This window comes from Hydra viridissima, unplaced genomic scaffold (assembly GCF_058129835.1).
Source record: "Hydra viridissima isolate aposymbiotic clone 2 unplaced genomic scaffold, HvirCarnegie_v1 scaffold_9, whole genome shotgun sequence".
In the NCBI taxonomy this organism is placed as follows: Eukaryota; Metazoa; Cnidaria; class Hydrozoa; order Anthoathecata; family Hydridae; genus Hydra; species Hydra viridissima.
The window spans coordinates 15,619,024-15,740,919 of NW_028324308.1; the positions used below are offsets into that span (position 1 = coordinate 15,619,024).

The window sequence follows — 121,896 nt, forward strand, 5'->3', positions numbered from 1 at the left end:
AGTTTCTCCCGGGGATAGTTCTTTACTACAAATAACTCGAGATGCATTTGTTTCGCTGCTTTGGCATCTTCTGCAGCTAGAGATTGAAGGTTTTCCCTGTACTTTCAGAGCATTGGTGAGACTACTAGGAGCTGAGAGTTCTGGGACAAAATCATTTTTTCCTTCCTCGCGGTAAAATTTTTCTCGGACAAAACATTTTTTTGCATGACGTGAAAATGCGTAATGAAAAATTTTAATTTTTGTAAAGGTGTTTAAATTTTCTTGCACAAAAAATTTCGTGTACTTTTTTTCTTTCGTCTTGTTCTTTTTTTGTTTCGATGATTGATTTGTATATTTCTATCTCCCGCCATTTGATTCCTTTATTTTTTAAAACTTGAATGGGATCTTCAGACAGTATTTTAAAGCTTCTAATTTTTCCGTTTTCATCTCGTAAGATTTTAATTTTTTGAGTTTCAATGGAATTCATTTTTAATGTGCCAAGAATTTCTTTAAGTCAAAAATTTTCACAAAATTAAACTTAGAAAGGTAAAAGCCTCTGGATTGACCGACTTGCGCGTCTCCAGAGTTGAGCGTGACGACGAGGCTTCTGCCAGCTGCGACGCTGGGCATGGAGTCTGATTCTGCAAAGTTTCTGTAAAAGGAAATGGTGGTGGTGGAGCCGATGGAGGCGGTGGTACAACAACCCTGACGATTTGGTACAACAACCCTGACGATTTGTTGTTAAACGAGGTTAAGTTTAATCCGTTCCACGAACACAAGTAAAAATCTTCCTGTCCAGATGAGGAAAAGATGCATTTGCTGTCGCCGTCGTACCCAAGGGAAGTGTTGTAATTGTTTGTACTGTAAGAGGTCCAGGGGCTGAGGACAGTGCCGTTGCCTGGAGGTAAATTTCCGTCGTATATTCTGACTCTAGACTCCCACGAGTTTCCAGCGGAGGCGATGATGTGCATCCGGATGTATTTCAGAAAAACACCATTTCCTTTTCCATTGGTGTTTAGCAAAACATATTCGTTTCCGTAAGTGGTGTTTAAATATCTCAACGTCCTCGAGTACAATTTAACGGAGGAGAGAAGAGGAGGGATGGAGATGAATGTGGAAATGAACGGTTGAATCCAGTAAGTGATGGCTGTATTATTATTATTAACCTATTGTATGGTTAAGTTTGCTGTAAACGGTAAGTCGAGCGTGAAGTATCCTCCCATGGAAGTGGCGCTGGCAAGGTTACATCCTTGCAAAGAGTTGGCGTAATACGGTCCGCCGAGAGGTGAAAAGAGCAAGTCGTAAGCAAGGGCAGTGGCGTCCACTCCTATTCCTTCAGTACTTGTTGAATAATTCCCAACTCTAATTTCTCCGTCTGCAAATATCCGAAGAAAGACTAGTCCAATTGTTCCATTAATGGCCACTCATAATCTTCTTAGAACGCCAGGACCGTCTACGTAGCTAAAGACTGGTGCAGTGGTCGATCCTGCCACAATTTGAGACTTTAACCCTAAGGATGAAAAGCTTGAATTTGGAACAAGTCCTAAAAAGTTTGATTTTTGTGACAAAACGTCCGCGTAACTTTTTGTCACTCCGTCTTGCGCATTTGACGGATCAAGCACATTAGCCAATTTACGGGAATTTAAATCCAAGTCTGCGGTGCCTACTGTAGTTCCGCCTGAAGCATGTGTGTCAACATAATTTTTTGTAGGTGAATCTGAGGCTGAAGTGGGCTCGGCCAAATTGGTCAATTTCTGCGACGTCATTTAATGTCTGAGTAATTGATGCTTGAATAAGCCACTCGAGTGTCCACGTACCCTTTTTGTGGCAGCGTCGTGAGAAGTGGTTGGATCTGTCACATTGATCAATTTATGAGAATTTAAATCCAAGTCCCCAGTGATCGTGCTCGTTCCATCCACTTTAATGCGTATGCTTGAGCTGACGTCCACGAAATTTTTTGTGGCGGCGTCATGAAGATTTGTAGGTTCATTCAAATTGATCGCTTTGTGAAAATTTAAATCCAACTTCGCAGCTCCAATCACCGTTTCAGTTCCTCCTGACGAATGCGTGTCCACGTAATTTTTTGTGGCGGCGTCGTGTGAGTTGGTTGGATCTGCCAGATTAATGATTTTGTTTGAATTGAAATCAATGTCTGCAGTAATGGTGCTGGAACCGTCCGTTTTATTAAAAACGTTGCTTGCTGAGTCTGTTGAAAGATTGTTGAAATAAACGCTGAATTCGCTTCTGTTGAATTTATGAATCATTTTTAAATGGACAAAATTTTTTAAAACTCGATTTGCGATCACCAAAGGGTGTTGACGACGTCTTGAAAGCTGTTTCCCTCTTCACATTTTTTCAAGACGTAAAGACACAAGTGACCACAGAAAGACGTGTTTCCAAATTGAACCCTTTCGCTGTTGTAAAAGACGGGACTTTTTAAATAGTCGACGAGCTCGACGAGAGGGGGTTGGGCGTAAGAGTCAAAGCTGAACATTTTATCCCCGTCTTTGTACCAACACACCCAATGAAACCCGTCAATGTTTGAATCCCCGTATTGACATTTCCTCATTCTTTTTTCATTGCCTTTTTTGGCAATTCGTCTCTGACAAAAACTCCTCTTAAGTTTTTTAATTTAAGTTTCTTTGCTGCCTTTATAAATTGAAAATTGGTCAAAGCCTCGTTTGGCAAAATAATTCCTTCCACATTGATCCTTTTATTACTCTTTTTTTACTTTGTTAAATTTATTTTTAAGTTCTTCAATTTGCTTTCCTCCGGTTTCTTCTTTGAACATCCCAATGACATTTTTGTTTACGCCAACCTTAAACCCAACACTTTGAATGGCGGGATTTTTTTTGTCAAATTCGCTTGTTTCAATTTTGCTTTCCACATCCTTAGCAATGTCTTTGTAAAAATCGTCCGTTTTTATTTCATAAATCAACGAGTCCGTGTTTGTCATCAACAATTTTGCCTTATCTGAATACATTTTTCTGATGTAATTGTAATGAAATTAAAACATCAAAGTTTTACTCAAATCCAAGATGGACATTCCCAAATAAATCGGTTTGTTGTTAAACAACTTTGTTCTTTTCATGTGAACGGCTATTAAGTTTTCATCGAAAATCGTGTGTCGGACGTAATTTGGTTTGGATGACAATTTCGAGGCTTCCTCCATTTTTGTCACCAGTCTCACGTGTATGTATTTTTCTTCATTGTTTGGAATGCAGCTTAATTTTCCGCCAGACAATTTCTTGATAAACAAATGGCTGTCGTAACCTGACAAATTATGAAACACAACAGAGATGAATTTTGGAATTTTGTATTTTGTGTTGCAAGTGTTGTGTGCAGCTCCTCGGTACTATCCAGTCAAATGGCAGTGATCGCGCACTTTGTCATCTTCGAGAATTTCATTGCAAATGTGACACGGTTGCAGAATTGAAATTATTTTTATCTTTAAAGGTCATTATCATCTTTTTTGGAAATTTTATCATTTCGCAAATTTCAGTAATGTCTTTTTCGAGCATCTATACAAATATTTTTGCAACATCGTCCGTTTCTCTCGTTGCGGTAAAAGTCACCGGATTTCCTTTGTAAACTGTTTCGTCAAAGCATTTGATGAAATAACAGAATGAACTCGGAGTGTGTTTTTGGTACTGTTTTGTGTAAGACTGATTGGGGTCGGGGACGCAAGTGATGATCGGAGTGATGAAACTTTCAAAGTCTGCGTAAACGACTAAAGGAATTCTCATCGACCTTTCTTTTTGTTCAAATATCATGGAAGATTTTTTTTGGGGGGAGTTCGATTCGTACTAAGCTGTGCTCTTTGCAATAAGTTGAACGTTTGGAAAGATCTTCCTTGCTATTCATCCCTTGCAAACAGTTTCTGCAAAAATGTTTTTTGCCGTGATGTGTGGATGACTGCGATGAGATCAATCGACTTAGATTTTTGATCAAGCAATAATGATTTGTTTTTTCGTTTGATATGAGCAGCAAATCTATTACATGTTTTCTGTTCAAGCATTTCGTAAAGGGTAAATGGATTTATTTTCGTACCCAAAAACGTTGACGCTGATTTCTGGATTATTTTTTTTCAAATTTTTTGATTTGATCGAGTTTGACTGGAAATTCAATCCCTTCCCTATTTAACTCTTTCGATTTTTTAATCAAGTCTTTATCAATTCTTTCACCGTGTTTTTCCTTCATGTTTAAAAACCTTGAGACACCATTTGAAACATTCGTTGTCTTCGTTGACCATATTGGTGATTGCTTTTTTGCTCGCTAGAAAATCGTCGAGAGGAATGTATGACCTCGCGCTGTTTGGATTGTAATCAATCAAGTTAATCCCCATTTTCAAGATGGAAGACACTCTACAATTTGAGTCCATTTTGTTGTATTTGACCATGTTTTCAAGGATTTCATCTTTTGCTGTGTCTTAAAATTCTCCCGAATCCGTCGACTCCAAAATAATTCCAGATTTTGACGAAAAAGGGACACTTCGAGACACTTCATCTCCAGTCATAATGCGACACACGACATCTCGCAAATCATAACAATGTATGCTTTTTTATTTTTATTTTCTTAAAGAATTTTCATCGCACCGTTTTTTGCCGAATCTAAAATGGAAGAAGCGTGATGATGATTTCCTTCGACTTGATGGGAAAATTGTTTGGCAACATTTCTTAACGCGTGATCGGTCAATTGAAAATGAATGCGTGGTCTGACGGGACGATGAGCTGGAACCTGTTTTTTGATAATCGGTCTTGTAGTGGCCGGTTTGTTGAATACGATCGACTTTACTTTTTTTTCGACCGCATCTTTCACTTTTTTCTTCGCAGCCTCTTTAACGTACGGATCAATTCAAGAATACTGTTAAAACTGTTAACAATGGCATTTTTTTCAGCTGTTGACAATCTTGAAACTAAATTAGAAATTGGACGCGGAGCAATTACAGGTTTTTGTGCAGCAAGATTTTGCAAATGAGATGGTTTTGGAGCATGAGGAGGTTTTAATATGTTAGACCTAGCAACAACAGGTCTCGGTGGAATTGTGGATGGTTTTGGAGCAATGTCAGACTTAGTATCAGGTCCAACAGCAAACCTTACAAAAGACCTTTGTGTAGGTTTAACCAGTCTCGCAACTGTAGGTCTTTCATTAGGAACCGGTGTCGAAACGCGTCTTTGAACAATTGGTTTCGGATCAATAACAACTCTTGAAAGGTGTTTTTGAACAATTGGTTTCGGATCAATAACAACTCTTGAAACGTGTTTTTGAACGACGGGGTGATGATCAATAACAAGTCTTAAAACGTGTCTTTGAACGACGGGACTCGGAGCAATAACCGGTCTTTGAACAGCAGGATTTTGCAAATGAGATGGTTTTGGAGCAGTAGTAGGTTTTAATATGTTAGACCTCACAACAACAGGTCTCGTTGGAATTGTGGATGGTTTTGGAGCGATGATAGGCTTTTGAACAATTTGACGCGATGCGATTACAGGACGAGGAGCAAGATCCGGTTTTTTAACAACCCATGAAAGTATGCTCCTTTGAGATGATGCTGCGTTTAATTTTTTCACGAGATCATCCTTTTGCATCTTTGAATAATTTTTCAATTTTTGGACTTTGGCGATTTCTCACAATTTCTTTAACGTTTCGTTTTCCATTTTTATTATGCCAAGAAAATTATTTAGCTCAAAATCAATTTTTTTCATTTTATTATATCAATAAAATTTTAAAAATTTTTCATGTTAAAAAATTTTTTTTCGACTTTGCCATTTTTTCAATTCTCAGAAAACAATTGAAAAAAATTTTTTGAGCAGAAGTAGCGCAAATTCTCTTTTTTTCCGATTTCAAAATTTTAACCCTTAATATTTGTATTTGTTCCTCATCGTATTACGAATCATCTTCATCTGATGAATATTCTCCTGTTACCAATTCGCTATAAATTTCTACATCATTAATTTCTACAGGATTAATTTCTTCACCATATCTATTAAATACATGTATTTGGCCTGATTTATCAAATCTAATCACATCAGTAATCCTCATTTCGTTTTCCATTTTTACTATGCCAAGAAATTTATTTAACTAAAAATCAATTTTTTTCGATTTTGTCGTTTTTACGGTTTTCGAGTTTTTCAGAATTCAAAATATCAATCTTGATTCCATTGTCCACTTTTCCATCTCGACGCTCCAAATATCTCCATCCGTGCCCCGTATTTTTCATCGCTTTGTAAAGTGATTTGTATTCAACAATCTCCCCAGTTTCGATGTTGGTCGTTTTCACAGTCACAGGGTTTTTACGAATTAAACCAAGTCTCTCGTATTTTGGGTCGATCGGTTTTTTTACATTTTCTTGTTTCACCTTTTCCGTTTTTACCTTTTCCGTTTTCACTTCTTTTTTTGGTCGATCTACAGGCCTATCTTCTTTTGCACCTTCCAAAAGCAAATCTTTGCTGATCAGACTGTTCTCAACCGCAATCATCATCAAAGTGTTTGAAATTTTTGTGACTCCATTTTCCCTCAGCAATTTTTTCAGATAATTTTTTGTGAATCTCATGTTTTTATTTTTAAAAAGAAAAAAATTTTGTTTAATTTATTATTGTGAAGATTTATTCTTAAAGAATCTAATAAACAGCATTCATTTTTGTTCCGTCTGAAGCAAATTTAATCAATTTGTCGGAAATGATCACTGCAAATATAACGGTGCTATCTGGCGTTGCTGTTCGAAATTTAAGGTTTACAACCAATTCGGCCGTTTCAGAAACAACTCTTTCTTTTTGTTTGCTGATATCGACAAAGAACAATGGATACAAGTTTTTATATTCAAGCAGAGACAACCCAGATTGACAAACAAGTTTGTTTGTGCCGTAATATTTTTCGTCAAAAGAGAATGCGTCAGAATGAGCCATGAGAATTTTCTTTTCTCCAAAATTCAAGTCGTATTTGTAAGTTGGATACTTTATACCATTGACGGTCACATAAAAATTGTTGACATCGCAATGATCGAATACGGCTGGATTTGCAGTTTGACTGGAAGGTCTGTTTGTCTGAAGTCCTAATATGATATATCTAGGAACGCTTTTGTCCGTGATTCTTCCGAGAGTCCAGGTAAATTCTGTAAGACCAGCTGGAATGGCTTGCCTTTCGACTTTGTTTGCCTTATATGCCACTGGAGCAGAAATTTTTTTTGCCATTAAATCCTTGAATTCGGCTTTCTTCAAAATATCTAAGCCCATTCTCGGAATAAAAAGTCTGAATTTTTTAATGTCGATCATTCCCGCAGCAACAGTCCCAGTTATATAAATGGCGTCGTCATATTCTTTCTTTGTAAAGGTGATGGTGTGTCTGAATCCATAAATAACTTTGTCATAAGTTTTACAAAAACCAAAAATGTGTTCTAAAGGTATCCTGAACGAAAAAGATCCAATGGATGTGGTGTCTGTGAACAAGTGGTCTCGTCTGACGTTGAATCCTGTGGTTCCAGTGGCGTTTAAAGTGTCTTTGTACCACATTTGCTTCAAACCATCTGCAAGCTGAAAACCATAAGGGTGTTTCAACAATCCAAGCATGGTTGTTCCTTGACATGGATGCATGACTCTTTCCACTTGTTGTCCTGATAAGTCATAAGTGGCGTCGTTGAACAAATACATTATGGCGTTGTTCACCAATGCAATGTTGTCTGCTGCAGTGTAAGCAGTTCCGTCAGCTATTTTCAGAACTCCTTCGACGAGGATGTAAGCCTCTGACGGAAGTGTCTGCACAGACTGGCAATCAATCTCAAAAATGATCGATCCTGAAGAATTTAAATCGAGATTTGTGGGAAGGTACTCGAAAAAATCAACTTTTTCAATGACAGTGTCATACTCTGGTATTTCGTCAACTCTTAATCTGTCGGTGTTTATCTTTTTTTTTTAAATAAGGAAAAAAAAGTTTATATCATTTTGATCCGTGAAAAAATTTACGCAATCAAAAGTCCACTCCCCATTTTAACGAGAACTTGAATTCTGGATGCATTCTTTTTCGTCATTTTCCTTTTTACTTGAATGGACGAACCAAATAACTTTTTATGCAGCTCTTCCATAGGATTAATAGGAGCATACTGATCTACCTTTGCCGCTTCGTTCACAATCGTGTTGACCAATTGGTTTGGATTCACCGTCCCTGTCTTGGCTTAAACTTTTTCAATCGCTTTCTTACCTTTGTCGATGGCGACGTCTTTGGCTGTTAATATAGCGGAAGAGGCCAATTCCTTTCCGGCAGACTTGGCTGCTGTGATCGCTTCTCTACCAATTTCGCTTGCTGCTGCCTTTCTCAATAAATGAAGAGACGATCTCAATGCGTTTGAAGCTGCCATTCTCCTCAAAAAATTCTTAACCATGTCCATAATTCCGAAGACGACGACGACGACGTTCTTTTTTATATATCTTCTTTTGTTAACAATGAGCATTTTTTTTAAAATAAGAAAATTTTTTTAAATCCATTGTGTTTTTACGACTCGATGTATTTTTGAATCGACTTGTATTCTTCATTACTAATTTCTCCTTGTCTATGCAGCTCATCACAAATAGCCACAGCCTCGTTTCTCGATGCGACATTTCCAGCATGACCTGCGGCGATTCTCAAGTTGAGTCTTTGCACCAACGCATTCGGATCGCATGGAAGTATGATCACTCCGTGACCTTTTTTCCCCTCGTCTTAATTTTATTTCTATCCCAAATGGGGGCAATGATTGTAACATACATTTCACTTCTCAAAGCTTTTTGTCTGTTCGGATTTGTATCAGATTCAATCGCCTGAGTGCTAATAAGAATTTTTTCATAATTTTCTAAGTCCTCTTTTGTGTAAATATTTTTATCAGGTTTGGATCTTGAAATCAACTCCCAAAGACCTTTTGTTCCCGTATACTTTTCTCCACCAATAATGACATCGCTTTTATCGATGGCAATTTGTTCTTTTCCAATGTACATTTTACCACCTTCTCCTGCATGAATTCCAAACACTTTGTCTGAAGCAAATCGTTTGGATGCGTATTTGGACAAATATTCCAAAGCAGTATTTCCAACAATCCTTCTTTCAGGAGGCTTTTCAACATTCATTAATTCAAGAGTCTCTAAACTTTTAAAAGACGTCTCGCTTTTTGGATAAGTTAAAGCCAGTGGATTGTTGTCAACCGCTCTGTAAGCAATGCTCTTCAGCTCGTTTTTCACCTTTTGATTGCTCTCAATCAGAGGCTTAAAAAACTTTCTCAAATCAGTCTGATAATTTGCATCTGAAATGTTGTTTTTGATGCTTTCATTAAAAAGCTTTTCTCTGTTAGCCATATAATTTATAACAATCTCGTCTCTCTTTTTCGGGTCTTGTATTTTAAAAAAATACATTTTTAAAATACATAGAAAAAAACATAAACAAAAACACGAATGAGTCTACGTTTTTGTTTATTTTCCCTGTTTAAACATGTTATTAAACGCTTAAATGGCGTCTTCTCTTCCTTTTTGGATTAGCGACTCTTTGGTCAATTCGTCAATGCTGCTTTTTGTCTCCTCTGCCATGTTTTTAAATTTTTGAAGCTCGCTAAGAATTAATTCGTACTCAGAATCGCTCACCAAGATATCCATGAGCGCTTTTGAAATGTGGTTGCTGATGGTGTTCAATTTGGATTCTGCAAGAACTTTTAATTTTTCTTGCTTTTTAGTCTTCAACATCAGTTTTTTGTTCTGTTGATTTCCGAAAATAGATAAAACCACCATTTCAATAGCAATACCCTCAGACGCAATCAATACTGGAGCGGCTACGATGGTTGACAAAAGTACATTCCTGTAATTCTCAAACCAATCCATACCGTTTGCAAACCATCATCTGTAAAACGAATAAATTTTGCAGCGCGATGGTACGTTTTCCTGAGATCCATTCTCTTTGTCTTTTTATCCTGCATTTCTTTTTGGATTTCGCTTATTTTTTGAAGTCGATAAATGTGTCCTTCATCTGATGGTGCTGTTGGAAGAGTCGGATAAATTTTATCTTTGTTTTTTATTATTTCCATCTTTTTAACAAATTCATTATTTTTTTTAATTCGAATCGGTATGATTAATTTTACAAAGTTTTTCACCTTTTTTTATTATGACGTCACGTGAACTGTAATTGTGTATAGTCATGGCGATTTGATCCACAGACTCTGAAAAAATAACATCGTTTTTGTAATAATCCAATTGATCACTTATTTTGTTCATCAAAGTAACAACAGCAATACCACTTTCTAATTTTAGACCGATAGACAACGATATTTGCGTGTGTGATAAATAATCAATTTTAATGTCTTATTGAGCAAAAATCTCATGCTGTCCTTTGACGTTGAAATAGGTTGGATGACTCAATTTTTTATTGACTACAATTATGTTTTTCGGATTTTTTTGTTCCAACTCTTTAATTCTTTCCTCCAAATAACCCAAATCCAATTTCAAACTTTGGTCTTCTACTGAGGTAATGTTTTTATACAACTAATGAGGGGTGTGCATTTTTATATGAAAAGAAAATGATTTAAATCATTTAATTTTCATGAATTTTACGTTATTTCACAATTCATCATCAGATTCCACTTCTCCCAAATCCAAATCATTACCTATGATGCTTTGAAAAGAAGGTGCATTTTTTGTGATGACCACTTCGGAAATTTTAACCTGAATGGACTCGATCTGTGCACCGATAAAAACACCTTCAATTTTCAAAGAGGCGATAGCGTAGCACTTTTGTTGAATGTATTCCAAAGGATTTGCTTTCACGAGCATTTTATCTTTTAATTGACGCACTTTTCTTCTTTTGTTTTTTTTTTTGAAAAACAAAGAGGTCACTTCAATGTTTTTTTCGTTTTTCTTTGTAAACAACTTTCCGAAAAAAATGGGAGCCGCGTGTGGATTTTCAGATATATTTTTCAAAATGGACAAATCTTCCGTCATGATTTTTTTGCTCTTCCTCCTTTTTTCAAAGTTGACATCATTTCCTTGACTTGTTTTTGAAGAAATTTTGATATTTTTCCAGTCACCTCAATAAACTTTCTTTCTTCTTCGTTCATTCTGTTTTTTTCGTTAAATCCTAGAAATGACATGGAATAACCATTCAGTTCTTTCGTTTCAAAACTGCAACTTTCAAACATACCCAGACCTCTCGGCGTGTACTCTTTTTCAAAATTGGACTTCTTTTTTGTGATCCTCACTTTGTCACCTATTGAAAATTTCGGTTCTGGTCTTTCTGTTTAAACCTTTCCATTTAGGTTCATCCAGACCTTATTTTTATTCTTTTCATCGCTGGCTTCAACTGGAGTCATTTTGATGGAAGAGTGTTTAGTATTGTTTAATTTTTCACCATTTCATCTAAAACGTCAATGTATTTATTAGTGCTGCTGGCTGAAAAATATTTTTTCTTTCATCGTTCTGTTCCATCGCTTGACAACACAACTTTTTTCTTCGTTTTCAGTGGAATACAATCGCATGCCCAACGCTCTCACGTGTTTGTTATAAAATTCTTTTCCTTTATCCACCCACATTTTGGTGCACTTTTTTTTTTAAAATATTTTTTTCAACGCTTCAGCCACATCAAGACCCGTTTTGCTTTTTAAAGGAACGATCCATCCATCTATCGGGAATTTTTTTTTTTATCAACACCCAGTCCAAATTTGGCTTTGGCTTTGATGATGGGAGTGATGAGTTTTCTTTCGTTAATTTCTTTTTGAGTGGGATTTTGAATGGAGTTCATTTCTTTAAGCATCATTTGATCAGCCAAATTTCTGTTTTGTATGTCGTTGAAATATTTATAAACCAAATCGTGATGGTATGCTGCATTACCCACTCTGTCCACTGGTTTGCTCCATTCCTGATACATGTAGGTGGAAGTGAGCCTTTTGTCCAAGTTTGTGCCAGGCCCTGCAAAATTCATTCCTGGAATGTGCATTTCTCCTGGAAATTTGCCCACGGTAGTTTGATTTTTTTTGAAAGTTTGTTGATTGATTCAACCAAGTCTCCCCCTTTTTGAAATGATTCATGCGAAGGAACAAACTTGCTTTTTGTCGATCCGCAAACGCCACAAGTTCCTTTGATCATATTTCTGTTGCTTTTTGAGAATTCTTTTCTCAAATGGATCGTTTCTGTTTTTCTTTTACATTTCACGCAGTACATTTTTATTTTAAAAAAAAAATTTTTAATAAAAATGGAAGTTATTGATTTGTCATGGAATATTGGAAAAAGCAAAAGAAACAACAACAAGCTTCTACCGAGAAGTATTCGAAGAATCATCGTCGGAAAGTCAGGTTGTGGAAAAACAACTTTGCTTCTGAATTAGCTGTTAAGACCTGGATGGTTTGATTACAACCTTTTACAAGTTTTTGGAAAATCTCTTTTCCAACCCGACTATAAATTACTGAAAAGTTCGTTCGAGAAGAATTTGCCAAAAAGGGTTATTCTCGATTTGTTCAAGGTACAAAACGAAATGGAAAAATTGAATTTAAACCCTGAATGCGTCATCAACGACCATTCAAAAACTTATTTCGACAACGAGAATATGGAGTGTCAGTTTTTCGAAACGGCTGACGACGTGCCTGAACCTGAAGATCTCGATGCAACCAAAAACAATTTAATGATCTTTGACGATTTGCAATTGACCAAACAAAACAAGTGCGAAAAATATTACGTCTGAGGAAGGCACTCCAACGTAGACTGCTTTTACCTGGCTCAAAATTATTTCATGCTCCCCAGACAAACCATCAGAGAAAACACCAATTTTATTTCTCTGTTTCGAGCGACATGGGAAAAGAAGAGTTTAAAAAGTTTTGCAGACATTGCTGGTCTGAGCCTCTAGGATTTGCGGTATTTGATTTTTCATCAAAAAAGTACGATGGAAAATATCAAAGCGGATTTGATGATTTTTATTTTCCAAATTCGTGAAAAAAATTTTTTTAAAATGGTTTAAAAAAATTTCTTGCGTGAATAAAAAGATGTCGGTTATTTAACATGTGGAATCAAAAAACAGCGTCATCGAGACATGCTTCGAGAAGCCAATCGAGTTGGATTCAAATAAAAAATATGAGATGGCTATGTTTCGGTTTAACTCTTACAAAGTTGATTCAAAAACAATCCTAGTTACAAACGACCTAATCGGCTCGTCTTATTTAAACGGAGAAAAATCAAACATCGTTTATTCTTTCAATGCGGATGAAGGTTTTATCGATGAACAACCTCGTAACTTATTATATTTGCCATTAATGGTGAGCAAAATTTCAAAAATGGAGACACGAATTGTGGATGAAAATGGAGATTTGATTGACTTTAAAGGAGAAGAGATTGTTGTGAAATTTCATATCAGAAAATCTGTTTCAATAAAATTTCACATATTAAAAAATGTCAGGCATAATCATCGACGTGGATGGAAATTCCTACGTAATCACAAGAAATTTTTTAGACAAAATTGTTTTTGAAAAAGGGAAAAGTTACGAAATGGCTTTTCTCGGTCTAGAAACGTACAACAGCTTTCCAAACATCATCAGCAAAATTAATTCTTTCAGGTACAGCATGAACAATGGAGCCAATTGGGAAACATTGCCATTCCAGAAGGGAGTTTCGACATTATTGACATTAACAATTACTTGCAAAAGTCCGTCTCAAACACAATAAAAAAATTACGCGTCTCAAAGTGCAAGTTACGTTACTACAAATAAAATCAGCTACTCCCCTAAAAACATCTATATAGGATCCAATTCAAACACTTTAAAATCAACCATTAAACTTGGTTTGAATTATTTGATGGACTTGAACGTGGAAAACAGCATCGCGTCAGTTTTGGGATTCACAAAAGACAGTTGGATTCCAATTCTGAATACGAGTCCGACGACATTGTTAGAATTTCAAGCGTCAACACGATCAGAATCGTCAACAATGTCATCGGGTCGGCATACATTAATGGCTCCCAATTAAATTGCATTTACTCCTTTTACCCAGATGTGGGTCCAGGTTTTAAAATCATCGAAAGACCCACCCATTTGGTTTATCTCCCTGTCAAAGTGCCCGAAATTTCTACGATGATCACTTTCATCATCGATCAAAATGGAAATTTAATCGACTTTCGAGGGGAAGACATCGCGATACGATATCACATTCGAGAAGTGAAATAAATATTTTTCCAACATTAAAAAAATAAGCAGATATATCAGTGTCAAAGTAAATGTGTCTCAGGGACAGGTCGACAAAATAAAAAAATCAATGATGGATAGCCAGCCAGTGAGCATCAGGATTTCAAAAGAAGATTTTAACGGAAATGACGTTTTGCTTGTAACGGAAAGTTAACATTGAAAAATTGTGGACGCTCTCCATCGAGGAGTAGGAGTAACCATTAAAATCACTGAAACTCAGGTGGAATACAACTCAAAAGTGAAAGGAGGATTTATTGGAGCTCTTTTGCCTTTATTTGGAATGCTTACAGTACTAGCCGCTCCAATGGTTGCCACTGGTCTGTTGACTGGAGCTGCCTCTTCGCTTGGGTCCACTGTAGTAGACAAAATTTCAGGAAGAGGTGTTATATACGTCAAAAGAAATGGAAACGGATTTAAAATGGAAACACACAGAGGTAACGGACTGTTTTTAACGCCGTGGGTGAAAGGAAGCTAAGTCAGAGATGGATTTTATGTAAAAAGATACGAAAAAGATACGAATTTAACGGCGGAAAAGGATACGAATCTATCGGCTCCGGATTACTTCTCGGACCAAACTCCCCATTCTCAAGCGTTCCCTTTTTAAATTCAATTTTGTGAAAATTTTATGACTTAAAGAAATTCTTGGCACATTAAAAATGAATTCCATTGAAACTCACAAAATTAAAATCTTACGAGATGAAAACGGAAAAATTAGAAGTTTTAAAATACTGTCTCAAGATCCCATTCAAATTTTAAAAAATAAAGGAATCAAATGGCGGGAGATAGAAATATACAAATCAATCATCGAAACAAAAAAAGAACAAGACGAAAGAAAAAAAGTACACGAAATTTTTTGTGCAAGAAAATTTAAACACCTTTACAAAAATTAAAATTTTTCATTACGCTTTTTCACGTCATGCAAAAAAAAGTTTTGTCCTAGAAAAATTTTACCGCGAGGAAGGAAAAAATGATTTTGTCCCAGAACTCTCAGCTCCTAGTAGTGGTGGGGCACACCTTTTCCTATAGGCCTCAGGCATGTGCTGCAACGCAATGGTGGTTTGCTCTTCAAGAAAATGATTATCTTGAAACTTTGAAGGACCAATTTGACAGATTAAGCAATAACACATCGTGCCTCTTGTTTCAAATCTAACTTGTTTTGATTTGAAATCAAACAAAGGGGGGAGTGCAACTTTTTCCCCTCTTGTTTCCTGCGCAAAGTAGTCCTGCACGATTTCCAGATTCCTTATGGTATTGAGAATCATTGATATGGATCTTGGTATTGAACGATTGGCTTACTTGATCTCGTTGGAAAGCAGTATGCTATTTTAAATATTTTTTCAGACACAGCAAGCAAAGAAACTTTCCATTTTTATCATGAACCTAAGCTTGATTTGGCATTGTGGTAACTCACTAAATCTAACTTCACTAAATCAAACTCTACTTTTTACAAAGTTTAACCTTATTTTTGATGTTTTGTTTGGCTCACAATGAAGCAAATGTTTCACTTGATTTAAACATTCAAATTAAATTATTTTCCGCGGACAAAGTTAAAAGATTTTCAAAATTTCCCTAACAGGAAACCTTGATATGTGCGCTACCACCCAATGTAAGTGGAGTTCTTGGGTCAGCTAGGTTGGCATTATCATGATCCATATTAACCGTGTTAGTTAACATAGATTTTTAAAAAAATGTTTGAAAGTGAAATAGCATGTTTTCTTTCCATATTAAACTTAAAAGACTCTGATATCAACATCAGCACATTGCAGAGTGACTTTCAGCAGACTTTACTAACAATTTCATGAATTAGTATATGAGAAAATAGTCCACGGACAAACATTCTCATTTGCTATCTTCAAACCTCCACAATTTATTTCTGCAGTATGATCGCCAAATAGTAAAATTTAGCTTCTTCCTGCTCTTCAACTTCATTTCTCGCTATATATCCAGAAATGTATAATAATCCTGCTTTCGGATCTATTTGCACGCTCTTTTCTAACTCAGGCAATTTGTCAAATATGTCAATAGCATTACCGCTAAGAAAGTATGCACCTTTTTTGCAGTTATGTCCACTCTCTGCAGATAAAGAACCAATGTCTACACAAATAGACTTAATTTAGCTCTTTGAATTTCAACTTTTTCTATGACATGTCGCACATTGATAAAACATGCGCCTCCAGATCTTTGTCAAAGTTTTCCTAATATTTTTTCTAGTGGGTCAGTTGTAATATTTCCCAGTATTACATATTTAAAAGAATGTTGTAACTAAAATTTCGTAATTGCTACTATACCACGACACGAATGAGCTAAAACTGCACCTGTATCTCTGGTCAACTGATATTGTCTGTTTCCCTGTTTGCTAGTCATTTGTTCTGCAATTGTTGCAAAAATAAGTAAAAATGCCAGTCTGGTATCTTCTGAAGTTGATAAGACTGCTCTGTTTGGATCTCTATATCGAATATCAGCATGTGGTCTTTTTGTATTGGCAATTTTTGAGAGCCTCACAAATATTTCAATAATAATAATGGTGTCGTCTACTTCTTTAATGCTACTATTGAATTTTTGTTCAATCACAGTTAAATCACAAAAGACTTTTAGGCAAGTAGACACTTTTTGTGTCTCAATCGGTTTTTGTGCAACAGATACACTTCTAAGTTAGAAAATTTTAAAATGCTATTTTCTTCGAGTCTGAATAAACTAAGATACTAGACCAGCACGCGTATATAGTTTTCCCATCATATTCATAACGTAACATTTGGCTTTTTTTTGTGATCCATTACGAACAGATTTAAGTTGATGCACAAAGTCATGTAACAAGAACATATTGCCTTTAGCCAAACATGGATCAACACAATCAAACATTTTAAACATTGTTTGATTTACTCGATTATTGTCGCATATCAGTGTTACAGGTATCCCTCCAGCACTTTTTATTCCTACTAAGACAAATTGTGTTTGTTCAAAAAGAAGTTTAGAAACATAAAACTTAAAGCAGTAGTTGCTAGAGAGTCTGGTTTATTAACTGTTTTACCAAAGACTGAGCCAGCATGATAAGTAAGATTTAATATAGACTTCATCAATTAAAGGCATACATTTATTTTGCATTTCATTCTTAAGCTTTGAAAAACTGATTTTAAAAACTCTACACTACCGATTGCAGAATCCAGTTTCAGAATTAGCTTTGGTAAGAGGGAAATATTTGGAAGTTCAAAATCTTTCGTTAATCTTTCTTAAAATGGTCTTATGATAGTTTCTGCATAAATGCTCAAATAAAAGGTGCTGTATTTTTTCATCCCAATTGTAATAGAGTTCATGTCACGGATGAGCTGCAAAGGATTTGTTATTTTTCTGCAATTTAAACTATTCAAAAAATTAATAACTTCTGGTAATTTCGAGCCAGATGATTTTTGAGTGATGCAATTTTATACTTAACTCCACAAAAGTATCCCTCAAAAGTAAGATCATTCTTAATCTTAAGCATAAATGTAATAATTGAAGAGTTTTTTCAAAATCTCCTGACTGAATGATTAGCAAATGCTCACCAACAAAATACAAAATTACATTAACTACACCGAAATCAACTTCTTTTTTTTGTATTTTCTGATGTAATGATCTAAAGCATGCAATCTTATTAGCGGCTAATAACATATCAAGTTCATCGGCCATAATGTTCCGGACAGATGAAAATGCTTTAAAGGTTGTTCTTACTGGTGGTGAAATAGGGTATTACACTAAGTTTGACACGTGAAAGCTGTTAAAGGATCACGAGTCCTTTTATGGCTAAATTTGGTAACTGTTGGGTATCCAGATAAAAAGTATCTTTCGCAAACAACTCTATCTGGGCTGTCATGTACATTATCTCGTGAAATGCCATTCATCCAACGATTCTTTTTCAGAAGGAAGCCGAGAAATCTTTTCTTTATTTTGCTTATTGCAATTTTGATTACAGCTTGTCACGCAACATTTATTAGTTATTCTAGATAAATTTTAGATTCAAACTATATAATATTTAACTAAGTTTGAAAACTAACCAAGATGTCGCTAGAAATTAATCATACAAGAAAGCTTTTGAGTACTAAATCAGCCCACAGCCCCAGGCCCCGATTTTTACGTTTACAAGGTCTATTAGTACAGACGGCCATGTTTATAATAGTCTAAATTTGCACAAGATTACCAATTTTGTTTCCGGCAAACTTTACTGGCTACCATGCTTGACAGTTGGAATAACAGATAAACTAATCATGCGTTTTCCGACCAAACTTCGAATATATTGTCGAAATCGTCCAACAAAAGTTTCAAACTTTGAAATTTTTTGAGGACAGCAGTTTCAGTATGTCCAATCTTTTTTTTTTTCTTGCCCGATTAAATCTTTAAAATTGTTTTGTTTGCATAGCAATGATTATTTGCGGAAACGCATCTTTTTAAACCGTAATTTCGCAGATGTCGCTGTACCATTGAAATAGTTATTGGTATTTCCCGGATGGGCAGTGTGATTTTTCTTTCCTAAAACACAGATTAACTGGGATTTTTTTTCTTAGAACACAGATGGACTTTTGTGCTTTCTTTGCAACGCTTCAATGACTGCCCTTTGAGAAACATTAGTTTTTGAACAAATTTTTCGCGTTGAAAAACCTTTTTCGTGTAATGGCACAATGATTGCTCTGTTTTTAAGCACAGTTTTACTTTTCGACCCAATTTTTTATTATCAAGACATAAAAAATTTATTTTTTTGACATTCTAAAAATTTAGATGACAATTGTCAATTTTGATGGCGTTGTCAATAAATAATAAACAGTTATATTGTTTATATCGAAAAATGTTTAACTTACCACCCCTGGGGTTTTTTGAGATCTTGTTCTTACGAACAGTGCGTTCAATCTTCACATTTAGTTCATTGAAAGTCTGCGAGAGAATTAGCATGGCTCAATATATGTAAATCCAACTTCGTCATAGAGTAATAAAGTTACATAGTTTACCTTGTTTACGATAAAGTTACATTGTTAAAAGCACTATTATTAATCAGTAAATCAACCGTGAACAATATTGTTGTAAAATCCGTAGTGGATAGAGTTTAAATGATTGTCCATATAGTGGAAAACAAAGAGAAATATTTAGAAAAGTAAATTGTAATATTAAACGCTAATCAATCGCCAATACGAAGAAAACTTCTCCTAAAATAGCATGCGAGCCAATGGATGAAAGCTTAGCTTGAGTTATTCGTTGTAGGGGAGAGCGGGGTTGGTTGTCACGCGGGGTTGGTTGTCACACGGGCTTGGTTGTCACGCGGGGTTGGTTTTCACAAAGTTTATTACACGAAATGCAGATAAGATTTAGAACTTTAAAATCATACAATCAAATTGTTATATAAAAAAATTATTTTCATTGTACTTTTCAGGGTTTTTTTAATTGTTTTTATAGGTTTTTTAAATGAAAAAGTTAAATTTCACTAAATTAGAAATTTTCTTTCACCAAACGAAAATTATTTTATTGCGCTTTGAATGTACATTTTTAAAGTTTTTTGTTCATTTGAGTAACTAAATCCACAAAAAATTTTCATGAAATTCACACGCTTTAAGGTAAACTTACAGGTGTTTCCAACTTACATAGGAGGGGTTGCTTGTCACAAAATATATGGGGATGGTTGTCACAATTACCTCGACTCCGTGTGCTGCAAGCTAAACGCCGCTTTTAGATATTCCTTATTTATTTGTATTATTGAGGAACTTTTTAATGTTACAGATATTATTTAAAAATCTTAAGTCAATGTGTTATATTTGTTTAACTAAATATCTATGATCTAAATTATTTTTTATTTCAACGTTTATAACTTTAAATTGTGCTCCAATGTTTAATATAACTATAGAAAAAGGAATACAGAAGTTTAACTGTTTGTTGTTTTGTTTCAACACCTGTTTGTTGTTTTGTTTGTACATTTTTTAGATTTAGTGGGTGTATATATATATATATATGTTGATTGGTTATGTATTATATCAAAATAATACAAAGCTCTTGTGCGTAAAAGAGTGCTCAATATTATAATAACAGAGATATATATATGAAGACCACACTGGAAAAACGATCCAGCTACATTTTTATTATTTTGTGTAAATTAGATTTTAAACTTCAAAACACTATAGCTCACTTATTTGTTAAGCTTTTTTAATTTTCTCCTTTTTATTATTTACTTGAGTAGGGTCTTTAATAAAAAGAAAAGTTTTACTGTCAACATTACTTAGCAATGATGTTGTTGTTATTGTTTTACCGATGGCATACCTTTTTGGTGCTTGACCGTTTTTCCGTTTTATGCTTTTCTTTTTTCAAAAAATGTTTGTAAATAGTAAATTACAATTTTAACTGGTGCAGTGTAGAGTGTATGTAGCGTTTTGTCTAGAAGAATAGCCTGTACAATAAATTAAGGAAAACTTAAACTTTATTAATCAGAAATGAGAGGCGTTTCAGTAATGGTGATCAGGATTACGTAAAGAATAAAAGATGATTATTTTTAATCATCAGTATCCGAGCTACTTCCTTCAGAACCGTCAGTGATGTCTGTAGCTGAGGTTACAAGGTTGTCAAAAAATGCATTGTTTTCAGGTCGACAAAAGCTCTTGAGAACCTGGAGATCTTTATACTTTGCTTTGCTGATTGCCAGATCAGTAGGGTAGAGCGGCATCAGCGTTGGAAGATTTCTAAGAATTAAACCCTTCTTCTGGGGTTTTGCTAATGCAGCGGTTTCCATTGAGCCATTCCAATTATTTCTATATGACACCAATGAAGCTCAAAAACTGGTTGCGAGAAAAACGAATAACATTGAATAGTGTTGGTTTAGCTCTAGCTTCCTCAAGGACTCTGCACCAGTCTTCTGGCAACTCCACATCAGCCTTTTGGTTTACCAGGCCCATATCTCTGTCACACTCCATGTAAGAGTGCCCTCTGATGGGGAAAGTTAACTTGACAGTCTTGAAGCGCTTGTAGGTGTGGATCATTATGTGAAAGAAATGAATGATGGTGAAATTTTTGTTCTGTCCAGCACATTCATCACAAAAAACCTCCAGGTCAGTGACATTACTCGAAAAATGATTTATAAAAAAATGATACAACATTGACCCAACGTCATTTGCACCCTTCTTTGCTTTGGTTTCGTCGTAGGTATATATGTATACATCATTGTGGACAGCACATGAATGTCGAAAGATACAAAAGCAAGTTGGCGACGGTAGTAGATGTCATTAAACGGCTTGTTTGGTATAGGTAGATTTTTTTGATAATCAAATGATATTGCCTCAACCGCTCCAGTTTCTTGAGCACGTCAGTTTGCTTCCGACTTTCTTATGTAAAATGTATCTGCTTTGCGTTTGTAGAGTTTGTTTGGTCAACTTTTCTTTTTCCACGCGTAGGACATCTACGTCTCCTTCATTCTTTAGCGTGCATTTTTCCACATGCTCTATTTTTAAAACTAACTCGTCACAAGTCGCACAAGTGCCTTTCCTTGGGTATCCAAACCCTATATTGAAGTCCTTAACGAACATTCTACGATAAGTTTCGTATGTTATCTCTGTCAGGATGTGTTTCTCGGAACAAGCCGTACATTTTGCTGACATTAAGCTCTGCTGAACGATATAGCTTTCTAATTTGGCAAAGCGCATAGTGAGAATGTCTTCCACGAAAGCGTGAAATGTGTGCACGAATAGCTGCTGTCACATGGTCAGGATGCCAGTGTGGTCTATTGCTATGTCGTCCTCTGATATCTTTAGGAGGACACCCTATTGTAAAAAAAATCATTTGTAAGTGTGACTAATAGAGGCGGATTAGTTGATTGGGGGGACGGGGTGGGGTGTGGGTGATATTTATGATATTTCTGTATTACAAAATTATACGTGACTACATCTAGTAACATGTACTGACTGTGATTGCTCAATGATATTTTGTTCTAGCAGTACTAGATCTAGTCATGATTAACTTTGTAATACAGAAATTGCTATATGTAAAAATGCCTTTTCAATCATTTATAATTATGATAATATAAATTATCATAATTATAAATGATTGAAAATGCCTATTAAAAAATGTATAATTCTGATTATAATAATAATCACAATTATGCATACTTTAATAGGCACACTTTGTGTAATTATTATACTTTGCTACTTACCTGTTGAGGTAAAAGCTTTTTTTATGGTTTGTACTCTTCTGTTTGTAATGCCAAACAAGACAATAAAGGCTTTGAAGCAGCCTTTCTGTTCTACATAGGTTCCACCACGCAGGGCTCGTACATGATGAGAAGGGCTTCCCCTTCACGACGAGTAGGTCTTATCTTCAACACTTTTTTTGTCGTAATAAGAGAAGATAGAAATGAGTCTTAAACGTCTTTTGAAGGGTAAGGATTAAATGCTTTAATAGGAGCTCCTCTATCTTCTAGATTTGTTTTTTATAAGCTCTGCAAAAATGTGCACAGGCAGCTACTACCCATTATGAGGTTTGAAAGTCGAGCTTTTTTTGCCTTATCTTTTTTTAAACTGCAGCCGAATACAACAGGGGGAAAAACTCAAAAAAAGCAAAAATGTAGCTTGCTCCTTTTTTTCAGTGAGGTCTTCAAATATGTTCTCTGAACTCCGTTAAGTAGAAACCTCAGAGTAAAAGTGGGTTCTTGTAATAAACCCTTAGATTAAAGTAAACAGAGAAAAGGCTCTTGCTCAAGCCACAGCAAGACTCTTTTATTTTTTCTCATGAATTATTTTATATACAATGAATACACATTAGTTTCATTTTTTTGATTACTCGATTGTTATTTCAAAAACTTATATTCACAGCAAGCTGCACTATTTTACGTGAAGTTCCTATGAGTTTAAATAGGTTGTTTTTTTGCTTAACATAAAATTATATTACTTATTTTTACGTAAAGGGATTTACATATCAAAACATCAAAAAGAAACTTATACTGTAATTATATGTAAATAGCAATTAATTGTTAAATCGGTTGCTATTTGCAAATCGGTTAGCAACCGAAAAAATTTGCTATTCATAAGTCGGTTAGCAACCAACAAAATGCTTTGTGTTTTATCGATTGCTATGATAAGTGTATATTTGTTAAGGACTGGACACTGGATACTGTAAAAACTAGTTCAATAGGACACGGAATAAAAATTGAATTTCGAGTTTTGAGAAAATTCTGTTTGAGAAAAAGTTTTTGTTCTTACTTTTTTAAAAATTATCTCGAATTTTTCAAGAGAAAACGGTTGCCTTCGAGTAAAAATTAGGAAGTTCCAAAAAAAAAAGCGATATTTTTGAAAATCCTTAAAATCACTTATTTATAAATGTTTGTGTGTATATATATATGAATATATATATTGTTATGATTGTTGACAGATCCAAAGAAAAGTTCGATTTCAGTAAAGCTTTTAGTTTTGATTCAAGAATACCAATACAATACAAATAATATCACAAACTTAATATTTATAGAAGAATAGAAAGTTCCTAGAAAGATACAGAACATTCTGGAACGTTATTATATATCTAGAGGGTTCTATGGAAGACTCTCGAATGATCTGTTTTATCTAGAAAGTTCTAGAATGGACCATAATATCTCCTCGCCAGCTTGGTTTTACGGAGAGCGAGCGTTTTGATTATTCTTTGATTTGCATCTACTAGATCGTCTTGCTTTGACTTTTTTTTTATCTTGACCAGTAGGCTCACACGACAATAAAGCGGGCTGCACTATTATCGACTCTTCCATCTCCCCGGAGTTGTAGCAATGCCTGAGTTGTTCAATATGACGATGCCAGACTTGACCATCAGGCTCTGTCTTTACTTAGACTGATCAATGCCGCATACTTCAGTGACAATAGCTGCAATCCATTTTAAGTTGTAATCATTATTTGAGCTAAAGTATCTGGCATAAACCAAGTCTCCCACTGAATATTTTACAACTTTGGAAGAGTCCATAGATTGCTTTGATTGTTGTAAATGAACAGGGGATGGCAAAAGCAGATCGATTTACGCCCGAATTTGTCTGCCATTGAGTAATTCGCTATGGGACAATCCATTTGCTAAAGGAGTTCGAAGGTAGACCATGAGAAACTCTTGAAGAGCATTCTTAGGAGGTAGTTTTGATTTCTTCATGGCTTTTTTGAATTGAACTAGTCGTTCGGCAGCACCATTTGTGGCCGGGTGATATGGAGCACGTTTGAGCAGGACAATACCTCGACTATTATACCATTCTAGAAATTCCTGAGAAGTGAATGAGGAATAATTATCGGTAATCAGAGCATGTGGATAACCGAAGTGTGCAAAATCTTCTTCGAGTAAATCAATGGTAGATTTGGCACTGATAGAAGACGTAGGATGAATACATGGATTTTTAGATAGAGCATCAATCATGATAAGCCAATTGGTACTCATGAAATTGATTGCATGATCAAGATGTAGACGACTCCAAGGGCGTTCTGGTAGCATCCATGGATGGACTGCCGGTTTCGATGGAAGGTTCTGATTTTCTGCACAGATAGTACACTGGTGTGCTAGATTAGTGATAGCTGAATCAATGCCTGGCCAATATACGGCAGATCGTGCGAGTTGTTTCATTCGTTAAATGCCGAAATGACATAGATGCAGCATCTTCAAGACTTGATCTTGAAGAGTTTTGGGGACGACAACACGTGGACCATAGAACAAGCATTTGCCTGAAACTGAGAGAGCTTCGGAAAGTTTTTGGAATTCCCGTATCTCGTCATTATTGTCGGATTCGACCCAGCCATCTCGAACATTGCGAATAACTGCAGCAATGACTCGCGGACCAGGATATTCGCATCATGCATATTGATTAAGCGACTAACGGTTTTCACCGCACAAATCATTAAATTTTCTTCACTACTTTCCTCCCCATCGAAAATGCGATCATGGTCAACCGGTAACGACTGAGCGCGTCAGCGTTGCCGTGTTCAGCTGTCTTACGAAACTCGATTTCGTAATTGTGTTGGCAAAGAATTGAAGCCCATCGAGCCAGTCTATTTGCTGCCATAGCTGGAGTAGCCTTTGTTGGACCAAACAGAGCCAGTAGTGGTTTATGATTAGTGACGATGGTAAAACGACGACCGAAAAGAAGTTGATGAAAGTTTTTTAAGCCAAAAATTATTGCCAATGCTTCTTTGTGAGTGGCTGTAGCGACGTTGACAATCAGTCAAAATCTTCGATACATTTGCAATTGGACGTTCAGAGCCATCTGCCAATCGACGAAACAATATGGCACCAGTACCAACTTCTGAAGCCTCTGTTGCCATTCCTAACGGTTTCGAAGGATCGAAGTGAGTCAGAACTAAATCAGATGTTAGCAACTGTTTCACAGTTTCAAAAGCTGACTGTTGTTCGGATGTCCACTGCCATGGCACATCTCTCCTAATTAGGCGATAGAGCGGATCTAATGTCATAGACAAATTCGGAGGAAGAAATTGGCCGCAAAACTGTACTTGACAAAGAAAAGATCGCAGCGTATTAACGTCTTTAGGAACTGGCATTGCCAAAACAGCATCAACTTTGTTATTTTTAGCAATACCTTCCGAAGATAACTTATGATCAAGATATTCGATCGAAGAACTAGCGAAAATATATTTTTCTAGACGACAACATAGTCCGCATTTGCTTAGTCGTTGTAGAAGACCACGCAAGTTGGAAATGTGATCGGCTGCGTTGTTGGCACTGACGAGAATATCATCGAGATAGACAGCCACACCAGGTAGATCACTTGTTAATTTATCAATTGTCTCTTGAAAGTACCCCGGTGCTGAAGTGATACCAAATGGAAGACATAGCTGAAGAAGTACACCAGTATGTGTACTGAAAGCCAGTCGTCTCTGAGAAATTGGACCCAAACAAATTTGATTATAAGTGTCACCCAGGTCAATTTTTGTGTATCCATAACCGCCACGCAGTTTACGCAACAGGTCTTCTGGTAACGGAATTGGGTAGCGATGAGGTTCTAGCTGAATATTAATGGAGACTGAATAGTCGCCACAAATTCGAACCTTTCCTTTTGTTTATCCCGGAAGCGTGGTCTTTTGAATAGGAACCACAGGTGTACCTTCGTCGTTGAATTGAGTACGTTTCCAAACACCATGCTTGATACCAGCTTCGTAAGCGTCAACCAGATCTTCTTGAATAGCGAAAGGTTCAGGTCTTGGACGGCTGCCAGGCTTGATTTTTATTTCAATTTCAAAGTCTTTCAAACAACCCAATTCTGGTTTAAATAGGTCTGGAAACTCAGAACATAGAACTCTGCACCTTTGTTGGAGATCTGTGTCAGGTTTAAGATGCTCAAAGACCTTAGCAACAGTACTCTTAGATGATTTCTTAATCTTATCATCAACTAGAAGATCAAGTAGCCGAATACCCGATCGGCCAATAAGATTTAGTCCAGGAGCAGAAGTTACGTGGAACCAGATCTTGCAATAGGTTGTTGGAGCTTTAACTGATAATTCAACTTTCCCTAGTATCGGAAGTTGATGCTTGCTTGCTGAATCGAATTCTAAATCCGACGATTGAAGATGTGGTTTACCCAAACTTTGCCATAAAGTATGGGTGATGAAATTGGCCGGAGTTCCAGTATCGAGTTTGAATCTTATCGATTGCCCATTGATTTGGAGATTTTGTGCATTTCATCATCAACATTGATTTGGTTGAGTTGGCGAAGTGCTTTAGTCTGTCCATAAATGAATATAGGCTTGACCGTCTTTCGGGATTTGGCCTTTTTCTTGAAACAAACTGCTTCAATGTGACCATTTTTACCACAAAAATCACATTCGGCGTCCTTGAAACGGCAATTTTTGCGTTAATGGGTCAATTTGCCACAACTTCTACAAGCGGTTGACTTAGTCTGAGATTTGTTTTGTCGAGAAGCTTAGGATTTGGATTCCGATTTATGTTGCCCCAACTTATTAATTGGGAAAGACATCGGAGACTTTGAGGGACCAACGGTAGTTTCCTTGACTACCTTGGCGGCCTCCTTGGTTTCGGTTGCTATATCTACGGCCTTGGCGAAAGTTATATCTTCGTTTTTGCACTTGAAAAGAGCTTTGACCACTGCTTCATTTTTTAATAGAGCAGATAAAATGTGTTCGAAGAGCTTCATCCAGTGGATTTGTGATGTTAGCAAAGTCGCATGTTGCAGCCAATTGTCGAATTTGAGCAACCAGTTGTGGAATAGATTTACCAATGCTTGACCAAAATTTGAATCTTTCACGAACAAGGAATTTGGTTGGGTTGTATTGTTCTTTCATGAATTTAGCAATTTGATCATACGAAAGATGGTTGACTGTCAAAGGAGTCTCTTGTTGGCTTGCAAGATTGCACAACTGTTAGTAGATGACTGGAGTTTTACAACTGAGAAAATAAGTAGCTTTGTTATTTTTTGTTATACCCCGAGCTATAGAGAATGTTTCGAATCTTTCCTGATAGTCGACCCATAATTCAGCTGTTGAATCAAAAGCAGCAAAATCTTGAGTGACCTTTGATTCATTAGCTTCAAGCAGTTTGACAATGGCGTCTTGTTGCTATTTGATTTGTCTCTGTTGTTCGGCTAGTTGTCGTTGACTAGCTTCTTGCAGCTTCTGCATTTCTGCCAATATCGCTACCAAAATAGCACCGTGTTTTTCTTCCATGAGTAGTTTTTAGAAAATAGAGAGATCTTCGTCGCCAAAAACCTGTTATGTTTCATGACAGATCCAAAGAAAAGTTCGATTTCAGTAAAGCTTTTAGTTTTGATTCAAGAATACCAATACAATACAAATAATATCACAAGTTTAATATTTATAGTAAAATAGAAAGTTCCTAGAAAGATACAGAGCATTCTGGAACGTTATTTTAAATCTAGAGGGTTCTATGGAAGACTCTCGAATGTTCTGTTGCATCTAGAAAGTTCTAGAATGGACCATAACATATATATAATGCTGATGCTGCTATATGTTGTTTTGGGGTTCCTTCTTTTTTTTATTCTTCCTGTTCTGCAATATCTCTATCCATTTTTTCCAGTTTACAAAGCATTACTTACCAGAAAGCGGGTGTCAAAATGTCTTACAAAAAGTAAATTACCTACTTATAACTAAAAAACAAAAATTTCTTTAAGTATTACAATAAATTTTAAAAAAATATTTCTTTAATAAAGTTAGTATAAAAAGCTACGGAATCTTGACAAATAGTTTTAGCGAATTGCTTAAACTGTCCTAATTTTAAAGGCAAAAGAAGTATGAATAAATGTTTAGGTTCCACACTTGATTTCTAGTTGAAAATGAGTTTTTCTATCTCAAACTCAGTCCTCTAAGGCTGCAATTGCTGCTAGTAATGTGTTGTGTCTGCGCTATCGTCTCATAATCAAAAGCAGCAAGAATATTAAGTATAATTGCCTTACATTTATCAGAAAACCAACCATTTTATAATACGTTTTACCTCGAAGAGACATAATATGGTGGTAGCTGCTGAAGCTGCACCTCAAAACTTTCCATGTTTTTTTTTTACTCTATCTTTTTTTTTACAAAACAAGGAACCGAACCCTCTTTTCTCTATAAATTTTTAAAAATAAATAATAAAAATTAAAAAAAAATCACATGAAATGTAAAAACAAAACTATAAAAAAAACTAAAAGAAATATTAATCTTTATTTTTCATCAAGAAGTAAAGTAAAAAAAATCATATTGTAAATTTTTATCTCATTTCACAGTAAATCGCCTACAACAAGTTAAGTAGACAAAAATATTTTATTCCACGATTTGATTCTTATGGATGTGATCAAAAAAATTTTGGTGTTTTATTGATTAGTTTTGCATTTTTAATTATTTTAAAACTTTGAGGAAGTTTTATAATAAAAACTAAAATACAGAATAAAAAATTCATAAAATTATAAACTCAACTTAATACTTGTATATACTTGAGTATATAATTTTATAAAAGGAATATTAAAAGATATGTGTATTAGGTATATGACATTTTTGTGATCTCATATTCCTGGATCATAGGTTGATGAACATTTGTTCAAAGCTCATGAAAAAGACGTCATGCTGATTTCTTTGTTGGAAAAAGATATATATATGTATAATACTATATATATATATATATATATATATATATATATATATATATATATATATATATATATGTTGACTTTAATTGAGATGATAATGTAAAATTAGTAAATATTGTATACTCAACGAGTATCATCGGAAGAATCGTTATAATAATAATTTGATGAATCGAATCCTAAGTAATCTTCATCGTAAAAAACTATTTTACTTTCTTTCTGATTTGGAGGTAAATAAGAAGGAAAATTAATTTCAAAATTTCAGATGATTTTCTCGTTTCCTCTTACTTTCCGATGATAATTTTCTCGTTTCCTCTTACTTTCCGATGATAATTTTCTCGCTTCTCTTACTCGGCACTTCTTTGTGCGAGTTGATGAGAGGATCGCATGTTACCAAAAGCATATTAAGCAAATCTATATTTGTGAAAATACGTGAGAATTTTCTAGTATGTAGCTCGCGGAATTGACAAAAAGAAAAATCTACTGCGGGCTTCTCGAGAAACTTCCGAGTGTTGCTCTATTGGAAGAACTCATGTTTTAATAAGTTCCAAACTATGTAAAAGAATTTTGTCCCCAGACCTAAAGAACCATGGATATAGATTTAGATAAAAAAAATTTTGGTTTCAGAACAAAGTTTTTCAAATTCGATAAAATTAATATGATTCCCGGATTGCGCACATGGATTTTTAAATTTTTTGCCTGATTTTTTTCTGAATGCTGTTGCACACTTGATTTATGTTCAACACTCCTAACTTGCCTCTTAGATCTAAGCAAAAGCTATTAAGTAACAAGTACTCAAAAAAATGATTTCACATATGGAAAGTTGACATGCCAAAACAGTAGTGTTTTTCTTTTTTAACAAATAAGTCTTTTAATTCTGCGTTTATCATATGAAAGTCGCACCACACGTGTAACATTTTTGTTGAAAACGTGTGTCAGTAAAACTATTGCATGCTTTTTGATTGTCATTAAGAGTATTAGGTCGTGTTTGACAATAATTTGAGATTCGTTGACTCTTATAGGTGTTGGAATAAGTTGAGATTTTTTTAAAACTTTGTTAGTTTCTTATAGTAAATTTGTTTGTTTCTTTTAAAAAAACTTTTGGTATGTTATAGAGTACGGATATTATAGAGTACGGATGTTATAGAGTACGGATGATTAGCGCTGATTTCGCCAATTAATGCTTTGGTCGTCACTCAATCTCAATGTAACAAATGAAAATACAAACAGAAGCTCATCAGTAACATTGGAATTTGTAAATATTTGTCTGTAAGTGCTGTGATCAGAGCTTTCATCACATTCCTATTTGCTAATTAATGGCGATGACGTACGAAAGGGGATATTTTAAAAAACTTTGATTGTGTTTCAACTAAACGTTCAGTAATTTTATTTAGTATACTATTTAAGTATAATTTCAGTTCGTGCTTCTGTAATAGAGATTATTTCACAAACTCTTGCTATATGGGTTTAAAAGCAATTAAAAATTGAAATTAAAATTAGATAAAATTTCATTTTTCAAAATTTCAAAACGTCACTTTTACTGCTTATGACTCATCATTCTGGAATGTTCCTTATAATGCCTCAAGTTGTTATAAATGAGAGCTTTCTGTTGTAAATATATCATCAGTTAGTCGATTCTTTGAATTAACTTTTTTTCCACCAGGTTTTTATATAGCGATTTTTGAGCATAGTTCAGATTTACATGACTCAACTTTATCTGTAAATAAAGCTTTATATAAAGCAGTTACTCTTGGATTTTAAATGCCTTCAGGTTCCAAAATAAAGTTTCAATTATTTGGATAGCTATCCCCATTGTAATTGTGTTCTTTGTTTGGAATATAACAAGACAAAATTTTCCTAACGGTCAATCAGACTCTCTGATATCTGGAAAACCTGTCAGCCCCCGGACCTATTTGTAAACTACCTATTAAAAGTCGCCAGTTAAAAGTAATGCAAGATGGTTTAATTTCAAATAAGTCTTTTACGTCGTCGTAATAAAAGACTTTTGCGAAAAAGCAAAGAAAAAATGCTTCATGACGTTTTTTTTGAATTGTTTTATAGGGAAGCTAGAATTTCTGTTTTGCTTTTAGCCAGGTTTTAGATCTCTAAATAAGTTTAAGTCTATTGAGTTAATTATCTGTGGTTCACATATTACTTCATTCATTGTTCACATATGCTTCATCCGTTGCCACCGAGAGGGGGGGGGGGGGCGGTGTACGGAGAAGATTCCCGGGCCCTGTGTTTGTAAAAAATTTTTTTTTCATGAAGTCTTACTTATTTATCGCTTCCAAAAAAAATCTTGAAGACAAAAAAATGCATGACTTTTTAACATAATATGCTTCTTTCAATCTTTCTATTTTTCTTTGTAAAACTAAAATTCGAATTTTTTCCATCGATGTCGATAACTTTTCTTCTTTTGATTTTCTTTTTAAAACGTTAAAACGTTGTAAAGATTGCATGACTTGATTTCTCATTAATGCTGCAATTTTAAAGTTTTCGTCTTAGACACAATTTGTAAGTAACAAAAACGTGTTAAATTAAAGCTTTTAACAAATATTACAATTACGTTAAGTACAAAATATTATTATTCAAATATTGATATTTTAATATCATGTAGGGCATATTATTATATGTTTAACATCGATATTAGAGTGGTAAAATTAAATGTAACACCAAAAGACGTAGATGATGCCATTCTAAGAGATCCAAATCCTCACATAACAACATTTCCTGTAGATAAACACGGTATTTAATTTCCTACGTATTTATTAAGCTTTCGTTTAAAAATAAAGAAACAGTTGCTCGTAATTGGTTAGTTTGGAGCAAGTCTAAAAATGCTCTGTTTTTTTTTTCCTTGACTTTTTTTTATAAATTTCGTGATTAGTTTTTGCTAGAGAATATAGTTGGCAGGCTAATAGAGGGTACAAAAATTTATGATAGAACAGCTGACCACGAAAAATCTAGCAATCATAAATCTTGTTACATCTAGTGGCAAAATTTAGAAAAAAATTTTAACAAACATACCAAAATTGATTGCCTTATAGTAAAACAAATGCAAAATGAGACGCAAAGTTAGAAAGATTTATTAAAACGATTATTAGATGTAATTTCGTTTCTTGCTGAGGGTGGATTGGCCTTCAGGAGTGTTACTATTTGATTAGAGATTCGAACAATAGAAATTTTCTAGGATTATTAGAACTTTTAAGTCATTATGATCCGCTTTTAGAAGAACATTTAAAAAACTTAAAGGAGACACAAAATGAAAAGCAGAGATTGCAAGTACATTACTTATCGGCAGACATTCAAAATGAATTCGTATCATGATTCTTGAGAATTGATTTTAAAAGAAAGAGAAATTGAAGTATTATTCCCTTATTGTAGACGCAACACCCGATTCTGCGTATATAAAATAAACTACATTCATTTTGCTATGAAATACTGCGTTTAAAATCAGTTTATGATGCCAATATACAAAATATTTCTTTTCAGCCCGTTGAGTTATCAAATGAATTTTAAAAAAAACAAACTGGATATGCTTTTTCCGAACATTATGATTGCAATAAGAATATTTTGCACAATTCCAGTGACAGTTGGCCAAGCAGAAAGATCTTTTAGAGTGCTGAAAAGAATAAAGAACGTATTTAGATCAACAATGATATTAAACTGTTTAAATGACTAAGGAGTTTTTTATATCGAAGCCAAAATGGCTATGAAAGTTAATTTTGAAGAACTTATTAAAGCTCTATTATGAAACAGTGTTTAACATTATTTTATGTACACTTTTTCCTAACTTTAACTTTCAAAAGATTTAAATAGTTTTGACTTTTACAGGATTTAATTAACTTCATTTTTAATTTTCAATGGCCAGAGCACGCTTTTAGCAGTCCTGGGTATACGATTGATCATAATGAGGGCCCGTTAAAAAAACTTCCCCAGGGCCCGAAGATTCTCTCGGCGGCTATGGCTTCATTATAAAGTTCTTGTTTTCATGGCTGGTACTAAAAGTTTTTAGATTTTTTGGACAAGAATAAGCAGTCACAAGGCAGCCTCTTGGCACAGGAATAACTATAAAGTAGAATCGCGAAACAAAAACCCCAAATCTTTTAAAAGATCAATAAATATGATGCTGTCATGAAACATGAATTTGCCTAGCATATCATTGATAGCAAGCTGTAAAGTATTTAGGTTTGATTTTCTTGAGTTTGCTATTTTTGATTTATTTTTATTTAAGGCAAAGGTATTAGTCAGGTAGATTGAGGTATATATTTTAAGACGAAATTATCAGCAATCTCATTCATCAAATAATTTGAAACAAAGCTTCTAAGAATCACTTAAGCGCTAAACAGAAGATCGGTGAGACTTCTAAGCAGTTTTCAAATAAAATGTAAGCAATCGCTGCGGAAACGTTCGATCTCAAATGGATCAATTACCTTGCCAAAATTTTCAATCCGAAATGTTTTTAATGCTTATAACCTTTTTCTGATTGCAAAAATTTTTAATTTGATTGCAAAAGACCCAATTGGATTTCATTTAAACGATCGGAACAATAGTAACAATTGAGGACTAGATAGAGAGAGCTTTGCGACTGATGAAAGTTATTACAGTCAAAGTTTAAGAGATTTATAAGGCTGAATTTTTCTAAGGATACATACACACTATCTTAAAAAATAGTGTGTATGTATCCTTAGAAAATTGACCAAAGTTGCTTCTTTTGTTACTCTAAAGAAGCAACTTTGGTCAACTGTGTAGACATTGTAGTGCAAAACTGGACCTACTCATTTTTTGCAGTTCATGAAAACTACATTTGAATTTTAAAAAAAAATTAGAGAACCTGATAATGTTTGGATGCAATCTTGAAAAAGTGTAAAGAATAGGGGTGTGTGTTTATTTTCCAACATGTATTGTAGGCAATATTTAATGAAAATAGAGTTCCCTGGCATTACATTATTTCTTATTTTAAACTTAGATGTGTAATCTATTTGTAAAGGATGAACGATAAAAGATAGCAAACAGGAAAGAAACTGCATTTAATGTAAATTTTTTTGATTTAGGGTTAAGGTTTTTCCCATTAAACTAAATTTTTGAGTTGAAAGAATTTTGCAAATAATCAAAAAAAAAAAACGTTTTATTTTGAAAATCAACTCTGAAATCAAGGAAGAGGGTTCGTTTTAGTTTTAAATGTTTACTAAAAATTCTTTAAAAATCTGCTAAATTTAGTGCTCACCATACCTTTATAGGAAGTTAATTTAAAAAAATAAAAAATCCTCGCTAAGCTCAAAAAGCTGACTGACGAAAAAAAAAACTTTCCATAAAAATGATAACAAAATTCCTTAAACCACATTTCCGCTTTTGTAAATTTAAATCTTTTTAAATTTACGATAAATTACACGTAAATTTAATTATGATATAATTATGATGATTTAATTAAACTATGATAAAACACGTAAATGAGGAATCTAATCAATCGATCCAATAACGAGATTTTCTCGAACTTAAATTTGATATGATTCGTGTATTTAACAAGTGCACAACTTAGCTGACATTTTCCAGTTTGTTCCATAATTAAACTTGAGTCTACAATCGCTTGACTACTAAGATTACGGCACACAATCAACTTTTCCTAACTTCATAAATTACAGAACAAGAATTAACTAGTTCATAGGATTGCCATCTAACTAGTTCATAGGATTGCCAACATTAGAATTTGTTCAATTAAGGGGGTAAGAGCTTTCTCTTAACATCTCATCATTTGGAATGTCTTTACTTTTAAACTCGTTTAACTTCCGCATGTAAAATCACAAAAATCCTCTTGATAACTTTAGTTAGGCATACAAAAAAACTGCAGTCCAGGGGTCATATTATATTGCATATTATATACTATTAGTGCAGTATTTTCTAAATTTATCCCCTTGTTTTTCCCTTTCATTGGATTAATTTAGAGATCAAATATCCTATCTGCAGCAGAAATGCCATAATGCTCATCACTTTCGTATTAGCCGCTGATAATGCGAAAGAATTTGATTCAATTGATGATTAAAAAAAAAAAATGAAGAAAACCGTCTACGACTACTTAGTCATTTAACAAAAATAGCTTGGTATTTGTGCATTATATTTACATCTGCTTTTTGTGTGTACTGATTTCAGTACATTTTAATTTTGACACATTAAGATAGAAATTAAACTTAGGTAAAACATTTATTACTATTATATTATTAAACAGTAATAAATATGTTTTATATAACATATTTTGGCACATTAAGATGTAAATGAACCATAGATAAAACATATTCATTACTGTTTGATTTTTTTTTTTATAAAAAAAATGTTGTATAAATATGTTCATATGTTTTATAATATGTTTATATCAGCAATGTGTTTTATCAGGTTGTCATATATTTCGTTTTGATTTATATCTTAAATATTATACTTTATATTTGAAATATTTTTATCGAAAACTTATAGAAACTAAAAAAATTCTGTAACTTCTAAATTTACTTTCTAATCCATTCATCTAATCCATTCATCTAATAAAAGCCTCAGTGAATTTTTTCTAGATTAAAAGTTGCTAAATTTCTCTAAACTTTTGTTTTTGCATATAACTATTGCGGAAAGATTATAATATACATTTTAACAAATTCACGATCCATTTAAAAAATGTGCATTTTAATCGAACTTTTATATCACATAAAGTAGCATTTAGGTTTTCATAAAAAAACTTCTTCCTGTATTTTGGTTGGATAATTTTTCATCTCAAGCTAAAGGATTGCACAACGCGAATACTCAACGGAAATATAATTTACTGGTTTCAAAACTACGTCAATGCCTATTGATGCAACAATATCACTCCGAAATATTCGCTTTTCAACGAAGATCCGCTATATTATATTTGACTAATATATATATATATATATATATATATATATATATATATATATATATATATATATATATATATATATATATATATATATATATATATATATTAGTCTCATTCTGGTTTGAACCTTTTGAGAAACTTGTTCAGAGTTCAGAGCTGAGAGTTTTTTTATGATCAAATTTTTTTTATTTAATTGTGTTCATTGTGCTTAGGGGAAATCTTAACGGAAGTAATTACTTAAAGACAATTTTAAAAAATGTAAATATTAGCTTTTTGTGACTTCATTAGCCTTTAATTTGAAGCATTTCGAAACACCTCGATATCTAATCACGGTAATTTTTCAATTTTACAGTATTAGGAGAAATAGGTTAGAACCAGAACATGATGAAATGGACTCAAATGCGAAAATCTGTGAAATTAGAATTCTGCAGTTTTTCCTGTGTAGTCTTTAATTACATCTTAACAACATCAAGAATGTAACCATGGAAATATGTAGAAAGCCTTTTCGTAAATGATTCTCTCGAATGAACGAATGAACCAGAAATCTGACATTAACTAAGCTTTTGTTAACATACTGCTATACATGTAGCAAAAGTTATTGTTTATAAAATATCTTATATATGAAAAACAATCTCCTGCAGAATAGGAGTATTTGTCCTCAAATATAAAAACATAAGAAGTACGCTTTTTTTTTTTATCGTTATTATTATTTAGGCGAGTGTTTCATGAAGATATTTTTGTTATTCAAGCATATTTCTGGTAGAATTTCGTGAAGGAAGGAATTTAGAGATATTAAAACTTTAACATCGATCAAGCAGTTTTTCAGTTCAAAAAAAAAGCAACTCATTCTAATATATGCTACCGATGATTTTGAAATAGTTGACAGGAAATCTCTAACTCGTGTATTAATAGAAAGGTTTGTATGAGTTTTTGGAGCTTTTTAGTCTAGACTATATTGTTACAGGATTATAAAGGTTTATTACCAGTCTCCAACTTGGATATAGAATTTTTAATTCTGCAAGGATAGATTACTTATTTAGAAACAAAAATGTTTCTTTTTCATTCTTAAATCAAGAAGTTTTATTTTTATCTCCACTTTTTATAAAAAAAAAAAAAAAAAGCAAAGCAAAAGTAAATTAAGTTTCATGCGCATTTTTGGATTATTGAAAACAAATAAAGGTATGAGGAATATGAGTTTGTAAATGACGTTGTCGAGGCATGAAAAACGCGAGGAACATTTTGGTCAAACATTGCTGAGCCCTTGAAAAACAAGGGGAGAAATTTGTGGAATACTGGTTAGGCACGAGGAACACGACGAAATTTTGCGCTTTAAAAAAGTAACAGTTTAACAATTAGATAAGAACGCTTAAACTTACTCAAACAGTTAATATCAATTATTTTGAAATACAATGTGAAACAAGCTGTAAGCATATATTGTCATCGTCCACCCTGTTTTTAAAAATTCAAAACAATGTAGATATTTAATGATGGTCACATTTCTGACATTCCGCAGTATAACAAGATTACAAAGTCCCCCCCCCCCCCCCCCCACACACACACACACACAAACACACGTTACAAAGAGTGCTTATGATTTTTTCGGCTTATGGATTTTGTTATAAATAGTGAGGTAAAACGTCTTCATTATCTAAATTAAAAACTCGGCTAAAAGGACACTAAAAGGAAGCGTTAATAGTCATTATATTAGACGTCTAATAATCCTTTATGTCTTTGGATGAGCTCTGAAACTTTGAAATTAGGACAACTTCGAGCCTTTACGCTCTTTGATTTGACAAAAAGTCATTAGAACAACTTCAAGCCTATACATCTGACGTTCTTTGATTTCGAATTATTTCCAAGCCAATCGTTTTGTGAGGTTTTGTGATGAAAAACTGTGTTTAACAAAGCTTGGACTGTTTTAGAAACATTCAAAACATATTGTGAACTTAACAAATTTTTTAATTGACAAATCTTCGTGTTAGTAATAACTCATGTTTACGTCAAAAAATGTTTGTTTACACAGGCCATGCTCCCTTATTGTGGCGGTTATTTCAGATGTGCTTTTTTGACGTAGCTTTTAAAAAAAATAAGTCAACAGAATAGGTAGACTTGCAAAGAGTACTTTTATAAATATTTTTAATTCAAAAAATTTAATTCAATTTATTATTGCAATAATAACGTAAAAAGTATATAGATTTTAGGTATTTTTTATTATTTTTTTGGAATTTCAAGCTAATTACTGTAGATAAGATTTTTTTAATTTTGTTTTAAACCTCCCAACAATATTGTGCGATCCTTTGCTGGGGATATAAAGTGAAAAACAATACAATCGTAATTCACGAATGGCGTGTTGTTGAACATATTTCTGTTATAAAGACGCCAGGTCAAGAAGGAAAAAAATAAATTCTCTACCTTTAACAAAAAAGGTAGGAAATGTATTGAAAGAAGGAACTGCAGAATTTTTCTTAGAAGAAATTTCTTCTTTTTTTTACTTTCATGTTTTTTTGTGTATTATAGAAGTAAAAGTGTCAAAAGTTATGGGAAAAAACAATATTTGATGTATGATTTTAGTTAGTTTTTTTTTTAACCTGACGAAAAATACTACGAATATATTTTTTGTTTTAATATTTAGTTCTATCTTTGAAAAAAATTTAAGTGTGTACCCTCCATGTATAACATACCTGAGTAAAAGTGTGATAAATTTTAAAAAGTCAAGTTCAACTTTATAGAAAAAAACATACTGCAGTTACAGCTCCAAATACTAGTTGTAACTGCACGAAGTAAAATCATGCAGCAAGTTTCTCTCAATATTAAAATCTATCCTAATTCTTCAACAAAATTTTTATTGGCGTCTAATTTGTTATTATTACGCCAACCTTTTACTATTTAATGTATATGAATACTATTTTATTAAATCTTCAATAAACTTTAAATATTTTATACAGAATATTGACTTAACTGTATAAGCATTATTAAAATGTTTCTCTGATCTGAAAGTGAAAAAATATTTTAAAAATAAATATTTTTTTGTTATAGGATTTGAAATGGGTTTTCAATTTCTTAACTTGTAACTACTTGAAATTATTTTTCTGATGTGGTTTCATCCACTTAACACGTTACTATCATGCAACTCTATATTTAACATTTATGTTAGAATTAAATCAAAGAGAATTGTTAAAATTTAATATTATGCCAGTGATTTTGATTTAGAAATTGTTAATAATTTTAATAAAAATCAAAATTTTCTTTTTGTTTTAGATTGCAGTATAATATATATACATACATATAAAACATAAAAAATGATGGAGGACCCTGCTGGTATATTTATATTTTTTGTTAATTAGTGTTAATATCTAGCTAACTGTGTTTTATCTAAACATATGGTTGTGTTTATGTATGCAAAGAATATATGTAACTGTGTGTATGTGTGTTGTATAAATTTCTATATTGTATTTTTGAAAATTTCTGTCATTTGACCAGACTTTAAAAATGCTTATTCTACATGGGGTAATGCCTTATATATACTACTTAATTGCATCTTAAAATAAATGTGTATCATAATTTAGCTCAAATGAGGTATCAATACCAACAACAGCAATCCTTTGAGCAGGGCAGAGTAAGTATAAAATTCTCATATATGTACTTTATTTTAATTATTTTAAGTAGGATTATTAAAGTCATTTTTAATAATAATAATAAAAATAAAAATAAAAAAAAAAAAGCTTTTACAATTTGCAATCAGATAAAAAATAAATTTTTCAAACTGCTTAAATATATATAGAAAATTAAAACAAAGAATCTCACAATTCTAACTGAGATTTAATTCACTTTTAACTCCTTAATACACACTTTTCTTAAGGAGAAAAAATCGTCCAAAAATAATCCTCTTTTTTATGAATGTATTATTTACTAAACCAAGTTTTTATAAAGTATTTGTTATGTCCTTTCTTTGTTGTTAATGTTTATTCAAATTGTGATTATTATATTAATACAGTACCAATATTCAAATTAACTTGAGTATGTGCATTTCTAAAAGTTAACCCCACTCAAGTTAATTTTAGTTTGAGCAGTAAAGTTAAAATATGTAGCTTAAAAAAGTGGTAAATACAGTAAATTTTTTTTAAAAAAAAAAAAAGAACTCAACAGTAGTTTGTTAAGAATTTTTTTTTTTGTTTTGCCTTCAGTTAGATTTTCTATTCTATGATTGCTCTATGCTTTTTAAAGTTTTCTGCTATTGATTTTACTATTGTATAAAATTCTACAGATTATTTTCTCTTACTTTATTTAGTCTGAGATTGAATTTCTCTATGATAAATTTAACTTTTCTTTTAAACCCTTTTTCAGTATTTGTTTTGCATCTACATACCAATATTATTGTAATACTCTGTAAAAATGGCTATAATTCTCTTAAAAAATCAACTTTTTAACTGCAATTGTCAAATTTCTTACAAATGTTTACTAACTATATTAAGTTACATCAGAAAAAGTTGATAAGTATGTATATATAAATCAACTCAAAGAATATGTCATATTAGGATTTTCAGTTTTTTTTAAAAGCCTGTATTTGGAAATACTGTTCTATAAAGATATCTGTGAAATGATTTTTCCCATTCTATAAAAACCTCAATACTCTCAGAAGTTAATTTTTTCCTCTTTAGTTTTCAAATTCAAACTTTTTCAAAGTTTGCAAAATAAAATTCTTATGCTTTAAGAGTGTATTTTGAGCTGTAATTTGCATTTTATTAGAAAATAAAAAATTGGTATGTACTACTAATAGCTGCCTTTTTCATTAATCCGTTATTTTTTTTTTGTCATTAATTATTGTGATTGTTGTTATTACCCATATAAAATTGTTAGTTATGATTTAAAGGATGTAAGAATGTTAGAAGACCGTCGTCAGAAGTTGATGATGATGCTAGAGAGTAACCAACCCAACAGGTATTTCATGACATTTTTCAGCTTCAACTTTTTTTTTATTTTAAAAGTTGTGACGTTCATAAAGTTTTAAAGCATTTTTTTACATATGTATAGACAACAAATTCAAATGGAAATTCGTGCAGTTGATACACAGCTCCAGCAAATGAGAATGCAGAAACAAGGAATGGTTGATTTCAATATGCACCATCAGCAAACACATGCAGGTATTCTCCAGATTTCATCCCTTCTCATAAAAAATAGTATTTTTAATCTTTTAATAAAAAATAGTATTTTTAATCTTTTAATAAACCATTTATGCAAACAAAAAAGAAATGAAGCAATCTTACATCTGAGCTTTGTAAACTTCTCAGATGAAAAAATTGTGTGCATTTGTGTGTGTGTATGCATGTATAGTAAATATCTTAAACATTTGATTTAGCGATGAACAAGATGAACCAAACTGCAATCTGGAATCAAGGTTACAATATTGACTCTGGCATACAAACTGCTGCTCCATCTATCAAAGGTTATGATGATGATGAAGTTGCCTCTCATCATTCATATCAACAGTTTGAATGGGATCAAGGTTTCTCAGGTGAACCAATGGATACTGCAATAAATGATCAGTTTAACAGCACTCGAAGGTTTGCACTTTTTTTTTTTTAGTTTATTTTAAACATCAAGATTATTACTCATAAAGTTAAAAGTTGATCATTCATCATGACTAAGCATATAATTTAACACTGATGATTAAGATTCTGAAGTTAATCAGAAGCTTGTCACACTCTTAACAATCAAATAACAGTTATTTAAAAATAAATTACTTTCTTGATTCAACTATTATCAAGTGACAAATATGTTTCACTATCAGCAAGAATAGATGGAAAATTTGTATTAACTAACTATGTTAGTTAACTTAAAAATGTTTTTAAAAAATTTTCACTGAACATCTTATATAATTAGTTTAACAAGTCTTGTTACAATAATGTTATTGTTGGGCTACATGGAAGTACATTTTCCTAACTTATTATAATTTGTGTAGTAATTTCAATATGCACCATGGGGATCTCATTTGTTAAGTCCTCTCAGTGTATATTGCTGAACCGAGTTAACAAAACCCTTTTATCAAAAAAATAGTATCGTTTGGTTAAATAAAGAAGCTTCTAACTTAAATTTGTTTTAACATTTATAGTCAGCGTGTTAGAGCAGCTATGTTTCCTGAGGCTATGCAAGAAAATATGGAGCTTTCTCATACCCAGATTGATCCTAGCAACCCCACAGCAGTTCAGCGTCTTGCTGAACCTGCTCAAATGCTTAAGAACAATGTAATTGACCTAATTAACTATCAAGATGAAGCTGATGTTGCTCTGAGAGCTGTTCCAGAACTTGCTCGCTTATTATGTAGCAGTGATGTTCAGACTATTCATCAAGCTTCTATTATGGTTAGTCAGTTAACAAAGAAAGAAGCTAGCTGTTATGCAGTAATGAATAATGGAAATATTGTGGCTGCATTGGTTAGGGTGGCAACAAATTCAAATGATGGAGAGACAATACGTCATGTAGTGGGTGCTTTGCATAATATGAGCCATCACAGGTTATTTTTACAGTATTTGTAATTATTTTATCAAGAAATTGATTTTTAAATATCAACTATTCTAATAACATTACTTTTGAAGGATACATTTTTAATGAAGATTTTGTCTTTTTAGACAAGGTTTGCTTGCAATATTTAAATGCAGTGGAATCCCAGCCTTAGTAAGATTGTTAGGACATAGAATTGAAGCAGTTGTTTTCTATGCAATTACAACATTACACAATCTGTTGCTACATCAAGAAGGTGCAAAAATGGCAGTTCGTTTAGCACTTGGTCTACAAAAAATGGTCTCCCTTTTACAGAGAACAAATGTAAAATTTTTGGCTATTGTGACAGGTATTTTTGTAATTTAAATTTCCATTCATAAATGATACAATTTTTTGTTAATATTGATTTTTTTTGTGAATAATTTATGAGTGCTAATGGATTGGTCTAACTTTCTTTAATTAGACTAAGTTACATGCAAAGAACTTTTCAAAAATCTATTTTGATGAAATTTAAAATAATTTTTCTTGTTTTGTTTTTTTTTAGATTGTTTGCAAATTTTGGCTTATGGTAATCAGGAATCTAAACTGATTATTTTGTCTTCGGGTGGTCCTGCTGAACTTGTTCGCATTATGAGAAGTTACACTTATGAAAAGTTGTTATACACTACTTGTCGTGTTTTAAAAGTACTCTCTGTGTGTTCAAGCAATAAACCTGCTATTGTTGAGGTATTACAATTGAGATTTAAGTAAAATAGATAAAAGTTAGAGCACGATTTTTTGTTTATATTCTATTTCATAATATCCAGTTGTTAATAACTATATATTAAATAAGCTTTTTCCAAATTTTTATACTTAAGTTCAGAATTCTTCTAGAAATACTTTTGTGATTAGAATTTGTTAAGGGGTCTACTGTCTTTAAAAACCATTTTTTCTCTGGGCCCATTATTTATACATATCTTATTTTCAAAGGCTGGGGGTATGCAAGCACTGGCACATTATCTGTCACATCAGAGTACTCGTCTTGTACAAAATTGTTTATGGACATTAAGGAATCTTTCTGATGTTGCTACAAAGCAAGATGGTTTAGAAGGACTCTTGCAAATGCTTGTGCAGCTTCTATCCTCAAATGATATAAATGTTGTTACATGTGTTGCTGGTATCATCTCAAATCTAACTTGCAACAACCCCCGGAACAAGGTAATAACATAGCTATTACATATTTTTTCTTTATCATGCATTTCACAATATAATTTCATTGAAATGTGTATCTTAAATAAAAATACACATTTCAAAGTAAGTTAATTATATATTTAGCAAGTTGTTTTTCAAGTTGGTGGGATTGAGGCATTAGTTCGAACCATTATTAATGCTGGTGATCGTGAGGAAATAACAGAACCAGCTGTATGTGCATTACGTCATCTTACAAGTAGGCATCCTGATGCAGAGCATGCAGAAAATGGCGTTCGGTTGCACTATGGAATACCAATTCTGGTAAAGTTACTGAATCCTCCTTCACGGTGGCCTTTGATTAAAGCTGTAATTGGCCTAATTAGAAACCTTGGTTTGTGTCCTGGTAATCACACTCCTATTCGTGATCAAGGTGGTCTTCCACGGCTTGTGCAACTCTTAATGAAATCATTTCAAGGTAATTTGATCATTCATACCAAAAACTTAATCTAAAAATGATTTAAGCAGGTGTAAGTTACCTTTTTCGTATGCCTTTCTGTAATTTGTAGCTATGTATTTTTTATCAGATATACAGCGACGTGGTCCAGGAGCACAGAATATGCAAGATGGTGTCCGAATGGAGGAAATTGTTGAGGGAACTGTTGGCGCTTTACACATTTTAGCTCGGGAAGCCTTAAATCGTTCTATTATTCGTGAATTGAATTGTATTCCAACATTTGTTCAGGTAATATTGGTTTTATATACTTCTTATGAAATTTTATTCATTGTTTAATGGTTAATTGGTTTTAAAAGTTTAAAAAGAGAGCTTAAATTTTTTGATTTTTTTTAGCTTTTATACTCAGAAGTTGAGAATATTGTTCGAGTGGCTGCTGGAGTGTTATGTGAACTGGCTCAAGATAAAGAGGGTGCTGACGCTATTGAGAGAGAAGGAGCAACAACGATACTAACTGAGCTTCTACATTCTCGTAACGAAGGAATCGCAGCATATGCTGCTGCTGTTCTTTTCCGTATGTCAGAAGATAAAAGTCAAGATTATAAAAAAAGACTCTCTGTTGAACTAACCAGCTCATTATTCCGTGATGACGTTCCTTGGGAGGTATAAATTTTCTTCTAATTCTAGGAGTTTCGTCACTTCTTATATTTTCTGATTTGTTATTTATTGACACTTTATGTTTTAGCCCGGTAATACAGAAATGGCCGACATTCTTACGTCTCAGTCTTATGCTGACGAGATATACTCGCCACACATGTCGCAAAACAACTTATCTTATAATCCAAACAACTATCAGCATCAACAAAGTGGGATGTTTCCTGCTATGCAGAATAATGTGACGCAAGGTTGGTTTGACACAGACTTGTAGACAACTAAAAGTCAGTGATTATTTTGGATCTGGGTGTTTTTTATCATGTTTTTAACGTTTGAACTTGCATAAAAAATTTTAGTCGCTCGCTATTTTTATTCGTTACTTCTTTTCATCGGTAAATGTGTATATACTTTAGCATAAAACATCGTATAAAAAATGTATATTATCTTTGCTCATCTAAACGTTTTCCTTTTCAAGGCGTTTAATTGCTTGATATTGCTCTGTATATGCTTTAAAGAAGTAATTAAAAAACTAAACTAATAAATATCTGTATCTGTTTAACTCTATACAAAACATATTTTAATAAGTTTTCACAAAAATATTTTCATTTTAAATTTGAAATTAGTTTGAAATTTAAAGCATTTAGAAAACTGCTTCGATTATGGAGATAAAAATATATTTCGTGTTAACGGAACACCACGTACATAGGATTTTAATTTAAATGTTATTTTTTATTTTAACTGCACGCTGATGTCATATACTTTTGTGAATAAATTGTTTTTACTCGCTATTTCCTTCAATTTGCCCCTCTCCATTTATCGGCTTAAGAATTTCTAGGAGTGCTAGATTTCTGCTCGCTTCAAAATTTTTCTAGCGACTTTTTTTTCTTATATAGTAATAATTTATTGGCTCTTAAATTTCAGCTGTTTCAATTCTTCATTAAGCTGTTATTTCTGATAAGAATTAATCAAGTTCACTCTAATTTGAGTAAAGAATGTGCGACAATCGTTTATCAAGAAGTAAATAAGCCGAGTAGTCAGTTATTTTGTGCACTTTCATTGCAACAGAAAAACTAAATTATCTGGAAAAAGTATTATAATGTTCAGCAGACCTCTCAATGACGTCAGTAAAGCCTTCATAATACTTCCTCCTTGATCTCCGACGCCACAAACAAATGGCAAGTTATTTTAGCCTCTTTTTTTCTTTTTTTCTTTCTGTCTTTTCATTCGAACTAGTTTTAAAATGTTAATTTTCTTAAAGAATATACACCGTAAAATTCCGAACGATTTTCAAGTCTTTTAATTAGCACAATTAGAAAACAGAAAAAAGATAAATATATATGTAAAAAGAATAAATGAACCTGCTGTTGTTAGTAAACCAAGAGCGATGACCTAAGTATCTTAGGCAATAATCTTTGAACATAGGAATTTTATGAATGACGTTCTCATTGGCTTTGAAAGAAACGATATTTAAAAAATAGAAATATTCAAGTTAAACTCTGAAGACCTGTGAAGCAAAAGCTAATAATATGTAAGCTGTAAGAGAGGTGCCGGGTCTGGGATATATTGTCGAGAATTTAAAGCAGTTCGATGTTTCTTGGGAGTATAAATTGAAAGAAAAGAGAAGTTGAGAATTTGAACTAAAAATGGATTAACTAAGGTAGACCATTTTTTGTGTAAAACTTTAAAAATTCTTAACTGAAAAACGGCAATAACAATAAGTTTGATTCGTTGTTTCAGACTTTTTGCCTCTTCAGGTCATTTACACTTGATAAAAGTCTGGACGAAAGCATGACATTCGTCTGGAATAATTCCATTTGATATTTTTCCATATTGTTCTTCTGCTCATTCATCAAATATTTTACAGTAATTAGATAGATTTAATTCGGATAATAAAACCACATTTTGGTCCGAATGCAAACATCGAACTTGAGACTTTAAATTTGGAGAATGATCGCTGTTATAATTCGCTAATAACAAAGCAATCAACAAACTATTAATATACAAATTAACATAAAACTTTGTATACAAATCAATATTAGCATACAAAAAATTACTTATGCATAAATTAATCTACTTTTGAACGTACATTCGAAGCATTACTACATTACATAACAATTAATGAAACAAATAGATTATATAACAAATAAATATAACATACAAACGAATAATCATGTATTCGAAAATTTTGCTTATAATAATAAAATTATTTGAGAAAGTACTCGTATTTGAGTTCGTTTATCCGCCCTATTTTTACAAAAATCCTCACAAAATCATTATGCATTAACATCTAACACAACAAAAGTCCTAAAATTTAGTCAAAACAAATTAGTTTTCTCTTCTATATCTTAAAAAATTTCTGATTATATTATGCTAATTTTAATTAGCACCCCAAGTTTCGTTAAATCTTGTTATTTTGATTCATAAAGTTAATTCGCGAACTGTTCCACGATAAATAAAATTGAAGTTATAAAAAATTACTTATACATATACATATATTGTGTATATACACGTATGTATATGTATGTATATATATATATATATATATATATATATATATATATATATATATATATATATATATATATATATATATTGTTTTATTTGAATTTTTATCAGACTTGTTTATTTTTTTGCAACTTTAAAACGCGTGTTTTTTCTTTAATTGTAAATAATTACTAAACATTTACTAAACTTGCTATGTTAAAAAATGTACAAAATAATATTACTTAAAACTAATGTAAAACACATGTTTGAAAAGCAACGATGATTAAAAGTTTCAAAAAATAGGAATGTTACTATGGTGCATTTATTATTTCCATCACTGTAAGAAATGAAATCTGTACGTCGATGTACGCAAGCTAATGTTCGATTACGCGAAAATTTTTATAATCGCAATTGTTTAGCACTGGGATGGTCTCATTTACAAAATTAAAATAAAAAATTAAGAAAAAACTTGAAAAATGAGAGCATGTAATTTGTTTTAATAGAAGTATGGGGTCTTCTTTTAAAAAGTTTATGCGTGTTAGGAAAATAGCCGACGAGGAGAATGAAGAAGGCTACAACCAATCGATTTATTCCGATCCGTTAAAAGATGCAGAAGAATGTAATCTGAAATATGGAAATAATAAATTTCATATTGAAAATTTGCCAATGTATGAAATCACGTCACTAAAAACCATCGGCTCTGGAGCATTTTCAATTGTTAAAAAGGGATTTTCAAAAAAGTGTAAGAAAGATATAGCTATAAAAATCATACTTCTAAATGAAAAGGGAATTGAATCATATATAGGGAAATATTTGCCTAACGAACTATCTCTTTGGAAGGAACTTTCTAGTGGTGCACATGTAAACATAATAAACTTAGTTGAAGCTATAGAAGTTGATAAAATAATGTACATTATAATGGATTTAGCAGATAGAGGAGACCTGGATCATTATTTGCTTAGTGGCCCGATGACTACTTACAAAGCAAAAGTTGTTTTCAAAGATATTGTAGAAGCCGTGAATTATTGTCATGGTAAGAACATAGCTCATCGTGATATAAAGCCTCAAAATTTGCTTTTTGATGCTCATGACAGAATCAGGTTGACAGGTACGACTATAGTAACACCATTATTAGAGGCACTGTAATTACTTTGTTTTTTATTACTCGTTTGTAGGGCAAAGCCTGATACTTTAAAAGTAATATATACTTTAATTATAAATCAATAGGACAAAATTACTAATTTCTTTTTGAAAATTGTGCATATAAATATTTCAACGTTTAGCTAAAAATTATTACTTTAATGACACATTTTTTCAATTCCAAAAACCGAAAAAGTAGCTTTTTTATGCCGGTTATATTTTTTGATAAAATACATCAGCTTTTATATTGCTCCTTATACAATTTTTTAGCATATTATATTAATTTTACAGTGAGGTAGCTCTTTCATACCATTTTGTCGTACTGTTTTCAATAAATTAATGTTCTACATAAAGGTATTTTGCATGTATAAATATGATTTTTATACCTTAACCTTATGATTTAGATTTTAGCTTCGTGACGAAGAAAAATCCTGTTTCTAGTGAGAGATGCGGAACTCCAAATATGCTTGCCCCTGAGCAAGTCACAAGTTGCTACTACAACCCGTTTAAGTCCGATATTTGGCAACTAGGTTTAACTTTGTATATAATGTTAACACTGAGATTGCCTTACAAAAGCTTACGAAAGGAAAATTTAGAACAGGAAGTACAAGGTTTAAAAAATGTATACAAACGCATTCCGTATCCGAAGAATATCACCATAACGCTTCCCTGCAAAGATCTGCTCAGTGGGATGTTGGAGTTTGATCACTCCGAAAGGTACAACATAGAACAAGTGAAATGCTCGATGTGGTTAAGTGCTTAAAAGCAATTTAAATGAGGTCACTAACTCGATAAACATTTTTGTTGAAACTTTGTGTTAGTAAACAAGCCGACAAGTGTATTTATTCAGCATTTCTTTCGATTTAAATGTCTGTATTGTTAATTATTAACACTCAGGAATGAGAGATCTTTAAGCAAGAAAAAAAATCTCTTATTTTTACAAAAACAAATTTTGAGCCAAAAGTAGGAGAACCAGTTTGTCTCAGATTCAAGCTTTGTGCCAAATACAATACTGCTCAAAAATTTAGCACACATTAGATTTAAGTTGCGTTTTTTTCTTTAAAAATGAAATAAAAGTAAAAAATAAGAAATTCAGGGTTTTTTAAAAAACAAAAAATATTTATTTGACTTTTTTAATTACATTAAGAGAAAAAAAAACTAAAAAAAAAACAAATCTCTATCACTAAATATCTTTAATCAAAGTTAACATATAAAAAAAAGTTAAAAAAAAGCTGCTCATAAGTTTAGCACACCTGGATTTAAGTTTGCTTTAATAGCAAGATCAATAAGGGATATGTCCACCTTTATTCTTTATGCATAGTTCACATCTTCTTTTAATTGAATCAAAAAGTTTTCGGCAATAATCAGTTGATAAGCTGTCGAACGACTCTTTCAAACTTTCCCTAAGATGTTCAGCTGATGTTACGGGAGCTTTAGTGAGTTTGCGGTCCAGTACAGTCCATACATTTTCGATTGGATTAAGGTCAGGTGATCTAGCTGGCCACTGAAGTACCTTAATGCTGTTTTCTTGAAACCAAATAGTCACCGTTTTTGCCTTGTGACAAGGAGCGTTATCTTGTTGAAATTGCCACTCTGACTCATTGCTAAAAAAGATGTCTCTAGTCGGGATTAAATGATTTTCAAGCGTTTCGATATATTTATGTTGATCCATACGACCATTGTATAAGTAGCAGAGACCTGGGCCGTCATAAGTGATGCAACCCCATATGCCTACCGAACCTCCACCACCTTGTAGTCGCGGCACAATGAAGCGACTACGAAACATCTCATTATAGTGTCTTCGGATAATCACTCTGTTCTTTCGGTTAATAACTGTAAAGTTGGATTCGTCACTGAATATTATTCTTCTTAGTTCATAATTAGTCATTTTCAAAATAGCTCTACAAAATTTGATACGTTTTAACCGATCAATTGGTTTAAGCAGTGGTTTTTTAGCAGCAACGTAGCAACAAAGTTTTCGATCAATCAATCTTCTATTTACAGTTTGTCTTGAGATATGATTTTTTAGAGCCAAGTTCACTTCTTGTGCAATCTCTTTGGCTGAGTATTTAGGGTTTTTTCTTGCAATTCTATAGATACTGTTATCATCGGCGATGCTTGTGATTCTTGGTCGTCCAGATCGGTTTTTGTCTGCAGTAGTACCAGTTTTTTCAAATTTCTGAATTGTTCTGAGTACACATGAACGAGATACAGACTTAAGAGTTCGAGCAATTTCAGAGCTGTTGAAACCACCAAGGTGTAGTCCTACAATACGCTGTTTTATTTCAGAGCTAATTGATTTTTTTCCCATCTTATTGGTCACATTATGGACAAAATTTAAGCGAAAAATACCAAGTTTATTTCAAATGAGGTAATACATACTATGTATATCTTTGAAACTTTTGTTCAGTTTTGTTTATGTAAAAATGAATAGTTAAATTTACTTTTTAATAAAATTTTGACGTCAAAAAGTAAAGAGCGGCAGTTAAAAGACAATAGAAGTGCAAGTGTGCTAAACTTATGAGCAGCTTTTTTACACCGCTTTAATTAGCGGTCTCTGTTTAAGTTAAAAATAGATGGTAAAATTAACGTAATTTTTTTTCAATTTTTTTTTCTATATAAGGTATGTTTTAATTAACTGTAAATAAAAAAAATTGAAAAGGCATAAGAAGTTTACCGCCTAAAAGTTCAATTAAAAGAAGAAAAATGAAACTTAAATCTTATGTGTGCTAAATTTTTGAGCAGTATTGTATATAAAGGTATTGGCTAGAAACTCGAAAATAAAAGTATACTATTTTTTTCGTGAAACTGTCACATGCACTTTATAACTCATCCGTTTTTTTACAACAAGATTTGAAACACTTTTTAATGACAATTTGCAGTAATTGCTTTTTATTAAAAATAGGCTTTTACATAAAGCGTGTAATATAATAAATAAATAAAAGGAAATATTTTTCTTAGAAAGAGATTTCCTCCAAAATATATAATATATATGCCGGTTACTTTACAAAGCAGAAGAAAAAGATTTCGCGATCATTTTTTATATTAGATTTTTATAAAAAGAAAATTCAAGAAATTAAGATTAAAAAAAACAAACATACTTTTCACCTGAAAGAAATGGAGAATTATCAGGCTTACTATTTATCTGTCACCTTCCAAAAATTATATACCAATCTAAAGATTGTACGGATTATTGATTATCTTTTAAGTAAGTTCTGCATCTGAACTGGCGCAATCTAATGCTCCCGGATGTCAGATGCAAACTATATGCAATGCATTCAATTAGCGTAAAAAAAAGGAAAAATTTACAGATAATTTAACAGGCTTGTTTTTCTTTAGCAGTTCCATCCACTTCGTCAGGGTTTGCTAGCGGATCAAGGTCCGCAAACAAGTTAAACCACGCAGACATATCTTTTCCTTTTCTATCGTTCTCCTTTTTAGCCTTAACGTGTTTAGCTGGCTGTGTCCGTTCAACTTTGGCACTATCTTTAACAGAGTTTGCATCTCGCGGAGCTCCACCTTGAGCCATTAGAACAGGGTCCACTTCCTTCATTTGAGATAACAAGAAAGATGGCATAAACATTTTGCTTTTCATGTCAATATCTGTATATCCTCCCATTGTAGAAGTGATCTCGTTTACAGATTTTTTAGATTCTTTAGCACCAAACAACGACTGCCATTGAGAAGAGAAAGAGCTATTAAGTTCACTATCACTAATACCTAAGGATTGGTTCGAAAGTACTTCAGAGAGGATATCAATATCACTTTGAGGCGGATCATTTTTTAATTGGCGAACTGGGGATCCAAATAAAAGATCATCCACAGAAAGTCCAGCTAAATTACTTGCTAAAAAAAAAAGGGAAAATGAATTGCAAAGTAAGAAAAAATTCTTTATACAAAATTAGAAAAATATGAAATAAATTTGACAATGACATAAATATTAGTAACATAAACTTTTATACCTTTTGGCTCATTTAAATCTTTGATTAGTAAATCAGACTTTGATGATGTTCCATTCGATGTGTATGGTGGAATATTGTTTTCTTCAAACTGCCCAAGCAGATCTTCAAACCCTTTAAATTAAAACAAAATACTTTAAAAAATGAATGAACAAAATATTGTTACATTATCTGTACGTTTGCTGTTGATTTGATATAAAAGCATCTTATTACTTAAAAAAGCATTACAAAAGTATTAGAAAATATTAATTTAATTTTATTTAAGAAATGAATAAAGCAGTGGAATCAGAAATAAACAGGAATTAAAAACCAAAAATACCATTATCAATGTTGGGAGCAGCATCTTGCATACTTGTAAATTCCCCAAAACCAGGACTGGAATCTTGCAGTCTACCAAATAAATCATCTGCAGACTGTTTAGAAGGCAAACTCAATTGAGATTTCTGAGATTCAACATCCTCTGCAACAGGGGAGCAATCAAAGCTGATTAATTTGTCATCACTATCATTGTCCAAATCAAGTTGTTGTTCTCTTTGTAAATCTAAGGGTATTGATTCTTCTTTGACCTCTTCATCATTCTTTTTAGTCTTTCGACTTTTTGCTTTCTTACTTTGAGTAGACTTACCATCTTCATTGGTTTCTTCCTCATCCTCTTCATCATCTGCAATACCATTATTTGGAATAATATGCTTTAAAATTTGAAATTGATAGGAAGGATGGCCTTGGTATTGTGTATAGACAGCAGTATAACTTTTAGCAGTAGTACTTAAGAATTTTACCATAGCTGCCTGATAAGGCTCAAGAGTTGCAGATAGAAGGTTGCAACGACTAGCAGAGAGCAGATCAATTTTTTGCACAACATCTACTTTTAATTTATCAAATAAGGCTTTTGCTGATTTCACTTGAGTTTGGACCTGCAATAAAATAAAACAATTCCATAAAATTATCAAAGAAACCATAGAGGTTCAGGGAACGACCATTATTACTAGATAAGGACCACATAAGAAAAAACAAAATAAAAACTTGCCTGCATAATCCATTACACTCATAACTTTTCATAACTTACTCACAAATAGGGCATAAGATTTGTTTTTTGTGGTAGCATGTTTTTTGCTGAATTCACTTTTTTATAGAAAAAAAAAAAGGAATATTGTTAATTCAAGTTTGTTTAACAAAGAATCTGCTTTTGGCAGTAAAAAAAAGGTTTGTTTTTTTTTTGACTTGAACAGAGAAATTTAAATTTTACATAAAAAGTTTTTTAAAGGCTTTTTTTGATTATTTAAAGTAATTTAAGTGATTTATACTTTAATCATGAAAAATTGTAACAGCTTTAAAGGAGAGGAAGCAACAATTGCTGTTGTATCTTAAAGACATAAGAAGTATGAAGTTCTTCTAAAGTCAGCCTTGCCCAAAGTTTCAGAAGAAACCTTATCAGTATAGGCTGCCTCCAAAAATTTTGACATACGAAAGCAAATGATTAGTTGACATTTAAAAAAGCAACAAAATGGAGGTTTGAAGAAAACTGTTCCTGAAAAAGTGGCTCAGAGTGTCATCTGATTAGAAGGATCCTAAAACAAAGGAAGATTTGATTAAGGCTGTTTAAGATGTACAGAAATTTCATAAAACCTCAGATAACTCCACTATTCAAAAATCTACTTCCAAATGAATATTGGGTAGAATCATTCGTAAAAAAAATCCTGGAAAAGCACTGAATCTATTAGTAGAATCAAAAGATTTTCACCATTTTTACAATTTTTTAGAAAAGAATGGTTTGATTCAAGTTGTTGATTATCCAGATGCTCTTTACACATTTTGAAGAGAGTTCTTTTAAGGAAAAGTGCAAAACCAGTTTACAAAATTAATTCATCAAAACCTAAAGAAAATATGATTGTCTGCTATTACTTTGGAGCTAATGGTTCTCAATTAAAAACCCAGATAATACTTGGATGGAAGATGGAACTGTCAATAGTGATTTTTTTATTCACTGAAACTGAATCTAGTTGGTAAAACCAATGCTCTTTAAAGATTATATTTAGAGAACTGATGATGTATTGAAAGATATTACATGTCCTTTTTCCATATTCTTAGACAATCATTTAAGTCACTAAATTTCATTTATTTAATTGGTGCAAGTAATGGGGAATGCACATTATTTCTTTTTCACTTAAATGTAAGCACATTCTGCAAATGTGATACATTAACTTTTGTACCAGCCAAATTAAAATGGAAAAAGGATATTAATAGTTGGAAGAAAGAAAATGGATGCAACAAGGTTGATGGGATTGAATTTACAAGGTATATATTGAAAATATTCATCTTAAGCAGTGTATTGCCATAGATAATGATTCTGAACCTGCTTCCAACTCAGCTGCACAAGTCATTCCTGAAAGTTATGAAATTCCTACTTTTTCCAACTTCATTAAAAGTATTAATATTTTATCAGTAATGAACTTTTTGCTCCTGCTCATATAACTAAAAACATTCATAACCATGAGAAAAAGAGTTAACTTATCTAAAAGAATACATCATATAAGTTTCAGTAAATGAAATGGTTTTTTTCTTCAACATCAACCATCAACTTCAACCCCTTCAACTTCAACCTAGGATGTGCTCAAGCTTCCAGAATGAATTAAGCACAAAAAGAAAGACAATACAAAAAACTTTCTTTATAAGCGATACAATTTTGGGAAATTATCAAAGATAGGACAAAGAAAAGAAAAAATAAGGAAAAGGACAAATAATACAGGTGCAAATCAAACAAATAAAGATGGAAAAAGTGAAAGTAAAATCAAACTAATCTGAACCTGATGCTAAAAAGAAGCATGGAAGACCATCTAAAAATATTCAGTAGTTTGTATTTTATAGTTTCAATGAAGTTTTGAATATTTTGAGAAACTAAATTAGAAATTCTTTCATTCTTACAAGCTAAAATAAAATAAAATAATTTTTAAATTTTTTCTTAAACTAATCACATAGTTTCTTCTTAAACTAATCACATTTTTTCTCATAAGAATTTTATAATAGTCATTTTTTAAAATGCTGCAAAAGACAAAAATTTTTACTACACAAAACAGATTTCAAACTGTAAAAAAAAGATTGGTTGTTGTTTTGGTTTTTTGATTGAGTTGATTGGTTGGTTAATTTGGTTTTTTAGTAAATTTTTATAATATTTTCTAAATATTTTGGTACATGCTTCATTTGAAGAGGGCATATTTTTAAAAATTTGAAATGCTCAAAATTTATAAGTGCTCAAAATTTATAAAAAAGGAATTGCTGCAAAAAAAAAATCTTCCACCTTACTTTAAACAGTACTGAATTATGTGAAATGAATGAACAAATAAAATTTAGAAATAAAAAATATCTAAGTGTTGCTGTACATTAATCATTTTTATAGTACCTAGAAAAAAGCAAATTTTTTTGGTTGAGGATTCTAGCAAATTTTTTTTTGATGAGGATTCTAGGCTTCAAGTTATTGATCTATTTAAACTCAACTATCATATTCTGTGGCACTTTTCACATCCAGTTGTATATAAAACACATTTTTACTATAATAATTGTAATATTATTTTGTTATTTATCACTTGCTTTCTGAAAAAAAAAAATATATATATATATAAACGAATACTTAGCTCAATGATTAACTTGTTCAATTTCATTTTTACATTCAAAACTGCACATGCAAGTGTAAAAAATAAAAAAGGTGAAAGTGAGACTATAAATTTATAGAAACTGAATGGATATACTATTTATGGATGGTTACCTCTAAGCCAATTTATTCCTGCTGATTACACAACTTTCTCAACTTTGACTGCATAACATTCCATAAGCAATTTTAAAAAAGTTAACAAAATGTTTTCTGCAAAATACTTTATTACGCAAAAACAACAACAATCATACTAATTCTTAACATGAAACACAGTTATGCTGCATTAATAATTAATATTAATAACACTACTATCATTTTTATCAGGGCTGTGGAGTTGGAGTCAGAGCTCATTTTGGCTGGAGTCGGAGTCGGAAAAATTGTACCGACTCTGACTCCGGTTTAAAAAAAATCTTTCAAAGTTTCATAACTATCATAAGAATTTTATAGATGTTACAAAACTACAAGTCCCAGGATGCTCTGAAAACTGTAGGATATCCAGACACAATGGGAATTGTAGTTTGCAACAACTGGAGGACAAGGAGTTTGACATGTTATTTTTAGGCCTTTAAAACAGTGATAAGCAATAGGGTATTTTGCTGCTTATCACTGAGAATCATATATCACCTCCCTTGCGCTCTCCTCTACCTTCCCTTAAACTATATAACTTCATGATCCCCTAACTCCCGACTTAAATTGTCTGGCACTGTGCTACATATTCTTAGTAAAAAGCTAGGCGTGCCACCAACAAGCACCAAAGAGTTGCTCCACAAACAGAAAGACTGGAAGTATTCAATTAACTTTGTTTCTCTGGAGAGGGAGAATATTAGAAAATTGGTGATTGAAGAAGCTGTTAAACAAAGAGAAGAACTTAATGAATCTCTCAAGGGATGCTTTGTGTTTCTTAACAGAGTGAACTATTTTGCTATCAATGTTTAATTCCTTTTTGAAAAAAATAAAGCAGTTACCAAAACATCGGTAGTAAAAGACATCAAAGCTAATCACACCAGCGAATTTCTCCAGGTCTTAGTAGAAAAGATTCTTAAAGAATATGAACTTAAAGAAGAACAAGTTCTTTCATGTTTGAAATATTGTCCAACTGACAATATTTCAAACATGATTTTGACAAATTCATAATGTTATTAGCAACTGCATAAGAGTTTATTGCATAACAAGAGTTCAGAAAAGTTGTTTGTTCAGAAATTGTTTTCTTATAAATATTATTTAAAGCACTAAGTGGTTGGATTACTTGTATCATAGTGATGAAATAGCCAATGTTAACATTTTACTACAGTTATTTGTTATTACAAACAAATAACTGTAGTAAAACAAACAACTATTTGTTGTTACAAATTGGTTACTTATGAAGGAGTCGGAGTCGGAGTTGGGAGTCGGAGTCGGTCCATGATAAAATCAAGGAGTCGGAGTCGGAACAGCAGCTTACCGACTCCACAGCCCTGATTTTTATTATCATTCTTATTTTGAACAAAAACTACTTACATCCCTAAACTTTCCAAGCCTTTTGTTTTGATCAGGATCAAGTTCTTTGGAAATATCTGCCATCCACAAAAGACGAGCTCTATAATCTGAACGCGCTTGCTCCATTTTTTCAACTGTCATTTGAGTATCTTGAATTGCTTGAAAACGAAATGTCTCTAACTCAGCAAATAAGCGAACTAATGGAGTACGCAGACTTAATCTAAAGTAAATTGAAATTAGGTGATTGATACTTAATTGTATTTTATTGATGCATGTTACACTGTTTGCTTACACTTTTATAAGGTTTTAATGAGACGATTGTAATGTTGATACTATATTTTATGCTAAAATTTTTGTGTTAATTAAGAATTAGCAAATTTTAAAACTTTTATAAGTATTTAATATTCAACTTTTTTTTTTAATGCTTTTTTTAATATTTTAGTCTTTGTTCCTCTAACTGCTTTAAACAGTCATTAAAAACTCCTTTAGAGTCCAGAAGTCACTAAGTATTTTTTGTTATTTTTCTAAAATTAATTTTAATCAGTCTACAAAAAAAATCTACAAAATCAATTTTATAATTCCTAATTCTGATTATTTGGCCAATTTGAAACTGATCAGAAAAACTATATATACATTGTAAAATACTATACTAAAATGTCATTAGTTTTATAATTCAGTAAAAGTAAAGAAAGTATAAATTTTTTTATGTAAAGAAAGTAGACAATACTAAGATAAAAATTTATCACAAAATTTAAAAGACAAACAATATTTATAAACTTAAGTTAGTAATTTTTTTTCTCGATAAAAATTCCTATTTTTTCAAAAACAACTAAATATTTTTTTAAAAAAAATCTCAAATTTCGATACCTTTGCTGAGCTGCAAAACTTTGAGCTTTTCCTACAGAGATCATCATTTTGCCTGCTTTTGTTTTATCAGTGGCTCCTTGATCACGTAGAAAACGACCCATTTCATTTTCATCTTGAGACAGAGCTAAATCAAATTAAATTATAAAAATAATTGAAGTTCAAACTGTAACTTTAAAAAAAACCGAACAGTTTTTATTAATGTGATGCATTAAGGCGAAGTTTTGACAATTAATAAAGTGTAACTCATAAAAACACTAAAATTTGACTTGAGGTTATTATTATAAATAAAGGATAAATTTTAAAGCCTGCAATAACTTTAAGTTAAATCTAATATATTAGAAAAATCTAATAAAATAAAACTTTGAGTTGATTAATATGTTTTAGCAACTAGATGCCATTTATACAGTTAGGTAAAAACCTTAAGAGTAAAATTTTTTACATGATTGTTATAAAACCAATTCAAAAAGTACATCAAAATTCAAATTAACAAAGTTAAAAACAAATTACTTAACCAATTAATCACTAGATTAACAAAAATATTAAACTAAATCATACCAAATATTCGTGTTTGATAAAACTCAATAGCAGTCATAAGTTGAATACATGTCATCTTAATATGTTGGAAAGCCTTAATTAAAAAAGTAAACAAATATTATTCATAACTAGTAACAAATAACTGAAATCATTTTCAAAGCAAAACCTTTCATCTTAGGCATATATGGGTCTGCTTTTTTCCATACTTCTGTACCACTTACTTATCTAAACCTCTTTTTTTTTTTTTTTAATTTTTATATTTCACACATCAATCACTTATTTTACTATGTTGGCATGAGCTAGCATTGACTCCAATATCAATGATTATACATGAAGTGGTAATTGTGCATGTCTTTGACAGAGAATATGAATTTTTAAAAATTCATCAATGTTTCCTTTAAAACTTTTTAGAATAAATTTTGTGTTAAATATAGAACTGTTTTGACTTAATACAATAGTCTAAATTTTTCTCTGAGAGAAACTACTTAGAATAACAACATTAATATAATAGTAAACTTCAAAGAAAAACAGTCAACATGAAATTTGATGAAACTTTGAACATTAACAACAACTCCTAAATTCTAAAGCAGAATCAAAGAAAACTGTACCTCTAAACGTGAATCAACCTCAGCATCACCTGCGATAACAAACTCATCTTGCCCTTTTCCTAATTTTTCAATTACTTTTTGCTTTGACTTCCAATACTTTTGTTCTAGCTTGCCTTTTATTGAAGGTTCATTTTGAATAGGTGGATAGTTCCTATAGTTTTGTCCATACTTGTAACTATTTATATCCTCTTCATCATGGAAAGGTTGTGACTCATAATAGCTTAAATAATAACAAAATTATAACTTTATAAACCATTTAAAAGACTGATATATATATATATATATATATATATATATATATATATATATATATATATATATATATATATATATATATATATTATATAAAGGAAATACCTTTGGTCGTTGCGGTACATAGCTTCTTTATTCAGAATAAAATTCTTTTGACTTGAGCAAAGAAGTAAATCTCATATCATTTATTTCTAAAAATTCATATATATATATATATATATATATATATATATATATAACTTTTTATATTATAAAGTAAACATACATATGCTGATAGAAGGATAGACTTACATTTGCATTATACAATATGCATACATATACTGATGTATATATAGATGCTACATAGCTAGTTAGTAATACTTAATGCTACTACTAATTATATAAAACTTTAATATAAAACTTTTACTAATTTATGTATGAATGTATGTATACTATATTTACTTTAGATATTCTTACTATCATTAATGACTTAAAACTTTGTTAATAAAAACTACCTAACCAGCGCTCATTTATTCTTAAGTAAATGTTTGGAATTTTTAAAACAGGTAGAACCACCTGCTCATAAAAAATATAACGTCATCAAAAGATTTGTTAGGTTCTCAATTAGATAAAAAAAAAAAAAAAAAAGTCTTGTTCATCAAACATCGCAGCAATAAAATTTTAAGAAATTTTAGTAATAAAATTTTATGAAATTTTATTATTCAATTAGGTTTAAGCAAATTAATTACTTTTAATTGGCAAAATGAGTTAGTTTTTTCAATTTTTTTTTTTTTAAACTTTTTTTTGTTTAAGATGGAACGGTACATATATGTTTGTTTGGCCAATATTAAAACTATTAAAACAGCTAGAAGTAGAAAATAAATTAGTGACTATGTCAGTATAGTAAATGTAACAAAAATTAAATTAGTGTACAAAAAAAACATCCGACATGTAATAATGTAAACAACTGCCATTTTAGCTTGATCTTTCTTGAGTTGGCAATTTAAAGCTCATGCGCAAAGGTTTCGTCATTAAAGTCGCGACGCAAAGGAGACAAGAATATTGTAAACTTCGCGACGCACTGAGTGAATAATGTTGTGTTTTTTTATTTGTTTGCTTTTTTTACAAATCACCGATTTGTCCAAATAGATCTTTTTCTTTCACTCTCTGCTCAAAGATATTTGCAGTTCAACCGTGAATGAATTTTTATGCATTAGCTGAATTTAACCCAGCAACTTTGTTTATATATTATAACTATACTTTTACTCATTTTGTTAAATTTATTTAAAAACTTCTTTAAATGAAATCTTTTTATGTTACTCGTGTTCAAATTTTTGATGTGACCAATACCATCTACAGGGACTCTACATTATTTTCTTATTAATAAGGAGACTATTAAATTATTTGTTACTTATGTGCAAATTAAACTTGATTCATTAACCAATCAATTAGAGTTATAGTTAATATTTCTCACAAACTATAATTAAATTTCTTAATTAGACACTATTATACATTATTATTCATCATATTTTATTTTCAATTACTTTTCATTAAATCTCATTTTTTATTTGCACTAATTTGACTAAGGTGTTAAATATCACAAATTAGATTACGTACTTTCTTATTCATATGTCTTTTGCAGTTGACTTATCATTTGCAATATCTTATATCAAACAAACCGGTTAGCCGGTTTTGTTAATTAGGTATTCAACGGCAGGGCCTTCTCCTAAATATAATTCACAAATGTGAGAAAATGTATGTCATAATTAAACAAATTATGCATATTTAGAGGTGCTATCGTAGATGTCATCTTATTCTCTCTCTTCAATGATGTTGAATTTTTGTCACCAAATACTCTTGGATGCCTCCTCGCACCTTGTTAAGACCCTCACGTTTATTAATTTTAGCAAAAGGTGTTAAATTCCAATTTTATTCTTATATGCATAAAGAACAGAACAAAGTTTTGTCTTGTGTTTTACCTATTTTGGGAGCTATTTAAAAAAGATGCCGTTGGATTGTATTCATGGCATGGTATCATGGACAATCCTGGTCAGTATCATTAAGTTATATGTCCCCTGTTTCTTTATCACATTATTATTGGTGATAAAGAAACAGGGGACATATAACTCAATGATACTGACCTGGATTGTCTGCTGAAAGTGAAGTATCGAGACCTGCAACAGAAATTGATGCTAGAACATTTAAGGAGTTTTACTAACTTTTAAGAGACAACAAAATGAGAATATTAGCAGAGAGGTTAAATTCATTGAAGAACAAAGGTTTTCCGTTTTAACGGCTCAGATGATAGTGAAAGTTATTTTGTATCAAAAATAATATTCGTAATAGTTGGCATGCAATTGAAAGAATTTTGGGATGAAATAATGTAAATGATGAAATTGATGATTTGATGTAAAAAGAGAATCCTAAAAGTCTCAAACAGCTACTTAGATTGATTGCTCCCCCCCCCCCCCTCCACCGACTGGTATAAAGCTCAAAGATCAGCAATTTGTTCCGTTTAACGAATGTCTTGAACTATTTAATTATGAAAAACAGCTTTTGAAAAACAGGAAGGAAGATGATGAAGGATCCAGTAATTGAGAGAAATCTGTTAGCACTTGCGAGCAAAATGTTACGCCTTCAGCTGCTACTATGGTTATTCCTTCACCAAATATTTCAACGACATATAATTTCCGTCTATACTTGACTAGTTTCAAGCCAAACTATATTACTGCTTGGCGTGATATATAGAAACGCATACAACGTTCTTCAGAGATAAATTAATCAACAGAAAACAACAACAACCAAAGAAATGCAGAAGAAGTAGAAGAGCTCAGCAAAAAGTTTTTTAAGACGAAAGATGAAATTCGAAATGAATTTTGTAAAGATTTATAATGACATGTAGTTCAAAAGACATAAAGGTATTCAACGTGACCGCTTAGATCTCAAAATTTTAAAACAACGCAAAGTAAACAAATCTTTTGGTTAAACACCAAAATTTAATTCGCGTTATTCCTGAGTATATTACATCGTTTTTTAAACTCAAAGTCGATTAGGAAACTTGTATTTGCCAGCATAAATTTTCTAAACGTTGCTAATATTTTAAAATTGCAAACGAATTTCCCAAATTGAAAGGACAACTTTTTTAAATTTTAATTTCAGCAGATGAAGACCGATACGGTTTGTTAATCTTGGTGATGAAAACATTGATGATCTTAACAAAGCCTAGAGAAACCAGTACACAAAATACAGAAAGAAAGAAACCAGTACACAAAATACAGAAAGAAAGAAACCAGTACACAGAGAAAGAAAGAGAGAAAGAAGCCAGTACACAAAATACAACAGCTACCAGGAAATTTCAAAGGTAAAATGCTCCTGGTTAATTTAAACATTCAGTTAATAAATGGGGAAAAAATAGAATTTCTCTGTAGTCATTTTTGAGTAAGTAGAAACTCTTTTTTAATTAAAGTCTATGAAAAATCAGCAATCTTTAAAAACATGCTTATGCATGATGGTTGTAATTACTCCTAAACTATTATTGAATTACTAACAATTTATTACCAATTAAAGACTAAATTGCTACTTATAAATCCTGCATTTTGCTTGAGTTACCCACCAGTCGTGAAAATCTCCATAAACTTTTTCGTTTTGGTCTTCGTGTAATCGATCGCAAATTTCACAATGTGCTTTTTTCCATCTTCCAAGCCACACCTTATAATAAGGTTTCCACCAAAAATAGCTGACATATTCGCCATGATTCTTTTGTAACTCAAGTAAGTAGTTTGCTAATGCTTTAGGGCTTTCGTATTCCAAAGCATTAATGAACGATTTTTTGGGGGCGAAGTAATAATCGTTTGTATCAGTGCCACCTCCTAAAACGATAGGTATAATATTCTTTTTCAACGCGTTGAAAAACTTTTCGGTTATATAATCTTTGCAACAAGAGTTTTCTCCCGAAAAATAGAAGTAGTAATCTCTCTCCACATCGTCCCAACATTTGTCGGAATTTTCTCGACCGCACCGAAACGTTCCGCATCCCCCGTAAACATCTACTGTTATATACTTCTGCAGTTCTTTAATAAAACTTTCTCGCCCTGATTGAGAAAAGCAATTTGATACAAACCATGCTACTGATTTATTCTTGGTTGCTGCTAATTGAACGTTTTTTTTACTTTCGCTAATAAGGTCCTCCTCCGGTTTTTCAATATTTTTAACTTGGTGTAGTAATCCCCACGGTTCCCAGAATTCTGAATCGCGTCTATATGTTTGAGTCCAATTAAAAAAATTTGTCCATTCACTCGGTTGAAAACCCAAAAGATAGGCTGCTGGCTCCACTTCCCAAAGAATATACCTTTGATGAGGTTTACGAACTAGATTAAAAAAAAACAATAATGAAAGACATTAACAAACCACCAAGAACATTTTTTTTATAAATCTATGTTGTTGTTTTCTTGACTCCAATTGTTAAAAGTACAAGGGTTTTAATACTTTTATTATATATTGCTTAATTGAACATAAGTTTCCCTGTTTTAATGTACAATTGTTTTAAGTTAATATTGGATAGTTGATTTCAAGGATAGCAACCGTTTTTACCTACTAAATACTTGTTCCATTACATACCCGTATTTTATGTGTATGTAGTATAAATACATTGCATAATCAAGTTTATAAAATCATTGTTCTCAAAGCCATAATATTTAGTTTTTGACAAACATGATTGAAGTTAAAAAGTGCTATACTTCTTAACACAACAATAAAAATAAAAACTAGTAAAAATTTTACATATTCATTTAACAATTTATTCTTGGAACAAAATTTTGTTTATGAAAACATAAGCAAAATCTTTTTGAATACCCTTAAAGTCATCTGCATGCATATGTATGTCCTATTGGCCTTGACACCTCTGTTCCTATAATCTTAATATCTTGATGAATGTGCTCATCTTGCTTAAGAAATTTGTTGAGATAACTTGTGAAAATAAACTGTTATGCTCATGTTGCAGGTTAATTGATGATAATTTTTAAAGCAACGATCTCACAAATCATGTGAAAATTTTTTTCAATCATTGACTTTCTGATTTTTGGTCCGTTAAAAACACAGGTTTTTTTTATTGTCATAACGCGAACCAGGAAATGGGTAACTAATATAATTAAAACAGTCCCACTCTGCGTTAAAAGCTTTGACAAACTGCTTCATAAATTTAATTTGATATGGAGGAGAGGAAAAACAATTTTTTTTCCCGCTCTATCAAATGTTGGTTTATGGTATTCTTTTCTCCCGATATTATTTTTGTTCTGACCAGTCAAATATTCCGCCGCAATTGTCTTTAGCTCGGCTATTACATTAGCAGGAAACAAGGATTTTTTTTATATATCCTGCTTGCTAACCAAGCAAAATGTTACCAAATTTTAAGATCCAAACAAATATCTGTCCTCTAACTTGTTGTTGCCATTTTCTTCTTCTGGTGAAGGAAGGTGTATGAAAACAGCTACGTGTCCCTAAATGAAGCGGATTGCATAAATCTAGTTTTGGTTTAACAATATTCAATCGAGTTCTTTTTTTATTATAACCAAGTTTTGTGAGAAAAAAGCAAAAGTCAGTTACATGATTTCTTTTGCTCCTCCCCATACTGTTCGAATACCAAAATTCTGTTTTAATTCTCTGTGCCCACTATCATAAATTTTCCACAAATAGCCCACTTCATGCGGGGCCTACAATTAATACTGATTACTAATTTTAATTTGAAAATCTGAAGGCCAAGTCAAATTGAACATTTTTTTGTTTGTTTGTTTGTTTTTTCTTATTTATTCAATCTAGAAAATAAAAAAACTGATTGGACATCTTAAATCTCTATATTTTATGCGAATAGTCAAACACTAGAATATTGATTCGCGAAAACCGAAGCCGTTTCTGAAATCAGCGACCTAAAACTATCTCTTTAAATTTATGCAAAGAAAAATTAAAACCAGGCAACAACGAAATCGGAAATCAAAATTTCTTGACATTTATTACTTGTTACTGTTAGATAAAAATACAAGTAAATTGTTGAACAAAAAGTTGAACTGCGTTAAGATTGTTTATAAAGTTCATTTCCTTAAACCTTTAAATATTTTTAACCAGTATTGGATCTATGGGGTACCCTTTTAACCTTGGCTACACTTAAAAAAAGCAGAAGAAAAAAATCGTAAAAGTATTTTGCAGTATTAAAATAATAATACGAATTGTTATTATATTTAGCGGATTAAGTACGAGGTTTGTTATAAATACTGTATCTTTAAATCGTATGCATTATTTATTTTATTTTTAGGAAGCAAACAACGTATTCCAACCAAAAATGGAAAATGAAAACAGTATAAATCATATCTTGATTAAATTAAGGTCGATTTGAAGAGATAAATTGTTTGTTAAAGATGACAAAAGATTGAAGAGTATAAATATATCGAAAGTTTTTTAAGCAATAATTTATTCTAATTTTTGAAAATTTTGATAAAGCTAAACACAGTTCATAAATTCACTTCGATCGTGATATTATTAGATTTTCTAATTACATTACTTGTTGGCCTAATCTAAAATTAAAAAATGAGTTTAGACATTTCTTAACCTTTTTGATTTGTTTGGTGACAGCGTAGGCTAAAGCAAATCTTAGGGGGAAGTAATGGGTGCTTAAAACAAGAGTAACTATTTAAAGCATGAACGTATAAGATATGGACGTGCAACGATATTGTTTTTTTTTGCGAACCATGCTCGTTGTACATTGTTACAAATCTTTTGTTTTAAACAATACAAATTTAATTAATGTCTGTCTGATTCGTCGAAAATATTTGGTCTCGTCTAACCAGTAACATCAACTTCTTTTTAGTTATTAAAGATAACAGCAATAGAACAAAATTTTAAGCTTAATTTTGTATTGCTAGACATTCTTAATATTTTAAGAATTAACGTGTATGATGATGTAGAAATTGAGATCATTTATTTTAACTGCTTCAGTGCATGTGTAACTAGAGATATAATAAATAATACAAAACATCAACTACTTTTGCAACTACCAAGAGCACAAATGTTTCATGTCCAGTGAACAACTCCAACTACTACTTATATTGTTGTAGACTTCCAGTTTATAAATATTATAGAATTTTCTATATTTATTTTAAACAACAGAAATGTATAGAGTTAAGGACAAATAACTTATACATAAAATGAATGTAAATACAACAAAGAAAAAAATAGTTTGTCACAATTTTAAAGAATTTAGAAAAGCCAATTTATGGCAAACCGCAAGAATAACTAAGTACTTAATATTAACATAACATGATTTACCAGCTATATATAAACTAATTTTTGTTTGACAAAAACAAATGGGTTATTATCTGCTTTTTATGACAAATGAAATAATATATGAAATATCAAAAACGAAAACATGAAATATCTGGGCGCATTTTGCAAGATAATTGTAAACTTGAATAACTTGTTAAAGGGTTTCGCTTTATCAAATGAATTATAAAAATGCATAGTGGAATGTATTTTAAGGAGCTTATAGAGCAGTCGAGGCAAATAATGGAGACATATCGGAAAAAAAAACAAAGAAATACACAAAATTAAGGCTGGTGAATGAAGGACCAAGAAATTGAATGAAACCAGATCTTGACAAAAAATTTCATTTAAGCTTTTATATATTTCGCTATACCTTTTATAGTCATTTTAAAATTATCCTTACAGGTCTATTTTATCATTGACAGACTTTGTTTACACGAAAAAAGTTCCTAAATTTACAAATGTTCATCTTGAAAATATGATGGAAATCTGTTCGAGCCGACAACTAATTTCCTTTACCTTGGTGTAATTTGTTTAGTAATTTGTCAAAGCGTGAAGTAGTTATTTTATCTTGAACAGCCTTATTAAACAAATGCTATAAAAGTAGAAACTAATACCACGTGATCAGAGTTTCTGTTTTAAAACTGTTGGCAGGCATTTAATAGATTTTTTGTTGGCGCATGAAATTTTAGAGTTTGTCGGAAACTCTCATGGCTCGCTGATTTCTGCGGCCAATTTGATGTAAAAATAAGCAACGATGTAAAAATAAGCAACGTCTACATTACAGTTTTTGTAAATGCTACATATGAATTATGCATCATATCAATCCAATAAATATTTAATTGTTGCTTATTGCCGATATATTTAATTTATAAATACATACTAATTATTGCTGATTAAATAATTAAAATATTTAATGAATGTAGCTTATTTCTTAAAAGTAAACAAATTTCATTCAAAATATGAGCATTGAAAATAACATATTAAGTTATTATAAAATTAAAACTCTTTTTTACTTAACTTTCTATTCACTTCGAATGTGAGATAAAAAAAGCGCTTCTGTTTACAATAGGTCCTCAAAACCTGGGTTCCTTAATTATCATGTCAAATAAAAATCTGATATCTTTTTTTTCCAATATAAATTTTTTAACGATTTGGTAAATTCATCAAAGAACGCCATTCGGAATATAAAATCTTACCTTTAGGGATAGATTGCTTATTAATAGCCCTAGAATAAAAGACTATTGCATCGAAATCTTCTAATGGTATAAAGTCACGATCATCTGTGCAAAAACAATCGCGCCTTTTGCAAGATTTCCATATGTATGGTAATTGGCCTTGCTTGGAGCGCTCTTGAAAATTGAAGCCATACGTTTTGGAACCGTATGCTTCGTGGTAATATAACACTGTTTTGATATTCCGTTCCTTAAGTTTTTTTACTCTCTCTTCTTTTGAATAACTTTGCATGTTTTCCACCGAATATAAATATTCTTCTAATGGGACGCCTATATGGTAGAAACAAAAATAGCAATATTAGCAAGAGTAGCAATAAAAATATAATAGTAGTAGTAAAGATGATAGTAATAAAAATAATAATCTTAAAAGATGATAACAAAGATAATAGCAATAATTACCATAATCATCAACGTTATAATGAGCTGCCATTTTGAAGTATTCTTCGTAGTGTTCGATTTTTCTTTCCGATGCAAAAAAGTCATTCCAAATGGGTTGTGTTTTTTGTTCCACCTTTGGTACATCTACAAAACTGCTTCTGCTGATTTCCTCAGAACTGCTGCAATTATCCACATTTTTCGGCAGAAGTTCTTTGGATGAGAAATAAAAATGAAATATACAATAAACCCAAATTCCTCCTAAAAGAGCACCAAATATAAACGAGCTCAGGAAACGTAGCAGCAATCCATAAACTCGCATCTCATTAAAAACTGGCTCATAAATTGTATTTGAACGAATTCTCTTTTTTGCAAAAAAATATTTAAATCATAACAAAGTACAACTAATTTCTTGATTTACTTTGAAAGGTGAAGTTTCTACGAAAGCATTTCTTAAACGCTTAAAATTAAAAATTCAAAGAACAAGATGTTGAAACAGACATTAAGTTTGATTCATGAAGCCACAAATATCGATGTATAGCATTGAAGCGCTATTTCAAGATTATCCGACGCTTTAAATGACTTAAGATCGCTGCTGTCAACCTTTTATTAAAAAGATTTCATTTTAAACATTTTTTTATAATCGGATGTTTCCTGATTAGATTTCTAAATTACTCCATTAAATAAAAATTATGTTTACGCTATTTCTTCTTTTAATGAGTGATTTTTTGTTTTTTGTTTTTAAATAATAAGAAAAAAAAAATTTAACTTACCAATCTGACGAGCAACCTATTGTTTTTCTAAGTCAATCGAATATTTTATAATGAGTTTTCTCAAGTGGGACTTTTGCCTTCTTAAGAAAATCTCTATCAGGCATGATTAGATATATTAAGAACAGGGGGCAAACAATCGCACTTTAATAAACTTTAACCGAATTCGAAACTTAAATTTGGCATTTGAAAGAAAAGTAATGACTTCACAAATGGCAGATCTGTTTTTTTAACAAAAGTATATATATTAAAAAAAAAGATTTTTTAATCGAAAGCAAATGACTTTTTTAACGAAAAAAATAGTAAAACAAGGAAAAGAACGTATAAGAAAACGTAAAAAGAATGCGGATTATTTGTACAAACTTTTGTATAAAATTAGTAATATTGTAAAACAATGGGAGCTTTTGTTTTATTACCTTTAAGTTGCAGAGCAGTACTGCAATTTAATAATAAATTACTCATTTTGAATCTGCATTCTAATTAAGGAAGTTGTAATACTTTTGTAATTAGCGCTTTATGTTACGTAAAAACACTACAAATGTTCAGTAGAAACTTACAGTAAAACTATAGAACGACAGACGACAGAATTAGACACAGAATTAGACAGATAATCAATACGTATAAGATCCTGAGAGGGATGGTCTCTTTTAGTGTAGCATCGTTTACATACAAATGTCGATACCATCAGTTCGATATCACACGATAATAAATAAAAACCCGTTACGATAATAAATAAAAACTATTAAGATTATGCGATACTGGTATCGAAGGTATTTATTATTTTAGGTATATTTCATTTTTACAACAGATACCTTATTTAAAGGTATCTGTTGTAAAAATGAAATACAAGTTCTCGTGAAGAACCGAGCTGCGATGCCATATGATACCACCGGTTCCGAAAAAATATAACAGAATTGTTTCGGAACCGGTGGTTTCATTTGGTATCGCAGCTCGATTCTTCACGAGAACTTGTATTTCCGCTTTAACATTCAACAATTAAAGTAAAGTAACTATCATTCATCGCGCCTCCTACAACATCTTTAATCTGGGATTATTTTAACAAAAATATAGGTAGTACAACTTATCATTTATATTTTATACCTGTTAATCCATTTAGTACCTCGTGTATGGATAAATAACTTATACATAAAATGAATGTAAATACTAGAGTGCGCCAAGTTCCCGTATTTACGGGAACTACGGGAGCGGGATCCTGTTCCTGCTTTTGGTATTTAAAATACGGGAACGGGATCCTGTTCCCGTAATAAATAAAATACGGGAACAGGAAATTCCCGTTCCTGTTCCCGTACGTCATTCGATGTTACGGGGTTTTCCCGTAATTATTATATTATAATATATAATATATATATATTTATATATTATGATATAATATATATATATTATATATATATTATATATATATAATATATATATTTATATATTATATATATGCATATTTATATATTTATATATTATAATATATATATTTATATATTATAATATAATATAAGAAATACGGGAAAAGCCGTATTTTTACAAGTTTCCCGCATTTTACCAAGTTTCCCGCTTTTTTACGGGATTCCCGCTATTTTATGATTTGCGCGCATATATTCCCGTTTATTTTAAGATTTTAAGATTTATGTTATAAATTTGGTACTAATACTAGGAACAAACTACTATAACTATAAGGTAAATATATATAAATATTATAATAATTTAAAATTATAATTAGGTTTAAGACCTAATTATAATTTTTTTAAGTAGTTTACTGTCTTCGTTTCTTTGCTAACTTTCTTCTTTTCTTTGCTAACTTTCTTCTTTTCCTTACTAACTTTCTTCTTTTCTTTACTAACTTTCTTCTTTTCTTTACTAACTTTCTTCGTTTCTTTACTAACTTTCTTCTTTTCTTTACTAATTTCTTCGTTTCTTTACTAATTTCTTCTTTTCTTTACTAACTTTCTTCTTTTCTTTACTAACTTTCTTCGTTTCTTTACTAATTTCTTCTTTTCTTTACTAATTTCTTCTTTTCTTTACTAATTTCTTCTTTTCTTTACTAACTTTCGTCTTTTCTTTACTAACTTTCTTCGTTTCTTTACTAATTTTTTCTTTTCTTCACTAACTTCTTCTTTTCTTTACTAACTTTCGTCTTTTCTTTACTAACTTTCTTCTTTTCTTTATTAACTTTTTTCTTTTCTTTACTAACTTTCGTCTTTTTTTTACTAACTTTCGTCTTTTCTTTACTAACTTTCTTCTTTTCTTTATTAACTTTTTTCTTTTCTTTACTAATTTCTTCTTTTCTTTGCTAACTTGCGTCTTTTCTTTACTAACTTTCTTCATATCTTTGGTATCTTTCTTGTTAATTACCTTATTTTCCTTTGAATATAAGTTATTAGTTAGAATTAACCTTTTTTCCTTTTTTTTTTTTTTAGGTACATAGCTTTTATTAAAACTCCCCTGTGTGTCTTCTATGTTGTAAAAATCTTCTATGTTGTAAAAATCTTCTATGTTGTTAAGTTAATAAATTTAAAAAATAAAAAAAAAAAATAAAAAAGAATCCAAAAAAAAACAAACACCTAAACCAAAATAAACCACAAAAAAAAAAAACAAATTATATAACCAGGAAAAAAAAAGAAAAAAAAAAAGCAGGAAAAAAAACCAGGAAATATTAGACGTTCCAGGTGAAAAACGGGAACAGGAACGGGATTTTCCCGTTCCCGCTTTTTAAAATACGGGAACGGGAATTCCCGTTCCCGTTTTTTTCCAAGTCCGGGAAATGAATCCCGTTCCCGGAAATTCCCGCTTTCGTTTCCCGGAAAACGGGAATTGTCACAGCCTAGTAAATACAATAAAGAAAAAAATAGTTTGTCACAATTTTAAAGAATTTAGAAAAACCAATTTATGGCAAACCGCAAGAATAACTAAGTATTTAATATTAACATAACATGATTTACCAGCTATATATAAACTAATTTTTATTTGACAAAAACAAATGGGTTATTATCTGCTTTTTATGACAAATGAAATAATTTATGAAATATCAAAAACGAAAACATGAAATATCTGGGCGCATTTTGCAAGATGATTATAAATTTGAATAAATTGTTAAAGGGTTTTGCTTTATCAAATCAATTATAATAATGCATAGTGGAATGTATTTTAAGGAGCTTATAGAGCAGTCGAGGCAAATAATGGCGACATATCGGAAAAAACAACAAAGAAATACACAAAATTAAGGCTGGTGAATGAAGGACCAAGAAATTGAATGAAACCAGATCTTGACAAAAAATTTCATTTAAGCTTTTATGTATTTCGCTATACCTTTTATAGTCATTTTAAAAATATCCTTATAGGTCTATTTTATCATTGACAGACTTTGTTTACACGAAAAAAGTTCCTAAATTTACAAATGTTCATCTTGAAAATATGATGGAAATTTGTTCGAGCCGACAACTAATTTCCTTTACCTTGGTGTAATTTGTTTAGTAATTTGTCAAAGCGTGAAGTAGTTATTTTATCTTGAACAGTCTTATTAAAAAAGTTCTATAAAAGTTTAAACTAATACCACGTGATCAGAGTTTCTTTTTTAAAACTGTTGGCAGATATTTAATAGATTTTTTGTTGGCGCGTGAAAATTTAGAGTTTGTCGGAAACTCTCATGGCTCGCTGATTTCTGCGGCCAATTTGATGTAAAACAATTAGTTGTACCTCCATCTCTTATTCGTCCATGCTATAACTACTGATCATCTACGACAAATAAGTTATACGTGTCCGTGATATTAAATCTCGCCAGACTTTGTCTTTAAAAAATTCACATTAGAAGTGTGCCTATTCAAAGAGCGACACACTGGTGTCAAAACTGTAAAAGCAGTTGACAAAAAAATACCCAATAAGTCTTCTGTTGTTGATCTTTAACTGCTAAAGAAGAAGGCTCTGTCATATGCAGTGAGTACAAACTCATCACGGCACTGCAAATGACATTTGAGGATACCCATGAACTGAAAGAAGTTTTTCATAAAGCCATTTTACTACCCACTAGACTTCATAAATTGGCAGCCTACATTGCTTCATTAAAAGATATTTATTCCACGTTAGACAGGTTGGAACAGCCATTATGACACGCTGCACACTATGCTTCAACTCACCTACTTAGGTGTCACAGAAGGTGATGATTGGAAGAACACCGCACCTAAAGATGAACAGTTCTTACTCTATGCTCCAGTGATAAAATAAGTTAAAGAATTATCAGCTTTTTTATCCTCAGAGAGTGATCCGAATTGACGTCATTGTAGAAAGTGACTGCACTTATCAAATTTATCAAGAAAGAAAAAATCCCCTTACTCAGGGAAGCAACCAATCAGTAGATAAACTCCTAAAGGACTTATTACTAAACTAAATAAGAGATTCCCATATAAAGGCCGTAAACTTCCCATAATTACACCTTCATCCATTTTTCCGCGGACATCTCCTTGATGTTGATGATGAAAATATCCAAAAACTCATTACCAATCACGCCACAACCAAATAATAATTTATGGTTTCGTTATCATCTGACTCAAGCTAAAATTATCTTAGAGGTAGAGAATCCGCTTATTGGAACAATTTTAAAGAAAAAAAAATTTTTAATGTATTTTTTAGCAATAGAACTTTTTAAACATTTTTTTCCCCCGTCTTCTTATTAAATTGGAAGTGGAAAAATACCAAAAAAACAAGAGGGTCTAAAAATGGTGATGATGACACTTTGGCATAGTGGAAGCAACATGCAACTGAACTGCTTATCCTTTCAGATGTTGCATGATCCTAGTTGGCAATTTTACTAACCTCTGCATCATTTGAAAGGGCATTTCTGCATCTGGTTTTCTCATCACTGATCGTAGATACATCTCGACAGTGACAAGGTAGATAAACTTGTTTTTTTTTAATGGAAAACTATTCCACTTAGAGAATCATGTTAAAAAATTGCTCATGGATCCAGAAAGTGAAAGTGGAAGTGATATGGAATATGAAACAGATTTTTCAGGGCCAACATTAATAGAAGACTCTTAAAATAACAATAAAAATACTACAAAGGATAAAACAACGAGGCAGTTTATAAATTATTAACAAATTTGCGTACTACGCTGGAAACAGTAAATTTACATAATTACCACGGAAATGTTTCGTAAAAAATGATTAATTGGCAAATATACCACTTCTCTTGCTGATTAGTGAAATATTAAACAAGGATTTTTAAAATTGTTGTTTGCGTTTGTATTACTTAAATTTTACTTATTAGGTTTTAAACAAGCCATTGATAGAAAAAATTAATCATCAGATAATCATCATAATCATAATAATATCATAGTCATAATAGCCATCAGCTCTGTATTAAAAGACTTAAAACTTCAGATGATCTGAACTTCTTTTTCTATTGAAGTAGTATTTTCACAAAAAAAAAGTTTATGATTCAAGTTATAAAATTAAAATGGGTAAGAAAAATGATCGAGTTAATAAATTGATCAAGACGATCAGCAACATTTCACGGATCGTAAATTCACAATAATTATTTTAAAATAGTTTATGCAATGTTTTGGTATGCGCTTTGTAATGTTTGAGGAGTTCGTAAAGGTGAATTTCCACTCATCCATTTTAGCTGCGGGAAAGGAAAAATTAATCCCTTGAGCATGCGCAATTTGTAATTTAATTTTGAAAATCAATCACTGCGCATGCTTACATGATAAATTAACCATCCCTTTCCCTTTCCCGTAGCTAAAACGGATGGATGGAAACTCACCTTAATGTTCAATCTTTCGCAGCATCGCAACGCCGCAAAACATTCTAAGTGTAAATAAATATTACTAAAGATGATTAACTTATGTTGCGAAAAGAAAATTCAAAACTGTTTTAATATTTGCTGAATGCAACTGCATGTACATGGAAAGCTCAAACTTAACAAGTTGCTTTAGGAAATTACATTTCAAAGTTACAGTATATTGATGGAATCCTAGTGACTCTATATGTTGGATGGCTAAAAACAAAAAATGTAACTTAACAAAACATTTTCTGGTCGCATAGGGTTATTTACCCGTGGTATAACTATTTTATACACAACCGCTAAACATTGTATGGGAAGATTTAGCTATTAATAGCTGCTAGTCTCTTTACTCTAAGACGGTCATAAGTGTTGATTGCAACAGAAGATTCAATTAAAGCCAGTTATAACCCGATAAACCAAATACCTAGCCTTAGAGTCCGCAATTTGTCCGGCTCCCCACACCAAATATTTTATTTTTTACCCATCATCTATTCAAGTTTTTTAGCCGCTGCCTTTCTTTTCAAAAGCAAGATATATTGACATCTAAAACTGCAAAAAATGATATCAGTTTTTTTACTCTCGCATCTCTTTCAAATGTAATCCTCAATAATTCAAGAAATGTTTAAACAAAGTCCGTTGTTTTAACCGATCATTAAGAATGAAAATAAATTTATTCACTGAGAATTTTGAATGCCCAGGAGATAATTTGGATGAAACAACAGTTTTGCTAAAGAAATTCTGATAAATAATGATTTTTCATGCAAATCAAATGATCATCAGATGCAAAAGAAATAACCAAATATTAGTCAATTGATAGTCCACTTCATAAACAAATCTCAATGAAAAAATTATTTTCTTGACAACGGTCAAAGCTCTCAACATCAAAATGCAAATAAAATGAACTTCTAGTAGTAATATTAACTGATTTATGTATGTTATGTAATGGAAACACCAAATCAAAAATATACAGCTATAATAAATAAATCTCAGCAAGCTAAAAATACCCTTAATTGTGAAATGTGTATGTATATATTTTTTTATTTGTCTTAATAAATAGATTTTAATAAATAGATTTTAATACATTGATTCAAACAAAACGCTTTTAAACCCGCGTAGTGTTATCATCTAACTCTATTTCGTCGTCGTCTTTTTGAGATTTCTCAAGCGGCTCTTGATCAAACTTAGCTGTTTTCCACAGCACAGTAACCAAATGCTCAATTTTCAATAATGTCTTTTCTCTGGCTCTCACACTCATAGTTTTGGATGTTGTTATTGCATGAATGTCATCCATCAACAAATGTCTTCGGAACACTCTCTGGATTCTCCTTACGGCGTTGTTTTCTGTTTTTAGACGCTGTTTTATTGTTTCCACTATGGCTTCTCTCGCCCACAATGGAAATACTTTTTTGTATCGTTCTTCAACTATTTTCATTACAATTTTGACACCATCACTTTCTTGGCAACTTGCTTCTCCTAAGGCACGCCTTATCAATGATGTCATGACATCTAAACAGTGGCACCTTTGGCGATCACGAATAGGAATATCACTTTGCTCTAGAAACCAATAATTTGGCTTAGGTACTCTTAAAGGCCCCTCGAGTGCATCAAGGAAATCAGGTAATTTGCTATACTTAATGAATTGAGTCGCTTTTGGGTCGAAATCTTCCCACGTAGAGTAAAAAGCCAAAATATCTTCCTCCGTTAAACCGGCTTCCTCTTGCGATTGTGCCTGATTATAGTTTTCCAAAATAACGGCGATATACATGTTCAGGAGGATGAGGACAATCAAGAAGACATAGGATACAAAAAAAACTATTGCAACTATTTTATTTCCGCAGTCTCCGCTTGTGACGCTACCTCCCAAATTCAAACTTGCATTACATCGAGGAGGCTGTATCATAGCAGCATCAAGAACATCGTTCCAACCAGCTGTTGTTGTGATTCGAAAGAGTAAACAAAAACTACTTGCAAACGTTTCGAAGTTAGTTACCTTTGTAATTGTTCCTTGATGCTTGAGATTCCCAAAGAGGTTCATGGCTATGATTGAATAGATAAAAGTGATGAGAAAAAGCAATGTTCCAACATTACTTAGTGCGGACGCTGATTTCAGAACTGTAAACGCCATTTTTCGAATGCCTTTGGCGCCTTCAAAAAAACGCAGCAGACGTGTTAATCGAAAAACACGAACAACTCTGAACAATCCAGGGGAAACGCCTATATCTATATTTTTACTCTCCATAACAATACCTAAAATGTTAGATAAAATATAATGAATCATCAATCATTACAATGTTGATATTAAGATTTGTATAGAGATTCGTTTACTATTTTCTAAAAACAAACAAGCAACACAACAAACTATGAGATGAAAAAAAGATTACCCGCAATCGAAAAAAGCACAATGATGAAATCAAAAATATTCATCCCGTGCCTAAAGTAGTCTAATCTCGTGCATATAAGACGTATCACGCACTCAATTGCGAATACTCCCGTAAATAGATAATTGAGGTAATTCAATGCAGAATCCACTTCTTTTGGTTGATCGTAATGTTGGATCATCATGGTGAGCATATTTAAAAGAATCACACCCATTATAAAAAACTCGAAATATTTTGTACGAATAAAGTCAAACAACGTCGCACGCCACTTTTCCTAAAAAAAAAATTTTAAAAAATTATTTCTTAGTTAACTATTTACAATACAACATAAAAAACTTAATTTTAAACGTTTAAATAAATAAAATTTTAAACGTTTAAATAAATACTTGTGGCCTCGTTAATCTATAGGTTGGCTTTCTCAATGAAGCAGCTTTTAAAGTATTGATCCAGTTCCTTTGCCCAGGTGTTAAAAATACTCCGACTCCATCTTCGTACTGCTGTTTTAATCGGTTAAAGTTTTCAATAATTACCCCAATAAACAGATTCAAAAAAAAAAATTTCCCTAAGATAATGAACGCAACAAAGAAGAGCTGATTTGCGTAACTGTAGCGGTATTCAGGTTGCTGATTCTCACCCTAAAAACATAAAGAGTTCACAACAAAATCAAAAGTCATTAAGAAATAATAAAAGTATATCAAAAATTGTTGATAAATAATAGTTGTACTGTTGCGTCATGTGCATCCGCCATAACATCAAACCATCCTTCCAGTGTTGCCTAAACCAAGACGATCTTTATAAACAGCATTTTTTTCAAATATATTTTTTTTAGATTAACATACAAAATGGATATTGAAAAACTTCTTGAAGGTTCACCACATAAAACAAATAAACAAAAGCGTAAATAATTTTACATTTTTTTTTTTGTTTGCAAAATATTTACCGTCTGAAACAAAGCCAAAAATCCGTCTAGTGAACTATCGAAGTTAATTTCTTTTTTTACCCAAACAAAATCGGAATTATTTAAGCACTGATATTTGTTTGTAACGCCATAACTCGCTGCAAGTCTAATAACTATGTTGGTAGCATTAGCGCAGTAGAAAAATTTACCTCCGAACAAATTATATCCCATAATACTGAAGATCAGCCAAAATATCAAACATATAAACAGCACGTTAGCAATTGATGGAATAGAGGCTAATAATGCATTTACAACTATCTAAATTCACACAAAAAAGCCATTTTTCTCACTAAAGCTTATAAAAAAAACTTAATGAAGTACGTTTAAAACTCCCGTACCTTCATTCCTTTAAACCGTGAAATTGCCCTCAACGGACGCAACCCTCTTAATGATCGTAGTGCCTTTAGTTTTTTAGTCCCGCCAAGTAAAGAAGCTAATGAAATCTATTTTAAAAAAAAACCTGGTTGAAACACAATAAACAATCTTATTTTAGTTAAATGCTTTTATCAACTATTTTACTCAAAAATAAAAGGTTTACACACAAAAAATCAAGGGCAGCTATTGGTAGTCAAATGCGGTATTCACAACCGCGAAATTTTGTCGCTGTTGTAACGCCGATTTTCATAACTGGAAGCAAAAAAGAGTTTCTTATTCAAATTTCATTTCGGTTTTCTACTCACATTTTCAATTATTAAAAATCAAATTTATTTTCTATTTTCCCATTTTTTGCATCTACTTTAGGTCTACGTTAGGTTTATTATATTTTATTGGTATCAATTTTTATTTATTCTTATTGCTGCTTTTTAGAACATTTTCCAAACGAGATAATTTTGAATTTTATTTTGAGGAACGTATTTTCGTGTCCGATATTGGGAAATAAAGAAACAACCTGGTTTTTTTTTTGTTTTTTTTTTTAATTCAAACGTAATCAATTCTTCCTCCTTTTTTCATTAAAATAGCCAATCTGGAGTTTTAATTTCTGTTATCCAAGTTTTGTGTTTTATACCTTTGCACTCATAAGAGGTAGAATTTGAAGAACCTTTTGAAAAAAATTCCTGATGAATTTAAATCATCAGGAAGATTTTATACATCGTTAACTCTTAGGATGCACCTGTGACAAGGATAATTGGACAAGACAATAACGAACAGACCTAATCCAAATCAAAAGTAAAAACCTTTATTTTGAATGCTTATGTTCAAAACCTAAAAGCTCAATAACTATCCTAATTAATGAGATCCTTGAATGGCTTCTTGTTAACTTATAAGTTTAAACATGCATTAAAAATTTCATTCATCACACCCTAGCTTCACAAAATGTCTCTTTGAAAGGTCTCTTGCTGACATTAGTTCAAGTTAAAACCTGAAAATTACAAAAAACTTTAATCTATTTAACACCAAATTCTTTATTAAGAGTACTTTCTTTCTTTGACATATTTACCCTTATGTTTTTTGTAGCCTACATACATTTTAAAATCTATTCACTTCACTTACTGACTTTTGAGAATAAAAAAATATCTCTGAAAGCCTCTTTGTTTTTAGTCATAATTTGAAATTTAGAATAAACCTGACGCTTATGTTAATCTCTGGTAGGTAACATAATAAATAATAACACTTTTAGCAATATATATATATGATATATAATATGATATATATATGTATATATATACATATATATACAGATATATATATGTATGTATGTAAGTATGTATGTAAGTATGTATGTATGTATGTATGTATGTATGTATGTATGTATGTATGTATGTATGTATGTATGTATGTATGTATGTATGTATGTATGTATGTATGTATGTATGTATGTATGTATGTATGTATGTATGTATGTATGTATGTATATATGATACTTTAATGTATATGGTAGCAACAACTTTTAAAGTCATTAAGTTCTAATGATTCAAATTGTCATCAGAAGACTTAAAATAAATAAGCAAAAAAAAAGAAAAAAAGGAAAAAAAAGAAAATCATACAGCTACAATAAAGACATCCAACAAATTCCAAAAGTTTGTAAAGTACTTGACCACGCCCAAAGCAAAAATTTTGATTAAGAACTCAAGAGTGAACACGACAGCAAAAAAGTAGTTGCAATATGAAAGAAAATCTTGTAATGCTGGTCGTTCGGGAAGATAAATATCTTCAAATACCTTTAAAACAAGATTTTGATGGTGAAAAATTTTTAAGTTTAATTGCTTTACATATTTAAGTAGATTTATAATTATGTATAGTTTTTACAAATATAAAAAAGTATGTACATTAGTATTTGAAGAGCACCAGAGGAAAAAAATGTCACATTTTGTAACTTTTAAGAAATTTGGATTTTGAGATTAGAAAGTGTCTTATTTTTCAAGTTGTTTGCATAGTCAGATTAAAACTTAATATGGGAAAGAAGAAAAAAAGCAGGATAGCAAATAATATTAAAATTTGTGACACATCTGGTTTTTCCCCTTTGGGCTTCATTTATATTTAGTAAACAAATAACAAATAAAAAAAGCATTTATGCAACAATAAACATTACTATATATTTACAACATTAAAATTAAACTAATTACCAGAGTAAGGCTGCTAAAGCCAATTAGAAATAAAACTACCCCCTCAAAATATTTGTGTTCAATGAATTTTTGAAAATAATATCGTGCATTGTGCCAGCTTCTTCGCACTGTTGAGTTTAAGTAGCTGGAATAAAAACAGTTGCATTGGTAGCATATATCACATAAACAATCATCAACGTATGTTTTTTCACGCTTCATTTCAATTTTAACCGATGATGAAGAGTGTCCACTCTTAGATTCACTTTTATTGCTGTTCGAGTGACTTGTACTCTTTGGAACAGCTATGCCTTCAGAATATGTTGACTGCCTGTTACTGTGGTGCATCTCTGACTGATCTAGATGGTCTTTTAAATATGGTTTCTTTAAGGAACCATTTTGATTTTCTTAAAAAAAAAAAACTTAAAAATATTATTTACTGGTAATTAACACCAAGGTTTTTTTTTATATCACTTATAATTTTAGCAAATATAAAATATCAAATAAAAAACTACAACTTAAAACTAGATTACAAAACAACATTTTTTCAGAAATATGTTTAATATCATTTAAACAAATAACAACAAAAAGAAAACTCTAAGTTATGAGAAATACTTTATAGCAGTGGTTTTTAATTACTAACCATATTGATCATATACTAACACTTCTCCATTTCGCAAATCCATATGCTAAATTAACAAATGAGTTATATATACAAGAATGCACCAAATATTTCCTCATGATTTTTCATAATAAAGATACATACATAAAGTTTTACTTAATTATGCTTTAGGTTATTTTATTTATTATTTATTAGGTTATTTTATTAGGTTATTTAGATTAGTTCATTAAAAAAAAGTTTTCTGGTGTATTTTAAAACTTTAATTATTTAAATAAACACACACAAATACCATTATTTGAGGTGTCAGTGAAGCTTTTGTCTTTCTTGTTGAAGGTTTTGGTTTGGGAGTTTTTTCTTTGTAACTTTTTGTCCATTCAATCAATTTTGTAAGCCTAAATGGTTTGGATTTATCCTCAGGCTCATTTGACTCTGTTGGCTTTTTTGCACCACCACCAAATGCATTCAATAGAAGTGCCAAAAACAAATTTAAGACCTACATAAAAATTGTTCTTTGTAAAAATAAACTTATTGATTAAAAAAAACCAATCAAAATAAAATAAAGTCATTTCCCACACTCTATGTTGAAAAAGTCTACTTACAATCCATCTTCCAGTCACAAATACAAAAAATATGAAGAAGATTGAAAATGGACTGCTTAAGGCCAGTAAATTCCATGATGGCTCAATCCATTTGCCACAAAATATACGAAAAATCATCATTAAAGAATTTCCAAAGTCTGAAAAGTTGAATCGATTATCATTTGAATTATCATTAACATAATACTTTTTAAAAAGCTGCATGCCGATTACAGAAAATATATATATAATTAAACCAAGAATGATTGTAGCATTTGCTAAAGCACTAATGCTGTTAGCAATTGTTGTTAGCAGTTGACCCATTGCTTTCCATGATTGCGCCAATTTAAGAATTCGTAACTTTAAAAGAGATAATAAACGTTATTTTTAAAAAACATTTAAAGTTTATAAAACATGTTTGTAAGTAAATACAAATACTTAAAATACTTAGTATTTAGTTGGCTTGGTTTTTTTAATATTTAAAAAAAAAAAAAAAAAAAAAAAAAAAAAGATAAAAAACTACCATCAAAAATTGTCATTAAAAATACTAACCAAACGAAATACTTTTAACATTTTAAGTGGTCCTTTTGGAAGATTTGTGAGTAAGACCAGCAATACATTAATTATGCTGACAATCACAAGTAAACCGTCAAGCAGATTCCATTTATTCCCCAAGTATCCTCGTAGTGTTAATGCAAATAACTTCAGTACCATTTCAAGGAAAAAAATTCCTGTAAAGACCTTTGAAAACAAAGTAAAAGATAATTCTTCTGAAAACAAAATTTTCAAGATCGGTAGTAAGAGTATCTATGTAAATACAAATGGAATTATATAAATAAGTAAATATGAATACCAATGAAACTTACATAATCTGATACAACTGTAATTGATTGCAATTTCGAGCTCATTTCAATGTGTTCACTTGACATCAGCATTGTATTTAAAACAATACAAGTCATAATAAATCCATCAAACAAACTGTTTGAAATAATTTTGTAGAATGCATATTGCATTCTTTCATAAAATGTAGGATTTTCATTTAATTCTGGTGGAAGAAATTCTCTCTTTTTTTTCTTTCTTTTTTTTACTGGTGGGGGATTTTCAACAGTGTATTGAAGCTCACCATCTACTTCTTCTAAAGGAGACGGGCCAGAAAGAAACTCCACAAAGTACTCTCCATGAAAAGAATATGTTGAACTAGTTCGTTTTATAATTGCCATTTTTTCTTGCTCAGCGTCCTAAACAGAGATTACTTTCAAAAAATACCAGCTAAATAATCTCAATAGAAAAATTCAAAGAATTGCAAACTCAAAAACAGGGGGAGTCTAAAATTTTAAATTTAATCTTCTTGGGATTCCAAACCTGACTTTTTAAAATAAATTTTAGCAAAAGTAACTGACTCATTTTTGAACATCCACAATAGTTACCTAAATCTGACCTTTGTTGTAAATAAATATATAATATTTAAAATAAATATAAACAAATATGTAGAATGTCAAAAATATTTTTAATGTAAGAGAAACAATAAGCTACCTTTTTTAGCCAATTTATTCCATCACTTTATGTAGCCATTAACTTATGTACTAATTAATTTATGCACCAATTAACTTATGCACCCATTAACTTGTATACTCATTAACTTATGTAGCTACTAATTTGGGAAAAAAACCTTTGTGAGATGATCCTAAAGTGCAAATTTAGCTATGTGCAACCAAATAAAAAGTTTAAACCTTTAAAGGCACAAATTATCTACAAAATATCTTAATAAAATATCTATATCTTATGCAAGTGGTAAACCTTTAAATTGTAATTTTGGTATAAAAAATGATATGCAGTTAAGCTATAAACTTGATCAATTTGTTTAGTACATGGTGTTTAATTTTGCAGATAGACAAGCAGAAGAATTTTTATAGTAGTTTACACCAGCTACATTTACATACATGATTATCATTTTTTCAAAGCATCTCAGACAATTTAAATAATGAAAAATAAACTTGCAGTTTTATTATCTAACCTACATAAATATCTAAGTCTCATGAAAGTATTTCAAAATGAAAAAAAAGAACTCTGCGCAAACTCATTAGCTGATGACATTGTTGCTTAGATGACGTTGTTAATTACAGATAGTTTTTTTCAATAAAAATTTCTTCTAAATATTTTATTATTAAAGTTAGTTTTTTTTATTTACATATAAAATATATTATGCTATGTATAAAAATTGCCAATAACACTTTAAATATGTACAACAAACCTTATCAGGATTAAGTTCACTTTCATACGAAGCACTTACTACTGCCAACACAAGGTTGAGTAGATAAAATGGACCCAAAAAGACGCATGATAAAAAATAAATCATGTAATACTGTCCCTTCGCTTCAATTACCTAACAGAAAAAATGAACAAAAAATACTGAAGAAAGAAAATTAATAAAAGTCTGAGAAATTTAATTCTTTATATTATAAAAGTAATATTATATATAAGCATACATGTTTTGGCTCTTGTTTTACTAACATAATAAAATATAAATGATTTAATATTACAGTCATAACAGCTTTCATCTCATATTTTTCCCCCCTACACTACAATTCTAAAATAAATAATTAGTGTATTCATATTGGAAAAGGTTATCTCAAGAGTCCAGGCATCAAATAAGATAAGTCATTATGGCATTATAACTTAGAGTATCTTTACAACTTGGTGCACTATAAAAAAAAGGTTTTACAAAATTTCCTAAAAGAAGTTTGAATATGCAACATGTTGCAGCATGTTGTACTTATATAATTGCATATACTTTCATAAAACTTATACTTTACACAACAATTATTCTGAATGCTTTTATTATATAGTGACAGGATCAAAATTTAACACTAGCTCAAATTTGGGTAGTGGTTCATAAAATATAATTAGGTATAGAAGTTTTTACACAAAGATTACATGAACTATTTACTTGCTCCTGCAATTTATCATTAATTATATACAAATATAATTTCAATATTGTCAGTTTTATAATTGTCAGTTTTTCAAGTATCTACTGTCAGTTAAAGCAATAAAACCATGCTAAGTGTAACAGTATGTTTTCTTCTTTTTTATGCAATTGGCAGTAAAAAAAAAATTACTATTTAACATTGGTGAAGAATAGAAAGACTTACACTATTTAAAACTATGTCCCATTGATCTAAAGAGAACACTTGCAGAGATGTTAACATAGCATACAAAAAGTTGTCATAGTTGACATATTTATTAGCATTTTCTGCAACATTAGGAATACATGTCCAACCAACTTCACAATTCCTAAAAAGAAATTTAATAACACAAACAATAAAAACTTAAGAAACTGTAAACACCATTTTGAATTTTAAGAAAAAATGATTATTTTATAATAAACATTGATAACAGTTATGAAATGACTTCACTTTAAAAATAAAATGTAATCTATATTTGACTTTTTTTTAGATATAACAAATTGATTTCACTAATAGAGAATATTGCTCATTAAGTCTTTTAAGTTTTTATATCTGAATTATCTAAATGATGGCCAGTTATATATCATTTTATTATTTACAACAACAGCAAGTCTAGTGTCATATTTCACATTAGGAATTATTACGGTAGCCTTGCCAATACTTTTAAGTTAGTGAAGAAAATTGAAATATACCATGATGTTGAAGTGTTACCACATATATGGTTCAACATATTTCCAGGCATGCTCTGCCACTCTTTGTTCACAACAGCTGTTGTATCATTTGGGTTATTTTTAATGCAGCGTGAACGAAAGTTTCCCAAGAACAACTGCAAACCAATGAGTGCAAATATTGAAATATAAAAAAAAACTAATATTAAAACATCTTTCACCAACATCATTGATTTTGACAGGGTGTTAACCATTGCTTTCAAGCCTATAAGGTATAAAAGTAAATTAAAATTTTTAACAAAAAAAAAAAGCAGTTTAAATAAAATTATTAACATAGTGTACTTTATACAGCCAATATTAAAAGTGATACTTTACAACTAAGATAAAACAATTTAAAATAAAGCTACAAAGCTTAAAGAGCCCTGTTAAAAAGCAGAATAAAATATTAGAGATTTGTTTTGTATCATTAAGTGGCATACCTTTAAATGATGATAGTGTCTTAAGAGCTCTCAAAATTCTAAATGTTTTAATGCTGTCAAGTTTACCAATTTTAGGATTCAGTGTTATAAATCTAAATAAAAAACACTTAAATTAAAATATATATATTTTCGATTTCACTTATCAGATAACTAGAGCTTGGATTTTACTTTAAAAAAAAACAGCATTCAAAATATAATCAGGTTAAAAAAGTTAAGAAATAATCTAAATCTAAAATGATTTTTAAAAGTACTTCAAATAACTCTGAAATGTTTTCTGTATAAAAAAGTACAATTAAAAACATTTTTGAGCTCACCCTAACATTACAACTACAAAATCCAACCAATTCCAGTAACTCCTGAGGTACGAATACTTGTTTAAAATAAATCCTTTTGCCAAAATCTTTATTAGCATTTCAGAAGTATATATAACAGCAAATATATAACTAAAAATATTTATATTTAATGTTAATAGTTGAAATAATCATACACGACATATTTAATTGAGAGTAAAACTTTAGCGGTGGTTTTTTAAAAATATTACTTTCACTTTACTTTACACTTTTAATTCAGAAGAAACGAACTGATTTATAAGTACCTTTGAATTGAGACTAACATTTAGAATTGTAAAACAATTCAGACATGATGTACACTTAGGTGATTCAAATTTAACAAATTTAAATACTAGACATCAAGTATAGTTAACTTTCAGCAAAATCAGTTTTGATCCAAAAAGTATAGCTTTAAATGATCCTTAAAAATTATCTGAGAAGGAAAGTTTTTGGCTTCATTAGTAATTTAAGAGTATGTTGTAAGTGTGAAACTTCCATATTTTGTTTACCAAAACATCAACATCAAGAAGCCTCTTTTTCATTCTTCCCTAGGCTATTGTTATTGATATATTTAAAAAAAGACCCTTAGATTTCATACCAGATTGTGTCTTAAGTCATTTAATGTGTAAAGCTTTAGCTTTGATTTACAGCTTCCCTTTAACTTGACTGCTGATCAAAGAAAGAGCAAGAGGAAAATGCAGAGCTAGTATCTGTTTTCAACTCTGAGTAGTTTTTGAGAACTACTTTACCCTTTAGTACTTCTTACCAGGACATAAAAGCTTTTTGATAAAAGACCCAATACAGTGAGTATGTATAGGAGCATGATCCTGTTTGCAAAAGAGTTTAATGATATTTTGACAAGTCAAACTTAGAGTTATATTTCAAGTAAGAAAGCAACAAGCCTTGTGCCAAGGTACAGCTCCAAAGAGTCTACAAACAAATAAATGAGCAGACAAAAATAAAAAGTTAATGAGCACCTAAGATAATTGTTCTTTACAGTGTGTATACTTTTTTATGTTGAGAAGTTAAACTTTAAAATTAATTTTTAATAATGTAGTTTATTTTTTACTATTCAAAGTAGATCACCCTAATGTACACATGTCATATCTGATGAAACAAATATGTCCTAAAAATCATAATTATATGCAAAATTCAAAACTCACTCTGCAACCTTTGGAGGATTGCTTAATGCCATAAAAATGCAATTTACTAATATGGTAAGTAGTATGAAGTGGTCAAAGTATCTGTTAGGAATTGTCAAAGAAAATATTTAGACATAAAAGAAAAAATGTTTAGTCAGTATATATAATAAAATACTGAAGAGTGGCTTTTGCCATATTCATATTTGAAAAGATACTCATTGGTAAAAATATAGATAGTTACTCTACGGACAAGGCTGTCAGTTCCAAACAAGTACAATGACTTGTCTTTACTAAATCGAAAAACAATTTGCTTTCCAAGTTTATTGCTGACAACAACGAAGTTCTAAAAAAGATATTTTATACATAATTTATACAATTTTTTTACAATCACAAATAGGATATCATCTATAAAAAAAAAAAAAATTTGTGCGCAGTGTTCAAAGAATTAAAAACCTGATTAGATACGTATTAAGTCCTCGATACATTCTTGACGTTTTAGATTTAGCTATAAATTTTTTTTTTCGAAAATTTGAGCTGAAATTTTAAGAATATAAAGCAATTTTTTCAAAAAAAAGTTATGTTAGGGGAATCGATAACAATAAAACGTTGTGAGAGTGAGCACATGGCGAAGAAACCGGTAATTGTTTACAACATGAAACCATGACAAAACTGATTAAAGGATGGAATGATGTCTCGCCTGTCCAAAAATAAAAACAAAAACGGAAGGCTAATTTTCCAACACTAAATTGAACTGACACAAACGTAATCTTTTTAAGTAAAATAAAAATAAACTTGTTGAGAATAGAAATAATAATCCAAATATTGAGCCTAATTTAGGCAGAATTATTATCGACCGAAAAGTATATCTTAATCTTTTCTGGAAGCTAAAAAATGAATTTCAATAACTAGAGAAGTTCTCTGAAATACTGTTTTTCTTTTCAACAGTCGAACCAATTTTTATTTTGGTTTTGTTGGTAATTTACTTTGTATTTTTTGTTCTCACTTACATTATCATTCTCGCAATCGAAATCTTTTAACGGTCTTCCTAACATACATGGTGGTACATTAATAAAATCATCATCAAAATCAGGTTCTGACTCCTCTTCGTCACTAATTCCTTTAAGATCTTCAACTTTATCACACTCAGCGTCGTTTTTTGAAGCGGTTTTTTCTAAATTTTCATTTTCTACGCTGAAGCGTTCATTTTGTCGTCTGGGATTAACTTCTGGCTCTTGATATTTTCGATCCCAAATGTCAGAACCCATTCGCTCATAACTTTCTCAGTAACATTTCTCTCATATAAATCTTCCTCTTCTTCATGCCATTCATGAATTTCATTTTTTTTTTTTAATATTTCTTATATATTTGTTGCTATGATATTTCCTTACTTTGCTAACTTTGAATATAAATAATAAATTTATTGAATTGCGTAAGTGAATAAATAATCAAGTAACTGAATTGATTTTCATGCTTATTTTTGGATGTGCATTGAATATGTTCAGATAAGTACTTTCTATTACTGATTTTATGTCATTTAGTCGTATTGTATATGTATTTACATATATGTATTTTTTGCATATATGTAAATACATATACAATACGGCTAAATTACATAAAATCAGTAATAGGAAGTACTTACCTAAACATATTAAATTAAAGCTATAAATAAAAATGATGAGATATAAATCCCAGTTACATATGTAAGGCATGAGTCTCGATAAAAGTGAGAAAAACTAGGTCTCGATAAAAGTGCGAAAAACTAGGTCTCGATAAAAGTGCGAAAAACTAGGTCTCGATAAAAGTGTGAAAAACTAGGTCTCGATAAAAGTGTGAAAAACTAGGTCTCGATAAAAGTGCGAAAAACTAGGTCTCGATAAAAGTGCGAAAAACTAGGTCTCGATAAAAGTGTGAAAAACTAGGTCTCGATAAAAGTGTGAAAAACTAGGTCTCGATAAAAGTGTGAAAAACTAGGTCTCGATAAAAGTGTGAAAAACTAGGTCTCGATAAAAGTGTGAAAGGTATCATGCTAAACAAAGAAAACCTCATGAATGACCTAATGTAACAACCTATTTTCATCAAACTACTTAATTCTCGACAGCAGCATGCAATAAATTAAAGACATAAAAACCTTTTTTTTTTTAATACTCCAAAACCACAAAATATAAAAATGGATAGGAAGCCACAGTCTTTATATTAAGGAATATATACACTAAAGTTATTGTGCAATAAAAAGGTCAGAGATTCCAAATGTCAATATTCCCTCTCAAAAAAGACCAAATCCACATTCAAAGTAGTTCTCTACTATTTTTTAAGACTTTTTTCTCTTCAGAAATTAAATACAGCAAATCTGGTACAAAAACTGATATCCCAAGGTTTCTTTCACAGAAAGGGATTTCAATAAAAAACAGTTGTTTTTTTTTATTGAAACCTAAATTTATATTGAAATTTATATTGAATTTATATTTTATATTAAATTTATATTGAAATGTTTAACTCTAACTCCGTATTTACGCGTTTTTTGACACAAGCATTTTTTTTGAGGGGGCAGGTGGAAAAATTACAAAAAGAATTTCTTGAAAAGTAAATATCAGCATTAAACTTCACCGGAAAATGAATCCTCATGAGACCAATGATTTCTAGCGACTTTGTCATCAAATAAGTTCAGAAACTATTTCTTATTTATTTCTTATTTATTTCTTATTTATTTCTTATTTATTTCTTATTTATTTCTTATTTATTTCTTATTTATTTCTTATTTATTTCTAGATTGTTAAATATAAATTTAAAAGTAACCTTTGTAACAGTGTAAGTGATAAAAAAAAAAAAAAAAAGAGTGGTTCAGCAATTTTTTGTTTCTTTAGCATTTATTTAATGTTGCAACCAAAAAATTTTCAAAAAAAAGTGTAGCATCGTATTCTAGTAAATGTTCTGTTATCTAATTATTTTCAAAAATTTATTTTTGCTTTTGTAAGCATAAATATTCTCACCCTGGTAAAAAAAAAAAAAAGCTTTCAAAAAAGTTGACTTTTTACTAAACTAAGAATCTCTCAACATAACAACCGACAACATTTAAGACATGTTGTGCTTTTGAGCTTTGAAAAAATTTTTCAAACTTTTAGCATTTTCTGAATCAGAATCACTGCTCAATACGACAGCATCATTATGAAAAATGATAGAAAATTCACTTTTAACAATTGTGCTGAAGCATTCCTGCAGATATTTATTTATGCAGAGCTGTCTCTGACTGTTTATGCGAATGTTCTGTTCCTGAGTACCAAAAATTGCTTGACAATCGCCTTAAAAATATAATCATCTTACAAATATAATCATCGACAGCAGAAAACAAAAATCCTCAGAATTTTTAAGACCTGCTTCACATTAGGGAAAATATTTGAGACAGGTTATACTTCATTATGATTGTAGAAATGACCAAGTTATCTTTGTAGCTTCCTCGATTAACCAGTTGTTGTAAATAATAAATTGGTGGAGAAATTTACTTGGACGGAAGGATTTTTTTTAAATTAGGAAAGCGTATTTTATGATCAAATAAAAATCCTCATTTTGATGCACCCAAATGCATATGTAATCCTCACTTTGATGCACCCAAATGTATATTAGGGTTATAACTTTTTTACAGCATCATTTTCGTGTGTTTTAGTTTAATAAACTTTTGCCTAAAAGTTTAAATAAATAATTTTAGTTTCAAAAAAATAAAAATTGATTTTTGAATATTTATTACGTAGTGTACATGTATTACAATACAGATAAAAAAAGAAAAGTAAGAGTTGCAGTTTGACTTTTTTTCTGCAGGCAGTATATAGTTCCTGCTTGTTAAATGCCTTTTTAAAAGGTTTTATTATTTCTGACAAGTTCTTGTCATTGTAAATTTGTATTGTACATTTGTAATTCAATAGTCTTTCCAAAGTCTTTCTTATTTTAGGCATTAGTATAAAGAAAGGATAGAAAGAATGGCTTTTAAATTGAATTCACGTTGTTTATATTTTGAAAGTAAATCATCAAAAAATGTACTTTTTCTTCAAAGAACTTAAACGTCAGTGTGAGATGATGTAAAATTTTTGGTTCATCTCTGTTCCAGTTATAAACTATGCTTTTAATTCCTCATACTTTTTCACCGCTTGAGCCATACAAAGTATTCAACGTTAAGAGATGTTGTGTTAACACCAAGTTCTTCGTCAGTTTTTTCAGAATGTGATGCTGACAACCGATAAATTGTTCATCATAAACTTTTGAAATTCCTGCTGCAATAGTTTCATGATTGCCAGCTTTTAAATGCAGTGTATCCAATTTTACTTTGGTTCTTTCGTTTTTTATTTACTAGAAGCAATTTTCCTAAACGTGCATTCCATCAAAATGTAAGAATCATTGTTCCATCCGAAACTTTCAGTCATTTCTTTTTTCAATTTTACAGCATCTTTAAATATTATTGTAAGATGTTGATGCTGATTCAGCCAGTAGTTTCGTCTTTTTGACGGGTAAAATATTTTCATACTTGCAACTTGACCTTTTGAGTACTCAACTTCTCTTTTACATTCCATATGTAGACAGTAAATACGTTACTCTTCAGTGGATAATTGTTGGTTAATAACTTTTCTAACAATAAAATGTTGACTCGGCGCATCTCATATTTTTTCCTCTCACCATTTTAAGTCTTCACCTTGTCAAGCTTAGTGATATAACATAATGCGACAGATGTTGAAAAATAAGTCTTTTGTTAAAGAATTTTTTACCATCCTTGAATATTTTCGTTATTCTTTAGACCTTCCAATAATTTGGCATTCTACCTTTTACTTCTAATTCCTCTTTTTCCATATGACTGCTGAATTTCATCAGATAACTTCTCCAGATATTGTTCTTTGTATTAAAGTAATTGTAATTTGTACGGAAAAAATGTAAACAAATATAAATAAGTATGCAGTTGGATTGTTTCTAAAACGCTTTAAACTTTCTAAAAAGATCAGAAAGTTTTAGAACGTTCCTAAAGTTCTAAAACGCTATAAAGAGTGGTACTCCTAATGAATAATTCCCAAGATATATTCTGATTACAATTTTTTTCAAGATGACTTTTTTTTAAAATTTTGAGGATTTTTGGTCTTTTTCAACTTTTTTTTTTTTTTTTTTTATAAAAATGTTTAATCCTGATGTTTATATTATGTGTCTTTTTTAAAAAAAACTTTCTTTAAAAATAAGTAAACGCCTAAACAAATGAATTATTTTGAAAAGTGAAAAATCTGATTTTTATTTTTTTATTTTTGAATAGGGATTTGAACCTGGGAACTGCGCTACTAGTGTGGATTAGAACTAGATTCGCATTTAACAATTTAAACCGTAAATCTTAATCGCGATAGTTTTTATTCCGTTTGGGCGAATATTTCAATAGGGAAAAAAAAAAAAAATCTTGCAACGGCAAATATTTCTGGAAAAAAAATAAAATAGGAAAATTAAAAACTTTTTCAAATGATATTAGAGTTTTATTGTTGAATTTGTACTTCATTTAGAAGCCTCGTGTTGACTGATTTTGTAAACTAATTATTAAGTCCATATCTTTTGTTAAAAAGTAGAATATAAATCTACTCCCGAAAAAACTTTTAGACAACTGACACGAATAGAACATTTGGCGTTGTAAGAAATTACCTTGATTCCGAAGGAAAGTTAAGGAAAGTTAATTTAAGATTGTGATTGTTGTGTCCCGCAAAATATTTTTATCGAGCTTTTTTTCGGTAATTTTAAAGTAACGATTTTTTTTTTTAATAACATTTTTAAGTTTTGTTGGGTAAAAAAATTATTGTACTTTAAACTTTGACTCTGAATCTACCAGCCTAATTAATCTTATAGAATCTCATAGAACTTCAAATTGTGTTTCTGAACTTGCATCCAACTCGCCTTCAGGTAATATCAGCCAACCGCATGTCATGTTGTTCATGGAAAATATCAAGTAAACAACAATAATATCACTAAAAAAATTTTGTGCATACGTGAACAGTAGAAATTTTGTGCATACGTGAACAGTAGAGTATGTCATTCTTTTAATAAATTTGAAATTTTGAAATAAAATAACTGGGGGGGTGTTGTGCAAAACTAGACCACACGCATTTTTAGCATTTCATGAAAAACGCATTTGAAATTTCGCAATCTGTAGGACTTCAAGTTTTGCAACAGACTGTTTTGACTTTTAGAATAGTCAATTTATTAGCCATTTTCTGGCCCATTATTGTAAAATGTAAAACTTGTGAAAAGCTAAATAATGGTATTAATAACTCAAAAAATGAAAAAAAGAACGTTGTTTAGATATGCATAACACCATCCATATAATGTTTCAAAAATTCATATTTGAACATATAAATATTTTTTTAAAATGAAGCTTTAATATCAACTAAATATTGTAATTAAATCTTTCAGAGATTTCAGAGATCTGGAAACAACATCTTTGTGCTCTAATAATCCAGTCGATGAGCTCAGGGAGAAACATAGCATTAAAGTTTAGTGTAGGCTTTTTTTGTATCTAACACTTGTACTATTAAGCTCTAATGCAAACTACAAACTACAATTCCCATTGTGTCTGGATACCTACAGCTTTCAAAGCATCCTGGGACTTGTAGTTTTGTAGCAACTATATATGTATGTATGTTTTTCCTACGGTTTTTTATTCTTTTGGTCAACAAATCTACATTAAAAGTCATTTTTTTAAAAGTCATATCTAACACTTGCACCATTAAGCTCTAAATATCCTTTATAACTGTGTTGATTATAAAAGTTTATTTTCTTTTGATGAACTTGCAAGTAAAGAAACAAGAAGGTGCTTAGAATGAAAATGAAATACCCCATTTTGAATTGATTTTCCAATTCAACACAAAATAAAGATGTAAAGCCCAATTGCTGCGATTGGGTCTAATATCTGTGTTGATTTTTAAATTCAACTCAGATATAAAGCCCAATCGCAGCTTCTTTAATGGTTGGGGTCCATCAACAACAGAATGCTTCACCTTGGTTTTAAACTACATCTGAAAGTATACTTGAGCTACAAACTGAACAAGTTTCTTCAAAAAATCCCATTACAATTTTCACTTATGAGAAACCCACTATCTTTACCAGACTCAGTTATTGAATTTATAAAATCTGATCCAATCATGGTTTGATTACATGCTAATTGGTCAATTTTTTAAACTTTGTCATTTTTGTAATCAAATAATTAGATTTAATTAAATATTGAAAGAAATTTGTTACAATTGTAGATGTAGCAGCAATCATTATTAGATAATTCGAATTGAAGAGATGTTAGTGTTGTGCTGGAAACTTTTCATATAGCTCTGTATAATGGTATTGAATGGAAAGGTTTTTTGTTTGATATTTTTTGAACTGTCTTCTGAGGATATTTCATTTCCAGCCTTAAAACTGTTTGGTAAAGTTTCTTGATTCCAATCATATCCCACTGATTCATAAACTTCGTCATCAGGTTTTTTTTTTGGCATACCTTTTTTTTGTCAAAAGGTCCAAATTAGTTTAAAAAAAAATCCGTTAAAATATCAACGGAGTAACTCCGTTGACAGTAAATCCGTTAAACTCCGTTAAGTTTACGGATTAAATTGTAACAAAATGTGGGAATAAAACAACGGATAACACCGTTAGCTATTATATAACAGAATAACTTTGTTACGTTAACGGAGTTCAGGCGTGTAAAAGAGTTCATAATATTAATTTCTCTGAACACTTAATATTTTTTTGAAGCTTAAAACTTATTTAAAAAGTGTATTGAATTTTAATTAGTAAATATTATCATGTGTGTTTAAGGTTAGTTATTTTCATTATTAATATCATTTCTTCATTAAGTTAAAATTTAAGTTACATTACTTAATTGCATAATTAAATGTTTTATACATTTACATAATGTCTGTGCTAATCAAAGTATGGTCTTCTGATCGAATTATTAAGAAGTTAGTTGCCATCAACAGTAGCGAAGAGTTTGCTGCTAAAGGTGACAATGCTATAAAAGCATTTTAAAACAAATATGCAATGTTTTAAACGCTCAAATTATTTTGCAGATTTATTAGATCTTTTTTACCATTTTCGAAATTTTCATGGCTTAGCCACGAGAGGATCTGAATTACGCTGTATGTTAAATAACTGTCCAAGATTATTCCTTCGCTTTAGTAAGTTAAAAAAGCATTTTGAGCACCATCATTTTGTTGTGCCAGATCAAACTTTAGACTTCAACAATAATGGAAGTTGCAGTAACAACTTACGAAGTGAGTCACAGGAAGATGCATTTCACATAAATTTTCCAAGTGACCATTGTAATAATGAAGATTGTAATAATGCCACAATTGTTAACTCTAGTTCTACAACAAGAGACAATATTGAAGTATCTGTTATGAAGTTTGCATCAGAAATAACTTCAAAACCAAACATCACTTTAGCTAATTCGCAGCTTTTTATGGAAAATGTGTCTGACCTACTAAATGACGTTGCTGTTTATGCTTCAAAGATAGTAGAAACTCTAGCAATTAAGTTGAAAGTAGCTCCAATTAATGAATTTGTTTTTGATGTGATAAATGATGTCAATAGTATGTTTAGTATTTTCAATAAAACTGACACTATATATAAAAGAAAAAAATGGCTAAAAGAATCTGGGTACTATATTGAGGCAACAGAAATATCACTAGGTATACGTGAAGAACAACAATACTCTATGGCATTGCAATCAATGCATTCTGTTTTAGTAGAGGACAAATGCTATGTTGTGCCCATTGATATCCTACTTGCCAAGATATTGGAACAAGCTTCATCAAGGATTACTTTCCCACAGTGCACACCAAGTTCACTCCCAAATAAAGTACAAGATTTTGTTGATACACATACTTTTCATCATCATTCATTCCTTCAACGGCACCAAAAAACATTTTTGTTACACTTTTTTATTGATGCGTTTGAAGTAACAAATGTGCTTGGGAGCCATACACGTGTACATAAACTTGAAGCTTTATGCATGATGATACGCAATATTGCTCCTGAGTATCAGTCTAGGACTGATAGCATTTTCTTAGTTGGTTTATGGTATGCACTAGATGCACACACAGATAAATACTCCAACTATCCAATCCTTCATAGTGTTATATCTTTATTGCAACAATTGGAAAGTGAACAGGGTGTTGTTGTCAAAGTTAATGGAGTGGAAGAAATTATTCATGCTGTTTTGATTTTATTTTCTGCTGATAATTTAGGAGCACACACTTTGTTTGGCTTCATGGAAAGCTTTAATGCAAAATACTTTTGCCGATTTTGCAAGTGTACACATTGTGAAATTCAAACTTCATTCAAGGCAGAAACCTTTGATAAGAGGACTCGAGCAGAATACGATATGTGTGTATCAGAAAGTAGAAGCAATAACTACAATGCTTCAGAATCTGGCATTAAGCATGGTTATCCTTTCAATTGTTTGTCACAGTTTCACTGCATAGACCAGAGTGCAGTTGACTGCATGCATGATGTTATAGATGTGTTGTACCTTTAGAAATATGCCTTGTTTTGCAATCACTGATAGATAAAAAATATTTTCTACTTGCAGATGTCAACTATGCAATCAATAATTATAACTATTCATTGGGTGATAAAAACAGTGAACTCCCAGAAGTTAACTTAAAAAATATTTGCATTCAAGCTGCTGAATCATGGTGTTTGATAAGAAATCTGCCTTTAATGATTGGAAACCTAATTCCAGAAGGTAATGCTCATTGGAGACTTTTACTGATGTTACTTGATTGCATGGATGCAATATTTGCTCCAACTATAAATGTTGGCCTCATTCGTCAGCTCGAGTTTAATTTGGAGGAACATCATGCCCAATTTAAAACCATATATTCTTAAAAAGAGACTTATTCCAAAACATCATTTTATGCTACATTATCCAGAATTTATGGTAAAGTATGGGCCTTTAAGCAGATACTGGTGTATGCGTTTTGAGGCAAAACATCAATTTGCTAAAGAACTTACTTCTGTTGTTCGCAATTTCAAAAACATTTGCAAAACTATTATGCATCGTAGTCAACTCAAACTAGCAAACACATTGTTTAGTGGGTCTTTGTATACAGAATATGTACAAATTGGCATATGTGATACAGTAATGGTAGGCAATTTACAATCAGCAGTATCGAATAGTTTGCGCACAGTTTTAAATGTGGACAATTGTGATGAAATATATGTTGCTCATTCAGTTAGGTTTGGCTGTTATGAAATCAAACCGGATTGTGTTTTGTGTCATGACATTGTGGAAAGTCATCCTCAATTTGGAGAGCTAAAGTGCATTGTTTCTCTAGCAAAACAAATATACTTTGTATTGTATCCATTTGAAACATTGCCTTTTCAAGAACATTTTCATTCTTTTGAAGTTAAAAAATCTAGCAATTCAAATAAACTGCTCAATTTACATACAAGTCAGCTCAAGGACTATCATCCATATAATGTCATATGTATTGCCGGAGAAGACAGCACATATGGACACTTTGTAAATCTGAGATACACAATTTTTTAGAATAAAAATTTAAATTAGAAGTATCGATTTTTTTTTCATTTAAGCATTACAAACTGAAAAATATATAAATTTTAATAATTATTAAATATGTATAATTGTTTAATTGTATATGAAGTTGGTACTGTGTATTCATATATATTCACTTTAGCTAGTCTGCATTTTTGTTGTGTATATAAAAAAATTAATGACTCTATTGTTTTTTCAGTGCGTTGCAAGTTTGGTTTGACATCAGATAAAGTTGTATGCTTTGTCTATGAAAATGATGGCACATAGGTTGATGAAGTTGATTTTGAAATAATAAAGCATTTAGCAGAATCAAACACAATTCTCATTCTCCTCATAGATGGTCAGCAGTGGACCAATGCTAATTTGGTAAATTACTTTAAATTACAACTAAAGACGGCTATTCAGTAGCTGTCTTTAGTTGTAATATAAATGAATTTACCAAATACTGTTTACTGTACAAACACATTAGTAATGTGTAAATTGTTTATTAAATCTGTTTTTTATCATAAATTCTATGTAATATTTTGAAGTTAGCATTTATTTGTGTGTTTTAACTTTATCAACTGTTTTTATATCTTAATCTTTTTTTTTTTAATACAGCCAATATCAAATTCACCATTAGTGTTGCCTTCGTTGCAGCCAATTCAAAGTACTTTACTTTCCAGTATTACCTTTTCAGAATCTAGTGTTCCTGTTAACAACAGCCATCTAATGAAAACTGCAAATGAGGTGTTTGTTTCAGCTAATTCGATTAAAGCTTTTCTTGCACAGCACCCTGTAATTAGAATACTTAAATAATTTTCACTTGCTTTTATATAGCTGCAATTTACTTGATTTTTAAGTAATAATTTTTGAAGTTATAACTTTACAACCAACAATATCTTATATTACTTTATAGAGTACTTGTCAATATACTGAAGAGGTTGATTCTGGTAAAGTTTCAATCTCTACTAGACAGCACATCATTCGAACTGTTGTGCACAAAATGATGAGTGTTTATGGAAATTATCCTGATCGGTATCAAAAGATTTCGGTGGCAGCAGTGCTAAGTGAGGATCTTGTACTTCCAGCATGTATTTTTTATGATTCTACTAATATCATGGCTTTCTGGAGAGAGGATTGGAAAATGCTAGAAGAAAGTTACCTGGTGTTTATTAAAATTTAAGTTAATTGATTATAAATTTTACTATAGATGCATTTTTTTTTATATTACCAATTTGCATTGTATTTCCCTTGTTGTGTGTCATTGCATTGTAATTTCTCCATTGTATGTCTCCATTGCAAATAATTCATTTTAGCAACTAAAAGTTTATTTGATTTATTGTCTTATTTTTGTCATACAAGTGGCTACATTTAATAACTTTATTTTCTTTTGTATACTAGGATCACAAAAAAAGTTTGTTTGGTCTTGAAAAAGGGGGGCACAACTTAACTTGTTGCAATACAACTCAACTGACAGATCCTGAACTTGCAGAAGTGTCTCAACCAGCAGGTTCTTCAGTAGAACTTCAAAATCCTGAAGGTTGCTCCCGTGGATTCATGTCTTGCACATTATGTTTAGTTTATCTAATTTATCATTTCTGTAAAGTTGTTGTAAAGACCTGTATTTTACTAATATAGGTCTCTCAAAATTATTCATACAGAGTTTTTTATAAACTTGTTTACAATTTTAATATCTATATTGTTGCTCTGTGTTTTTTATATTTAAATTAACTTTAGGAATAAGCAACCTCGATGAAATTAAAAAAGCTTGATTCATTATCTTCTACTCGTGTAGAAGAAATTAAGGCTTCTACAAAGTCAACGTTTTGTTTTCGACAAAATTGGGTTCATTCATCAGATCAACCTTCATTATCCCGACTGATGCTTAAATTTCCGAAATTCAGGATTATTCCAGAGCTGGTATTTTGTTATCATTATTATCTATTATGTGACTCTTTTTATCAGATATCAATCTTTAGTGTATAATATTCATACTTTTTTTTTTTTTAAGTGATTACAAAATAATTGTAAAGATTAACACAATTAAATTGATAAGATTAATAAATTTAGGTTTTGTATTCATTAGTAGCATGTTTATTTGTAGATTGATATGGAATTTCATTTAAAATATTCTGACGGCATGGTTTATATCCTCAAAACCTTTAATCAGACTGTTTCAGACCCAATAATAAAATATGCTTTAATGTCAAATAGTGTTTATTCAAAGATGTGGCTGTAATGGCTTCTAAAAAACATTATGGTTTGCATTATTTTTGTTAAAGATATTTTTTTTTTTTGTTCAAAAAATATTTTGCATGGAATTAACTTTTAGATATGTTTGGCACTTTGACGTTTTCTTTATATTTACATATTTGTTTTAGATTTGAAAGCTTATTATGCATGCAAGCTTCTATGCTCACTTCTGCGACAAGGGGGGAAACTAAAACGTTCTGCTCCAGAAGTAGCCATGGAAATCATTCGGATATGCAGTGTAAAAAATATTTTTTTAGTTGATTTCCATTGCACGTAAATTTAAAATTGAAAAAAGCAAAAAATTATAATTTATAAATGTATAAATAAAATTTATAATAATATTGTAACGGATATAACAATTAGTTTCATTGCAAATTTAGGCTGAGCATGGATTACAAAATGTTGCAGAAAAGTTGGAGTCCCCTTATCCGGTGATAATATTACAGGGGGTCGAGGGAGAAAAAATTCTCTCCATAAAGATTGCAGCTGAAAAAACCTTGCTTGAAGCCGGCACATCTATCGTAGAAGGCATCGATCGTTTATTCAAGCATTTTCGGTGCTTTAACATCTAATACCACCCGTCAACAATCATGTTTTGGCAGTTTCTGCAAGATATTTATGGGCTGCAGTATGGTTCAATGTCTAATGGAGTGGTTGAGCTACGATCAACACTCGCTAAATATGTTTAATTCGCTAAATATGTTACATGAAGTTTTACAATTTTGTGTTATTTTTTATTTATTTCTACAAAAGGTTTTATTGCTGTTGATGCCATCTAAAACCCTAGTAATTAACTAACCGTCTAAACACCGTATAAAATATCTTGAACTGTTTTATTTCAGCAATTTCTCAAGATAAACAAAATAGTTTTTCATATATTACGGATTATTTTGTTACTTCAACAAATTATCCGTTAAACTTACGGATTAACTTGTTACTTTTGAGTAACGGATTGAATCCGTTAAATTATTACTCCGTTAAATTAACGGAGAACTCCGTTGGTGCTATATTGAGGGAGTAGTCCGTAACATACTCCGTTATTTTTAACGGGTTTTTTTTTAGAGTGAGATAATTAAAATTTTTTTATTTCCTCTGATTTCAGCTGCTGCCATTAGTATTGCTAAAGCTGTGTTTGTAAAATGATTGTAAGATAATTTAAAATGATTGTAAGATAATTATCTTACAATCATTTTAATAACTTTCCCTGGTAATGATTTTTCTAGATAATTCTTATGTTTTCTAAAATTTCTTATATATTTATTCAAACTCCAATACATCCTCAGAACATACTCCAATTAGCAAAATTAGTTTATGTAATGTGGAAGTACTATGCAGTAGCAATTTCTGTACAGTAGGAAGCATAACATAGCAGCCGTACAAACTCACTATAACTTAAGCTGTTTCAGTGACAGTATAAATCTAACTGATTGTTGTTAATGAGATTACCACAAGATTTTATGGTATATGTTATGGTAATGGGAATGTTATGCAATCTTGGGTTATGGTAATGGGAATGTTATGCAATCTTGGGTTATGGTAATGAGAATGTTATGCAACCTTGTGATCACAATCAACATAAATTGAGAAAAAACTTCATGATTTTTAAATACTCCTCTGGGAGAATTACCATCATTTTTATTTCAGCTGCTACTTTTGATATTGCTATACCATCTATATAAACACAGCTTTAGCAATATTAATGGGTAGAAGCTAAAATTAGAGAAAAATAGTTATTTTTAGGATAGTGTTTAACTTTTTCCACTAAAATAACGTAATCCACCATAATTGGCAAAATTAGTTTATGTAATGTGGAAGTACTATGCAGTAGCGGTTTGTGTACAGAAAGAGGCATAACATACCAGTCATACAAACTCACTATAAGTTTAGCTGTTTCAATGGTAATATAAATCTAATTCATTGTTGTTAATGGAATATCCACAAGGTATCGTTGTGAGAATGTTATGCGAACTTAGGATAACAATCAATGTAATTTCAGAAAAAAACTTCAAAATTTTAAAATGCTTCTGGCAGAATTACCATCATTTATTTCAGCTGCAATTATGCATTTTGTGTAACCATCTATGTAAACACAGCTTTAGCAATACTAATGGCAGCAGCTGAAATCAGAGGAAATAAAAAAATTTTAAGGATAGTATTGAACTTTTTCCATTAAAACATCTTGCAAGAAGGGGATAAATTTGCCCAAGGGCTTAGTTTCTAATCATTTAATATTGTTTATCTCTGAGGTAAGTGCTCATTTTTAATGCAAGAGCTTGCTTTACACTCATTTTTAAAGGAAAGGTTTTATCCAAAGTGTTTTAAACTTTTTTGATCTCTAACGTATTTGACATCTTTTTAAAAAATGTGCTTATTGCAGAGGCCAAAAATAGAGCTTGATGTTCAACAGCTAGTTCTTTTATCTTTTCACTTTTGCTTCGCTTTTCAAAGACCTCCCATTATTCATGTGGTTTTCCAGAACCAAAAAGGCTACTTTTATTGGTCATAAGATTTTCTTAAAGCCATTGATATTCTTTTTCTATAAATGAACCATAATTTTTACAACATTGTTTTAGTTTCTTCTTCACTTTTGAAATAAATGTAGCTAAAGTAGTCTTTACTTTACTTATGTTCTCTTTGCTAATTTCTTCAGATTTATTTCATTTCATTAAATAAATCCTTCTATGATCGTAATTTATCCACTCGTAACCCACGTAGTCTTTCGGGATAAGATCTAACCTTTGTAGCTATTGTTTTAAGAATCGCCAAGTTTTATATATATATTTATAATATATCGGAAATATATCGGAAACATTTTTTTTCATTTTTTTAACACTTTATATAATTTTTCACTTTAAACTGTTTAACATTTTATATTATTATTTTTTTTGACAATTTTCACATTAAGTTTCCTCTAATGTTTAAGTAAATAATGTTACTTGAATTTTTTTTTTATATTTAAAAACATTTTTTGCTGTTTATTATTGTCATTGTTTATCATTTTTATAATGCTTTAAAAATTTGTATTATTTATTATTGTTGTTTACTACTTTTATTAGATTTTAAATTTCTTGCTATTTACTTGCTATTATATATATTACAGGAAATACTGAAGTTGTTGAGTAAAGCTATTTCAAGTTACCAATTATCGAATAATAAGTCATTATAACAAGCTTCCAAGTAGCATATGATGACAAAATTATGCTTCTTAAAAATGTATATGATATATTAAAACAAGTTATACAAGTAAAAAAACTCAAATTCAAGAAATACAAATGTCAATGGGCCCAAAAAAACCTTGTTTTACGCCATTTTCATTTGTTTTGATATAATAAACTACTGTTAAAAAATGGCGGAAAACAAGGTTTTAATGGATTCATTGACATTTGTATTTTTTCAATAACTCCCAATATCGCAGGTGACCGCTGCAATCCCTTCATATTCTAAAAGTAAAAATGTTAGGTGAAAAAAATACATACATCTTCTTGGAACTCGGTGGAACATTTTTTTAGCGATATTTAAAACAAAAAATTATGCATATATTCTATTTTACTTTAGAAAATTCTTCTAAGTTGAACAAAAAAAAATCAGATTGCAGTTGTTTTTTTTTATTCTTTCAATATATTTGAAATACATAAAGTTAAAATATCATCTTAAAAGTAAAAGTAGACTTTTATTTAGATTAAAAAGTCTCCATTTTTACTAAATAAAAATCTCATTTTTCAGATTTCTTTGAAAATAATATTATTATTTTTTAACTTTTTTTAACCATAAAATACAAGATATAGGTTTTACGAAAAAACTATTTTTACTTTTTAAATGAATAATTATTGTAAGTTAATATTTTTAAAAAAAGGGCACTATATTTACAAAACAGTTTTGAGGGGTTTATTGCCTTTTTTGTTGTTTTGATTCACTGCGCGTTGGTAACTGAGCTATATATAGATGCTTTCGTTAAATAGAATAATTAGACGATAATTTAATCTTTACTTTATCCAAAATACCATTTATCAATGAAAGCAACAAATGCTTTTTGCTTCTAAATCTATTTCACTAAAGTTTGCCCCTAAGCCATTTTAAAAATCAAAGTTATAAAACAAAATAACTTATAACCCTATAAAATGATGTTACTCATACGTTACACAATATGATAATACTATCGCATTTAAATTGAGATTACTTATTTTGAAACCACCACTTTCTTTAAGTAGACTCACAGAGACTCAATTAAGAGTTTATCGAATGAGAAGGCTCGAAAATCAAGAGTGTTTATTTCTTACGGTCATTCATGCGTTAAGCGCCTAATAGCATCTCGATTGTAATTGCAGTTTTAAAGATGGCGGTTAAATATTTTTCTCAACAATACCATCACAAAAGGCAAAGTTTTTTATCATGAATTCTTTTAAAGCATGTAAGTTTCGTATTTTAAGTTTTTAAATATAGTAGAAGATTTAGCAATAATAATTGTCAAACATTTGTATATTCAAATGTTTTTATGCTAAGCATAGTTTATATCCTTAATATGACTTTATTTTTAAATTTGTTTATCCAGAATATCATGTAAACTTTATTCTTATTTTTATCTTCTTCAAAGAAAAAAGTGTTAGGTTAAGAATTTGAATTTAAATCATGAAATTTGAATTTCTTTAAACTTTGAATACAAGTTTAAGCAATATCATTTTTCCCAATTTTTTTTTCTTAAAAAATGAATTTTTCAAAAAGTTCCTAGTTCCAGGTAATCAAATAAAAAGAATACAGTAAGTTTTAGAGAAATCTCCCCCTTTTTAGTCAAATAAGAAAAAATGCTCCTTGTTGGCGCAAAATTGAAGGAGAGATTACTCTGAAACTTAAAAAATTGTGTGAAAAAATGACTATTAGGAGGTGCATATTCAAGGATATAAGTTTCCTAGAATGAATGCATGTATTTTAAGACTTTAAAATTTATCCCCTATATTTATTCGGATATCAGCAATATTTAATTATTTGTATTTATTTGCTTCTTAATAGCGCTTTTAAAGTTATTTTTGTGACATAAAGTGGTTTTTTAAGAAAACATTTGCATCAAAATGAAAGTCTATCAAATCAGTTCTAAATTTTATAAAATATATCCCAGTTAAACTAAACACTCTTTCAGTCTCAATGCTAAATGAATAAGTTTTCAAAAGAGCATAAGTAAATAACAGTAAGTTATATGAATGTTCTTTTTTTTTCATTTTGATAAATGTTTCTAATTATTCAGCACAAGATCCATTGAAATTAAGATTTACATTCATAAAACGTCTGCCATGTTTTAAGTATTCATCTAAATCTACATTAAACTTAAATCTTTTTTTTTTTCCATTTCAATTATCATATATTTTTTTTTAACCTATTTTTTATAACATTTACAGATAAGATTTTTAATTTCTGTTTGATTTTTTAGGAGAAGGTAGCTTTTCTCATAAATCTGACTAGATTTTATAATTCTTTATATACAAAAACCCATCTATAGCTCCAGCCTTTTACTCAATTACATTTTCTTTATCATGAAATTTGAATTTAATTGAGTTCAACTATGTCTATGGCCTCATTGCTGCATTCTTTTTGCAAAATAGTATTATGAGCTTTTTCTAAATGTTTTTTTAATTTAACTGTAAACCACGTTTGCAGAATAGCAGTTTAGATAAATGTTTACATTTTGCCTTTTTTCTGAAGATCATATGGCTCCAAGTAAAAAAAAAAAGTTTAATATTTGAAGGTATTTTAACAATAATTTTCTTCTTTAAAAATCATTGAGATAAGGTTCAATATAAATTTCATTTTTTCCAGGATCTCAGGAAGTTTCAATTTTAATTTTCCTGGGAACACCAAGTGCCCCCTTACATTATTTTTTTTTTTTTATCATTTATATTTTCATTAAGAAAACAGAAATAGTTTGTTTATAATTTTATATCTAGAACCCAACTTACTGAATGATGTCAGACTACCAAAAGTTACCCAATGAGGATCAAAGTGGTATGTTAAATCAAATTATCTGTTAAGCTCTTCACTTTCAACAAATCAGTTATGCTTTAGTTTGTTTTTGTAAAAAACAGTGTTTTTGTATAATCAATACTGAGTATGGACATGATGACATTCAAACATCAGGTTTCCATAGATAAATAAAACAATTTTTAGACAAGAGTTCAAAATCCCTGAAAGCCCACAAGATATTTGAGTCATGAAAAAGTTTGAAGTGATTAAAATCAAGGTCAAAAATAATGTAAATGATAATGAGAGGTAAAGAACCCTAATTTTCTTTGACATGGATGAGTACACTACATGAAAAAATCCAACATTTCCAAGATGTGAATCTGCATGATCAAGAAAAGGTTTTTAACCTTAGAATGATATCCATCAAAGGATCCTTACCCTTTGAGAAAGCAGTTGAGCTAGTTGAGAAAAGCGGAACAAGCATTGATATTATAAACAATTTTGTAGCAGCAATACAGATGGGGTAGCAATCATGCAAAATATGGATGATGTGAACTGTTTGCATCAAGCACATGCACATGCCTATCATTTAGTAGTTTGTGATGTTTTTACAAAAAAAGAAATTAGCATGAAAAGGGTGACAAAAAAGAAATGGAAAGTAATCCACTGGATGAGCTGAATACTGTGAAAGACCTTGGAGAATAAGATAAGGATGAAAGAAATAGTAATGAAGATGCTGAACCTGCAGGGTCGCAGTTTGAATATTGTTAATATGATTCAAACTGCTTAAAAGTTTACTTACTTTGTTTTGAACATGGAACTGTTTTGAGTTTGCACTGGAAATGAGAGACTTTTTTTAAAGAGTTAAGAAAAGACAAAAATTTTTTGTCTTATCTTCAGTTGGATGAATCAAGTAAACAAGTTTAGCTAAAAGCTTAAGAAACAAGCTGGTATTAACTTTGCACAGGAACTATTACAAAGACTAAGGTTAAAAGCTTAATTGATGCATGTAGTCAATGATGAGGAAATGGGAGCTTGAAGAGTACATCTTAATGATCTCTTAGTTAAGTGTGCCATTAAAAATGTTGTTAATTCAAGTATGGCTTAGTATGACTGCTTTGTAATTTTTGATCTGGATGCTCACCCAATATTGCAACTCTGCACATTAAAAATTAAAGACCAATTGAATTTTAATGCTCTACTCAAGTTGAAATTTTCAGGTAAAATACTGTAGGACTCAAGTGAATAAGTTTGAAAAGTTAAAAACAACTGTTAATGGACTGAAGTACAATTTTGTAGTTGCAGGAGTACTGTTACCACATCAGTTATTAAGGTAAGAAATCATACTGGGTTCAAGTTGAAAAGAAAGTTACTACAATTTCTGAAACATGTTTGAAAATTGTCAACTTGATTTGGCACCACAACTTGATTCAGATCCACAGAAGACAGCTTGTTAAAATATTTTAGAAAAAGTTATTGGTTTCTTGATTGATAAGTTGGAGGAGAGGGTTTGTAGCAATCTAAGATCTGATGATTTTGTCACATCAAATTGGAACTTGATTTAAAAGATAAAGCTCTCTTCTATACAGAAAAGTGGCATCAGTTGATAAGAGTTAGAAGATAAATATATAAAGCAATCAATTGCACCAATAATGTCTGCAAAAGTGTTGTAGAACTTGCTAATTTAAGACAAAACTTCAGTAATCATCTATCACGAGCTTGCAAACTTAGTATGTTATGTGGGTTGGATAAGTTGTTGTTTTAGACTTAATGAACTTGATGATAGTATGTGATTTAGGTGTCATCATTGTGAATTTTTCAAAATAACATTAGTTTTAGTTTACATGTGCTTAGCCTGGAAAAAAATTACTCTGCCACAAACTAACTTCATTAGTTTCAAGTGATATATATGTTTGTATGATATTTACCTATGTATGATAAAATGTATGCATGATATTTTGTTTATGTATGTATAATAAATATGTATGAATGATATTTATTGATGAATTTATGATATATATGTATGTGTGATATATATTGTAAGATTGATTTTCACTTGATCTATGTATGTATGTACCTTTGTATCTATATTTTTATTTATTCATTAAAGAAGCTGAACCAGTACAGAGTGCTCCTAAGCAAAAGGTACATAAAGTTATTTTAGTATAAATAGTCATCTTTTTTAATGGATTAAAAAATTTTAATTTTATTTTTGACTAAATAATTTTTTATAAACTTTATGTAAAATTAGGATATTTTGCTTTAAATCAAAATAAAACACAGCACAAAGTAAAATGCATTTTGATGAAAGTGTTCAGTAGAACATTAAAATTCCTTAGTTTAAAATTTTAAAGTTCTTTGCAAGTCAGAATTGCTTAGAATATGGAATACCTAAAGTCGATAATAACTTTTTCTTCATAGCTTTACTGTAAAACTTGCTGAAACTGTTTATTAAAATAGACAGCAAATGCATTACCAGAAATTTTTTAAAGGGTTTTATACTTGTAATTTATATATTTATGATTAAAATAAATTCTTTAAATTGCATTTTGTACTAGCAAATTAAAAGACTTATCAGTTATTGGATTTAAAGCCTTACTTATTTACTAATATAGATTTTTATATAGAAAATTTGCTTATATAAAATGCAATATAGATATTTGAATCATTTAAAGCAAATAGGGATCTGCTAACTCAAAACCTTTTTAATGTAATATTTCTATAGATAAAAAAAAAGCCTAACAGTTTTTCTTTTGCTTTGCAGAAATATTCTTTTTCTTACACAAACATCAGATACTTTTTCATTAAAAGAAATTGAAAGCTGGCGTAAAATACTTTGTATTTCTTGTGAAAACAGCTTAGCACTCCTAAAATGTCAACCTGAATTTAGTTTATCTATTAGATATGGAGAATAAAAAATTTACTAATTTATTTAAAAAGGAAAAGCAAAAAGGTTGCATTATATTTTTATGAATATAACCTTTGTATAAATAAAGCATTCAGTATTATTCTTGCTTACTTGGTGATATAAAGCCAAAATCTTATTGTTTAAATCTATTCTCTAGCTCATATTTGGTTATCCATTGCAAGTTGTATTTATCCTTGGCAATGAGTTCTGTGAAAGATTCTCATATTATGGCATGCATGGTAAGTTCTAAATTTATTCTAATATACAATTTTTAGGAGTTTTTTTGTTGTTGTTGTTTTTGTTGTGTTGTTTTTTTTTCTTTGATATGATTTCTCACAGTACTAAATTTAATTTAATGATGGGGGAAATTATGTTTATTTTCTTCCTAGCTATCTTGGTAATTTATTTAACAAGTATGTTGAATATGAACAAAGATGATGCTACTGCAGTCTATCATGCATTTAATATGTTATGTTATTTTTCACCTATATTTGGAGCTATTATAGCTGATAGTTTTTGGGGAAAGTATAAGTAGGTTGAATTATTAAGTATTATCACCAGTCACTATTTTTTCATTTATGTAACTGACATTAAAAAGTCCTGTATTATATAATTGTAAGTTGTTTCTAATTTAGTATTTAAAAAAATTTATTTTAGAACAATAATGTATGTTTCAATAATTTATGCTATTGGTAATATAGTTGTGTCAGTTACTGCTATACCTTCTGTTCTCCGTGAGATGCAACTGTAAGTTTTGCTATTATTTATTCTTTTGCTTTAATCTTAATAATTATCATTCTTTGTCTCATTAGTACTAAAAATATATTTTACAGAGCTGGACCTGCAATTGGTTTGATCTTAATTGCACTTGGTACAGGTGGTATAAAACCCTGCGTATCAGCATTTGGTGGTGATCAGTTTGAAGCTGGGCAGGTTATAAAATACATTTTTTATTTACCTTTTTCTACTGAGTATGATTTGTTAACTTAAGTAGATCCAATAGTAAAATAACATTTCAAAAAATTGTTTTGAGAATTTTTAAAATTACTTAATTCTTGTATCTGAAGAGGAGAATAAGTTTCAAATACAATTACCCCCAAAGAATCATCCTTAAGGATTTTAATCCTTAAGCCAATAAATTATCTTGGACAATAACCTAGAGGAAAAATAGTTATTTTCAAGGATGATTGGTGGGAGGAATGTTAATGTACAGGTGATTAATACCAATTAGAGTTATTGTCCAGGAATAAATTTTCAGGGAATCCTTGTCCACAAACCTGTACAAATATAAAAATATTTGAAAAAAAACATCTTTACATTTTCCTAACACTATAATTTGAATTCTGTTTTTTTATATTTGTTGGGATCATTTACAAGATTAGCATAGCATTCTTATAAAGTCAGTTTAACTTAAATGACATTTTCATGGTTTGTGTTTGTGTTTTTTTAGTTGTAATAGAGTTTTATTAATTTTTTGCACGTTTGCTAAATACAGTCAGCATCCATTGTAAAAAATGCTGCTTAAATTAACTTTTATTTTTTAGAAGAAAGTGTTTCTGTTAATTAAATCAAATATAAGAAACATTTCCAATAGTAAAGAAAATATGTGGCCAATATGAGCTATTTTAATGTGTGCAAAAATACCATTAAGATTATCATATTAAATATGCACAACAATTAAATATAAGTAAAAAAAAAAGCAGATAGCTAAACTTTTCTAATGTACATAAAGCATTATTGACAGGATCTAAAAGCAAAAGAGAAACCTCAAAAAAGATCCTCAATTTCCGACATTCAATGCAGCCTAGGTTAAAAAATATTTAAGAATGCTTCTTGCTTCAAATCTCTTATTGATTCCTTGACAAAACTAAGTTGCATTAGTCAACATTAAAGAATTGAAGATAGGTATTGGATTATGTATTGAACTAATTCCTTGTTTTTCCTTTATTAGACACAAAGCAATAAGATCGAGTGCCTGTAAATTTACTACTTCAGAATAATTAGTTGCTATCCATGAATAGCAGTTTGAAAGACACTGCCCTTTAGCTAAATGTTATTTTATGGATATTATTAGATAATAAATAATTGCAAACTTTTTTCACTGCATTTTTGCAAAGATGCTGACAATCAAGTTTGCTTATATTAGGACTAAAGTCAAATGTTTGGGCTAAAGTCAAATGTTAGGGCTAAAGCTTCCTCTTGAGTATTTTAATACTGATGGTTTACTAATGTATTTTCAAATGCAGCCTAGTTTCTGGGAATTTTCTACTCTACTTTTACAATCTTCTTTCCAGAGTTTTCTACTTCTAGAATATAAAATGCCTACAAACTCTTGTTGATATTGTTCATCTTTCTAAATAATGTTAGAGCCCTACTCAAAATGACACTAAAAAAAAAGTGATGCATCTCTGATTAAAAGACCGCTGCAACAATTAGCAGCAACATAATTATTGAAGACATTATATAAGCTATCTTAATTCTAAATTATATGAGCTCTTCAAGTTTGTTTTTTAAAGGATGTTGTAGTATTTTAGTATCTTAATTATATTCTATTTAATATTAGGATGAAAAGTTGAGAAGCTTCTTTTCAATTTTTTATTTTGCAATCAATTTTGGCTCATTAATTGCAACCCTCCTGACACCTGTTTTACGTGGTATGAGTTCTTCAATTTTAAATGATTTTTCAACTTTAGTCAAAATGAATTTTTTAACTTTAAAAAAAAAATGATCTTAAAAGAGTTTTTTCAAAGTAAACTATCAAGAGTGTTATTTGTTTTTTTTTTTATTTAACTATACAGGAGATGTGCAATGTTTTGGCTATGACTGCTATCCACTTGCATTTGGTGTGCCAGCTATACTCATGGTTGTGGCTTTGCTACTCTTTCTTGCTGGTAGTAGTTTGTACAAAAAGGTTCCTCCAGAAGGAAATGTTGTTGTAGAAGTCTCATCAGCTGTTGGGGTAAGCCAAAACATTTAGGGATGATTGACAAGTTTATTCTTTTATAAAATATATACTTATTTCTTTTATTTTTAAAGTTTTGTTTTACTTTTGTTTTTGGTTTTCACACCCTTTTCTACCCCTTTTCTACCCCTCTATCAAACAACTGTAAATATGGAAAACTTTTTAAGTTTATTTAAAAACTTTATTATGAAATCCCATTTTTACTTTATCAGTAAAAATGCTAAAGCAGATAAATTGTTTTAAAACTTGCATGTATTACATGATAAATTAAGTATGAGTTTGCATTTAATTTTATCTTAATGTGTAAAGAATTGTGGCAGTTCATAGATAAAAAGATTTTTATTTTAGAGTGCTTTAAAAAATAGAATAAAGAATTGTGGTTCTGGAGTGAAAAAAAATCACTGGATGGATTGGGCAGGAGACCAATACAGTGTTAGTTCAATTTCTTCTAAATGGTTTATTACAAAATAAAGTAACTTTTCTTAACAAATTATTTGTTAATAAAAAAAAGTTTTGCATGACTCTTTTTTTGATAAAATAAGGTGAATGAGAGGAAGAGGGGTTCATATATTACTGCAGTATGTGCTTTTGTCACGCTGGAAGCGAAAGTCAGACATGAAAATGTCAGAAACCTTACATGATTTAATAGGACACACCTTAAGCATATATTTTGTGATAAAGCACAGTTATTGTTATTATCTCTGGATACAATTTGTATGTGCAGCTGCAGAAGCTGCTTTATTTGTAAGTAGCGGTAAAATAGAATAGTTTGTTATAGGTGAGTTCTCTATTATCCATAACTTACATGTGAAATGCAAAAATATTTGAGATGATATTTAAGCTTAAAACAGTGAGTTATTGTTATGTTAAATGAAATGTTAAATTATTTTTTGAATTTTTGTTTACTTCAACTTTTGTCTTGTAACTGTAGCCTGTGCTGGTATCAGATATTAAAGCATTGTTCAAAGTACTCTTCATGTTTCTTCCCCTGCCAGTATTCTGGACACTCTTTGATCAACAAGTTAGATTTTATTTTATAGAAAACTTTACTTTTTCATTTATACTATTGCTATTGTATAATATAGTTGTATTTTGTATAATATATGCATGGGTGCCTGTAGCAGATATTACATTAATCATAGAAGTCAGTGTGGTGTTGAGGCTATGGGGGTTCATGTCACTCAGCACTGTTAAGTCATATTTTGAAAAATGCACATATTTGTAAAAATTTGAAAAATGTACACATTTGTAACTATATAATGAGTTCATGTTCCCATATGCCTTCAAAATTATCTGTTTGTAAAAATATCTAAATTAAGCAGAGGCTCATTAACCAGTCAAATTATACATTAGAATGTAAGAATCTGGTCCTTAGAATGTGTAAAAAGCATGTCAAATCATTATTTTTTTAAATGTGTATACATTTATTAAATATAAAGGTTTTTTTAAAGTTTGAAAACAAAATAATACTAACACATCATCTATTGAATGAACCACACCATACAAATATTCAATTATACTTTTGTATAGGAACTTTTTCTGCACCCTCTATATGTAGTAATTTATTTTCTTTAAATATATATTTCTGATATATGTAGAAGTATTATAATTAATTGTTTTAGGGCTCAAGGTGGACTTTGCAAGCGATGGAAATGAATGGGGATATTGTTGGTTTTTTTCTGTCTTTGCCATAAAATCAAAAACATAAGGCCAGCTTTATAAATTGCTGTTACATCTAATTTAATATTGTTTAGCAAAAGTGAGGTTTTAAAAAAAAAAAAGCATAACTTTGAAGTGGTTTTTTTCTCAATTTTGTTAAAAAATTTTAAAACTGCTTTCTATATATACACAATTATAAAGAAGTAAATGTGTACTAATAAAAAAGTACTAATAAACAGTTACATGAAGCTGTTTTTCCTCAATCAACTCAAAATAGAATATCAGCACTTTTTTTTCCTATTATTCCAGGAAAGAGAGGTTGTAAAACTTGGTGAGCGAGTTGCATGACTTGTATTAGACTGCAATTAAGAAATCCAGAATTGTGTCTTCAAAATTTTTCATTATGCTTAACATAAAAGCAGCTGTTAAAACTGGCTCTATGTTGTTATTGCGCCTTGCATACATGTTTGTACACAGTTTGTCTTTTTATTTGCTTTTTTTTTTGTTAATTGCTTTTTTTTTTTTACTTTATTATTTTTGCAGGGATATTTAGGAACTGTAAAACCTGATCAAATGCAGGTAAAAATTTTAATAAAAATTAAAAAGTAATGACGTTCTAAACATTTTGTGCTGCCATATATATGAACAAATCCATAAGTTTAAAGAAATATTATTTCTATAAATTTTTATTTTTAGTTTATTTGGTTATTAACGCTTGTAAAGAAAGAAAGAAATAAACTAAAGAAATTGATTTTTTAGGCATTAAACCCAGTGTTTGTGATGATCTTGATTCCATTTGTAGAAGCAGTTGTTTATCCAGTTGGTCGGAAATGCAACTTTTTAACTAAGTATATTTAATTGCTTTACTTTGATTTTTTTTGCTTTAATAAAAAATTTTTCTACCTATTTTTTTTTAAATACCTTAAATAATTTTGACGGATGATTTTTATATTTTTAACAAAAGGAGAATCAGGAATAAAAAATATCTTTTTGCAATTGCAATTTTGGATATTTTTTTTTTCCCATTGTCTTTAATCCTGTTATACAGTTTGTAATTTTTCCATAAATATTTTGTTTAGCTAGTAAATTTGAAACCATAATTTATTTAGAAGGAGTTACTCTTTTTAAATTAATAGACAAGAGGTGAGCTTACTGCCAACAAGGTTCAGTGTTGAATATCTTTTACATGAATAAGTTGATGCACATAAAAAATCAAGAATATGAATGTTAGATTTTCTTATTTATTACTTAATATGTGCATATTAACTAATAAAAGCACATATTGTGAATAAAAATGGCTTTCTCTAGTTTTTACTTTTACACCTATGGTAGTCTGTTCATGGTTTTTTTACAACCAGTTCTTTATAAAATACATTTTATGATTTTTAAATGTTCTGAAAGCCTTTTTTAAAATACTTTGAAATATGTAAAATGAAAATGGAAATAAATTTTGTATCCTCTTGTTTTACTTATGAATTCAGTACTAGTACCTTACAAAAAGCTTCATAGCTGATAAGCTTAATCACTTAAATCATTCTATTGTAGATGATGGGTATTATCTATAGATATAAATATTTACATTTAAGTACTATCAATCTCTTTATTCTAATTATTTTTAACCCCAAAGGTTTGTTAATTATATTACTTCTAATTTACCTTTAACTTTTTAACTAATTAACTAATTAACATAAACTGATTAACTATGGGTCTCTTGTATTAGGCCTCTGCAACGAATGGGATTTGGAATGGCCTTAACAGCAATATCATTTGTCATTGCCGGCTTTTTGCAAATAAAAATGGAGGTTTGTTTGTATTTTACTCCACATGCATTTACTCCAGATGTAGAATAATTTCGTCCTTTATTTTATACCATTAACTTGTTGCAAAAAATAGTATTCAGAGATTCATTTTGATTTAATTTTGTGGTCTCAAGAGCAAAGCTTTCAAAAAAAAAATTCTCTAAGAAAAAAATTTTTTTTTAGTATAACTAATTAATTTTAGTATAAATAATTTAGTATAACTGACCAACTTCTAGTTAAACTATATCTACGACTAATAAAATTTGACTTAGTATTGAGAATTATGTTTTTTCAGGCAAAATCTTCTGTTGCTGATTTGCCTGCAACTGGTTTTGCCAATTATCGGTTTGTGAATGCAGTACCTTGTGAAATAGATATATATGGCTCAGACATGGTCATAACAAATGTATCAGTTGGATACCAACAAGTAGGTAATTAAGATTTAAAAAATCGTGCTTAAAAGTTTCTTTTAGGCAAGTTAAATATGTTATCTTATTTTAAATTATATTATTAAATATATTATCTTATTTTTCGTTTAAAACTTTTATGTTCAATAATTTTTCTTTTTAAATTTTTTGTTGGTAGGCAACTGAATATTTTGCTATTCCAACAAGCATTAACAATATTTACGTATCAACGGATTGTCCCCCAAGAATGACTGCTGAGCCTAAAATTTATGTAGAAGAAAAAGGAAGTTACACAATGATCATTGGTGCCAATCACAGTCACCTTGCAGTAATGCAGGTAATTATAAATATAGTTTTAATGAAAAAAAGTTGAATAAAGTTTTCTTTCACCTGAATAAAATCTCTTAATTCTTTGAAACGTATTTTTTAGATAAATGGTTTAGAAAATTTAAAATTTAAAAACTAATTTTTTTTGTTTTTTCTAATTTGTGTGTGTATACATAATTTGTGTGTGTATATATACATAATTCATGTGTGTATAAATTTTCCGTATTTTTTTCTCTTTGTAGCTTGCAGATGACATTACACCGTTACCTCATGGTCATGCCAAAGTTCGTTTTCTGCATGCTGGAGGTTCTGTAAGCGATAAAGTCACAGTCCACATGAACAAAACATTGTCTATTGACCTCCTCCCTTTTACAAAACCAGACTACATAAATATTGTTGCAAAAACATACAAAGTTCGTGTTGCTCCAACAGGAACAGTTAATGCTTTGGCACTGGTATATTTTTAGATTTTTTTTTTTTTATTTCAAATCTAATTACACTAACAAAAACTAAATCTGTATGCACTGTGTTAATAGTTGTGTATATATGCAGTTGTAATTTGTTTATACGAACAAATTAAAGATTGTGTAGATTGAAAGAGATTTATGATTTAAAACTGTATTTCTATCCATACAAGCGCTCTATCTCTTTTGGAAATGGCGGTATATATACTGTAGTAATTCAGCCAAACAAGAAGCTTCAAGGGGTAAGTGAATATATATATTTCTGCCTTTTTCTGTTTGTAACTTTTAATTTTTGTTTTATCTATATTATATCCGTTTTGTATTTTCATTTAGTTAAAAATGCTTGAATACCCTGATCTTTCACCTCGTCCTATAAATATACTGTGGCAAATTCCTCAATACATTGTTATAACACTCGGTGAAGTAATGTTCTCCATCACTGGACTTGAATTTGCTTACTCCCAAGTGCGTCTTTTAAAAACTTCGTATTTAATGAATAAATATTTTTTACACTCTAGAAAGAGCTACGGCAACGATGTTTCGTTTCTAATGCCTTTTGGAACTAAACATTGTTTAGAATGAATCTTATGAGAGCAAATTAATTCTAACAGATATTTTGTGATAATAAAGTTTTGATTTATAGTCGCCATGCTTCTTTTAAACTTTAATTGTCTTCTTTGAAAAAAATCAGTTGTTTTTTTCGTTTACACATCCTTCAAAATACTTTTAAACTAAGTTTTTTTAGTCACCACCGTCGATGAAATCTTGCATAATGGCAGCTTGGTTGTTGACAGTATCGGTCGGCAATCTTTTAGTAGTTATTTTAGCCGGGGTCAAGCTTACGGACGATATGGTTTGTTTTATTTATTCTGTTTCTGCCAGATTTAAACCCTTAAACTTTTTTCTTTGCGTGTACAAAGTATAAATGCATTGGTATAAACATTAAATTTGTTTTTCAGGCAGAAGAATTCTTTTTCTTCGCAATCTTACTCGCGGTAGTTACGGTGATCTTTGCTATTATGGCGTACTTTTACACTTATATATACTACGGTTCTAGTAGAGAAACCGAAATAATACCTTTGCAGTCTGCCAAAGAAGATGAAAACCCAAACCCCAAACCTGACGAGGAAAAAGTCGAGGAAAGTAAACTCTAAGATTTTATCTTCTTTTTTTTTTTTTTTTTTTTTTTTTTTTTTTTGTACTTCGTGAATTTTTCTGCGGATAAAAATGATTTTTTTGTTTACTTGCGAAAATCCTGATTTTTTTTGTTTTTGAATGAATTCCGTCGCTTTCCTTTTTTTTTATGAATTATTTTTTTATTTCTTTAGAATATATTTTTCTTAAAATAATTACATTATTTAATCTTAGTATTTTTTTAAAAGTATAATATTCTTGTGTAAAGAATTACACATTTCATTATTTATATCAGAAATATTGTATTGAGAATTGTAAATTGTTCGAAATGGAGTAATCTTTTCTCTTTTTTTTTTTTTACTTAAATCATGATTATTTACTTTGATTTAATATATTTTTTTAGCTTTTATTTGTTTCTCGTTTCTACCATTTCGATTAAGAATATCTTTAAAATCTTTTTTTGAAATATTTTTTTATCCCTTGGATTCTACTTGAAAAATTCTCTGGTTGTGTTTTCTTTAAATAACTTCGTTTTTTTTGTTTTAACTTGTTACAATCTCTACTCGTCCACCGAAAAGTTGTTGCAATTTTCCAGAAGAGAGTTTCAATCGTCTTTTATGTTGACAAACATAATTTAGTTAATACGCTGGTTTATTGAGTTTGCACGTTGGTTAACTGAGTTTTGTTTCAATAAAATGAAAAGCAGAGGATTCCTACAAGTTCCTATCAGAATTTTTGTTGTAATTAATCTATTCCTTCTGAAATGCTGAGATATCTTTGTTCACATTGGCTTCCTAATTCCTAACAAAACTCTAAATAGACGATAACCAAAATGCAGATATTTCGTATTTACAGTAACTAACATATTTAAAAATCTGTAATAAAGTGCGTTAAAATATGGTGATGCAGCAAAAATTCCTACTTACAATATTTTTAACTGAGAATAATCGAATTTGTAAAATGGCCCTACAATAATTGATGTATTTTCAAAGGGCGGATGAACGTATTCGTAACAGCAGTTAATGTATCAGCAAGTAATCATATTCTACATCTTTTGACAACATGGATGGATGATAAGCTACCTGATATACATTATAACCGAAGCAAATCAGGAAGCTTTGATGGTATTGGCATTTCAGACTGGTTTGAAATATTTTTTTATCGGGTTTGTTAAGCATCTAAGCATTAAAGATTTAAAGTTATTGTTTGTAATTAACTGAGCAGTCATTTCAGTTTATAATTTAGATCAGCAATCATAGTTCCCATACGTTTATTATTTTATTAGGATTATTTTCAATTATGAAGAGAAAATCTAAAAATATATTAAAAATATTTTAAGAAACCCTGTTTTAAGGTGGTGTCATGTAAACATAAAGATGAAAAAAATGATAGGCGAAGTTTTGATTAAATTTACGGGAGTTCGTTGAGAGAATCAATCTATTTTAAGAAGGTAAAAAAATAAGTAATTTCAATACGTTTTAAAATGCGACTGTGTTATAATTTTTACTACATGTGAGTAGCACTATTTTATAGGGTTATAATTTATTTATTTTTTATAACTGATAATTAAAATGGTTTGGGGCAAACTTTGACGTGCATTTAAATTGACGAGAAATAGTTCATTTACACGTTGTATTTTGGATTTAGCAAATATCGATTTAAATATTGTTTAATTATCTTATTTAACGTAAGCCTTTATTTATAACCATGGCGTACTTTATAACAGCCCTATTCACTGTGCCGATGACGTTATAAACTGGAGGCGAGTTTTTTTGAACAGAAGAAAATAGACATCTTGTTCTTTTTTTTTTTTTTAATCAACAATACACAATAAGATATAATATATATATTTTATCAACAATATGAAGTAAAATACATTATATGCAGATATATATATATATATATATATAGTATTTCACTGCATAATTGTAATGTAATTATCAATTTATATATTTCAGGTACCAGAAAAAAGGATTTTTTTCTTTGATGGGCTGTGTTATTAAATACTGAGTTTCAAAATTTTTTGTTTTGAAGAATACAAATTACAATAGTTTTTAAAGAATATATCTGAAAGTATAACCCCATGGTCTCTGTTCATATTTAGTTGGTATGATTCAGAAATAAGCATCATTAGATTGCACAAAGAAGAAATGCATGTATTATCAGCTACTTCACGAAACATATAGTAATATATTACCCATTGACATACCAAATCACCAGGCACTGTTAACTCCCCCACAATTGATTTTCTCAGTAAAATCTGTGAATTTCTCATAATAAAAATGCGAGTCATCCGAATCTTTATCATTTCTGACAATATATCTGGCTATGTAAATCAGAATCGTTTTGACGTCTATAGATAATATTTTTTTCTTGTTCTCATAAGTTGTCAAATATCAAACATTTTTGAATTTGAATCGACTTTACACACAAGAAGCATTTTACATAAAAATTTGGGTCCACCAAACAAAGTTACTACCATAAAACTTAAAACTGTTAGTCCTTGGATTTTTAACTGCTTTTCCAAAAACCGTTCTCCTATGGTACTGCAACATTGTCTTAACATATACTTCATCTAATAAAAGAATACAATTTTTATATCTTACATCTGTTAAATTTGAAAAAACCTTTTGTAGATAAATATCCTCATAAATAGACTTCACTTTTATTTTGTAATGCTAGGAAGTTGAAAGTCTTCTCTGAGATGACTGTATATAGCACGTGACATTGCAAAGTACTCAAATGCTCTAACCATTGTTTCAACAGAATACTTTTTATTGGTAACTAGTTTTGAAAAAAGTTGCTGTTGAATAAATTTTTTTTTACTACTTATCTTATAAGTATTTAGAAATCGAACAGCTTCTACAATATGGGACCACCAATTCAATATGGTAACTCTGTTTTTGAGAGAGTCTTTTTTTTACACGATTAACTTCACAATGAAATGATTCATAATAAAAATTATTATCTACTTTCAGAACAAATAATGACACACCAATGTTATGAAAGAACTCTAATGATTGAATAAATACTTAACTAATTTCAAATTAGTTAAGTATTTATTTAATCGACATGCAGTTGCGGTATTCCAATGAAATTCGTAACTAATTTCATTGGAATACCGCAACTGCATGTCGCAACCGCTCGATCCAGACCTTTGTCGTCTCCGTTGCCGTTGCAGTTTTCATATCGTAAGCTCTCTATTATCAAAGGGAAGGAGAAGGGTTTTAAAATAACTACGATTAATAATGGATGCAAAGCAAAAAATGTTTGAAGCCTAAAACAATTTTTTATTTTCGTAGGAAAACAAATCAAATCTTATTGATCTTGATTCGTAAATACAAGTCTTGCTAACGTGAAGGCTTTGCGGGTTTTTTAAGCGGAAAAATTTGAAATGATCTCCGTTTTTGTGAAGGCGGAGTCATGTTTTAGTCTTTGGGGAATTTATTTGTTTTGTTTGGTAATGTTATGGTGTTTATGTATTTATAATTGGGTTGCCCACAGTGTTGTCCGGTTGAGTGTGGTTCGTGTAACGGAGGACTCCTAGACTTTAGACCAGTAGCTTAACAAC

At 30.5% G+C, this 121,896-nt stretch overlaps 7 protein-coding genes and 1 long non-coding RNA gene across 18 annotated transcripts; 5 read left to right on the forward strand and 3 right to left on the reverse strand.

The window, feature by feature from the left end:
- Positions 1–38,407: 38,407 nt before the first annotated feature.
- On the forward strand, positions 38,408–45,642 carry LOC149884261 (catenin beta-1-like). Of its 2 annotated transcripts, XM_090097533.1 has the most exons (15): positions 38,453–38,507; positions 38,599–38,640; positions 39,340–39,399; positions 39,648–39,697; positions 40,952–41,019; positions 41,113–41,222; positions 41,438–41,642; positions 42,191–42,592; positions 42,708–42,928; positions 43,124–43,305; positions 43,549–43,776; positions 43,894–44,224; positions 44,334–44,491; positions 44,597–44,863; positions 44,946–45,642. In XM_090097533.1, exons 3-15 carry the CDS (start codon positions 39,381–39,383, stop codon positions 45,126–45,128), a joined length of 2,424 nt encoding a protein of 807 aa, XP_089953659.1. In that variant the 5' UTR covers positions 38,453–38,507; positions 38,599–38,640; positions 39,340–39,380; the 3' UTR covers positions 45,129–45,642. The 2 variants fall into 2 exon arrangements, with proteins under 2 accessions (XP_089953658.1, XP_089953659.1); XM_090097532.1 differs by lacking the exon at positions 38,599–38,640 and having other exon boundaries at positions 38,408–38,507.
- A 2,097-nt stretch (positions 45,643–47,739) lies between these two features.
- On the forward strand, positions 47,740–49,358 carry LOC149884262 (testis-specific serine/threonine-protein kinase 3-like). Its single transcript, XM_090098450.1, has 2 exons — positions 47,740–48,446; positions 48,883–49,358. The coding sequence occupies exons 1-2, from the start codon at positions 47,846–47,848 to the stop codon at positions 49,239–49,241; spliced, it is 960 nt and encodes a 319-aa protein (XP_089954576.1). The 5' UTR covers positions 47,740–47,845; the 3' UTR covers positions 49,242–49,358.
- Positions 49,359–49,605: 247 nt separating this feature from the next.
- Positions 49,606–66,224, forward strand: LOC149884263 (uncharacterized). The gene is made up of 3 exons (XR_016455553.1): positions 49,606–49,961; positions 62,959–63,160; positions 66,104–66,224. It is a non-coding gene; the product is annotated as an uncharacterized LOC149884263 (long non-coding RNA).
- On the reverse strand, positions 51,354–60,071 carry LOC149884264 (islet cell autoantigen 1-like). Its single transcript, XM_090097525.1, has 8 exons — positions 59,926–60,071; positions 59,569–59,788; positions 58,982–59,054; positions 58,427–58,550; positions 57,581–57,779; positions 52,757–53,351; positions 52,441–52,551; positions 51,354–52,324 (listed from the first exon to the last, which is right to left on the reverse strand). The coding sequence occupies exons 1-8, from the start codon at positions 59,943–59,945 to the stop codon at positions 51,795–51,797; spliced, it is 1,872 nt and encodes a 623-aa protein (XP_089953651.1). The 5' UTR covers positions 59,946–60,071; the 3' UTR covers positions 51,354–51,794.
- LOC149884265 (lewis-type alpha-(1,3)-fucosyltransferase-like) lies at positions 63,286–69,320 on the reverse strand. Its single transcript, XM_090097527.1, has 3 exons — positions 68,742–69,320; positions 68,307–68,612; positions 63,286–64,166 (listed from the first exon to the last, which is right to left on the reverse strand). Exons 1-3 carry the CDS (start codon positions 69,037–69,039, stop codon positions 63,376–63,378), a joined length of 1,395 nt encoding a protein of 464 aa, XP_089953653.1. The 5' UTR covers positions 69,040–69,320; the 3' UTR covers positions 63,286–63,375.
- A 6,870-nt stretch (positions 69,321–76,190) lies between these two features.
- On the reverse strand, positions 76,191–89,314 carry LOC145185100 (sodium channel protein 1 brain-like). 2 transcript variants are annotated; one of them, XM_090097634.1, is made up of 21 exons: positions 88,940–89,314; positions 88,148–88,275; positions 87,954–88,034; positions 86,776–86,904; positions 86,462–86,553; positions 86,007–86,247; positions 85,501–85,642; positions 84,603–84,734; positions 83,218–83,589; positions 82,904–83,092; positions 82,376–82,711; positions 82,066–82,269; positions 81,798–81,843; positions 81,179–81,561; positions 80,600–80,773; positions 78,953–79,057; positions 78,597–78,872; positions 78,381–78,431; positions 78,043–78,291; positions 77,660–77,930; positions 76,191–77,525 (listed from the first exon to the last, which is right to left on the reverse strand). In XM_090097634.1, the coding sequence occupies exons 1-21, from the start codon at positions 89,195–89,197 to the stop codon at positions 76,381–76,383; spliced, it is 5,004 nt and encodes a 1,667-aa protein (XP_089953760.1). In that variant the 5' UTR covers positions 89,198–89,314; the 3' UTR covers positions 76,191–76,380. The 2 variants fall into 2 exon arrangements, with proteins under 2 accessions (XP_089953760.1, XP_089953761.1); XM_090097635.1 differs by lacking the exons at positions 84,603–84,734; positions 85,501–85,642; positions 86,007–86,247; ... (3 more) ...; positions 88,148–88,275; positions 88,940–89,314 and adding an exon at positions 83,885–84,035.
- A 6,252-nt stretch (positions 89,315–95,566) lies between these two features.
- LOC149884266 (uncharacterized) lies at positions 95,567–101,436 on the forward strand. Of its 7 annotated transcripts, none has more exons than XM_090097458.1 (9): positions 95,568–95,738; positions 98,681–98,847; positions 99,082–99,258; positions 99,380–99,628; positions 99,865–100,101; positions 100,201–100,383; positions 100,568–100,723; positions 100,845–100,954; positions 101,097–101,436. In XM_090097458.1, exons 3-5 carry the CDS (start codon positions 99,193–99,195, stop codon positions 100,099–100,101), a joined length of 552 nt encoding a protein of 183 aa, XP_089953584.1. In that variant the 5' UTR covers positions 95,568–95,738; positions 98,681–98,847; positions 99,082–99,192; the 3' UTR covers positions 100,201–100,383; positions 100,568–100,723; positions 100,845–100,954; positions 101,097–101,436. The 7 variants fall into 7 exon arrangements, with proteins under 7 accessions (XP_089953585.1, XP_089953588.1, XP_089953586.1 ...); XM_090097463.1 differs by having other exon boundaries at positions 95,569–95,738; positions 99,865–100,036; XM_090097464.1 differs by having other exon boundaries at positions 95,570–95,738; positions 99,865–100,003.
- A 3,544-nt stretch (positions 101,437–104,980) lies between these two features.
- LOC145185268 (solute carrier family 15 member 2-like) lies at positions 104,981–118,411 on the forward strand. Of its 3 annotated transcripts, XM_090097168.1 has the most exons (23): positions 105,023–105,124; positions 106,650–106,707; positions 108,776–108,810; positions 109,731–109,812; positions 109,963–110,104; positions 110,231–110,320; positions 110,407–110,506; positions 112,137–112,227; positions 112,372–112,532; positions 112,884–112,967; positions 113,078–113,279; positions 113,467–113,556; positions 114,158–114,202; positions 114,738–114,773; positions 114,954–115,042; positions 115,915–115,996; positions 116,289–116,420; positions 116,579–116,737; positions 116,970–117,182; positions 117,365–117,433; positions 117,525–117,656; positions 117,937–118,044; positions 118,151–118,411. In XM_090097168.1, the coding sequence occupies exons 11-23, from the start codon at positions 113,082–113,084 to the stop codon at positions 118,343–118,345; spliced, it is 1,548 nt and encodes a 515-aa protein (XP_089953294.1). In that variant the 5' UTR covers positions 105,023–105,124; positions 106,650–106,707; positions 108,776–108,810; positions 109,731–109,812; positions 109,963–110,104; positions 110,231–110,320; positions 110,407–110,506; positions 112,137–112,227; positions 112,372–112,532; positions 112,884–112,967; positions 113,078–113,081; the 3' UTR covers positions 118,346–118,411. The 3 variants fall into 3 exon arrangements, 2 of the variants coding, with proteins under 2 accessions (XP_089953293.1, XP_089953294.1); XM_090097167.1 differs by lacking the exon at positions 113,078–113,279 and having other exon boundaries at positions 104,981–105,124; positions 118,151–118,410; XR_016455390.1 differs by lacking the exon at positions 113,078–113,279 and having other exon boundaries at positions 104,986–105,124; positions 116,289–116,424; positions 118,151–118,313.
- The last annotated feature ends 3,485 nt before the right edge of the window (positions 118,412–121,896 follow it).

Coding starts and splice junctions, on each gene's coding strand:
- LOC145185100 (XM_090097634.1), bottom strand. CDS start 89,197: ATGGGTTCTGACATTTGGGATCGAAAATATCAAGAGCCAGAAGTTAAT. Junction 86,905..87,953: donor AATCCTCCAAAGGTTGCAGA/GTGAGTTTTGAA, acceptor AAATATTTTTAG/TTATATATTTGCTGTTATAT. Junction 78,292..78,380: donor CGGATGCACATGACGCAACA/GTACAACTATTA, acceptor TTATGTTTTTAG/GGTGAGAATCAGCAACCTGA.
- LOC149884262 (XM_090098450.1), top strand. CDS start 47,846: ATGGGGTCTTCTTTTAAAAAGTTTATGCGTGTTAGGAAAATAGCCGAC. Junction 48,447..48,882: donor TGACAGAATCAGGTTGACAG/GTACGACTATAG, acceptor CTTATGATTTAG/ATTTTAGCTTCGTGACGAAG.
- LOC149884265 (XM_090097527.1), bottom strand. CDS start 69,039: ATGCGAGTTTATGGATTGCTGCTACGTTTCCTGAGCTCGTTTATATTT. Junction 68,613..68,741: donor TTATAACGTTGATGATTATG/GTAATTATTGCT, acceptor TCTACCATATAG/GCGTCCCATTAGAAGAATAT. Junction 64,167..68,306: donor TAAGCAATCTATCCCTAAAG/GTAAGATTTTAT, acceptor TTTTTAATCTAG/TTCGTAAACCTCATCAAAGG.
- LOC149884264 (XM_090097525.1), bottom strand. CDS start 59,945: ATGTACCGCAACGACCAAAG. Junction 58,551..58,981: donor TTATCAAACACGAATATTTG/GTATGATTTAGT, acceptor AATTTGATTTAG/CTCTGTCTCAAGATGAAAAT. Junction 52,325..52,440: donor AGATTTAAATGAGCCAAAAG/GTATAAAAGTTT, acceptor TTTTTTTTTTAG/CAAGTAATTTAGCTGGACTT.
- LOC149884261 (XM_090097532.1), top strand. Junction 43,306..43,548: donor ATAAACCTGCTATTGTTGAG/GTATTACAATTG, acceptor TTATTTTCAAAG/GCTGGGGGTATGCAAGCACT. Junction 43,777..43,893: donor GCAACAACCCCCGGAACAAG/GTAATAACATAG, acceptor TTATATATTTAG/CAAGTTGTTTTTCAAGTTGG.
- LOC149884266 (XM_090097459.1), top strand. CDS start 99,193: ATGAAAACTGCAAATGAGGTGTTTGTTTCAGCTAATTCGATTAAAGCT. Junction 99,259..99,379: donor CTTTTCTTGCACAGCACCCT/GTAATTAGAATA, acceptor ATTACTTTATAG/AGTACTTGTCAATATACTGA. Junction 99,629..99,864: donor TGCTAGAAGAAAGTTACCTG/GTGTTTATTAAA, acceptor TTTGTATACTAG/GATCACAAAAAAAGTTTGTT.
- LOC145185268 (XM_090097167.1), top strand. CDS start 106,665: ATGATGTCAGACTACCAAAAGTTACCCAATGAGGATCAAAGTG. Junction 112,533..112,883: donor AAGTCTCATCAGCTGTTGGG/GTAAGCCAAAAC, acceptor TTTTTATTTTAG/AGTGCTTTAAAAAATAGAAT. Junction 114,774..114,953: donor TAAAACCTGATCAAATGCAG/GTAAAAATTTTA, acceptor TTGATTTTTTAG/GCATTAAACCCAGTGTTTGT.